This window comes from Nymphalis io, chromosome 5 (genome assembly GCF_905147045.1).
Source record: "Nymphalis io chromosome 5, ilAglIoxx1.1, whole genome shotgun sequence".
In the NCBI taxonomy this organism is placed as follows: Eukaryota; Metazoa; Arthropoda; class Insecta; order Lepidoptera; family Nymphalidae; genus Nymphalis; species Nymphalis io.
In genome coordinates, this window is record NC_065892.1 from 10351704 (window position 1) to 10495882 (window position 144179).

General features: G+C 32.4%; 1 protein-coding gene across 2 annotated transcripts; it reads left to right on the plus strand.

The window, feature by feature from the left end:
• The first annotated feature begins 5871 nt into the window (after positions 1-5871).
• On the plus strand, positions 5872-92133 carry LOC126768659 (GATA-binding factor C-like). Of its 2 annotated transcripts, none has more exons than XM_050486890.1 (8): positions 5872-6157; positions 13455-13894; positions 38717-39253; positions 48949-49100; positions 70684-70818; positions 89881-90094; positions 90274-90413; positions 90621-92133. In XM_050486890.1, the coding sequence occupies exons 2-8, from the start codon at positions 13639-13641 to the stop codon at positions 90645-90647; spliced, it is 1461 nt and encodes a 486-aa protein (XP_050342847.1). In that variant the 5' UTR covers positions 5872-6157; positions 13455-13638; the 3' UTR covers positions 90648-92133. The 2 variants fall into 2 exon arrangements, with proteins under 2 accessions (XP_050342847.1, XP_050342848.1); XM_050486891.1 differs by having other exon boundaries at positions 48949-49094.
• Positions 92134-144179: the final 52046 nt, after the last annotated feature.

Below are 144179 nucleotides of genomic sequence, written 5' to 3' on the forward strand. Positions count from 1 at the left end.
TAAATAATTTAAAAGTGCTTGCAAGAAAATACTTTATTAAAATATTTTTTAATTAAATTTGATTTACTTATTTATTGTGTATAATAAACCTAAATATTAAAGTTATTTTTAGAAAAAGCCAAGTTACAGACTGAAATTTATTAGATAGATAATACTAAGTACATAAGTTAAACTACAAGACAGAAATAAGAAAATACTCCTTTGTTGTCTTTACAAATTATTTTACTTAATTTTAAATATACCTACAATCTACATATAGTGGGTTAGTTCTTTCACTGGTTGGTATAAGTTGATTTTTAGAAATAAATATAAATAACTATATAATGTTTCTATATTATATACAGATTTCGGTTTGATTGTTAATATTTACAAAAAGTGAAACGTTACTTATATTATGAAAGTTCAGCGTTTAAAAATAGTTTCATGTGCAAGGGGTCAGAAGTTAAGTAGGTACACATATCTTCACGTGCGGAGATGTCATTCACCTACGTCTAGCTCTACATAAACAGTTTCAAACTCTATATGTACAATACTTATGTACATAATCTGCAGTAACATTTAAGTTACGCCTTTTTATAATTAAACATCTTCTCGGCAATGACTTCAAAACTTAATATATTCATGATTCTTACAAACTTATTTTCAATTTAATAAATGACAAGACTTAAAATTATTATTAAGGACTAATAAGGATTTTGACGTACTTATGAAGTTATTATTTGGTCGTCTGGGAATAATGGATGAGGTCACTCCTTGTACAACCTACACAATAATTTGTTGCAAGTATTTTCTATATATAGATATTTCTGGTGTATCTATAATTAAGTATAAATAAGTAAATAACTAAAAACGTCATACACAACGATTTTACGAATTATAATTAATGTATATAAATATAACGTAGGAAATTATATTAGTACACGCGTTATGACTCAGTCTACAATCGCCGTCCCCCCTTCGTTTCCGTTAAATCCGTTGTTAGTGGAAGTTTATATACATTGAAACTTCAAATTCAAGGATGACGGTTATAAAAACCAGGATGGCCTAGTGGTAAGAACGCGTGAATCTTAACGATGATCGTGGGTTCAAACCCGGGCAAGCACAAAAACCTGCATGTGTCTGATTCCATTGAAATTCTGACACATGTGTATTCTACCAACCCGCATTGGAGCAGCGTGGTGGAATAAGGTACAAACCTTCTCCTCAAAATGGAGAGGAGGCCCAGCAGTGGGACATTAACAGGCTGTTACTGTATTGGTTATAAACATACGTACATATAGTATAATGAATATAAAGCATAATGAAGTACAACAATTAATAAGTTCTACAAAAAAAATAATGTTTATTTTAATGATATGTCTATACAATATCATCAAAAAAATTCAAATTTATACAATGAAACAAGTTGACAGACAGAAATGAGGCTTTTTTTCAGAAATTTATGAAATTCGTCAGAAACATTCAAACGTTACGGTTTGATAGAATCGTTGTGCTCAAGTTCGCCAATGAAGTTTTACTTTAGAAACACACACATATTTGATATGCCTGATAAATAAAATTAAAGTTATCAATTTCTTTACAATTTTGTATCATCTACATGTTTTAATGTTTGTGTTATAAATTCTTAATACGCGGCATTATTTTAAATGTGTTTTTTTAGGTGTATTCGCAGTTGGCTTATACGAAAATCTGCTACAGACTTTAATTATATTGTATTGTGTGAAGTCTATCATTCATCTTAAGTCTCAAGGTAAAACGGTGTAGGTATCTCGCGTATTAAATGATACAAACAGCAGACATTTTCTATAAGAATAGATTTAAGCTTATGATTTTTATTTCATCTGTTTATTGCAAAATAGTTTTTCATTATCTTAAAGTTGGGTATAAATTCCATAAAATTATTTTTGTTTTGTTCCATATTTTGTGTACTTGTCTTCACTACATATAGTATCTATGTACACAGAAGATAAAATTACTTTTAAAATAATATAGTATATATATCTTAACCGATGATCGTGGGTTCAAACCCGGGCAAGCACCACTGAATTTTCATGTGCTTAATTTGTGTTTATAATTCATCTCGTGCTTAACGGTGAAGGAAAACATCGTGAGGAAACCTGCATGTGTCTAATTTCATTGAAATTCTGCCACATGTGTATTCTACCAACCCGCATTGGAGCAGCGTGGTGGAATAAGCTCCAAACCTTCTCCTCAAAAGGGAGAGGAGGCCTTAGCCCAGCAGTGGGACATTAACAGGCTGTTACTGTTACTGTACTGTATGTACATATACGACTGCTTATAGTATAATTGTTGGTAATTTTATATAACAACTGAAACGATGATAATAATCTTATTATTGTATTTAGAATATACTAGGATTTATAAATTACCTAAGTAATCGTGTTTTTAATTCTGCATAATGTTTACATTATTTATTGTTTTATTATATTTATATAACCAAATTTAAATCAAATAGATACGCTACGTATAGTATTTTATTTACTTATAGTTATTTATGTATATAATTATAATTATATATGTTAGATACATTATAGAACAGCGTGTTGGTTTAGCGTGCTATATGAAGCTTGACAGACAATTGAACGCAATATCCATTTTAACTACCTATAACAAATATCTGTTTATAAACAGAATCAAACCTGCAATCATTGGCATTAATGAACGAGTTATCACTATGCCAGACCGTAGTTGAAATACTATTTACAATATCTATAAAAATATTGATAATGATTTTTTAATATCATATTACCTACATTTAATTGAATACTTCTTAATTTGTTTTATATACATATGAAAGTCTGAGGTTATAAAAATATTATCGAATAAGTTATCTTGTTATATAATTTAACTCACATGCAAGGTTCCTTCAACAACGAGCTCGAGATAAAAAAGTAAAAATAATTATGTAAAAGTTGGTAATTTTCTATCATGTGATAGAAATTCACATCACATTTACAGGTGGTAGGGCTTTGTGCAAGCTCGTCTGGGTAGGTATCACCCACTCATCAGATATTCTACCGCTAAACAGTAGTAGGTACTTGGTATTGTTGTGTTTAACTTAGTTCCCAAGGTTGGTAGCGCATTGGCGATGTAAGCGATGGTTAACATTTCTTACAATGCCAATGTCTATATGCGTTGGTGACCACTTACCACCAGGTGGCCCATGCGCTCGTCCACCTACCTTGAAAAATAAAATAAAAATCAATGCAACCATATAGAGTTAGTTAGCTATAAAACAATATCCTTGTTAGCTATATGGAAAAAAAGATTGTGTAGAAAATAGAAATAGCTCTATATCAGCATAGAATAGTAAGTAAGTAGGTACCTACTATAGGAGGCACTTACAGGAAGAGCGTTAAAATCTCCCAAAAGTCCAAAGTGTTGGACAATTGTTCTGTTAAAGAAAAGTTTTCAGATTCATCACAATGCGGTACAATTGCAGCTTGCAAATATATTTCCGTAGCAATTTTTTCTTAAATATGAAGGTTTCAATTACTTATAACAGATTATGAGCTAAAATTTAAGCACAAAATCGTTTAATTATGCTAAATCTTAATCAACTAGAACCCTCAGCTTATTAAGCTCCATAAGCTTTACATTATTCAAATATTATTATATATTGATAATAATAATCAAAGGACCACCTGTTTAGTATTAGACCTCAATTCTTTGTTTTATATAACATATATAAATATACAATGCGGTATATCCAAGTATACGGAATAAGTAACTAGTAAGTGGTAGCCGGGCCGGTTGGCGTGGTTAGTAGATAATAGATAGAGAGACTTGCCTTTCACGCCGAAGGTTGTGGGTTCGATTTCAACCCAGGACAGACATTTGTGTGCATGAACATGTCTGTTTGTCCTGAGTCTGTGTGTAATTATCTATGTAAGTATGTATTTACAAAAGAAAGTACTAAATGTAGTATATCAGTTGTCTGGTTTCCATAGTAGAAGCTCTGCTTAGTTTGGGATCAGATGGCCGTGTGTGAATAATGTCCCAGGATATTATTATTATTATTTTTATGTATATATATGTTTAGTTAGGCTTCGTATGTGGATTTCCGTTTATTTCAAATCAAATTTTAAAAATATTTTAATAATTATATAATATTTGTTTTAAATATGCGCCTGCGCTGTTTCACTGTGTTGAATTGAATGTAACGATATATCATTAATAAAATAATTTAATTTAAAGACAAATAAGTGTTTATATATATATATTTTTTTGTATATACAAAAATTGTTTAATTACTTAAGAAAGAATCTCTATTTTCCTACATATATGTATGTGCAAGTATCATATATTAAAAAAAGGGTAGGTATCAATCGACTTCAAACCCATGTTAAAAATGGCGATTCACTTGTAATATACTAATAATTTGTTATAAATTTAAATACATTACACTCAAGATCATATTTTAATATACAAAGCTAAATAAATAAATATTAATTATAATAATTAATAAGATTGTTCCCTTAGGTACACCTAAAATAGCCGAGTGGTGCCGATCTGTCCCAAAGCGAAACAAATTTGACATAAATTAAAGTATTGCTATCTCTTTCTGATATATACGTTATAAAAGAAAGCAATTCTTAGTCTTCTTCTCGCAAGTGTTTAGTAAGTATGAAACATTTTCTTAACCATATGCCATCAAACTACATAATTAAACGAGTATTAAATTAAAACTTAATAATTACAATATTAAATAGATTTAAGTTGATTAGTAATCTATCCGTATTCAAGCATGAAATCAATAACAAGTTAACTTTAAATAGTCGTTTAAAATAGTTCCACTATTTCCAACGCAAATCAAATAACTTTACCCGCTTTTCAAAACATATAGATGTGTTCTAACATACTGAGGATATATGCTTACTATATCAATTTTATTTGACAATTATAATATTTAAATACCCTTAATTGTAGGTATTTGTTACGATCAGATGTATTTAAATTAAACAAAAACTATATAAATTAAAATATTTCTATTTTATTTATTAGATAGAGTCGTCTGTAATATACTTTTGTTATAAATCAACGACGTCTTATAGTACGCCATACATACTACTCATATATTGTAATTCAATGTAGGGTTCTATAATATAACAGCTAATACCATAATGTATATATTAAAAGTACAATAACTCATTACACTTGATTTATAATGTGGATATAAATTCTACATGTATGTACCTGCTCCACTTTTACTATATTTTAGTAAATTTATTGTAACACAAAACGTTTTTGTAGTTTTTATTTCAATATTAGGAACTACGACTGTGTAATATATGTATGTGTATCAAAACGTAATTTAAGTTAAAAATAATTAGATGACTCTGTAATTAGAGTATTTTCAATAGCTATTTTGAAAAAGCTCCTAGTATTAAAAACATAATCGGCCTAAAGTTTTTTAATTTTATGATGCTCTTAAATCACAATTGAAGAGTTTGTTCAAAAAGTTTGCACTAGAACAAATATTTTTATAGTTGGGTGGTGTCTATGTGGCCGAAATTGTAACGATGTCTTAAAGTGTTGATTACCTAATTAGTTAATATTATTTTTAAATAAGTAAACATGAGCATATTAACAAAACAAAAACCTCTATAATACGTCATCTATCACTCGAGGCGCGAGCGCGACTGACGCACACCACTGCACGCCCAAAAAGAGAAAAAGAAAATTTAAAAAGAGAACACTCCCATTGCAAGTCACGCCCTCAATCCGCCCGTGGAGGTTTCCACCAATGAGGTTGGATGTGTATCGCAGCGGCGGTTGTTACCGAACGGAGCCGAGGGCGGCCGACGCGTTCACAACAAAAAGTCACACGACTGGTTTAGTGTCGGGTCGCGTCCCAACGACGCCGCTTCACGTGCCGCGGTCTGGCTTCACGCGCCTGCGCACTTACTGAACTATATTCAAAACATCTTTATATCTCCTTGCTTAATCGCATATAGCTAATGCAATAATTATAATTTTACACAAGTTGTGAGCTGTGCTAGATATTATTCTTATTGAAAATGGACACGACGGAATGGAGCGTATGATTTCAGTGTGTTTTTATATCGTAACGATAAAAGTGATTAGTGATAGTGAACGATATTTGAGTGATACGCATCTTACGAGGACATTTAAGGTATTTAATAGTGTTATTTTATAATTATTTCGAAGTTTTGAATTCATTTTTTCATTAATAAGTCAATCTGTATACCTTCATGAGGCTGCATTGACCTTACTGCAAGTTATAGTTAAACGGCGAATATCAATTGAAATGATTGAGTAAGAGCGCGGCTGATAGCTCTAAACATATTTTAAAAAATCCTGGGAAAAATATAAATAACAAAAAAAACTATTCTTAACTATTCTTAATTACTATAAACCACAAAACAAATATATAAATATAATAAAATAAAATAATAATAAGCATTATTACCTCCAAATATATTAATATACCTACTTATTAAAAATTTGGTCAGAAGAATGTAAGAGTCAATAAGTCATCTGGAATTTTAAAGCCGTCGGGGCAGACATTTTCTGATAGGATCATTGTTCCATTATATTAAATAAAAAACTTTTTTTATAAAATAAATAAGTGAATAACCGTTATTTAATTGCCTTTTAAAAAATTAATGAGAAAAAATTTAATTCTAAGAGTAATTAGTCGTGTCATTACAGAAATGTATTCAAAATATGTATTATAGGCAGTAAATATTCATTCTAATAATGTAGTGTTAGTATTCTAGTAATAAAGTGATAGTCATATTTTTGGTAAATAAAAAAAAAACACTGTGGCATTTTTGTTTATCAAACTTTTATATATTATTTTGCAGCAATTGTTACATTGTTTGAAAAATGTAGCTCTCATATAAGATTTTTCAAATTTGACATACCTACATGTCTATAATTGTTATCATGAATTTCTGTGTGTGATAGTTTAAATTATGTATCAAAATGTACAGGCTTTATGATAATGTTAGATGCTAGACTATCTACGGTTACCACCTAAATAACATATACGAATACCGTAGCAAGTACATATTTACTGTATATAGGGACAAATGTTAAAACGAAATTTTTCGTCACGCGTGATATTCTTAATTAAAACAAATTATCATATAATATAAGAAAATTAATATGCTTAGGTACTATTACATAATATATATATTTACTAAACTTATTTAATTGAACTTAGTGTTTTGTAGTAAATAAGTTTTAAATTTCGAAGCATTGCTCTTAAGTATTCAAAAGTAGATCCGTCTTAAACAAATACAGAAGTAACAACAAATCAATGTCAATGTCGCATCACTGTTTTCGTATCAACGTTCAGTTTTCGGACGTTACGATTGGCCGCCATGACAGTTCGCGTTCGAAATTTGAATGCGGGCCGAGATGCGCAAAGGCTGCCATCGATTAGGCTTCGATAAGCTTTATAAGTGTGTGTTACGTATATACAAGTTTCCGCCGGAGATACATGTAGGAGCATCCTGTTGGTTCGCTATTTTTTATGATAAATAGTACTTAAGTAATAAGCCCTTAAAAAATTAAATTTCTTTTTTTTAATTCATTTATTATATAAATTATAGTCTAATTCTGAAAAGCTTCACTGCGTTTAGTTCACCTATCATAAATGTTATGTGTATTTTAGAAAAAATGTGTAAAATAATTCAATAAATTAATGATTTCACTAAATTAAACCATTTTGACCCGAGCCCGTCCGTAGCGGACAAAATCTATTGAAATAAAACTAATTTATATTAGATATGCGTCCTTTATCACGATGACTTTATTGCCCGTTAATTAACATTCAAATGCTAATAATAAAGTATGTCGTATATTTGCAATTATCGATATAAATTTGTATAACAAAAACAGCATATAAAAACTTATAATAATTTTAGTTACAATAAGTGTACTTTCTATATAAAATGCTGCAAAATTTAAATAAATGAATTCATATTATTTATATTGTGTTACAAATTATTATTATGCGCTAATGAATATTTAAACGTTCTGATAAGACCCGGTCAAATGGTTCAAACTGTTTTATGTTATATATATAAAAAATGAATCAAGTCCAATAAATTATTCAATCTGATCTTCATTTTAAAATGCATCGATCAAACCCTATCAGGTTAACGTCGAGGAAATAAAGTAAAATGGACTCGGATTCTATTCTCGGTCGAGATTAACTTGGAGACGGCTTAAACATTATTAGGGGTCCGTTAGCTGATTATTTATTAATCTAATATTTCAAATTTTATATACGCTTCTATTGATACAATTGTTTGCAAATTTTATACGGATTTTTGACTTGAAATTAAATTAAGTAAGATAGCTACTTTAATACTTTGTGATACGTAGGTTTAAAAACATCTTCACACGAATGAGGTATATGTGTTTTACTCATTGTAATATATATGCCATATTGCCATAATTTAATGTTTTTGAAAAATAATGTTTTTTTATCTATATACATTACTCTATTGTTTATTAAAATCTGGTCTATACAGAACCCGTTTTAATAGTTGAATTCAGATCAAAATTATTATCTCATAAACGAAGTAGAGTTTTAGAGAGCTTTATTATAATCTTCTTTGTTTCGACAAGTTAGCATTAAAATACTTTTATTAAAGAGTTGAAAGTTTTATAAGTATCTGCCATTAATCAAATTGTTCCTCTTTTTTTGTAGATCATTGACATTTAATATCAAAACAATGACGCTACATTCAACTAGTCATTGCATATAAAATATTTTATTTTAAACTAATAAAGTAAAAATTATATAAAACCTCTTTTGTAAAAGTCGTTCCACGTCACATCTCGATAAAGGGCCGGGAATTGTGTCGGACATATTTTTTTTGGGCCTTACCGGCGGTCGGAGAGAAATCAATTATCTTAATTGGAAGTTAGCCTAATCTTAATAAGGTGCAGTGATAAACCAACGGGTGTAAGTCAACATGTTTATATTAATATTGTAACTCGTTTGGTAATGGCTTTCTGATTGGTGTTATGACTATATTGTTTATTGGCGTTATAATGGATGTATCAACTTTAAGGTTCTCTTTGATCTGTTTTAATAAAGTAAGTTTATTTAAAATTTAAATAAAGAAATATTTATGTATACTTTGAGGTTATCAAGTGCTAATAATATACTTTGCTATAAAAATAAATTTCATTAATATATCTTAAGTAAAGTAATAATGTTTTTAAGTAGACAATATACATATATTTAAATTAACGTTCATCAATCAAGTTGCAAGAACTCAATTAAGTATGTATAAGACTTTTAAGTCGAAGTTTCGTTTACAAATAATATTATATTATATTCAATGTATATATTATATTCAATATGAAGTAATATAATGTGAATGTATTCGCATCTTCTTCTAACGAATGTCAAATTAATAATGATATAAAGAGATAAAATATCGTTTAACTTAACTGTCGCTAAGCAACCATTAACTCCCTAGTTTATTAAAAATTATGATTAAAATAAGATTTTCTCTAATACAGTCGTATTAATTTCGTTTTTCTTCACTTAAAAAAGAGCTTAAATTCGCGGACCCCTCTATCATAGAAATGATAATATAAATATATAAATGAAATGGTGTTCGTTGGTTATATCGTTCGTTGTATATATTGATAATGGATGGGCCGATTTGGCTATTTTAAAATGTATATCGAAATTTTTTTCTGGGAAAATCCCGCAACAAATTCCTATTGTGAATTGCGCATTTGTTTTTTTTTTTAAATTAAATATAACATCATCTCAACCAAGAAATGGCAGCACGTACACTTTTATATAACTACGCGTAGCGCCAAGAAGGGTACGCGTTCCGCTAATTGGGAAACACGGTTCTAATGAAATGGTTAGCAGATCAGTCACAATGCAAGGAATGCCAAGCCAATGGATTCTCATTCCTGAAACTATATAAAAACGTCTACATAACTCCACGATACATCTTTCCTTGTGTAAAAACATCTAATAAAATTTGATAATGAAACTAAGCAAATATTTACACTCAATTGAACATATAATTCTCTACTTATTGTGTTATACTGTTAGTTTTATGAAGTTATTTTGATATTATTTATTTTCTAATATTGCTATTATATAAAGTTTTTTATTTAATTTAATAAAACATAAGGCAAATGAAACTTATGTAATTTTCTTTTTAAAATCGTTTTGAATATTATTAAAGTTTAAACTATTTTTAATTAATTTTGTTTACAAAAATAATAAAAAATATAACAAAAGATTATTAATGTGAAGCATTATTGAATAAATAATATGTGTAAATAATAATAGTGTAATTTTATTAAGAAGCTTTGACACTATGTGAATTTATATAGGTGGTACATATGTATTATGCATAAGAGGCCGACGGCTTTAAGTTATTTGATTGTCTGACGCAAGTCATTTTTTTTAACAACGCATGCATATTAAACAAAATAAACAAATTATGTTTTATGTTTATTTATCTAGTGAAGTAACGAATCCAAAAAACCACTTAGTTATAAATGAGTAATATTATTGTATAACACGCCTTGTTAATTAAAATATTTGATTGAATTACCTTGAATTATTAAAATCTAGTCCTTGCGAACTTATCTCCTTATCATTTGATATTACGAGGAAATCGTATAAAATGGACGCAAATTGCGATAAATATGTGATTTCTTTTTTTTTATCTGCAAAATGATTTTTTCAGTCGATCGTCAGATAGCGCCTTCAGCGGTTGTGATAGATAGAAGATACCTAAGTAGTAAATACCAACTTTTGTCCTGATCACATCTTATCGTTCTGGTGAGAATTTGTTGTTTTTTTATTATCGATTTACTATTAATAGTAAAAAGGTTGTATACACTATTTTATAGATTTGTTTTTTTTTTGTATTATGTGCGTTGAACTTTTAACAATACAAACACGAATTTCTTCGGTATGATTTGAATGAAAATGTTATTTTGCATATTTATAGTCTATTCTTATATCGTATATTTTTAGACTAAATTTTATACATATGTACGCACAGAAATCTAATTTGTCTAAATTAATTAATTAAAAAGAAGCCAATTATTTTATACATAAAAACTGTATGAATTATTATCTTTAAATATATAAATTTGGAACAATTATAAAACAAGTTTGTCCGCTTGAAACGGTAGTAAGACTGCTAGCAATATGGGGGATATATTGCTAGCTGTTTATTATATTTAGGTAGGAAGTAACTTTGGAAATCATTAAAATTATATTGAATAAAAGCGTTACTAATAATGTATTTCTAAAAACGTACGCGTAAATGATGTTTGATTGGAATGTAATTATGCACAATTAAAAAATGCAGTGGTTCTATATTTATTAATGTCAATTTATCAGCGACAAGATCTAATCTTAAATCTAATCTCGATCAAAAATACTGGTAGCGAATATTCAATAATAACATTTTTATTGATCAACAGATCCTTGAGATCCACTCGACATAATTTACAAATTAGGTAATCAGTGTTTAACAAGCTCTTTTGGATATTTTATATTGCACGCAATAAAATAATAACTTCTTGTAGTAAACGCTCTTTTTTATAGAATAAAAACTAGATTTCATAGAGGCAATTATTATCTATGAACTTCTGTTTGAAAATATAAATTATTTATGAATCAGTTTATTTACAAATTAGGGAAATGAATATTTTTTTTTAAAAAAGTATAAATGCAATTTAGAATATATAATATTTTATGGTACCAACTGGTGTTTATAATATACACTAGGGAATTTTAATATATTACTTAACACCTTAAAATTAAAACAGATTTTAAAATAAAAAAAAATAACATTAAGCGTTTTGTAATTAAAATAAAAACTACTTGCATTTCAAATACTACTTTTTATTACATCATAGATACTTATAAAATTAAAAATACTACAGTATCAATTCGAGTATGTTTTGTAATTAAATATAATTTAGCTTAACATTTATTTATTCATCTAAATTAACTGCAATGTGTTGCATTACTTATATTTCGCCACTATATATTTAACACGTTTGTTGTTATAAAAGTATTTATTTTGTATATGGATTCTAATACATTTGAAGTTTGATGATGGCATGAAGTAAACGCATGATCTTAAGATTTGCATTTACTTTATCTGTTCTAGCTCGTGCGTCAACGAGCACTCGAATGTTATCTACTAAACGCCAGGCTTAGAGCCCTATTTGGGGGACATTCACTTGACCTCGTCTTACTATTAAAAATATGACAAAATCTATTTGTTAATATACAGTAGAATAACTAATGAGTGGACGATACACGGGTGGGTAGTATCTCGTAGGGATACCAAACGCGATTTCATACAGCCCTGCCGCTAGTAAATAAAAATGTTAGTTGAATAGGATAATTTATAAAACATTTGCAAGTGCACGTTATAAGGGATTTGTTAAACACTTATATTGGCTTTGATTTACATTGTTAAGGCAAGTATCGTGTATTATTAATTTGGACATTGGATGCGATTAAATCTAATCGATTTTATCTTTTTCAATTTCTGACGTATCTTATCTTAATACAAATTAATAGACGTGACCGTAAGTGTTAGTACTTAATCGTTGCTTGAGTTTTTAGCATTATCAGGCGGATGCGATTTGATTATGGCTTTCACGTTATACTTGTATGTACTATATATTTATTAAGTCCCGTATTTATTTAGTATTTTGATCTTAAAATCGATTAAGCAATTTTGATCATTGACCAAATCTGTATTACAAATGTTTTGATGAATATGTACTTTATTTTGATATTATCGTTTGAATAATATAAAAACATTGTTTTATACACAATTTAAAGTCGATTCATCAAATCAAGCAAATTCTTGTGCAGCTATCAGTTGGTTGAATAAATAACTAGTTATTTATTCGCGAGGCGTTTCACACGACACCTACTGTGAGTTGTTTCATAGAACCCAAGATAAATATATAGATGGAGATATTCTACACATGTCACACTGTTTCAAAGAAAATTCGTTGATGTAAAAAGAACATAAGACTCTGTATAATAAGATTAAATTAATTCCTTTTGCAAGGAAACGTTAGAGAACATCATTTTATATTAATTAAAAAATTGAATAGTACACAATATCCGCTGTAACTAGATACAACAAACAGATATCTCCAGTGGGTTTAGTTGTAATAAAAATCAGTGCTCGGTGAGCTAACAACGCTTAATGCGCGGTTACACCTTATCGCAGCCGTATCGAGTGTTGTTTGCGGTATATCAGTTAATCAAATTGGGAGCGTATCGATATCGCGTACGTCTTTCGATAGTGCACCATTTTTATCTTAATTGATTGTCATATTTTTGACATTATTATTTTAGTGATTTATTCCTTTGATGTTGCGAAAATAAACCGCACGTTTCTAATCAGTGTTCGTCTTTGCAGATACGGGTATGAGTGGCCGAGTGTCCGAGTGACGCGTGATCGTGTGGCTCTCGGGTTCGACGATGTCAAGACTGCACTGGGTAGCCTCTCAGTAAATAGGCCAGCGCGAGCGTACATCGGGCGATTGACTTTTGAAATGCGGATAGGGGTGCGGACTTAAAGTGCGTGTATATAAAAGCGATGCATGGTTTGTGAGGTCGGAGCGGCGGTCATGGACATGAGCGGTGAGGGCGGCGGTGCGGGAGCGGGCGCAGGGGGCGCGCTTCAGCAGCGGTGGTACGACAGCCGCGTGAACGGCAGCCCTGCCGCCGGCGACGTCAGCTCCGAGACGAATGGAGACGGATTCTTCCACTCGCCGCTGGAGGGCGGACATCACAGCCGCGCCCGCTACTACCATCAGCAAATGCACGCCCCTTACTCGACAGCGGTCGGTTCGCATGGTAAGTCATATTTTTTCTTATTGTTATAAAACTTATTTGACACAGCATTTATATATTTTTAACATTTACTTCAACCATAATTAAAGTTAAACGATTAATTTATGTTACGTTATGATAATATATATTTATATTTACATACCACTTGAGCTATATACAGTTCTTACCAGCACTTTGTAAGTTTTAATTATTTATAAAAATATAAACAGGAGGATTTTTTAAAATTATATTATCTTTATTAAGTAAGTAATAAATTACGCTCGTTTAGATTAGTCTGCGAAAACTTTAGCAGAACTGAAATAACAACTAAATACATTATATTCCAAATAAAAATTGCCAGTATTTAAACCGTACTGCGGACAGAGAACGGTAGGCAGCCGTCTGTCGAACCTTATCGTTCATCAGACTATATCTCTCCAAAAAGTCGACAATTAATTCAACGGGTCCGACCAGTCAAAATCGCCATTCTGTAAGGTGACAGCTTAGGTAAACACGATCTAAAATGGGCCTCGACCGTAAAAGAAAAAAAATCATTCCATACTTTTTGTTTTTGTCTTTTGAGGTTTAAATTTTATGGCCGCTATAAAGTTTTTCGTGGAGACAGGTGGCTCTTCTTTATAATTTAACTACTCGTCCGAACGGCCATACAGTCTTGCCTAGAGGGTCCGTAAAGGCTAGATTGGCATGCGGCCGATTCTCTTTAATTTATTAAGCGGTGCGTCGGTAGTGATGTGACATTTAAGAAACTGTGTCACTTCTCGGAATCGGAACTGGGAATCGATTTTGTCGCGCTCACGGCAGTAATGTGCCGTAGTTTATGTGAGCCCTCGTTCGCCTCAATTTTTAGCCTGTTTGTAAACTCACTCTCTTATCGTGTTATGTCCGCAGTCACGATGCGGCTCCTTGTCGCGTTGATTATATCTACAGTAACAGCCTGTTAATGTCCCACTGCTGGGCTAAGGCCTCCTCTCCCTTTTGAGGAGAAGGTTTGGAGCTTATTCCACCACGTTATATATTATATCTAAATTTAGTAAATTCATTTGTCGACAACGGCAACGGGTGACTTGATTAGGTACTATAAAATTATGTGAAACATCGATATTCCTCTTTTTTATTGGTCGTTCATTTACGCCACTGAAAATTCGAAAAGTGATTTAACGTATGAAAACTCTATTGAATTTCACTTAGCGCGTCTGAAGATTTTTGTTTTATTTATATGCTCTTTGTTCTGTCTTTTTCTGGCCAGTAAAAAATGTAATAAAACATATTTTTAAGTTGGCTGAGGTGTATATAAACTTGCTACGATGACAACCCGGATCGTTTTCACTTAACATTTTACGAGCGGCTCCGTGGTTCGCCCTCACTCGCCCTCACTCGCCCGTCGCATAATTGTATTAACTTTATTTATTTAATAAACTTTAATGCCTTATTTTTAACTTCATCTTACAATGTCGGGTTTCTTGCAATATTATTTATTCATATTTATATTAATCTTTACATTTAATAAAAATTGTAGATTAATATCTGAAACTTACTTTTGTCACTTTACCAAATGTATCTAAACATACAAGTATAAATTTACGATATCTATCTCTTTAGATAAGGACGAAGTTGCGTGTTCGATAAAACCTCGATTTGTTGGGATAGTTAATATTATTAAGTCATAATAAGAAAGGTTTTAATTTATGTTTTTATTTAATTGCTATGGTTATATAATAATAATAATATCCTGGGACATTTTTCACACACGGCCATCTGATCTCAAATTAAGCTTGTACAGAGCTTGTACTATGGAAACCAGACAACTGATATACTACATATACTATTTTTCTTTTGTAAATACATACTTATATAGATGATTACACCCAGACTCAGGACAAACAGTCATGTTCTGTCAATCTTATCATCATCTGTCCTGGGTGGGAATCGAACCCACAACCTTCGGCGTGAAAGGCAAGCATCCACCAACCACGCCAACCGGCTCGTCTATCTATATAATTACAGAGTATACACCTTAAACCAGGACATTCAAAATAAACCTACGTTAGACGTATAATAAGTAGCTACAATAAAATGATTTTATCTCAAGGCTTATATACCAGTCCTCTTTGCTCTATCAATAAAAAATCACAGCTATGTTGGCACTGAACGTGTGAAACAAAAAAGTTTTCCAATGACAACCCTTCAGCCATTACATTTTATCTGCGTAACTTTTTTTACGTAAATATTTAAAATCCCGAAACATAAAAAGTATTTACTTGAATATAAACTATAAAACTTGAATATAACTTTATATTTTTTAAGCTATTGAAATACCTAAGTTGCTAGCTACAAACTGTTTTTGTAATGGGTTCGCTGTAACGTGATACAGGGCAGCCGATTTGACGCTCATCCAATAATTTATGGTTTGGCGACGCGATTGATGGCACGGATAAAATTATTTATTTCACACCGTTTTAGATTCATGGCTAGTGGCTTTTTCTTCTCCGAAATTTTTAATTAATAAATAAGCACCTAATGTCTTGTGAAACGTTCACAGGAATCATCCCGATAGAATTGTAAAATACCGTTGGAAACCAAAGTCTCATTAGGTTCATTAGTAATTCGATTATTATGGGGAATAAATATTAAGTAGAGGAAGTTCTAGGTCTATGTTTGTGTTTTGACTCTGAATATATTATTACTTTTGTAAAACAATTAAAATGAAAACAATAAACAACAACAAAACATAACAATAAATAAATTCTTATCATCTCCTAAATGTTCTCGTGATCAGATCAAAGATAACTTAATTACTTGAAAACTTTCTTGTTGAAGAGTTGAGAAGGTTTTTATAAGAAAATTCGATAAAGCTAGCCAAAACCTTCTAAAATGGCATAATAATGCTCATTAAATAACAAAAAAATTAGTAAAGAATTTGTTATAAACATCAACAGCTGGATCGTGATGCGATTACGTAGGAATGTTATGTTTTTATTGTAAACAAGCTCAAGTTGGTACAACAATTACGAATACTTACTTATACTTCACCGATCGTTCACCGGATACTTAAGACAATTTTAAGTTATAGTTTGCAGGAACTTATACAGTACAAATCTTAGGAAATAGAAGTTTAGTTAGAATTAAAATTACAATTTGTGATACAATTTTAATATGAAATATTTATTTATACTTTATTGTACAACAACAAGAACAAAGGGAGCCTTAATTGCTGATTTGCGATTTCTTCTAGACATAAGGCATACATAGAATTAAAATTGTATTAGAAATTACAAAACTTGAAAGTTATTTTTTTTTCTTTTTCTTCTCTGGGCTATTTACTCTTATTACTCCTATACATAACTATGTACTGTACCTAACTAGGTACTTACTTAGGTTATTGTGGGTAGGTTTAAAGTAATAAAGTACCATTCCTACTAACAGACGTATAGATGTAATAATTGTGTTTATTGAATGAAAATACTTTTTTTTTATTATAAACATGATACGTTCAATTATCTGATAATAAATAATTATTCCTAATATAAGGTACGTAGGTAAGTAAATTATATTCCAAGTAAATAGATATTGGTTCAAACTTAAAGGAAATGTATAAGTAGATATTTAGCAATTTATATATATTTGTTGTTGATATTAAAAAAAAAAAACATAAAAACTCATATTATGTACATGTATTTTTAATGAAAGAAACATTTATTTATGTAGGTACCGACCTTCTACATATATTACCGACCCTTATACTCGTAGTTCAATTGATGTATTTAATTAATTCTATTTTCTTTTTAATTAAATTTATTAACCTTAATTTTTTAAGAGATTTCTGTTTCTTTTTTTAAATAAATTGTGTTCTTATATTTTTAAGAATGTATATGCATGAATAAATGAGCAAATAATAACATTTCGAATACATATTGTATTCATTTAATACTTTATATAAAGACTTGTATTAGATGTGTATTAATAGTAGTGTAGGTACCTACGGCTGCAAAACTATAGTGTCTTTCTTTGTGAAAAATCGAGAAACAAAGAAATTAAATTAAGACGGTGGTTTAATTTATATTTATCATTTAGATACTTTATTATTTAGATATTTAATTAATGATCAGGTATATATTTACTTTTTACTAAGAAAACATGTAAGTATTTCATAAAAAACTAGTTTTTTTAATATACGACTCATTTAGAAAAAAAAAAAAAATGCTTAAGAGTAAGGTTGTCATATTGTAGTAATGAAACTTTAAACAGGTGTTGAACTTGAAGTATATCATTGAGAAAAAAGTATCGATTGTATAGAGATGAGTAATGTTTGTTATTTCAAACTTCGTTTTGTTAAATGTTTACTAAAAAAATTACAAAATGTAATGTTACGGTGAAATAGAGATTAAGCGTTAAATGATGACCGTGGACCCGGACGGGAGGCGATAAATTGAATATTCGACGTAACGGAAAGTTTTTAAATTAATTATTCACGAGATAATAAGGTGATCAAATCAATGCACTGGTCCAACGATAGCAACCTCGCCGTGGTTTTACTTAGTAGTTTACAATTTCACCATTTAAGAAAAATACCGATTAATTAACAGAATACCAAGTACATGTTTAAGGACAAACATAGTTAGCAATGCTTTTGCGCCTCCATAGGAGGCAAGCTACTGACGATGCGTTCTTCAGTACGTGTAGGTATGGTGGCCACCTATGAGTATAACTAGCGGGAGCAATTATTTAATTTGACATGAACTTGGCCACAAAAAGCCGCGAGTGAAGACATAATGCTCATAGTAACATGTTCCGAATTACTCATACTAATTAAATTTATCAAAAATGGTAAGCGATTTTCAGAATCATACAAAAAAGTATGTTTCCAGTGCCATTTACGTCTTAACTACGAAAAAACATCGGCCAATTAAACAGCTGTCATTTGGACCACCGTTTAATAAGTATGGTTATGAATGTTTACGTTTCTTATATTAATTTTGTGCGTGACACAAATACTTACGTCATGTAAGAGATGACATAAAATATGGTCCCGACATAAACGCATTATTTGCACGTTATGTCAAACGACATTCTCTGTTATGAGTTATGAGAGGATCAATACATTGTCCTGCCAGCCGTCCACCTGCCAACTGGTTGGGACATCATTGTCGTTTTATAACCAATCCTTTAACAGACTAGATTTTTTTTCAATTACCCCGTCTGGTGAAGTAAATGAATATGAAAGTGCCGGCCTCATCACTATACCAATTAAATTGACTAAACATTCGTTTTGCTCAAATATGCTCTGCCGCTGTCCGTCCGTCTCCTATAGACACTACCCGTCATACGGCTTCACGAACCTATTACTTCGACTGTTTTCATGATTCCTTTTTCTTTTCTTTAATCTAGCAAGTAGGTAGATATGTAAGTAATGCGAAAAATGCTTTGAAGCTTACATCCAAGCGTATATTATAAATATACAATGATAGAGTATAACTATTCATTACGTGGTAGTTACATTCATTTCTTTTGTAATTCAACAATGAATGAGCGCTGCAAAAAAATCTGTGCGTGCATTTGCCTAATAAGCTATACGTTTTACTTGTCAATCGTGAATGTGTGGTGTATGTCGGTTGTGTGAGTTCGTAAAAATGCGTGTGTGCGTGAGACGCGTCCCGCAGATTGGCGCAATTAGTTGCGGGGGGCGGGGCCTGCGTCTGCGCAGCGACATCTCCTCCCAGCACGCACACACGCGTTATATGGCACAAAATAATGATGCCATGAAGCATTAATTATTTCCCCCATTCTCGACACACATTAGCAGGCGGCAATTGTGGTTGCGAAAAAGCTAAGTAAATTACTTTTATTCCAGCGAGGATATGCAATGTTAAGCATTTTAATGTTTTACTTCGATAAAGCACGCCTTTAACGCCCGCTTGATGCCACTTTCCTGATGTCTTGCAGGCTTTAGCGGACACCTGGCGTGTCATAGAAGTAATAACCACTTACACTTCATATAATATATTTTTTGTTTATCAAATTAATGAGACATATTAAACTTTTACAATAAATTTGCTTGAACGACACCCCTTGACATTAACAAACAAAAAATGTCATGTGTACATAAATACTGCTTATTTAATGTTTCTTCATTCCACATTGGTCAGTGGATATTTTTATTTTGTAAAAAAACCAAAGTTTTGTTTAACCTTTTATGTTGCCTTGTTTGAAGTGATATCTGTCTGTTGTAAAATAATTTTATCAATAAAAGTTTAATAATAAAGCTTTTACTTTGAACTTATTTATTTTATTTATTAAAGACTGTTTGAAATCAATGATTTATATTTTTAAAATTTTATAATCAGTTGTTTGCGTTTATTCGACTTCAACGAAGAAGGGCAATTAGTTTTTTTTTCTTTATAAATGTATATATTTAGGTAGAGTTAAGTAGGTACATACATGTTACGTGTTTTTAAGTTATTCTATCCATCAGCATCAGCAGCAGCATTTGTTCTGAAATTCACTTGAATAAGTTAAGTTTAGTTATTAATAGGTACCTCTATTAATAACTAAATATAATTTTAAAACACCTACATAGGTACATAAATGACATAAATGCATATATGTATATATATATATATATTTATATAACACCTAAGCATTTACGTCATTGACATTAAACATTTAAACAAAAACCTTTATTTCATGTAGGTTGGTAATAAAATACCATTTGTGTTATTGATTGAGATATTATTTAAAATTTAATATGAATCAAAATATCATCAAAGTTACCTATGTATCAATAAAGTAAATTACGTAATTAACTTCAAGTAAAAGTAAAATCTAAATAACGATATTCTAAGACTATTCCGATACATTAAAAGTTACTTTAAATGTTATCTATTTCGTACAATTTGTTGAAATAGCGATTAAAATCTTTTTGATTAGATTACCATAGGAATATTTTGATGTTGCTATTTAATTACAAAAACAAATATGGCAACATAATACGTATCTACTATGGTGTAGGTGGTTAAGCCGAGATGGCCCAGCAATTTTAACCGATGATCGTGGGCTCAAACCCGATCAAGCACCACTAAATTTCATGTGATTAATTTGGGATTATAATTCATCTCGTCTAAGTTCACTGTTAACCATTTTAGCTAATCCGCATTGGAGCAGCGTGGTGGAATAAGCTTCAAAATTTCTCCTCAACTAACGATATTCTCCTCAACAGAGGAGAGCAGGTCTTAGCCCAGCTGTGGGACAAGGCTGTTACTGCACGATGAAGGAGGTTGAATCATAATCAAACTCCTTGCAGCAAATAAATCTCCTGATAGTTGAAACTAATTTAATTTAATAAAGTATTTTGGTGTAGTGTGAAACCTCTTTAAGGGATAACCATGCTTTTTATACTTAGTTCTATTTTGTAATATTTTGTATCTGTTTTAATTTTGATACGTTTTATAAAGTGTTAAATAAATAAAAAATATATTTTATATGAAAATTTTGATATGTTCCAACAAATAAACGAAATATTTTTCAGAAAAGTCTATTATTCGTGTAGTACCCGGCAACCGTAAGTTCAACAGTACCTACTCATATCTGAATAACGTTCGAAATGTGTGTATCCAAGTGTAGTAGATATGCGATGAGCCCGAAGCGCTCACGGAAATGGAATATTGCCGTAAACTTTCCAGACGAGACCGTTTTGTTACTAATTACAACCAATATGTACCAGATTCTTGTTTTAACATTGATGGATTTGTTTGAATAATAATTTACATAAGAATTCTCTTTTAGGTACAAAAACTGGTTGGCTGAGCCAGTTTTTATTCAAATTGTAAAAATAACAATAGATATTAAAATAAATAGGTAAAGGCCTATTAGGTATACATATTTTTATAATACATATTTTAGGTCCTTACATATGAAATTGGCGTTTTGTACGGGAGGAATAAAGAGTCAATTTTTTTTTGTGAAAAAAACCATGAGGGCGAGAATCAATAAACTCTTTGAAGGCGGCTTGGACTGCCGCATCGGAGTTGAATTTTTTTTCTTGTAAGAAGTTATCCAAATGCCGTAAAAAATGGTAATCTGTTGGAGCAAGGTCCGGGGAGTACGGTGGATGTCGCAGACATTCCAAATGTAGCTCATCTAACTTAGTGGTTGTTTGGTGTGCAGTGTGTGGTCTTGCGTTGTCGTGAAGCAGCGGTGGCCTAGTGTGATTGACCAATCTCGGTTGTTTAGCAGCTAGTTCTTCCTTCATGGTTAGCAGTTGCTGACAATAGATATCTACCATAATCGTTTGGCCAGATTTTAGAAAGCTGTAGTGAACGACACCGGCGCCAGTCCACCAAACACACACAAGTAACTTTTTCTGAGTCAATTTTCGTTTAGGGCAGGTTTTGGCTGGGTCTCTAGGGTTCAGCCATTGCGACGAGCGCTTCCGATTATCGTACAGTATCCACTTTTCATCACAAGTAATAATTCGATTTAAAATCCCTTCATTATTGTGTCGGTTGAGCAAAGTAACACAGCAGTCGACGCGTGTTTGCAAGTTCGATTCACTCAATTCATGTGGTACCCATTGTTCAAGTTTTTTTACTTTCCCAATTTGCTTCAAGTAGATTAATACAATTTTATCACTTACCCCGAAGCCTGCAGCTATCTCTGAAGTGTTTTGTGATGGATCCGTTACCACAATAGCCTTTAATTCTTCATTTTACACTTCGGTCTCCGGCCGTCCACGGGGTTGGTTCTGAAGGTCGAAATTTCCAGAACGAAAACGTTGAAACCAAAAACGCTTGTGTGCTTTCTTTTGCGATACCAGCGCCGTACACATCATTAATCCTTCGAGCTGTTTCTGCAGAACTGGTGCCACGGTAGAACTCGTACTAGTAAATATACTAATATTTCATGTTTTCCATTGTGCGGTAATAAGCGACGCCAAAGAAAAAAATAATGAGGAAAAAATAAATCAATGACTGTTTTCAAAATTCAAATGTACCAGCTAAATGAATTTATAAATTTGAATTTGGAATTCTTAACCAAAGAGGAGATATTTCAGATCAAAGTGGTCAGAACGACAAAACGATAATTTCATATGTATTTTAATATTATGGCACGAAAATGTTTTGATTTTGATTTTTAATAACTGCTATTAATAGTTAGTCTATGTGACTTTTCATGAAAATAGTTGCTATGAAAAAAAATTTGTATTTTAAAATACGTTCCATAAAATTATAATGTAATGTAAATTTAAATATAAAAATAAAATTCAACGGACGAACACTTTCCACGTATTCTTTGCAATTATATCTTCTTCAAACTAGTTTGAAATTAAATTTTAAAATAACATGGTAACATTCCTAATAAGATAGTAAGTAGTTCACGACTTGATTAAGAAAATAAATAGATTAATGGGATAAAAAGGCGTTTGCTATTAAAATTAAAATTTATAACACGGTGCATCACCTTTTTGTAGCCACATTCAATTATCTAAGACATGCAAAAACTCAGGAATTGAATTCCATAGACTAATGATCACCATTCACAAGTATGAAAAAAATCGAAAGTCGCCAGCAGAAGCTTCACGATTAATTAACTGGAGAACCGTTATTCATTAGAGCTGGCGTTTATTAGCCGTCACAATACATTTAACAAGCGGTCGCTTTGAGCATTTTAAATATTGAGGCAAACTATATGTAAATGCTAAGTCATACAGGTCGAAGACGGTGCTCGTTTGTAGTCGCTAAGGTACTGTGTAGGTTTTATTTGATATTGTTTTTTTATGTTTAATTTACCAGCGATTTTAAATAAATAGCAAAGCCGTTTAGTGAAATACTGTGTTGTGTTGCTTACAAGAATATTTAAAAAAATTTAGATGCTCATTAAAATATACAACCGCGAAGTTATTGTCCATTTAATAAAAGTTCATAAATATTTTAAATTCTTTAAAATTAACTTGGCCATCACGTAGTTAAATACAAAAAACGAACACACCAACACAATTTCGCACTTACACACACATAAACAATATGAACTTGTATACTCACGGTATATATATATTTCATGTCAACACTGTATTTATTTTAATAGTGTAAGCTTGCATGCCTTTTTTAGTGACGTGAATGAGAAACTACTTTCTGTTGAACCGACGACGCTTAGACTGTAACAATTAGAAAAATCGATCCAGCGACCGCCAACAAATAGTGGAGCGAAGCGTTTAATTTTATTGCCTGCCAAGTAATTGCACACACAAACATAAGCTAAAAGTTCTCTAAACATATTTAAAAGACTTTCTAGACTAAATTATAAATGTAATGATAATGTAAGTAGGTGATATTACATAATTTGTATTTTTTCGTCTATTTATATGTAACCTTGACGTAATGTAAATAAATTATAAGTTTAAAAATAGTATGATATGAAATATGTTTTTAAGTCGTATTTTATCTATAATTTCGTAATTGCAAATACCTCAAAATATTCGATAATTAATTGACATTAATTAAATAGGAAACGTAATATTTCCGTTCCTAATATATAATTTTACATTTGTAATCGTGTTATGTAAGTGCCTTTTTGAATGAGATTTGTGTTTCAAGACAATGTTGTATGTGAGCGTTGGTGGTTGCAAGACTGCCCTCATCGATCGATATAGCTTCTAAACAAGGGACGAGTTGACCTAATTAAGAAAGTTTTTACTCGACTTTAATATTATCCTTGTAACACGCTTGAAAGAATTTATTGCTCAGTCATTTAGTTGTAAAAGTAAAACTTAATTCTATATACTTATGAAGTACTCACGAAGGTTTGATTTTTATCAAAAAACGTACATATCAGTTTATTGGTTCATAAACTGATATGTACGTAAACTATATTTAGGTATATAGATTTAATAAATTTGATAATCAAAAAAAATTAGCAGAAGTCGTTTATGACTGTTTGGTATCAAATCAGTTACGCTGCGGCAGGCAGCGTACCTTAAGTGTGAAATACAAGACGGTTCGATTCCCGTGGAGTCTCAGCTTTTCATACGATTTTAAAATTTAAAACTCATGCAATACGTTAATAACAATTTATCTTTGAAATGAAACATCTTAGAATACGATGAGAATAACATTGCAAGGTCTAGTTTGCCCATGTATAAGCGCTTTAGTGAAGTACCTCTGACGCAAAAATATTACTTCTGTCAAGTTTAGTGTAGAGTACGCCAGAAAAAATATTGTAGAGTAAGCTACGTGCGCTTTAATTATACAAATTAATATTCTAAATAATTATTGTTATTGATTGTACGAAAAAAATAATGAGCTTGGTATAAAGCGAATGTAATTCAAAACACACTGTTTACGTACACCTTGACTCATCTTATTAAAAGTTAATTAACGAAGTTGCTGACGTCATGAAAATAATGTTTAATACGGCGGGTACACGGTACCCCGGCGAGTTCTTTTTTCATTTAATCGCTCATTATTAGATTCTTATAAAAACGATTCGTTTCGCTCCGGTGCGCAGCCGTCGCTCACTAGTTTAATGTATTCATTTTGCTTTTATGTTTTTCGCGTGATTAGCTTTGATTGATTGCATCCAAATATTGATGCTTATTATCAAAAGCAAACGGCATTCAATGTCAAGCGGTTGCTCTACTAACATCACTTGTGGCTAAAACTACACTACCTTAAAATCTGATGCTGGTATTTCTAAAATTAAATTCGGATACACCTATTACATTTATTAATTAATACTTATAATTGTGGAGTGATATCGTGAGCGACTTTTTGTTCCTTTACGAATACCTACTTATGCTCACGTAACCGGTTTAGAGACATTTTTTGTCGAATTATATACTGTAAGATTGATAGTTTTGTTTACATTGGGATTTATTTGAGGACCTCGGTCCAATTTGGAGTCTCGGGTCCCTGTTTCCGGTCGATTGGTACGATGAAGGTGATGCGCGGAGAGCTTGATGGATGAAGGTAGCGAAGTCATGCGACCCGGCCACAAGAATTCGTGTGCGTTCAGACAAAAAAGGACTCTAACATCAGTATACGTTAAAATAACACTATAGGAACGTCTGTTACATTGTCATAAGTTCGATATTCGTTCGTTTCTATGTTTTGGTGTCCGTATTTGTATATTTGCAAGTAGAGCGGTGTGGATGAGTCGGTGGTTATGTCACGATTTGTCATATGTCGCTTTGCGGTTTCTAACATCCCCTGGGTAACATCAGATTTAAGCAGCAGCTATTTAAAAAATGTTACTCTACTCGAAAGATATTACAAATATATATTTATTTAATTTTAAAACTATTTCACTCCTGAAAAATACCTACTTGAAATATGTAAGCGTCAAGCGCTTAATATGTAAATTAATAATTGTAGTCCAACATTTCAATGTAGCTTATTATAATGTGAACTTTAACTTTAATGAGAAATTTGAAACCTTGGCTCCGTGTCAAGACATATATTATAATAGGCGACAAAATTTAATAAATCAAACACACCTCACTTTTGCAACGAAACGAAAGGAATTTGGAATATTTAGCGAGTGCTATACGCTCAACACCTTGCTAAAAATCGCTTAAATGAGATTTATGTTTTCATTATGCCATATTTTCTAGGTTAAAACATTTAGGGCAGAGGGCGTTAGCGTCGCACGAGTCGTTCCGCCTGGAAGGCTATTTTCGCAGCACATTACTAAGGATGAATGATTTCCTGGCGAGCCATGATTTATACGACGTTGCTTTGTGCTGGCTACCAGCGGGCACCCTACATAGACTCATTACAGGCCGTTCGCAAAGAATGGAGCTATCCATTCATACCTTTGTGTAAAGTTTCCAGCATTTGTCTTTGTTGCGCTCGAGACGCGATATCACGCCGCATCTATCTTTGTAATCGTTATCGAAATTTGCTATAAACATTTCGACCACAACGCTGTACGAGCTAATGAAAATACAAAGTATATTTTAAAGAATCATTCATTATTGTCGATTAATTATTTGTTTGCGTCAAATTTAAAATTAATATCTAGAATTTATTAAAGCTCAATATATTCAAAGTACCTAGTTAATATGAATTATAAAAAACAGATTGTAGAGGTTATTCTTTCTGTAACTCATTAAATAAAAAAATAAATAACAGCCTCTGACCCACTGAATGACCAACTTCTGGGCTGAGACCTCCTATCCCTTGGAGAAAGTTGAAGATTTTTCCACCAAGTTGCTCCAATGCGGGTTGCGGCAGAATTTCAGTGAAATTAGACAAATGATTTTTTTCACAATGTTTACCTTCACCACCACGTACGAGATGAATTATAAACACAAACCCAACATATGTAAATTCAGTTGTGCTTGCCTAGATTTGAACCCGCGATCAAGGGTTACGATTTACTCGGTCTAGCCATTGGGCCATCTCGGTCCGGCATAAGTTAATAATAATAAAAGATAAAGTTTTTGTTATAATGTTTCTCCTAGTGTGTGTCCGTCAACTAAACATACAAATCACGTAACACAGTAATAAAATATCGGACAGTCCTTTATTATTTCGTTAACATAGTATCAAATCCTTATTCATCCGTCGAACGTGGAATTTGTTAAGACTATAAGGATAGACGATTTAAGTGGATATATAATCTGTGGTCGAGCGGCGCGTGCAAGCTAAATAACTATCATCAAGCGCTGATCGCGCTGCGGGTGCATTACCTAACTCTTACTTATCTGTGCCGCTAACTTCAAGTTTGTTTTCGGCAAAAATTATATTGTTTGCTTATCTGTGGTCACTGGAACAAAACCCGTATTTTACATAGTATATTTGCATATACTTCAGCCTCGTAACATATTTTAATTTGTAATAGTGTTATGCAACGTAAGTAGATAGGTTTCTAGAATTATTCAAATAAATTGTAATGTTTTTTTTTACATTATAGTGACATACTTATTAAAAATATTAATTTGTCGAAAGTAATAAGCATTACCAAATTTATAATTTACTCCAAAATGAAAGCATTTATGAGGTCTCTCAACTCGTAGAGTCAATTGAGGCTTAGATTTTTTATTTGTATATATTTCAAATGAATTATAGTGAGTTGGTTTTCTTATGTGTTAATGAAGATTTAATTATATATTGTTATCGCATGAGATTTTAAAATCAAAGTAAATCTCCTATAACGTCATAAATTATAAAATAATAGACAAGCTTTTCTAGTTTTTAATAAGAACGAACGAATTAAAAGAAATAAATTTGACATAATATAGATATGATATCCTTTTGTTATGTAATGTAAGTAATGTTATAATGTTTTGCCGTTGACTGTTCATGCAATGCTAGTGTTGGCACCACGTCACAGGTGACGATTGCTACAACCTGTCAGCGCATGGCAACATTGATTATAATGTCCGCTTTATGTCCGCGAGTAAGTCGTAAGACTGATTTATTAGCTATGATCGCTGATATAGATACATTAGCGAATTCTCTTGCCACATTACATTTTAACAGTATTTAATATATCATAGCAAGCTATTAATTATTAATTTTTATAAGTGTATTTAACTAGATTATCGATGTCATGATATGTCTTTATTAAGAATACAGATTTTATAATTAAATATTTAAATTTGCTTATTAAGCGGCATTTTTTTGGGTAATTATCTTGTTAATACTTAACGTCTTAATTACTATTTTTTTAATATTATCATTTCTAAAATGGTCATATGGTCGTCATAATAAAGTAAGGAGATTTGATTTGGACAAAATGTAAATGGTTGTTTATATAATATTTTATATTATTTAACTTTGCTTTTGAAAATTAAAATCTAATGCTCGACACTTAAAATGATTCATCTTGATATTTAATCCTTTGAATTTAATATCTATAAAAAAATCCTCATTTCATATTTTTGCTATAAATAGTAAAAAGTCTAACACACTAAAATTAATTGTTGTAATGTAATTCTATTTCTTGGAATTTTGTATTGATATACTATGTAATTATATTAAAATATAACCCACATTCAAATCAAATATTGATTATTTGAGGTCGGTTAATAGTTTGGAGCTCGGTAAACTTGCTCGATACCGGATTAAGTTATAGGTTGTTGACGATCAGCGAGCGGGTAAGACACCGTATGAGCAGGGGCGAACTTAATAACAAGATATTCTTTTAAAATACTCTTTATTTAATTGTCTAGAATTAGAAAACATGATTTGTCTTGCTTAAAGTAACTCAGGATGTATTCTATTTAAATTCAATCAATTATATTAATCAGTAATTGTTTTACAATTTTCACCTGTATATGAATTATGCATGAGCATAAAAATGTAATTGAGTAAACAAACATGAACTATGTTTCGAAAGTCCATCAAAAGTCACACGGTCCTTTCACTAACTACCTACGTTCATACCAATAAATATGTAGCAGTCGCCTGCTCTGTTTGTAATGATTATAAACTAGCGATTCCAGTGAAACATAATTTAACAAATACATTATAATGTGTTTCGTATCTGTGTGGTGTATTAATGAATAGTATTACATATAATAGTTGTAATTCCGTCCCTGTGCGTACTTGTATTTTTCTCCCGATACCGTAATGCGCAAGTCACGCGGTTATGTAAGTTGCCATGGCTGCCGGCCGGCGCCGTCATTATAGGCATTATTATTGGAACACTCGGTCTCTCACCCGGCCATTGTCAAGATTGTGGGGTCAGAGAGACCCAGACGTTAGCCAGCTACGTAATTTCGCTATTCGTATAACCCTATAAATCCTATCGTAAAACAATTTACCTGATTCCACGTTGAAAAGCCGAGAGCTTAGATCACGTTTAATGGTAGACATCGTGAGCGCGCGGTTATTAATTATTGAAATGATTACGGCAACTCATATTCTGCTCATGTCGTGTCTCGGCCATAGCTGCTGTACGTCAGATGTCTATTGTCATAATTCAAATGTGCTATGAGTTAGGCCGCTAAGTGCCGCTAAATTATTTACCGCTTACGATGATAATAAACAAAGTCCTTTGTAGTAATATTTTATATTCAGTTTAATAATATTTTCATAAAATATACTTTAAATATTAAATACGTGGTAATTCTAATAATTCAAAACGTTTTTATCCTTGTAACATATATGACGATACTTATTCATTTGTTTTATACAATTGTCTATACATCAAGAGTGTAATAGTCAGACGTATATAAATCGTAATTGATGCAAAAAAGCGTATAAAATATCCTTCGCTGTCACTGCGAATATAAATAAAAAATTAAACGTGAACCATATTTGCAGGGGATCGAATTAATATTAACAATTAACTAGTCCATTCCGTACTTAACTGTCGAGTCAAGTGTAGTGGAAATTTTCTAGGCTGCGCATACGCCGCCGGCATCGCAAAGCGTCGGTGTGTTTGATCAAGTGAATCACAAGTGTACCGTGACATATCCGATGCTGTGGTCGCGGTCACTATGAGATAGTTTTACGGATCTATGAACTCTGTCCAAAGTTAAACCACCGAACTTTGATCCGAAATTTGATTGAAAATAAAATATTTCATTGCTCGATTGCTCATTGATATTAAGTTTAGTTCCTTTCTATAATTATTTATTAAAGCAACAAGCATAATGCAATGGCAATATTTCTATACGATAATGTTTTGAATTGTTTAGAAAATGAGTATCGTTTATAGAGTAATGAGTATGTTTCAAATTCGTATTGTTTATTTGTTTTCGAAGCAATAAATACAGATAACATTAAACATGTTACTATTAAGTCGAGTTGGAATAAGTTTTAATTCAAGGAATGTCCGAATTCTCCCAATAAACAGAATCACAAGATGCTACTTCCTTCCTTAGTCGGAAATAAAAGAGAACCATTGACAAGTCTTCGAACAATGAAATTTATTAAAATGCAATAACAATAAAATTCGTGTCCGGACATTAGCGATGTTAAGTTATTCTCCAAACGCCACTTAATGAGAAGTGATGGGTTCGTAAGAAAATAAAAATACAATGTACCCACCCCGAGTACCAACGGGCAACGACGCATTGCGTATGCAAGGCGCGTGCACTTAAAATTACATGTCCTGTATGCAAAGAAATGCTCGCCACCGTTGCAACTGAGAAGAAATTATTACAAAAACTATATATTTGGTGGTAGGGCTTTACCTACCGTATGTTCCGGTTCGAAGGGTAAGTGAGCCAGTATAACTACAGGCACAAGAAACATAACAGTTTAGTTCCCAAGGTTAGTGGCGCATTGGCAACGTAAGGAATGGCTTATATTTCTTTAAGTGCCAATTTCTATGACCACTTACCATTAGGTGGCCCATTTGCTCGTTCGCCTACCTCGATCATAAAAAATGATATATAACAACATAAACATTTATAAAACTAATCGTGTCAAAATGTATGTGCCATAAATTAGGAGTAACATGAAATTTTAGCACAAAATAAATTTCTCGATAAGCTATTAATAGTTGATACGATTTGATTATCATAAAGTTCACATTTCTAATAAGGTAGTAAAGAGACGGCGAATGCGACGCAGCGTCTATTAGAAACCAGTTTCTCCGTCCAATTCACAAAACAATCGTCGGTTGATCAGTTGCCCGCTGTTTTAAGCGTTTCACAATTCATCTTTATTAACAGCCACGCGTTATGTGTAGAGGAACTTTATAGCTTCGATACGGGGTTATAAATCACTGCGAGACACCCACGACGACTCAAGTCTACATTCGGCATAATCCGATTCGGCTTAACGGCTCCTGTCGTTTTTGAAGACTGACACTCAACCTTTACATTACGTAATGAGTCTATAGATAAACCTATATCCAAATTTGCAATTAAAGAAACGGAAGCGTTATGTATATTACATGGTTACGTAATGGAATAAGTCGCTAATTTGACAGAGCCTAATTAAAACTTCTCCACGCAGCGAATTCGTCAAACTAAATATAGACTAGTAAAATTGAACCCGGATATTAAGCGGGCTCAAGTTCGAATCGATCGACGCGAGGCTTGTCGTTCGGGCGAACGTTCTTCCGCTCACCGTCACTAGTTGTTATTCCCGACGTCGCCTGTCACACGGCACGGTAGCCAACCGTAATAATAAGAATCGTAATATAATAGCATTATAATCCAATCAAAACGTAACGCGAGGTGACCGCCCGGGCGAACGATTTACCATTCGGGACGCGAGTGTCGAGCTCGTAAAACATTTTTTGGGTGTACAAGTACAACACTTATAAGAATTAGAAGGATACTTTGTATTGAATCGGCGCATAATGGTTACATAAATGTAAATGATATCAACTACATGTGTGGCGTAACTTAGAAGCGCTTACAATAGTCTGCCTGTACCTAAACATACGGCTAAAGCACTTGCAAACATGAAAAGTGTTTCGCTGCTTGTTTCACGACGTTGACATTTGTGACATTACAATAGGAGCGATTTTTGCATCCATTAATTTTTTTAATTCTATTTATTTATGTTAAAACACATTAAGCAAAAACTAAACAGTGGATTACTGGCATGTCGCACCTAGGTAATGATCCAGTGTGCATGACTTATTTAAGATATATATTTCTTTGCAACCTTTACGTACGTAAATAATAATAAATATTAAAAATAATCAAAATGAGACTGGCATTGTTTTACTTTGCTAAACAATAATAAATTAAATTAATTAATGAGCTTTTCACAGAACCTTAAATTAACGTTTTCATTGTTTAATAAATTTATTTCGTAGAATCTGTATTTTTTGTGTCGAATCAATGAAATATTTTATGTAAATGTAAGATGGATATTTTACATAAATTGTCGGTATTTGTTTGAATTTAGTTAGTTTTTTATTAATGTTGTTAATGTATATGTACGTCGATTATATCTATCAGCATGTGAATAGTTACATGTCAATGCTATTTCAATTTATCAGCGGATGTTAATGAAGATATTGACGTGTGGAAAGTATAGATAAAAAATTAACGTTAATTTATTTTAAAAGTATAAAAATGTCATGCTTGTCGATACATGTTTAACCTCGCTGTATGTAAATTTGATATATTATTCTAAAGATTATGTTAGACTAACATGTGTTAAAATAATACATTCCGAACGCTTTTTAATATAAATAAACATAAGAAAAATTTATCAGAAGCGTCAAAGGCAAATAAATTTCAAAATTACATATAATAATATCAATTCAAGGTTTAAAACTGCATAATTCTCACGATATAAATGAATATATTTCAATAAATTATGTCTTATTATTGGTACAAAGTTTACTTTTCATGATTCGTTATTTACGATACCTACTTGGTAACGCTTGGCGTGTAAGGGTAGGTATCTACGGCAGATATTTTTATTTATTTATTTTTTTTATATTCGCCGGGAGGGCAAATGACTCTACTCCACCTGATGGTAAGTGGTAGTAGAGTCCAAACGCGACGACGGCCAGTACAGACGGGAAAAATGTTCTGCACTAGCCGCCTTCGCCTTGCCGGCCCGCAAGATGCCTCTTCACGCCTCGTTTGAAGGAACCCGGGCTGTAAGAGGAGGGGAATACGTGAGCTGGTAAGGAATTCCATTTTTTGGAAGTGCGACAAAGAAAGGAGTTGCCAAATTTCTTTGTTCGCGATGGAATTGATGTCACAGTTAGGCGATGACATCGAGAACCAGCTCGCGTTGTTAAGATAGTCAAGTTGTCATCAGGGTTTTTTTATTTCCTACGTAAATTAAATTAGTATCAGTTACTTTAACTTTTTATACATATAGTTGTTAATAGTCATTAAACGAGCGAGCGCTGGCCTGCCTTAGTAGGTACCTAAAATACTTGGCGTCGATACGACGATCAATAAATTAAAATTAATTCGGCGTGCGAACGGTGAGATCCGATACGCGATACTGACGCCTACATTTATCATTCGCTAACACGTCGGACATTTCACAAGAGACGCATGTCGGGGAATTGTAGCGTTTACAACGCACGGCATAAGGGTCACGGGATCGCCGATGACGGAGTACATAATGATTTGGTGCGGGAACAAAGGATAACACTACTAAAGACAATAACTCGAAGGGATAAGTTGGCATGCGTGTTGGCGGTTAAGCCGGCGACACACGCGCCAGCACGCACTCCGCATTCGGATGCGGCCGCGGCCGTGCAAATAAACCGCGGCAGACTGGACGACGCTGCCGGGATGGCCTTGACGCTCGCTGGGAACTTTCTCACGATACACTATTTCTACACTTGATACATTTTATTTAGTCTGTGAGACTAATGACATTAATTTTAATTATTCATAAGTAAAGATTACGCTGTTACTGTGTCTCTCTCGTTACCGAGATTATTTAATCTATCATTAAAATGCCATATTATTGTCAGGATATACGAATAACGTAATATTGTGTTTAATTAAGGCGCAACGTATCTCATTTTTTAACATATTCTTTTATAACATATGAAAATAATTCTTTCGTAAATATCAGTACAACCCACATCTGATATTAAGTAGAACGTACCTACGTTCTACTTAATATACTTAAGGTACTTGCGTGTGTGTATTAAGGTGAATAGGGTGATTTTCACGGTGAACGAAGGAGCATATAATAAGGGCTGGCTGTCAGACCACGCCTTAAAAATATAATAATAATTGAGTAACCAATACGTATTTAATGAAAAAAAATCTTACTAAATGATAGATTTAGATAAAAGCGCCATCTATATTTGAAACCGAGTAAAACAGTTTAAGTTTTTTTTTTTTTATAAAAGGTGATAATTATTATGATTTGTAAAAAAGTATTAACTATTTATTTGGTATAATATATATTAAGTCTTCAATGTATAATATTACACTGACAAAAAGCTTTATTAATACACGTCATTAATTTTATTCCGTTTAATTATAATGCTTTATAATATAATTTACTTATGACTTAATTTCAATAAGAAAATGAGAGCGTTTTTATTAATTGCTTTAAGTTGCTTAAAAATAGTAATCCTATTTCATAAATTTTAACCTATTAATAATCATGTTCAATTAAATATGTATGTTCCTACTCATAAAATAAATTTGAAATTTAATTACTTGTCAATACCGATTTATTTCATTTTTAAATTGAATGTATTATAATTATAGCAGCATTTATGAAAACAGTTGCAAATAAACATTTTCGGTAATATTAAGGCTGTGATTATTTAAAAGAGGCCCCACCAAAAACCGTTACAGAATAAACTTACCGTCAATTTGAACAACACTTTCAGTGCCCTGTGGCGCGACGTGATGATAAGATCTCGGGCTGCATCTGCCGGGGGTACATGGGGGCAGGGGTTGGGGTTCAATTCCGGTGTTTTGTTTGCCGGCTGTGAGAATTTGCTATGATTGGTTTATGATTTAATTTATTATTTACTTTAATTAAATTCACTGGTTTAACTAAAATTGATTACAATGACATCGTGGTTATAAATCTTTAAAAGATATAAAAAAATTATGATTAGGTGGTAATTTATTTTATATCGATAATTTCTAAATGTTTACTTAAACTAACTTATTGTATGTTACTATTCTAAAATTTGAATCTATATTAACCCTTATTAAAATAATTCCATGTACTTAAAAGGAAATATATTCTTTATTAATACAACTAAATTATTAATTATGCTGCAAAATCCCCATACAATCAAGGCTTAGCACACATATTCGACACAATGGCCGAAACTAGCTGATCTAATGAATAAAAAGCGTCGGCAGTTCCCGTACTATGATACGCGCACGAACAATTCCAATTCGATGTTTTGTTCGAGTCACATATTATAGAGTCACATCGTTTGCCGATTTTGTCATCATGGTATGGGGCAGGTAGGGCATGTGGCGAGATGGCGCGATAACAGGAATTATTCATACGTTATCGGGTTGCCATCGCTGGTGGCATTGTGAACGAGGGGTGGCTGCCGGTGTCGTGGACGCTGTCAAAACGTTGTGTGTGTACTCGGCTTAATGTGACGCTAGCGACTGATTATTGTTTTATTTCGTGTTTGCCGTAATGATGAACAATACTAAACATTACAAAGATTTAAAGTAACTTATTGAATTTAATATGTAATTTTGAATAATCGTATGTTTACTTTTAAATAATTATATATTTATTTTAGAACTATAACAATAACAATATGAAAGTGTTTGATTTTTTAATATGTAATAATGTAAGCTTATGTGTATAAGTCAACTAAGAATTAATACTTTTTATTATTATTGTTTTTTTGTGTAAATGAAAAACGGGCATAAATCTAATATGCCTTTAAGATGACAACCACGAGAACTAATTAATATTTCGACGAGCAATACTAAATTCACTTTTTTTTACTACGGGCGCTTTGATAAGAATCTCTGTTAATCTCTCGCTACGATCAGCACCTGGATCTACTCGATGCGGGCAGATCGTTGCAAACAAGGCACGTAAGACCCAGTTTTATTAAGCAGATAGTTCATAACGTCAACAAATCGGCGTTGGGTTCTAAAAAACGACACGATTTCCATTTAATCGATATAGTTGACTTGTTGTATTTAGTCATAGTTATGTGTTTATTTTACGTAAATAATATTCTTCAATTCTTATTTTCTTTTTTATCGTAATTATATCAATTGAATCGTACTTGTAAAAAGCCGGTCAAATTTTGCTTTTGTGTTTGTATGTGCTCAACTATTAAAATACTATTTGAGTATTAAGTAGGTACATTTTTAACGAATTAACTTTAGCCTCCATTGTTAGTGTAGTTTATTAAACATATTTATATATTAAGGTTCGCAATGAAATAATGGCCTTTTTATGGTATTCTTTTTATTTATTTTTTACTAACGAATTAATGTAACAAGATATATATGAATTGGTTTCTTTTACTTTTTTTTTTTTGGAAGGTCAAGGCGTTATTATCATGTTTAGATAAATTTAGGTAACTAAATTATAGATAAGAAATGTAGTTAAGATAACGAATCGAGGCCAATTAAGAATAAATTTATATAATTAATTTGTTTCGGCAATAACACAGTATTACTTAATTTGTACGACTAAATAAAATTTTATGTTATGTTTGCGTTTAGTTAAAACTTTTTCTATCATTTAAAAATGGAATAGATAATTGGCGTCATGTATATGTTCTAAATATAAAATTTTAAACTGTTGGACGAAATTGATACATCTTTCGAATGCGTAATTATACGAGTAGACAACTATTCCTACCTGTGTCGTAAGCAATATTTTTTTATAAATAGATTAATATCACATGAAAAAATTAAAAACGAAATACTCTAAGCACTTCGCAACTTTGTAAGAAAATTACAATGTTTTATAGATTTATATCGATATGAAATAAATATAGGTTTCGATTTGAACCAACTATTAGTTACCCGCAGTGCGCCGCAGGCAGACCAAAGAGTACAGTTCTTACCCTGTTTTATTTTGTAAGGGTATAGACAAGGGATGGTCCCCCCGTGTGGATCCACCAATCCACGAGTTTCACTGGCACAATTATCATTGCCCTTGCATTGTACATATGTTTGCGTTCAATGTTAAATAATAATTGCTGAGTAAATTGAATGGGGGTGATTTTGTATACGTGTTTTATTTATATATATATATATATCGACGCGTTCCTTTTTAATATTTGCTTTTTAGTTTTATATGTATTATATCTAAACTGTTATACAATGGTGAATATTTTTATTTAAATTAAAAATATGATATCATTATGACGATAGGATTGAAACACTTTTGTTTGAAAAACAATAAAGTCTTAATAGTTCTGTTAAAAACAAGAAATTAATATAAAGTAGGTGGGTACGTAGGTAGTACGTTAGGTGTCTTTCAGAAATCATCACGCATATAATGAGTTAATTATAATTAGCTTTTCTCATTATATTAATAAGAACATATGATATGAAACTAATCACGGCTGTGTACAGACGCTGAGTATTTAATTAATGAAATTTCCAGTTGGCCCACTATTTTAATTGGCCGTTGTTGTGACACGACTTTTGTAATATTTCGGAATGGCCCGCCTTTGTTCTCGCGCGCAACCAACGCGACCACAACGCTATTATAGAGGTTATTTGTTTATCAAATACACATTAAAGTTTAGAATATTCATGGTCATGTTAATTTAAAAGAATAGAGATGTCGTGTGAAAGAGTTGTTGAATTCAAATGATATTAATTTCGGTATCACGGGCGGGTCGTAACGCCTCCAAATTGTCCGCCCTAATGACGGCTAGTTCGGACAATGACTCGGCTATCGGTCGATCTTTGTCAGCTGTGCTTATATAGTTTAGTGCCGCAAACTTTTGGTAATTTTTATTATCATTCGGTGATTTAATTAAATTTTCACGAGTATTTAATTTTTTTTATGCTAAATGTCTTTAATAATAACAAAAGCTACTCGTATATTATATTTTTACAACGGTTGGCTGTGTGAAAATAAGTTATGCTATTTACACTACGAATCGAGATGGCTCAGCGGCTAGAACATGAGAGTCTTAACTAATGATTGCGGGATGTTCCTAATTTGAATTTACAATTTATCTCATGCTCAAAGGTGAAAGAAACATCGTGAAATCTTAGGCTAACAGTTGGACATTAATAGGTTGTTACTTTTTTCCGTAAGATTATTTATAGTAAATGGGTATTTATAGCGCCCATATGAATTAGTTGAGCTGACAGTTCCCTTGGTTCTGCAAATGTCTATGGTGGTGGTAATCACTTAACATTCGCCGGCTTGTTTGCTCCCAAAACAACATAACAAAAGAAAAGTATATTACAAATATATCTCGCGGTTTTGTAATTCGTTATATTTATTTGTGCAGGTCGGACGCTAAGCGGCGGCAGCGGGCAGGTGTGCAGGCCACACTTTCACACACCGCTTCATCCCTGGCTCGACTCCAAAGCTCTGGGTAGCGGCGCTTGGGGCGGCGGCTTCCAACAGGACAGCGCGCCCACTGACAAGCCTCTCTCCCCAGCGCAGCATCCTCATCCCCATCCCTTGTTCTCATTCCCTCCCACGCCACCGAAAGATTCCACCCCCGACTCCGTCGCCGCGGCGGCGCTCGGTCAGCAAGATTACCAAGCGGCCGTCGCGCACGCCACGGCGATGAGCGTCGCTTTCATGCAGCAGCAGCAGGAGCTGCCACTCTGCGGTGACGTCAAGCCCATGATGGGCGCACCGCCCTCCAAGCAACGAGAAGGTGCGCAGCCGGACTCGTGTCCCCAGGAGAGTCAGCCCTCTGGGGAATACAACACGCAATACAATGCCGCCGCCGGCGACTACTACAACTACCAGGGCAAGGGTTATAGCGGGCAGCAGCAGAGTAAACCGCGACCGAACAAGACGCGAACTAGCGCCGGTGAGTCCGCGCGGACCGTAAGCACTGCACTGCCCTCGCTCGCACTCACATTCATGTTCTCACGCTTATCCGATCACCTTTTACGATTTGATGAGATGTATAACTAACGGTGACGACAACATATCTAATAATATCGCTGATTCTCTTCGTCGGGTAAATTTTCATTTCGATTAGATCTAAATACAGCTTTTCAAATCCATAGCTGCTAATCAGTGAAATCAAATAATGTAATTGGTCTATTAGTTTGGACGGTAACGAGATGGTGGGCGCTAAAGTAGCTATAATTAGAATCTCATTGCTGTGTCTCATCGGGCGCGATTATTAATTGTACACTTAAATTTCATTTCTATTCGATTACTATTTGTGGGTATGATGTGGTCTGATAAGCGTGGTTGCACTGGGGATGGTTACACGGTTTTTTGTACATCACGGTGGTTTCTTGTTGGTGTCACGAGATTAACGCTTGGTTTAACAACTAAATCGGTGGAGGTTACTAACATTATATATACATTAACCTAACATCTAATTACGTTGAACATAAAGTATTAAATTGAGAAAGATTAAACTTATAATAATTTTAATCCGAACATTGAAGTTTGACATACTTACTTCGGTACGTGAGTTTCACTGTTTAGTTTGAAAAGTTATGACCTAGCTTAAGACCTTAACTGTCTGTGTAAATAATAAATTCAAAACGCAGTCACGTTAATTAATTCAGATATGAATAATGTACTGATGAAATATGCCGTTTTAAATCCGGACGTTTTTTACATTTTACATGCAATTTATTGCATTGTTTAATGCTAAATATAATTTTAATTAAAAATATGAAAATATTAATTATTTTAAAAATATAACAATATTAATTTAATTAAAATTAAATTCAAAACAATTTTTGACATAATTAGGTGCGTTTTGCGATTTTATAAATTTAAATTATTTTCAAGAAATATATAAAATATTTTTAGGTAGGTTAATATATATTTAGTCAAGTATATGTAATATAATATATACGATTAAAATATTTATTAGGTGATACATCGGTATTTAATGGTTAAAAAATTGTTATCCTTGTGATTGGGTATTGTGCAAGGCTATCTACCGAGGTAGATACCACCTATTCATAATTTTTTTCTACCGCCACGCAGTAATACTTTGCATTTCTGTATTCAAGTTTGAAGGGTGAGTAAGTCAGTGTTTTCCATGGTTGCCTGTGCAGTGGTAATGTAAGGAATGGTTAACATTTCTCACAGTGCTATTTTTTTTTATATAGTATAGGAAGGCGGACGAGCATATGGGCCACCTGATGGTAAGTGGTCACCAAACGCCCTTAGACATTGGCAATGTAAGAAATGTTAACCATCGCTTACATCACCAATGCGCCACCAACCTTGGGAACTAAGATGTTATGTCCCTTGTGCCTGTAATTACACTCGCTCACTCACCCTTCAAACCGGAACACAATACCAAGTACTGCTGTTTTGCGGTAGAATATCTGATTAGTGGGTGGTACCTACCCAGACGAGCTTAAATGTCTAAGGGCAATCGTGATGTTAAAACCCTAATGTTAAAAAATTATAAAACTATCGTTGTTAATATGGTGATTATTTTCCGAGTCGAGTTTGAGTGCGTCGGTTTCCCATTACCTAATTGTAGAGCTATTGTTTTTACGTGAGTATTAACGGGTACGGGGATTTCTATTTAATTTTGAAGACAATCTTCTGAATTAACTTATTATGAAATCGTCGACTCATCTTTGTTTTCTTTATATTTAAATATGTTAGATTAGCTCACCGTAACTCGACATTACATTTTTATTAGCTAAGTAATTAAATGTCTCGTATTGTAACATGACATTTAAAATATAATCATTAATAAATAAATATATATTAGGACTTGTTATATAAAGTTTACTTTTATATAATTTTCCATATAATTTAAACATATGCTTTTTATTTTAAAAATGGAATCTAAACATAGAATTCCGTTTATAATTAACATAATTATAAAAATTGCGAATTAATTAGTAAATGTTTATTTTAAATAAAGTTATAATTATCTTGGAAAAATAAATGTACCTATTAATGTATGTAAGTATTACTACATATTAAAAATCGTATTCGGAGATGTAATTAAAATTTATATTCGTGTAATATTGCTCCACTAACCTCTGCTCCTAATGCGACCATTGTTACCTCAACAATTGTACCAAGTTTTCGCAATACCCCAGCACAATAATATGACGAATATTCATATAACTAAGAATTACTCAACAGTAATTGTATTACGTTCGCTTTATTTTATACATAAATATGTAATTATATCTCTCATAGTTAAGCATTGACAATGGTAGGGAACAAAAAGCGGCCGTTTATTGTCTCTCATTACAGACTTTAATTTAAATTACATTTTAATGGCAACATTCAATTTAGCACAATTATGGTTATTCAATAATTTGTGAAATTTCAACTTTGATTAACATGTTCCGATCTCACGGGCGTGGATCTAATCTCGTTAATGTGTTCACATGGATAATTAGATTCGTAGTGAAAAAGACGGCGTTAATTACGATAGAAAAAGTGGAACCGCGTTGTCAATAAGCCGTCTCGCGATTATAATCGTACCGCCGTTATCGGTGGCGGAAATCGCAATCTTTATTGAATTATGTGATGATTTATAGATCGCTACATACATCGGCAATGTCATTGGAATAGTAATGGCGTACTTCGTTAGGGACGTGCGATGATATTCGCTTCTGTTTAAATCGAAATGTTAATAGACCGGTTGGTCTCGAGCTATTTTAATATTTTATTTGTTATGTAAGTGGTCGAATAAAAAAACGTTATTAATTCTTAAATATAATTTTACATGTAAAATATTTTATGCCTTCACGTATCATCACAATCACAAAATTTCACTTTAATCGCATTAAAGTGAAATTTTGTGTACAACTCATCTGAAAATTATTATTATTAACAAAAATACATTTAAGGCATTGCAACACACAAGTGTAATCTTTTAAAAATTATTTTTATCTAATGAGTAACTATCTTCCTGTTTTAATAGTCTTCTATACGCATATGTATAATAGAAGGCATAGTTTTATTAGCAGTAGATACATTTATTCGTATCAACCTAAATTATTATTACAACCTTTATAATAAGCCTTTTCAACCGGTTTTAGAGCAAACACGTTCTTGTCAGTATTTATTTAAAAAAAAATAACTAAAGTGTAACTCGTGAATATTTTAAATTGTACATTTTATTAAATAAACAGTTATCAATTTTTGTAATTTATAACTGTATTCTAACGATACTGAATATAGTCTTGATCGGATATTAATTCAACGTTTAACACCTTGTTATATTTATGACATTGTGTACTTGTTAATACAATGAATAATTACTGACCCCCGCTGTGATATCGTTTTTAAACGAATGTAACTTCATTTTCACTATTTTTATATTCTTTAAAAAAGTTTTTGTTAATATAATTTGAATTAATGTTTTAACTCGATTCATTCATAATGTTGAACTTTTGCGGTAGTCCTAAGTAAACGTGTCCGACCTCTAAATCTCGGTTCAAGGAAAATGTTAGTTAAAGTCACACTCGCTATTCAGTAAACGTATTCACAATAAGAATTTAAGATTTATTGGTAGCCTTAACGTTACCTATTAGATCGTAGCTCAGTGGATCCTTCTAAAACACTGCTGTGGGCTCGATTATCTCTCGTGGAATATTTTGTTCCGTCTCGTTTTTCATTTCATCTGTCATCTGTCAAACAATTTATAAACATTAAATTTAGTTAATAGGTTGGTTTAAAAATGTTGTTTTCTAATTATATATAAACCAATAGCTCTATGCAGATTTAAATTTCTATTTTTAAATTCGTCTATCATATTCAAACTTCATTAAGAGGTATGTTTGTGTTAAGGAATTCCGAGTAAACGCGCCCGACCTCTAAAACTAGGTTCAAGGAAAACATTTGCGAAAGCCTCGTTCGATATTCATTCAGGATGTTTATTTGCTAACAAGGCCGATGTGGATGTCAAATATAATCACTTCTATTTATTATATAATTAAAATAGTAAACCACACTTATGATAACTTAACAAATGCTTCTATTTTCAATGTATTGTTTTATGCAAATTGTTAAATAATTAATCGCTAGCTGTAATCCGCCCGCTACGAGAGCATCCATTTAAATAATAGATTATTTTTTTAATTTAAAAATAAGCCAATTAATATTCCATGACATAATCGACTTCTCTAGGCAGATTAGAATCCATCTAGTCGTTCGAATGTGTAACAAACTTTCAGACATACAAACTTTTGCATTATACTGTTTGTAACATAAAATTGTTTGTAATTATCGTACTTTTTATTATTTTTATTGGCTATAAGTTGTCGTGTGTTTTTTTGTTGTTATTTAATGAATTCGTTTATCACAAAACTAAATATTAGACTAGACGTACAAATTGCGCATAAATCGATGTTCTGGCCCTAATTTATATATATAGCGGCGGATTCTGAATAATCAGAAATTTCGGAAAATTCGGAGTACGAAAGTTGACAGAAATAGCATCACGTAGGTATAGGTATTGCCTAGGGAATGACACCAGATTTAAAAAAAATATAATAATGATATAAAACGTCGTATAGTAAACTAACTGATGGTATTTCTGTGTTTTATGTTCTTTGGTGGAAGCAATATTATGATAATGCGGCTGCCCGGATGTAGCCCATTCCATTGTTGGCGATCTGACCTCGATGTAGTGCAATAAAACAAGCGGATTTTAGAAGAAATTAAAATTTTCAATCTATCACGATTGTTATGTTAATATCATTTGTTTTTGTTAAAATCATTTATATATGTGTTTTTATTTCATCGCAATATCTATCAAGACTTAGAAACCGTAATACAACCGCATTAGACCTTTAACATAAATTATTTATCGTTCTATGCGATTTTATAAAATTTAATCAAGAATAAAAAGACAAATACAATGATTCAATACTAAGCTTAAACTTCTAAATGGTTTCTTTGTGTACTTTCTAAAACAATACGTTCGGTACGTTCACTTAAATGGCATTTAATTTAAACTACAATTCCAGTGTTTCAACGATAATTCAAATGCATCGTATCTCGAGTCCGTTGCACCTTTAGCTAGTCCTTAACGAAAGGTCTTATGACTCATAATAGACTGTTTTTATCCAAACTATAATACAAAACGACTGTTTCTATGCAACTCACGTAGTGTTGCAGCAACAAAGATGTTTCGCAGAAAGTTGCGCAACCAATTAGCGGTCATACATTTCACGAAAAAAGTTATGTTCCACTGCCCAAAAGCATGCATGTAATTATGATCTCTATGCGGTTGATGTAAATATTAAAATTGTATAAAAAAACGAGAAGGTTTTTCCGTCGTGTGTGATTGTACGCCACGGACCGCCGGCTAAGAGGAATGAAGCCGGGACGGCTCTCTTAGTGTGTTATTATTTTTGTTGAGTGCAATTCTTTTATGTTAGAATCATACTGTAATAATTTTACAAATCATCTCCGTACTATTTCGCATAGGTAATGTTCATGGTATTTAATTTATTTTTAGTTATTTGTAAAGGTCAATTTACACACATAATATCGTACACTTACAGAAGATTCATACACTATAACAATTGTATACCACTTTCACACATAGCATCGTGTAGACTTAATTTTAATGATATAGTGCATACACAGTTATAGTATAGTTGATAAAATATCAAACAAATATTAATTAACTATATTGATTATCTAAATTTCTGTTCAAATTAAAAACTTAAGCTGCGGTAGATAAAACTATACGCCCAAAAGGTTCTTTTGTTCTAAACATATGTAATTACTTGTTTCGATAGTTCTTTAAGAGTACAATGAGATTTATCGAGCTGTTTGGAAACGAGCCACTAATGAATATTTTGTGTTAAATATTCTTGTACTTAACAATATGTGGTAGGTAACAATACAGTGGTCCGTCACGGTCTGCCTGTACAGCGATACACAGTGTGGGATACAATGCAACACTCGAAATTTGCATATGACTTCGGCGGAACTTCAGTGATTAATTCATTATAAAAGTGTACTTGCAGCTCGCTAAATGAGTTTTGTGTTTATGTAATTAATGGGTTCGTACACCCTTTATTATTATCTGGATATGATTACAACAACGATTATTTTAGTATCAATACTATTTACATGATAAATTAATGATTTTATTTTGTTGTAGAGAAATAAAATGTTCGGCTTGTTTAACTAGCAAAATATTCCTCACGGACACGATCAGCCGTCTTAATAAGCTCGCGTCATATCATCGATGTGTATAATTATACAGGGTTCGCTGCAACCGCTCGTTGCAGTGGCGTCACTCGTAATTATCTGGCCGTATGATAATAACCTACGCAAATATGAGCGCCGCAGCATTGGTCTGTGCAGGCGCCGTGAAAAATGACTTTATTCCTTCGATTTGCATCGCCATGTCATACTCACTGTAGCTGATCCTTAATATTATATTTAGCTAAACCTTTATACTATAATTGGATTTAAGTATTTCGCGAAAAATACTGAATAAGACTACAACAAATCATCGACTCGAATACTATTTTCTATTTGCATACAGACCTACAATTAAGGCGTAATAACAGCCTCTGTGGCGCAACAAGAATAAGTTTTAAGCAATAATTTAATGGTTTGTATGCAAAATAGCCTCACCGTTACGTGTTGATGGGCCGATGCGCCGAGAGAGCGCGTCACGGTAGACGGGAGCAAATTAGTCCTTCATTTAAATTACATTACCCCGCTTCGTATAAGCGTTATACGTGACTATGTTCCAGTTTTTATAGTGCAATTTCATTCAGGAATATTCTGTCTTACTTTATTGAACGCATCGATAGTTCCAGAGAGGTTAGATTTATCCGTTAGTCGCGACGTCAGCAGTACTAAAGGGTTAATACGATGAGATATTTTCCCAGCGCGAGAGGGGCGTGTGAAAACTTTGCGCGCACTCTTCGAGGCCGGAGTGCGCTCTCTTGGAGGCTCTCGAAAAATAAAAACCGCCCACTCGGCTACGTAAATATGGCAGATGAAAATCTTTTATCGCGGTCACGTAGCATCGCCGCGTCACGACCGCGCGTCACTCTCGGCAATAAAGAGCGCGCCGCATTCTAATTTTGAACAAACACTGGAATTTTTTGCTCAAACTTCTGCAGTCGTTCAGGATAGGTTTATCTCTAGCTGGACAGGCACCGTTACGTGACCACTAAATGGTATCTTTATTTCACGTCAGAATCACGTCCAGTGAGTGAGCGAGCGGCGTTAGATCATTCGATAGTCAAAACAAGACCAGAGATTAAATAATATTTCTTACAATGTAAAGGAGTTAACATTTGGCTATGATGAAAAATCGGATTACGACGATGTAACCGTAGACCAATTAAATAAAAATGTCCATCTTTAATAATACTGTATTGGGTATATGGGTGTATTTTGTATCGGTAGAGCTGGTGGTTGTAAATTTAAACACTAACGCCTACGGCCAGTTCGACTTTTACAAATCAATGGAGATGTTACTATTGAATTTGATAGGTCTCTGATCGAGAGACACTATTATAAACCTTCATGTTGCTTTTAATATCCTGTTATTTTTTCGTAATAATCATTATTGGTGTTTATTTATTAGAAATCTCGGAACAAATTACAGGCTTTATCGACGTACAAAAAATAAAGGGTTAGCCCAAAAAGTGAGTTGTCGGTTCGATCGCAATAAGTTTTCGATAAGGTCCGGGCGATTTAATTGCCGGTTGTGATCTGGTTTTACATAAAAAAAAGATAAATGGCCATACTGCCTTAAGCCCGAGTAACATTCTGTGCTCGGTCGAGATGTTTTTTCTATCCGATATTCGACCACTTTCACCTTTCTTGTTAGATTCCTGCGCGGGAACCATTATTTATTCAGTGCGCGGCAGCGTCTGCCTGGGGACCTCTATGATCGCATCATACGTACTATCATCGCGTAGATATCTAACGATAAACTACACCAATATCGTCTCTAGAGCAATAAATGTGTTGCGTTCGAAATAATGATTCGCACTTCCGTTTATGTTTGTCGTATTTTTTTTTATTAAAAAAAAACGCGCAATTCATCTTTGTATGATATTTTTTTCTATTTTTTATTTATAATCTGTGAACACGTTTTAAAAATAGGATGCGAAGGAACTAAATGGGTTTTTAAATCGATCTCGATAAATAATCGATTTGGTAATCGAGTTTAGAGAAAGATTAGGGGCGGCTCGTTTTCTATATGAATATCCTCTCTAAGTAATGGAAAGAAGTGAAATTGATTTAGCGTTAAAAAAATTACAACATCCTACATTTTAGACGCCATTTTTTTATTATCATACAAAAAACCATTTTTTATTGAACAATAACAAAATTAGTAAATACTCGTATGTTAATAATTTAATTTATAAATTTAATGCCTAAGGAGTTAAAAATGTCTAAAAAATGTTGCGTGAAGTTACATTTATTCTCCCGGAGGGCTACTCGTCTGGGGTTGATTAACAAATTATTTGCATGGATTTTAATAAAATAGAGCATGCTATGACGATTGTAATAATATTTTAATATTTTGTTCAACATTCGAGATTAGATTTATTGCTTTTGTAGGAAAAACAATTGATATAAAATACGTCATTTAAAATAAGCCTTTTTATAGATCTGCGGATGCGTTTTACGGTTGAAATGCTTGCCTTTGAAATTATAACTTATGTACGTATAATACAATTACACATAGTGAAAATTAGCATGTAGGTAATACTTTATGGCTCCTTAACGCTCTGTTTGGTAAATCGCTCTCGACTGTTTGTGCAATGTTTTTTTTTAAGAAATTCGCTTTTTGTTTTTATTATGTATGAATAAAATATATTGAGTATTACTTTAAATAATAAGCTTTTATATAATTCTAGCTAAATATAATTTTAATTTCAATCCGATTTTTATATTAAATTTCAACCGCTTTAGATATATTTATTTGATTTTGTTAATCAGTACTGCTTGAGACTTTATTAGCATTTTAATAATAATAGGGTATTCGCTTTAAGTAATAAGCAACGTAACTTTCTCCATGTTTTTCCTTGCGTGTTAAAAAAAATCTTGATATTTTTCCACGAGTGAAACTTGACTCGCTTTCCCTTGTTAATTGAATATTTTTATATTTTTCTCAGTAATTGCAATACAGTTTGTAAACTATACGAGCCGTAGGTTATGTTAGAGTATTTAAATAGCGTGTTTTATTGCATGTTTAAGTAAATAGTGAAATTTGATTGGTAATGTTTCTGAATGTGTTTTCTCTCGTCTTCCCAGCCTGCCAGGAGACAGGTAAATCATCCAGTTTTAAGTCGCTTTATCATATTGTTTTGTTAACGGTTTATGGTTTATTTTTGCTATTTATTTATTTTTATCAATAACTTAATCATTTCATTTAAAAAATATATATTGTACTAAATTTTCATTCGAATACACATTAAATTACCCAACTCTTTTAAAAATATAGTTTTGTCCATTTTAAACATTAGATCTTTTCATTTTTATATTTATTTTCCACTTATTTACAACAATTGTATAATAGACATATTATGTTAAAGATAATTGTTGTATGCACAGAGGGTCGGGAGTGCGTCAACTGCGGGGCGACGAGCACGCCACTCTGGCGACGCGACGGCACCGGTCACTACCTTTGCAACGCGTGCGGATTATACTACAAGATGAACGGACAGAACCGACCCCTCATCAAGCCCAAGCGAAGACTGGTGAGTGTAAGAATCCGACCAATTTTATGAGTTTTTCAAACTTTTTTAAGTTAGGTCGTTGTCCTGCTTAACTAATACTAAACAATTAAATACCTACTACATACAAAAGTACCTACTACATAAAAACGCAATCTTTATCAGATATGGTGTATATATACGTGCAGCTTATAAAAATATTTAATTAAAGCTACAAAACGGATTTTTTTTATAAATAAAATGTATCTAAGAAGTTATTCAGTTATACTCGAGTAAGGCCTTACCGAAACCCAGAATGGGTGTTGTTTACAGTTAGGGGCAGCAATAAAAAGGCGGGGCATGCATACGAGCACGACAGCGCATTAAGCGCTCCCACAAATTGGGCTCTTAAGAAACCTGAGCGTTTCGACGAAAGATCTCTCCGTCAACGAAACTAGCCTGTCTATGACCGTTATAAATCTTCAAGTTAACGTTTAATCTAAGGTCGAGCACGCATAAAACTGAAACAATGCGACATCGCCGCTCAGACGTCACGTTGGCCCGGTTCGTCCGCGACCGCTAACGATTGGCCCGTGCCCACAATTGTACAATTTACTTTAATATCCTTTCCGCGGACATAAACTAGACGAACAGCTTAAAATATTCGCCTTTTGTTCGCTAAATTATGTAATGTCCAAACATTATGATTTAATCGTGCGGACTCGTAACTGGAAATATGTCCAGAGGTAATACGTTCGTGGCTCTACAGCGTTTTGCCTTTGTATTTTTAATTTCACTTGCCTTTGGATCGTAAAAATTTCCAAGTAACTTATTCAGTCATGGATTTTAAACCCGGATGTAATGATACCGACGTAGTTTTAATATTTAAAGTCAGTGTACTGTGTAGTGTTACCGTTAATGCGGCGTTGGAGATTGAATTCTCACTTTTAATTTCATTGTGGGAAATTACGAAACAATGCTTGCGTCGAACTAAACCAAGGAAGCGAGGGCGTTAATCCTTATATTTAGTATAATATTATGGCAACAGTTTCAGAAAGTCTTTTACAATATTTTTATGCTCCGAAGTGCAATACGTCCAATTAATTTGTCTTATAGTTAAGAATTAAAAGTGAATTTTAAAGTAAAAAAAATAAATTTTAATGTAAAGTAGAATGTAATAAAGGCAATTATGAAACGGAGACCTTGTCGGAGGTAAACAGAATAATTGGGAGGCAACAGTTAAAACAATCATTATCAAAATAGTCTAATTACTTAAATGCACTTGACACGAATGAGAATTGAAGTAAGAATCTTTGACAATACAAATTAGAGCTATGGTCGAAAATGTGACATTCATTGTTGGGTGTATTAAAATAGTCAACAATGAAGTGTTGCAATTAACAATTAAGACTTGAATATTATCTAAATTTGTATAAGATTTTCCTTGTGTAATATCAATGTTGAATTATTTTGATTACCGCCGCCATATTAGTAATATATTTATTTTAAATCTCTTTATATATCAGTTTTGTGGTAAGATAAGAATGATATAATTTTAATATTTTTGTGAACATAATATATAAAAATAATAATTATGACCAAATTTTGGCCACGGCAGCCAAATAAACTCAACGCAAATAGTATTGCAAATAGTGAACTGCACATGAGTAAATCTAAAGCTATGTCTACATTCGTCGAGCAAAGATGTACCTACTTTCTATTCTCTTTAGTGCAACAGGACATTAATACATACACACTCACCACCAAAGAGAGCTTAGGTGCTATACGTGCTTTCTAAGACATGACAATGTAGTTATGAAATATTCCTAAATATCTATAAATATTGGTAGCCTGACCCGGGAATTGAACTGAGGAATTCAGGATCTTCGCCGATATAAGCTAGCCACTAAGTAAGATATAAATCAAGGCTTATTTACGTTATGTATACATCAGATTTAGAAAAAAATTAATTGGTTGCTTTTCACTAACATTGCAATAATTAAATAAATATAATTATTGAAAAAATCATTTACAATATTTATATATATTAGATATACGCGGTACATAAAGTTGTTTTTTTTATATATAATTTAAAAAATAATACGGCAAAATTGCGTAATAAGGTAAATGCCTTTTACACTTCACATTATGTAGTAGAGATGGGTGTACGATAAATTTTATTATACAGGTTTAAACCTGTAAACTGCATGTGTAATTATTATTATTTTTTATTTTCTTGTTTGTTAAATAGGTTTGAACAAAAACGGTTTACGCATAAATCTTTGAATTCAAAATTAAATTATATTAAAATAAGTGTATAGAAATGATTATGCAGTATTTTTCATATTTTAAATAAAACATAATTATATTTTGGTATAATATAAGTAAAATGTAGTGATATATAGCTTAGATTGTATTTAAGAAAAGCCCTATATACATATATTACATGGATATAAAAATTGTAGTTGTATATGTAAGTATTTAAAAATACATTTGAAAAACGTGGGATGGTAATTAAATGGATTGGAATAAGTTGTATTCTTAGTTTATAATGGAAGGTTTTAATTCCTATAAAGCTAAAGTTACTCGTAAACAAATCAAAAGTACGGTACCCGGGCGAGGTAGGAAAATAACAAAATTAAGAAAACTGCATATTTATTTATATGCACAATTATTATCTTGAGTAAATAATACTGTATATGACTTTCATAAGCTCGACTCGTTGGAGTTCAACAGTTCGTAAATGCAAAAACAAATGGGATGAATACCGCTCCGCTCGGGAGCTCCTGTTTCTCATCTTATATAAGGATAATGTTACATTCGATAATTTTTGTTTATAAGCTTTTTACATACTTACATTTGTGCAGTTCTGTGTCGGAATATACATATTAATGCTCTCTTTCGTCTCGGGCTTATAAGACTAATATATTAACATTAATATTTGAAAAAATATGACGCGTTGATCGATTGAGCACTAAAATAGTGCGAATAATGAATAATAAAGTCATTAATGCATAATCAAGAAAGGGACAGACAATATAATTATACAATTACTTATATATAGTTTTAGATTATCTCAAAAACTATTTACTTTTCCTATTTGAAATGGGATCCAATGATTTGCATTAAGTCGTTTCGCATTATGTTTATCAAAACAATATATAATAACGTGCAATATGCATTCGTGAATCCTAGTTGGTGACTTTATAATATTAATTAAAGCAATCGAATATGTAACGTTAATACTTGATTCATTTTTCATTATCAGATCTCATTTCAGTTAACAATATAATTATGTATAAACCAATTTATAATTGATATTTATTTAAGAAGGAAATAAAAGTGATGAATCAAGATCATTGACAGCGTTGTAAATATTTATTTCCTCTTATATCGCACTCAAAATCTCCCACGCTATCCAATCGATCCAGGTGGCTTGCAAATGTCTCAATTACAGTCACTATATAGTACTATCACACAACTAAATCATTACATCCTCGTTCTACGCATGAGCAATTCAAGCAGAAGGCGGGCGGTCATAGAACTTACCTATTTGGCATTCATGGCCCTAAACAAGTGCCAAATAAATATTACAATAAGAATTCTATAGCCTTAAGCTTATGTACACGACGGTCCCACACTGTCTGCCTTACGTGCCTCGCCATGACGTCATTCATATGAGAATGAATAAGAATGTTTAAAAGAATTAATAAAACGTTCGCTTTGTTTAAATTTAAATTCCGGGAAATATTTTTTGAAATAAAATACTGAGATATTTATTTATTTTTATAAACATTTTGATGTAGATGCGGTTAAATATAAATGAATAATAATTTATAATCCTTCTATATATAAGTAAGCAACTTATTATACGTCATAAAGGATATTTATTATTGAATGGTCACATTTCAAGCTATATAAATGAACCCATTAAGCGTGCATGTCAATAGTTTATTAATTATAATTTGAGAAGGAGGTTTTTATTGTTGATACAGTAGTGACCGTTGTCGATGTCGCCGGAGACCGCTCGCCGCTCATCGATCACCGCGACCTGTCGAATAAATCTTGCTTTAACCTCTGGTGCAGGTTAAAAGAGTTAGCGGGAATCAGATAAACGCTACATTTAAATGTATTAGAGGGAAAAAAACAATATAGATTAAAATGACGATGATGATGTACTCCAGGCTGGTTTTCATCACGGCCGCTATTATCAAGGGAGAATGGTCAAACTCCGTCTTGCTGATGAATTTCTTGACATACCTTTTTATAGTCCCAATTCGGATTTTGTAGCCTAGGATATTATAACCTAGCCACTAAACCAACGAGGTTATCAAATCCTCACTAATACTATAAGTGAGTTTGTTTGTTAGTTTGTTACGCTTTCATTTCTTAATTACGCAACCATCATCATCATTAAATTTTGCATACATTTTGTCAGGGGTACAGAAAAGGAAATAGAGTATCTAAAACCTGCCCCCCTGTAATTCAAAGCCACATGCGGATATTAGCTGTAAATAAAATAATAGAATTATGAATATCATGTCATATCATTTGACGATGTCGGGGGCTAACTTTTCATTAATGACGTTTGAACCGCCGTTTTGTTATTAGAAAACTCCTTTTATTAATTAGAATTTCTTAGAAAAAACTTATTATAAGTAAAAATAACGAAATAACATGCGAGTTGAATTTGAGTATCGTGATTCGATTGACTCACTCATGTGTAGTTAGGTCGTTCACGTCGGTCGATCGGTCACTGATTCAAAGATTACGGCGACCGCTCGTTACAAATACAATTACTTACAAAATATTAAACCCTGAATAAATTGTTTACTTTCTGTAATTATTTCGATGCTGTGATTAAATAAAACCCTATAACGAACACAAGTAATAGATACTTAAGATACTTATACTACTATACTAGAAGTATAAGGTACTTAAATTTTTGACGCTTTTTTTATTGTGACATAAAGCTGTTAATTATGTTACATAATAATGTCTGAGGTTCTAGTTCGAAGGTTAAAACATTAAATTAAACAAATACGATGTAACGTATTTATTTTATCCGTCTATCAAAATAATTACCTGTCACACCGAATGCCGTATATTCTTAAACATTTCTGGACACATTTCGCGTCGTAAAGACGATATAAGTCGATGAAATTCTAATGAGGTAATGAAATTTATGTAGCGCTGATCTTGTTTTCCTTTTATGTCACATTATTATTATCTAAAGATAGTATAAGTCTTATAAATTATTTTCAAATAGTTAAGGATCTCTTAAATATTTATAATATATTTAAAACTAAAATTAAAAAAAAACTAGCTTAGTTTGTAAAATAATAAAAGCTTATTCATATTTCGATCTCTCTTTTGCTTTTTAGTTTGTTTGAACTTTTACATTTTTTTTTAAATGATTGTTTCATATCAAAATACTTTTTAATGACCTGCCAGTGTTAATAATTGTAATATTTAGAATAGTTTTTAATACAAGTAGGTACAATAGGTTCTCACGCAGGGCCGTGCCCGGTGAGTGACACGGCCTCGCGGCGGGGGTGCACTAACTTTTATCAATCTTACTCGAGACGGATACCTGACCAACCCGTGCGCCACCTGCAAGTATAGCAAGGTTCGACTCCTAGCGCTGTTTATTACATAGCAGATTTCAAGTGACGCTTTTTAAAAATGATTTTCAACTCGCTATACCCCGCGGCTTCCCACGCGTATTATATATGCCTGTTTCACACACTTCATGACATGGCCAAGTACTTCTCGGGGTGAGTAAGTATTGAGTGAATTTATGTAGAAGTTATTAATAAGTAGTCATTTTCGTTATATATCTCCTGTGTATTTTTTTAATTTGGCCAATTAAATATAGAAACTTTATGATATTAGTAAAGATTTAAAATAAAAATGTTAAATCAATATAATTATTTAATCGTTACTTGTTTAAATAATTAAATGTGTTTTATCGAAAGTAAATTATTTTATTTAATACTTGTACTACTACGAACTTACAGTGAATAATCTGATAATTACATTTTTTACTTTCTATTAAAAAATGTACCGTTAATTTATATAGCACTAACAAAGCTATGCAAGCTTGCGTCTGCCGAGAACTCGCGTGTCTTTTATTGCATTTCCATAAACACGGGCCCTTTTTTCATCCCACGGCCCGAGCACGAGGAAAAAAATTCCACTTTTGTCAACGCCTTGATTGATATGGTAACCTTCCCTTGTTTTAGCAATAACCCAAAGTATTCAGTTTGTTTTTTCCCCACCGCCTCGTACATTTTTATTTGCCACGTCGAACAGGTTTGACATATCACTAAATTTTGTAAGAAAAATTACATTTCTCAGGATTTTACACCGGTGGCCGGGTAGCGGGAGGTATTATAAATTTTCTAATTTTTTTTTTTCGAGTCTCAGTTCATTGTTTGGAATTGAACGTTTTTCTATACGCAGTTCTACAGTCCTCTACCTGTACTAGGCGCCAGTGGCTGTGACATTTATGGGCAGGATATCGGGAATGTATTAATGTCGATATTAATAACGGGGAACAGTGTTTTCGTAGGTCATAAATTCTTATGATAGAATGGAGGGTTTTTGTTTCATTTTCTTGTCAAAATAGAGGATGACATTTTTTGTATCGTTTAATGGGCGTGTGATATTTTTAAGGTAGCGTCCGTAAGCTCGTGTACGATGGCGAGGTAATCGAGTGATTCGGTTAAACGGATCGGTTTTGGAGCGCTGCAGCGCGAGCGATTTCACGCGTGAAGCGAAGAGAATCGATTGCCAGCTATGTGTATGGACTCAATTGGGAACCTGTGTGGCTACATTATGCTCTTTGTGGTTTTGTTGTTACTTCAAAAATGTAAAAAGACGATTCCTTCGTATCATGTTTAGTATGAGATTTATCGAATGCAAGTTAATATTTTATCATAGATTCAAGTAATACGGTTTTTAATTGATTCATTAACGTAAGTGTAATGGAATATATAGATGATTTACTATTTACTACTCATGAAGATATCGTTTTTAGTTTAAACGATAGAGAAAGTAGTTCTCGATATAATAACTTAATAAGAAGTGGTGGTGTTATAGTTGGTAGTGGAAAGACCCTCGTGTTACACAAATCGTTTCGCGCGGAGTTATTTATCGGTAGCCGTGGTGCGTCTGCGAACTCCCTTGATTTAAGGCCTTAAATTGCACACCTCTGAGTTATGAGAGCATTTCTCTTGAACTTACAATTTTATTTACGCAGATCTTCACTCATTTGTAAATAAATAAAAATACAAATACGCTGACTAAATTTATTCAGGCTATAAACAAGTTTTTTGAGACAGAATTGAGAATAAATTTCTGACATGATCCGATGCAAATAATTATATTTAGTTAAAATGTTTTTAAGTAGGTACTCGATCGGATCGTACGATTCAGATACAGTAGCTTCTCTGTAAAAATGCCAATCATCGTATTTCCTCATGTTGTTGCTCCCAAACTAAGCAATTAAGAGCATTAAGCAATCGTTTGAATGACATCAAAGGCAGGCGAACTACCGTGTTACGTTATAATCTGGTCTAAGCTTCGTCCGGACTGACAGCTTGTAAGTGCTGCGAATGATCGTGATGCACCAAAACAGACCGATATTTGTTCTAATAAATAATTCCATGCGGACGCAACTATGGACTTCATAAGCAATTAACGTAGCAGGAAGCCGCGGCTGTCATTAGCCCGTCAGCGCCAACTGTTCCTAAAAGTACACGAATCACGGTATACTCTCCGATATAATTAGGTACGATGCGTTATAAATACAAATAAATAAAGTTCGGTGCGATGGCAGGCCGCAATTTAGCGGTGCGTTCACTACGTTCAAATTGTTGGGTGCGAGCGATGTCTCACTGACTAATGACGACTACCCGCGCTCGGCCAGACTGCTGTGAGCATGTTCAATAAATATTCATATCAATGTTCACGTCAACTCATGTTCTAGATTCATTGCAAACATCGCGTTTAAGCCCTAACTAAGATTTAAGAACATTTTTGTTGCGTCTTATTTTTCGGAGTAGGTATTTAAAAAGGCGTGCTGTGTGTTTTGTTATTTTAACACGAATAAATCTACTTTTAAACAATAATATTTATGGGACGTATATTATAACATATGCTGTTAAATATATGTTCGTTATAACAATCAGTAGCAAAATCAGTTGAATTATAAAAATATTATCTTTATAGCTTTATGTTAAAGTTGATTAATATTATATGTTAGTAATGCGCAGTAATTTGTAAAAAATATTTTACTGTGAGTGTTGAGTTGAATAACATTAGATTAGGTATAATATGTAGGTATATGACTTTAAATAAATGGTTCAAAGCGACTTGGATTAAGTAACGTTTTGTCAACAGTGGTGTTACCTCCCACGCGCGAACACTACAAGCCACCGGGCTTCGATTCCCTGGTCGCTTCCGTATACAACTCCTACTTACATGTCCACGTAAAGGAGATTTTGTCATACTATTGTTGCTACAATCTACATATACATTAAATAATTAGACAAATTAAATTCAAGCAAAAACATACAAAACGATTTATCAGAATATTGTTAGAATATAATTTATTATTATTATTATTGTAACTAAATGCCATTGCTGGGCTAAGACCTCCCTTTGAGAAAGCTGAGCTTATTCTATTATGCTGCTCTAATGCCGGTTGTTTGTATACATATCACGCAGATTTTCATTTGACACAGGCAGTTTTCCTTACGATATTTTTCACTGCCAAGTGCGAGTTGAATTATACTTATATAATATCAATTAAGCACATTAAACCTCAGTGATGCTTTCAACCGCAATCTTTTTAAAAGACTCACGTGTTTTAACCACGAAGCCATCTCGAATATAAGTAAATAAGAAACAGCTTCCTAAATTAAACTAAATTTATTACAGTCGATATTGATCGCTCGAAGCAAACCTTTTATTTTAATATAGTCTTTATATTATAATAATTGAGATGAATATTATAATATAAAGACTGAAGTACATACAAACGCTAATGCGATGTAAATTTTTTATTCGTTGAACTGGTTATTCGCCAAATATGAGGACCGTCGCATACAATACATTTAAATGTATCGAATCGCACGATCGCGGCAGATCAGTCGTAATTGACGCAATCCGATATTATCCGCGATGCGAGATCACGCGTCGACGCGATAGCCTTACCGCGACAATATTCACGTGAAATGCTTAATGAGCCGCACATTTACATAATTGCTTTTATTTGTTTAAGTAATCATGCATATTGTAACAGCCTTTGATTAATTGCACTATAAAAGAACGCAATGGAGTAATTACATTTACATTAAACGGTCGCTGTTTGAGTAACGACTTTATTATTATTGAATAAATACATAAAAATCATGTAAAATAATAACAAGCTTATATATTATAGCTGCACATAGCAATACAATGTTAAATACGTTATTTTATTTCTTTAAAAGTGGCGAGTCTTTCTAAATAGTTTGATACAGCAGGAAATGTGAGATACAGATCATGTTGATTGTTTCCAAGAGATGTTATCTTTATAATGACAGAATAAGTACTCATAGGCGACTTAGTATTCAATGAAGAAAATGCTTCTAGAAATGTGCGTTAGTTCTCTCACAGTGGAGAAACACTACATATGTATAAAGTGATCACATTGTTCAGCCGTGTTAAAGACCGGTTGGATGCGGAGTAACGAGCATTTCGTATACAATAGACCTTTTAGCGTCATCTCGACGCACGTCAATCGCAAGTTGATCCGTGTGAGCGCTAGTGAGCGACAACCTTTATTCTCGAGCGATACGGTTACCCGAGGCGACATGACTATGCCATAATTATAATAATTTTAATAATTGATCGCCGTTTATGGAAAGTGCGCTAATCTCATGCAAAGGTTATTCAGTATTATTATAATGCTGTCTAATTATTTATTTAGCAATTTAACTCATTTTTGCACGTTGCATAAAGCATTTTTAAATAGTTACACATTTATGTTGCTTAATATGAAATAAGCAACATAATGTTAAAGTTTTAACACATTAAAGTTATTTAATAAATATTTTAGTTAGTGATTTTTTTACGAATTAGGAAGAGATATCAATAAAATGTTATAAAATTATACGCGAGTTGAACATCTATGATAACAAAAAACGAGCGGAGTCGGTTGAATTCGTATTAAAATAAAACGCATCCACGGGACTGACGTGCGTCCGGCGTCACTTAGCAGCGCTGGAATGATGTGACAGGCCTTGCCGAACCGAATTCCTTTTTCAAATTTAAAATTAGAAATAAAACAAAAAGTAGACTTTCCGAATCTGTTCCATTGTGTTCACGTTTTGGAAAAATTTAAATGGCCCAATGCTGGCCGTTTTTTCGTGGTTCAGAATCTTGGATTCGGCGTTTAAATACATACAGTTTCGCGGTTTAGCGCCATGTTTTTTCCATTTTCTGCGCATTCCGATGCGTTGAATGCGAGGCAATGCGGTAGATTTTGCGCGATTAAATCCCGGAGTGCGATAGGAATGAGTTGTTAGTGTTAACGATTTGGACCGATCTAAACTATAGTTTATCTCTCATTTTGGACTTATCGATTAAGTAGTCATTTATTTGTGTATGATTAGTGGCTTTATTAATTGCATTAAGCCGGTTTGATCTGGTAACAGTTTATTCACACGCACTAGTAATGAATGCTAATATTATTTAATATGCGGCGATTTTACGTTGAAAGTATATTAGGTTCGAATTGTAGAGATTATTTCACATATTACGAGTGGCAATACGAATGTATTTATACAGCCAGGGCGGCCTCTTCCTAACAATGCTACGCTTGTCGCAGCCATGGCGCAGGGCTGTCTCAAGGGCTCCTTATTTGAATAACTTTATGTTGAATTCAGTAATTGTAACATACAACATAAAATTTACAAAAAGGTAAAACAAAGACAATATGGCTGTAATTACTTTCATTTATTGCTGAATTAAGCGTTGATCGATCAATATGTACTTCATATAAAATAAAACATATTATTAGTAATTAAATAATAGCAAAAAAAAAAAATAATATTCAAATTTAACAAGTCTGTCTTGCCTAGTCTTGCCTGTTTTTTTGGGATCCAAAATAATGCGTAAAAAATAAAAAAATGAGACAGATTACAAGTTTCAACCCTATTAGAAGGACCGTGAATCAGGGCTGACACAGCCGCCGGTGGTCCGCGCGTCAGCAGCGCGTGCGCAGTTCTCTTCAACCCTTTCGATTTACATAAACCTTCTAGGTATAGCTATGCCACTTACTTTGTATTAAAAATCGCCAAAATATATGAGATATCGCCACTTAGTAAACAATGACCAAAACAATATTTAACATTTATCAAAACTTTCAATTGTAAGAAATAATTTAAGGCCCTTTATTCCCTTATTAACAAAGTAGATGACTGTGTAGTTAAATTTTAGGATTCAAAAATATTTTTAATAACCCTTGACGGTGGGCTTTCTATGCAAAGAATGCTCATATATCAATTTATGACTTATGGAAACTATTAATGCAACTTCACAGGTGACTGTTAAGTGATTAATTATTCAGTTCAGTAATAAATTAATTAATGGTCGTTTTCCACATTTCAATACCTAATCCGACATAAAAAAATATTATTGGTATTACACGTAATACAGTATATTTGAAAACAATAGTTAGTAAGTCAGGTCATATCTTAAGCGAAGCCGGCGGCAAGCGTTCATTTTGATTCATTTTTGTTCATTTTGCGCCGTTCCATTGTGTTTACCGCGTTTACCATTGTTCGAGGCCCATATAAATTGGATCGCGCTGTTTTACAGCGGTGACAGGTATATTTGAGTGGTCGATTTTGGCCGATAATTAATCCGTATTGTAAAATGTTGGCCCACCCTTGCAAGTCGCGAGGCCCGTCTTTGTATTTCTCTTAATTCGTGCCGACTGTTAACAGAAGTTTCTTTTAATGATAAATAAAATAAATTAATATAAAAAGTTGAATACAATTAACACAATTAAAACTTATTAATTATAGTTTCTATAACATTACCCATAGAGTTATTAAATTAATCTTGGTGTATTTTTAACGAGCATCCTACATATATTATAAATAACATAAATACATTTAATATGTATAGTTTATGATGCATCAGTCACGTGTCAGCAAAAACTTAAATTGTGCAAATTGTTCAAGAAAAAGTTCTACGATTGCGCGCGCTGAATGTCATTTCACGGTCACTTAGGGCTGGCTGCTAACATTAATTTATACAATAACTAACATTACTCTCTGACATAATAAATTTTGAAATAAATAGACTTTATATTTTATCCTTTAGAACGTTAATGTTTTTAACACTTTGAAATGTTATAAACAATTGTTGCAATTATTTCTCGCTACTGTATCTACTACACACTGTTTTATTAAAATCGTATTAAGGCACGGGCGGGTAATATATTATAGGCTAAAGAAAGAATAAAATTAACGGTAGTCATTAATAGAAATGCGAATTTCAATAAAAACTTAGATTCATACAAATGAAGCTTTACAGTCACTTTAACTTTGTGAATTGTCGATCCACAATTGCTTGTCGTCACTTAAGTTAATTTGGATTTTAATTACGGAATGACTAATAATTTTCGTATACTAAACAGATGACCTCTTATTTAACTTTGATCTAATCTAGTTCGAATAGTTCGTAATATATAACAAGAATAACACGAAAGTTTAATTCAATCGTTTTTCAGATTATCGGTATAACAGACACGTTTCTGGTGGTAGAGCTTTATGCAAGCTCGTCTGGGTAGGTACCACCCACTCATCAGATATTCTACCGCAAAACAGCAGTACTTATTATTGTTGTGTTCCGGTTTGAAGGGTGAGTGAGCCAGTGTAATTACAGGCACAAGGGACATAAAATCTTAGTTCCCAAGGTTGGTGGCGCATTGGCTATGTAAGCGATGGTTGACATTTCTTACAATGCCAATGTCTAAGGGCGTTTGGTGACCACTTACCATCAGGTGGCCTATATGCTCGTCCGTCTTTCTATTTTATATAAAAAAAAAAGAAAACGTATTTATTAGCAGCCAAAGAAGAAACGAGTCTTTTAGATTTGTAAATATTAAACGCTACCAATATAATAGTTTTATTGAGTGAAAGCCTAAGCGGTTAGTCATAATCATTAGTTTCGTTTCGACGCGGGTAGCTGTCACAGAGGAATTATTAAAGGCGCACCAATCAACTTTACGTCCATGGAAATGAAGAGCTGTCGGCTAAGTGACGCGTGGCTGACTACCGTCTACCCGACTTCGACTGACGTACGTCTGTGATTGCGCACAGATGTTGAAAATATTTGACCTTTGGGGTGACTAGCTTTTAAAGTTGTTTCAAAAAGATCCGTTATAACTCACTAAAGCCATAATGATATGTGTTTTTATGAAAAACACAAGTAGAGGCTATCTTTTAAATGCCTTACATATTGCTTGCATTGATGTTTTACTGTAATAATGTGAGTACTTAAAAGGCTATGAATTCTGTTCTCAGAAAAGGGATATAATTTTTTTTATCTGCGGTTATATTACAAGTCGTAAAAACTTCATTAAAAATAGTCGCATTTTTTTAAATAATTTGTTATAATCTTTATAAAATAATCGTTGTAAGGCGTTATTTGCTTTAAAATCAATTAAGTGGTTTTAAAGTCTTGTTCAAATAAATACATTATTCTCAATTGTTACTCTGTTGGAAGAATTAAGAGAAATACTTATTTAAAAGGGTCGCTTAAGTCAGGCTCGGCATATTCTTTTCGCAATTAATTTGCAAGAACGAGAGATCCGTGTAATGAACCCGTCGCACCCATCGTCGGAGCTTATCATTTCTCGTTAAAAAAATGATCCAATTAAGGGTCATGCGGGGCATCAATAAGTTACCGAAAGCCAGTTAAAATCTCTCGCACACCCATTGTAATAACGCATACGCTCTCAATATTAAAATTTAACAAGGTATTAATTAAAAAAACTAAAGCGAAAATATCTTTAAATTTTCTCAGGGCGCGCAGAGGGCTCGTTGTTTTATTTTTAATTCATTTTATTCGGCGCTGGCCGAGCGGTGCGTCCCGCCCACCGGTGATTTAAAATTTTGATTTATCGACGCGGGCGCGGGCGAAGCGCGGGAGAGCGCCTAGCACGCGTTGCCTTGTGCCTCGGGTAATTATAAATATGACGCGGTGCTAAACTGTGCGAATTGACCCTGCGACCCATAAGAACCTCGTTCACACTACGCCCCACGAGTCGTAAATATATTAGTTATATTCAACTGAACTATTTTTAAATTACGGCAATATTTTTTAGCCGTGTCTTCCAAAGTTATTTTTTTATAAAATAATATATACGATTCAAATAGAGCCAGTATTAACATAAGACATGTGTTTAATTACATTATATTAAAGTATTATTTAATTGTACCTCATCATAAACATGCATTGGAATAGTTGGAATAGATAACAAGTGTAATTTCCCAATTCCGATGCAAATGTAGAAAATCATGGTACCTAGACGGGCAGCTGCCGTATTTACGACTTCCCTCACTTCCCTACAAAGCCCGACTTCGCTCGTACCAGTTGCTGCGCACCTGTTTATATGATTAATCACCATTATTATTTTATGTAACTGTCCGGTTTTACACCTTAGCGTAATAGTGGAAAGTTGTCGTTGTCTTGATGTGTATTGTATGTTAATCATGAAAAATGTATATTATGTCGCAATCATATACAATATTTTAAAACAATTTCATACACTTCTATTTTTAACCGACTTTTAATTATCTAATTGTAAGGTTATTCAATCATCAAATAGTAATTTGGCAGTGTTGCATGTGTTTCTGTTTGAAGTGTAAGCGAGTCGGTGTAATTAAAAAACGCAAAGGACATAAGATCTAAATGTCGACGTAAGAAATACATAATATTTTTTACAATACCATTGTCTATGGCAGGTTGTGACCACTTAACTTTGGGAACAAGCAAATGTGTGCTTACCGTGATCAAATAAAAAAAGCGTTCAAGAGGCATTTTAAATACTCGTACTCATAAGATAAATTAATAAAGGTAGTAAAAATCTAAAATTAATGAGCTTGTTCAATGAAGCATTAATAAAATTTGCTTCATGTTCATAGTCTAGAAAAGTATAATATTAATAAAACATAGACCATTTATCCATGAGCAATAACTATAAAAAATGTAATGGTGAACGTTACTAATGGACGTCGTGAAACCATAAATAAAAGCTTAAGGACAAATATAACTTATTATGTCATTAAAATAGGTAAATCACAAACGGTAATGTTCCGTTCTAATAAAACGGTCATAGCTCTTCGATAACGCGACACAGAGGACACAGTGCCGCACCGTGTTACACAGATTAGAGGAATCCCATTGAATTCCATACGAATACAAAACACAGTGTAACCAGCGGAGTCGCCTTGTATCTAATTTGAAAACGCCCGCACCGTCCTTTGCCATTCAATGCAAATTCACACGTTACAAGAAGCGACCCGACGCTGAATTACCAACGTTTAGCCGCCTCTGGAAAATTGTTTTAAGTTGCGTTGTGTGTCATTTGATTTGAAATATTGTGTCCCGAAATTCAAATTAAATATACAAATATGATGCCTCTAAGTAAGAAATCGCCTTATAACTATAGTACAGTAAGTAATTAATTATATTAGTGAGTTTTATATTCAATTTATGAATTCTTACAATTACAGTAAGTGGACTAAATACTTACAACTTCAGTAATTGTCAATAGAATTGTGTTTGAGCCTAATGTAAAGATAACGATTGTATAACCTTAACTAAACGATAGAACCAATGCCGTTTGTTATCGGACAAGATAATCTTTAGATAGTACCTAAAATAGATTAATCTAGTTCCAATACTATAAAGTAGAATATTAAAAGTTAAAGGTATTTTTATATTTTTAACCGGAGATAATTTTTATTGCACGTAAATGGATAGGGCACATGATAGAATAAGTATAGTCTCAACATTTTTGAGGTCGACTATGTTATATCTAGAGCCAGTAGCTAGAACCGATGATTGCGGATTCAAATCCGAGCAAATACCAAAGCAAGTTTTTACACCGTCAGGAAACTTTTATGTGTCGGATGTCATTCTGCCAAATGTGTATCCATTCGCATTGAAGTGCCCTGGTGGAATAACAGCCGCTTCATGCGAGTGAAGAGGACGCCTGTGTCCAGCTGTGGTATAATTACTATCCGTTGCTATGTTATGCTTACAATAATAAATTATCCATTATATTCTATTAATCATTTTGTTTAAAAGGGATTTTATTGAATGATTCTGATGATACATAAATGTTATTGCAGGAATTTCTAAGATAGTTATATCATAGCAATAAAATTCTACAGGAAACGGATCTGTTTTAATTTGATTAGGGTGAATTTACAACGGATGGTTAATAAATAAAAATCCTATGTACTCATAAATTGCGAAGCATAACATAACATGTTTTTAATAGACTTATTTAAAAAACAAGTGTATCATCATTATTTTGACATATATACGAAAAAAAAATCCATAAAATTGTTTGATAAGTTTCGTTAAAATAAATTAAAAAGTTCATAAACGTGTTTACGTTTCTTGCGACGTAAGGCTTTATTTGCATTATTGTAGTGTTTCAGTGGCACTATCCATCAACGTCTGAGTGAACTAATTGCAGTTCATTCCCATATATTTTTTTATCTATAATAAGCATCGCGTACTTATTGTTTCTTCATGCAATAGTGACAGGAAATGATGTTTTATTGCAAATTGATTTTAATAGTAGTCGAAGTTCTATTCTAGAAGAATTGTTTTTGTTTAAGTCGTTTTTAATAATAGGTAAGTTAATTTTATTTCTCGTTAGTAAAGAGATTGATTACTAGTTATTTTTTATAATAATATATTCCTTTATAATATTGTAAAGAGTTTTTAGCTTTTGATGTCTTTAATATAATGAACGAATGGTTTTTTTTATTACGGCTCTTTCACCTTATTTAGACTATACATGTTAGATGCTAATGTGAGTATATTAACTATGATATCCTCAATAAAATTGATATATATATATATATATATATATACTAATATTGTAAAGCTGCATAATTTGTTTGAACACGCTAATCTCAGGATCTATCAAAGGGACAAAAAATATTAAAATCTTGTTGTGATAGTTGAATATTATTGAGAAAAATTAATCTATTTTATGGCCTATTTACATATATAACATTACACTGTGGCCCACTGCGGCGATTAGAAAGATTAAGCGCGAGTGCAACCGCGCGGAGCAGTTAATAGTTTATAAAGACTATAAGAACGCCTTTACAAGGTTTAAAAAGCAAAGTTATAATAGAAAAACTGATTGTCGTCTATAGTATACAATAGCAAAAAGTCATAAGAACTTATTGTGTCAGTTGTATACTTACCGTCTTACTTAAACGTTGTATTGCGGTTGTATAGTCCCACAATGATATGTCCTCTTCTTTCGAATGTCAAATTACTGGTGATAGAATGAGTGAAGTCATTGAACTGAATCAAAACAATTGAAGGGTGAATAGTTACATAAAACATTCTTAAGGACAATACTTTTGTTTTAGCAAATAGAGCATAATAATAGGGGGAAATTGATGAAGAGAGTAGACGAAGCCATGATTAGGTGTGTATGGTTTTAATGTAAATATATATTGACATTAAAATCATCGTATCCTAATATGGTACTACTTGACAAAGGCTTCTCCTCTCCTTAAGAACAAGGCTTGGACCTCATACCACCACGCCGTTCCAATGCGTGGCAGAATTTCTTGTATTAAATATATTTTCTTTCGCCGCCGAGCTCTATACTAATTATAAGCACTTATCAAGCGTATGTTAACTTAGTGGTGTTTGCACCCTGCCATCTTCGAGTAATATTAACATGTTTTATCCACTGGAAAAAGTCGGCTCAAATGAAAAATTCAAGAATAACTATATCAAAACTTTTGATAATTATTGATTATAAAATAATGTAGTAAGTCGAATGACGTGGCAGCGTGACGCAGGCGTCGATTACGATGTAAGCGATGTAATCTCGTACGGGCGGCTTGATGTGTCAATCCGAATGCGATACTATCGCGATATCTCCTATTGGGCAACCGCAGCGTTTTGTTATCCTAACGGAATTTAAAAAATCGGCCCATACTCTTATCAATCCACCTCGCCCAGCTGTCATATTTATTGACGTAATATTGAGCAATTATATTTAATTTTATTATCGTTACTATCGGTGAAAAATGTAACGTAATCAGAAAATGTAGTCATTTTGTTGTTTCTCAATTCATTCGTTTAATAAAACCTTGTGTTGTTATTAGTTGCGCTTTATGTATATTTACAAAAGAACACAATAAACGTTGAAATGATTCAAAAACGTGTGTGAATATGAATTTAAAACATGTATGTATTTTAATAAAGCTCGTTTACTTCTTTATTATTTACGCCTTTTGCTAGGCTTTATTAAAAGCATCTAAGTAATACACTTTTACCTAATAATTTAAAAGCCTTTATACCAAACACCCCTCATATAAAACAACACAAAACCCTTAATACCTACACAACACACATATAAAACGACCGCTATATTATTGTTCAGCTGAAACTGGCTCGGTGTGAGTGAACACGATGAAAATCTTTATTTTCACGCTCTATCTCTCTTTATCTAATCGCTTCGGTCTGATAAGGACGGAACGCCGGAAAAACTGGTGCGGGGCGAGGGGTAAAGGCTACATCGATTCCGCGCTTTCACTGCTAGGGGCCGTGTAAACCTTTAAAAACAGTACTCTTGCCATGCGATTATGATCTTTTGGTTAATTTGTATAAGAAAGAAATTCCAGTATAGAGAGGTCTACGGTAAATGGATTGCCTCCCCCTTGGGGTTCTCATAGTGGGATCTAGATGACGTAGATATGCTGATACGCGGCTATGTGTGCATGATGTGCTCGAAAGAGGTTTGTCTGTGTGTAGACAAGTAGGTTTGTGTTTTCCGGCTACGAAGTTATATGGATGTAGTACAGGGACGCTTCCGATGGGTTAAATTTTGCCAGTGTTTGCAAATATATGAGGGGCTGTAGGTAACCATCCCTTTTTGTAATATAATTTTATGTTTGAGTGTAGATAGGCGGATAGATTAGGGAAGACGGAGGCTGTGATTTGATTTGATTAGGAGGTGTTTGCAGTAGGGTCGGGGAAGATAAGGCTGATTGGATCGCGAGAAAGCGGGGAGGGCTTGCCTTTATAGAAATATGTTTTTAATGTGGGTAGCTTATTGAATTAGACTTTGAGTGAGTTGGAATGATACTAATCCGCTTGCCGTGTTCGTTTGTAATAATTAAACGTGTATTCATTGTCTAATGAAATTATTCATATTGAATATATTGTACTTTTGTGTATTAAATTAGTTTGAAAAAAAATATGTTGAAATCAAATTTTGCTATTTGCTCAAATTGTCCACTTGTGAGGACAGTTATGTCTATTATATCAGATAATTCAGTACAAAATGACAACAATAGAGATGTTTTTGTTCGTGTCACAGCACAAAAGCAGCCCTGATTTTGTCATTGCGTCCGCTCCTTTGAGTTTACACTACACTGAAAATTAAAGTACTACCAACAATATTCACTGAACTTACTCTGTTTGTTTGCGTATAACATTTTTTATCTTTGTCGGCGTGTCTTCTGTTTGATAGTTATTTTTAGAAACCAGCGCGATATCGATCGCGATGGAATGCTGTTGACAGTGAAATGGGTTTAACAATTAATAAAACTCTTCGATGTCGGGTACAAGTGTCCGCGTGCTTAACATTTTATTCATCTTACTAAGGAATGTGAAGTGTTCCAAGTTTGATTATGACCGAAGCTTTCACAGATACCTCGCCGTGACTGAGCCAAATAAGAATAATTTAATCTATAAAATTTACGATGTTCTTCAACCGTTTCAGTGTTTGAGGAGCGAAAGTAATTCGGTCATAAAATTACGACTAAGCAGCCGTTTTTCCATGGAAATAAAAGCGCCCCCACGAGCGGTTGACTTCTGTAATCGGCTTAGCCCGTACCCCTCCGATTTAGACGGCGTCCCCCTGGGACCAGCGTGATGCAGCGGGTGTTATAGCTTGATGAGAAAATCTTATCTACAGATTATAAAATCGGTTTCGCGTAATTGAGTAATAAACCTTAGACATAATTTTTATCCCGTTTTATAAGTTTGATTGTTAGGTCGGAAGCGTCGAAAGACAATATTAATATGTTTTTCTCTGAACTAACAGATGAATCGTACTTAAGTCATTCTTCGATGGAAAGAAGCAGTTTTAGTTGTTGGCTCGGCTAATATGGCGAGCTCTAATCCCATTCAAGCACAAAGGAGACGCCATGACGAGGCGAATATTGACGCAAACCATTTAATATTTAGGTATCCCAATATTCACCTGTACTGACGTGTACAATTACTTATAAACATTTTTTTCTTGTAGTTGTAATTAAATTAAATTTATGAGATTATTTATAAACAGGATTAACTTGCTATTTGCATTGCCGCATGTAATAATGTTAAACGTACTACAGATATATTTTATGATTGTCACGATTATTGTGTTATTAAAATTTTATTCACTATGAGAACATTAATAGTCATTCAGAATGGAATAAATAACATAAGTTATTTAGGTATTGTTATTGAGTTTTCGAGCTCGCCAGTACCTACTCGAGAACGATACAGTCACTTACAATATTAAAATGGACAATACGCCGGTGCGGTCACGATAATCTTGGTAGTATTCGATTCTAGTTACCGAGAATCGATCGGAGTCGACGTTCCGAATAGTTCGTTGGTAATATTTTACGACCTCAATACTTTTTGTTCGATAAATGACATGACAAATTAATGGATTTATTATGAGTCGGATTGTGCGACTCGTTTTATTTTCGTGTCGGTTTAGGACGAATGCATTTTTAATTGAGTGAGGCACTTTTGTGGACTGTATAAAACGGCCACCGCATGCCGTGGATATTTTTTGTTTGATTGACGTGTAGTAATGGGCAGGTGCGTAAGAAGGGCCGACGATGGCTACTCGCTTTTTCGGCTTCATGTTCAAATGTTCACTTTTTGTTGGTCGAGTCGTTTTACGGCCTGCTTTTGTCGCATGGCGATTGTTTTTAATATCTTTGCTAATTTGTATGTGTCTTAATCTAATAACTTTTAGTTTTTAGTTTACGATTATTTTAAGGTTATATAACGATAAAAACGTAAAAACGGCTTAATGCTTCAAGCAATACCTAAACATTTAATTCGAATGCTTAATTTCCATGTATACATGTTTTTTTTTTAATTATTAAGGTACAGATAATGTTGCAGTATTGCATCAAGAGTTATGGTACTAGGCGTGTGTCGAACATAGCTTATTGTTATAGTATCTCTAGCACCATACTCATTGGGAGCGGCTTCAATGTCGCCGTGTTGCAGCTTTTGATATAGCTTTCAAGTTAACAATTATTAAGATATTGTTTCCTATTTTCAGTCGTTGCAAAGTGCTGCGAGACGAGCCGGTACGTCATGTGCAAACTGTAAGACGACAACCACGACCCTCTGGCGACGTAACCAGAACGGAGAGCCGGTGTGCAACGCGTGCGGGCTCTACTATAAACTACACAATGTAAGTAATATGTATATTGTATGACAACACAATTAATAATTATTATTGAAATAACATTATTATCTATAAAAAATATCCGTTTTTGTTCTTCGAATACGACATTGTTGACATACTGGCTTGAAAAAAATTGATTCACACTGGAGATAGTGTGATAACGGGTCTGGGCGGATAGGAGCGTCTTTTCTTTCTTCAATACGGATTGGTTGATGAATGTATGTCAGTAGTAAATAATTAATTAAGAAACGTATAAATCTTATTATAATAATAACACGCCTTCAGGAATTAAACAATTATCTCCATGAAAATTCAAAATAAATATTATTATATTAATTATAAAGCAACAATTTTGTATTAAAAAAATACCTTTAACTCATTTTGAGTTTCTTTTTCCGGTTCTTCTCAATTCGGAGTTATTTATTTCCTAGTCAGTGAGTTTTTGAGAAACAAGTGTAATGATTCAATAAATGATTTGAGTTTATTTATAGTTAATATTTGTTATATTGATCATAATTAAACAATTTCATTGATATAATACGCGTGAATTGTTTTAAAATGTACTTTATAAATGCTTCAGTAAAGTTCAGTAAATATGATTTAAAAGTATTAACAAAATATTAAGTCCCCTCCATAACTTCTCCCAAGGGCCAATAATCCCTCAGGATGATTTGACTGAATCTCAGTGTTGCCTGCTTGGGGTCCAGGCGCACCCTACAGGGAGTAATGTGTCATAATACCCATACAATTGTGTCAAGTTAAAACGAATGATTCTGATGACATTGCTAATACTTTGTGGTTATGAAACATCACGATTTTATTGAAAAATTTTTTGATCTCACGAGTTACTTACCACGAGATTTAAATGTTGTAGTTTTGTGTTAAAAGATTTTGGTTGTTTTTGCTTTAAGTGAAAATGCTTATCACTTTACTTGTTAAGACGGGTTTGACCTTTCTGTCGGTCAATGTTATGGCACTTAAACTTATTCCATGTATTCGTACAAGTAACTCTGTATTTGTTACTGCTAAAATCAATTCTCACGACTCTCACAGCCCCGTATTCGGAACGCCCTTACGCGTTCGCTGAGCTATACATTCGAAAAAGAACAAACGTAACGGAATGGAACGTTACAATGACGAGAATTAACAGTCAAAGCGACCCTACAAATACTTGAGATTTTTTGTTGTAATGTATACTTTATTGCCGCTGCAAGTATCCGAGCAACAATACTGTTTGGTCTAATTATTCGTTAAGAGCGACAAAGGAGGTTGCTACTTCAGAAGTTGAAGGTATAATGACAGGAGCACAATAAGGAACGAACCAGTAGCGATGTCAAGACGCAAGGAACGCCTTCTCATACATATTTATAGATATCTTGTAAACATTCGTTGGCCCCTTGGCCTTCGAAGCGAGCTCATTTATCAATCATACATAAAAATGTGAGAATCTAGTTTCGTGGAAACGAGTTGAATCCGTTTGCAAGATAAATGTATTCACGTTACCGACAATTTATTGAAATGTGCATTTATTTGCATTTAAATTACGGAGGATTACGTACGAACTAATTAAACTGAGCCGATGACAGTATAGATACACATTAGATATATGAATCGTCTGTATTTTATAAGTATTTTAAAACATAAGTTACGTTTTAAAAGATCGGCACAATAAAGGGACATTTTGTAACAATGCGTAAATAAATACAGTATAATGTCGGGGCCGGAGCTCGTGATCGATTTCACTCAAAAAACGCAATTCATACAATAACGCACGGGCCTATTGTGATGCACCTCCGTCACCAGTCGCCTACACCGTAACTAGTAGTTCTTGATACTATACATGAAATATTTTTAAAGTATCAAAATGTTTTTAGAATATCCAAATTATATAACTTACTAAATCTTTATAATAACTTATTTTCGGTGGTATCTTCATTCCGTGCCGTAGCTTACGAGGACTTGACAAGATATATTTGTAAAATGACGATTAGAAAGTAATTTAAATTAACTCATAAAGTATTACATGAATATATTTATTTTTGATCTTTTACAGTTCAGTGATTAACATTAAAACTTGAAAAGTAATACTTTTCTTAATCCTTTACAACAAAATACATCAACTAAAATCAGTATTAAGTATCAAAGCTATTAGCTTTAACTATACCTCTCTAAACATGAGTGTTTACTCAAAACACGCCTCTTATGCTACAATTGGGACCGCTAAAATTGCCCTCACTAACATTATACTGTTACAAAAGCAACGATCATGTTCCTTCGGCCTCACTAAACGTACTCTTGTATTATTGTTTTTAATAAAAACATTTTATTGGCCCTTTGTGATACATTGCTTGTTTGTTGACTTGATTGATATGGGAAACATTCTTCTAAAGAAATGAATGATGACTTTCAAGTCTTACTCGAGTAAATTTTATTCTTATTATAAAATAAATGTGATCTTATTAAATCTTTGAAACAAATTATTTTGATTTGAATTGGTTAATTATATAATAATATTAAAATGTAACTATATAACGTAATGTTATAGTTATTTTACAACTTTACGTAATTTTAATAATCCGTGTCTAATTTTTTTGCAATTATTTTTAACTTGATGGCGAGAAAATTTTAATAAAAGTAATTCTATTTAAAAGCTCTGTGGGTCCAATTGAATTTAATCTAAAATAAATTATTTATTTGGGCAACCACAATAGTAGTTAATAGGATTATCGAAGGTGCGTGGGTTCGATTCTAGCAATCTGTATGCCCAGTAATTTTGTGTGTAAGTTATCAAGGTAAATTGAACCTTGTGATGTTAATCATAAATACTAATTTTCTTTACACCGGTAACCGCAATATGTAACAAAGAGCCTACCCGTCTGCCTGTGGCTTTTTATAAATTTGTTTATTTAATTTATCACGCTCGTTTATTCGGTACTTCCTTCGATTTATACACGATTAGCTTTTTGTGAATTATACTTTTTTATAAAAACCTTTTAAATATTCGATTATGTAATCCAGTTTTTTGGCATCTTCCGTTACCATGCTATTTAACGATATTTTCGTGATAAAACAAATATTCTTTAATTACTAAGTTTTTATCATGGGAATTAATGATATTTTGCATGAAATATTGAGCTAATTTTATTGTACCAATATCAGGTGAAACGATATTACAATTTAGAAGTATACAGTAAAAATTGCACAATAAATAACTAGTATTATTAACAAGCTCTGCAACAAACCCATCCTTATATATTTTACGATAAAATACTAAACAAATTAAGTTCTAACTACACATCAGCCGTTTCGTAACTAGATCGTAACGTTAAGTGCCTTCCATACAAAAGTATTGGATTACCAGGTTGCATTGAAGCTAGAGAGAGAGCGCCCATAATAACAGCTCAAATGATACATTTCGAATACAATGGGGCGATCAATTCAATTTTTGAATTGAGAACGCTCTCCTAGTCTTTTTTTATTTCGTCTAAAGTGCTGTTTTGTTCAGCCAACATCCGAGGGAATCTGACAGTCACTGTTTTTTCTTCTGTTTTTCTTTTGCATTAGATTTAAATGTAGATTTATAAATACAAAATGATCCTTTGGTTTTTTTATAGCACTTTAGATGACGAAGTTTTTATTATACAATTATGAATGTACCTATGTAATAAATATTAAAAGTATTTTCAGCAATATTTGTACATTTTATTAATGCTGGTTATTGAACCAGTTTATGAATAGCGGCAAAGATAAAAAGAGCGTTTAATTTACTCATTACATTACATTACACATGCAACTGGCTGGTGGCCAAACGGGCAGCACGTTTGGGCGAATGTTATAATGACATCAATTTGAATATTCAACATCGAACAGCGATCCCATTTACATAGATTCGACCGTTGAATTTTGTGGCAGTGCAAAATGTCGTTCACTCCTAATTATGTTGCTGTACTGTTTAATTTTGGTCGCAGATACTAAAAACTGATAGTGATACTATTTTTTATAACAAGGACTATGTTAAATGTATAATATGACAAAATTGTGTGTGATCAAAATTTGCCAAATTTATCTTCGTGTAAAACAAAAATATGCTTTAGTGGGCGTTTGCGCAGTAGGCCGGAAAGATTTTATCTGTTGGCAATACAGAAAAAATGGCGCCCACCGGAAGTGTCCGAGCGCGGCGCGCGGCGCGTTACCATTTTTTTTCTTTTTTGTTTTAAATGGCTTTTTCCCGGCAGCGTTCGGCCGGAAATGCGTTTGCGTAGAACTGCCGTACAAAGCACAACGGTAATAGCTCCAATAAAGTTTATATGCAATTCTGATACTTGACACCGTTTCTTAGAGTTAATTTTCGAACACCTGGCATTGAAATAAAACCGTTTTCTGTACACTGGAAGGCATGGTGTGTAGCGCTAAATAGCATGTTTTTATTCATGAGCCTCCCATTCTGTTTAGCGAGCGATTCCCAGCTGATTTATTGTCTTTGTAATATATTTGGGAAACTGAGCCGTTTCTCTTCACGAGAACGCTTTAAATGTATTCATGTTAAGGAACTTTAAAAGTTCATTGTGCGATCTATCTTTACGAAACTATTTATTTACACTTAGATGATTACAAATTACAATAATTATTTATGTCTTAGAACAAATTTTTACAAAAACCTTTATATAAAAGTTAATTTAATAAGTTAGTTTAATAATTTTATCTGCTGGAGTCGTAATAATTATACTTTATATTCAGTAGAATTGTTTTATGAAATTTAATATTTAAATTAATTTATATTTAATATTTTTTACTAAAGATGTAGGTATCTACATTTTGCCTTTAGCTTTTGGTCTATTCAAATGATTTTTTTTAAACTAATCCTGCGGGGTTTTTTAAAAAAGGAACATAGAGGCAGCTGCAGTTAGTCGACTGATCGTTTGCGCGATACGCGTGTCCTTCTACAAAACAATTACACTTTGGTCGCTGCAAAGAGATTTGTGCAATGGCCAATGTCGCTATTATACTTTATTATATGTACTATATATTTTATTTTTATCGGATTTTATTAATAAGCTACATTTTGAAATCGCTCGCTTAATTCCGCTATATAGATTTATTTGAAATATTTTTTCATTTAATATAGCGTCACTTAAAAACGAAATAGTGTCTTAAACAATTTAAGAGAACAAATTCAGTGGTACTAATTTTATATAGATACTTTTTAAAAATTGGTACAAATATTTTGATATATTCGTTTTTTTTATCTTCAAATTTATTAATTAGGCGTTGAGCCGCCGAAGTAGATGATCGCTGATCTGGCGCACGGCCACGCTATCTGCGACATCTAGCGTGATCTACGCTCACAGGAATAACCTTGCGTTGGGGATAGGCAAATTTATATTGTTTCAAGTTCTAATGTACAACGGAATGTTTATAATAGTCAATAAGTATTACTCATCATGCTATTTTGGTTAGAATAGATCATCTAACGATATACTCAGTTTTAAGTATATTAGGGTCAATATTTCCCTAGAAGTAAGCCACTATGGTATCACGAAAAGTGATACCATAGTATCACTTTTATTCGCGCCATAAACATTTTTTAAAATCTTTATTATAACCCGTCTACTATGACTTCAATATTTCATATCCGCGTCATAGCTCACATACTACGGACGTGGGTAGAGCACAGGTAATTAACTCGGATATCAAGCATATTAGAGTGCCGGTCGATTGCGTTCACCAGAGATTCGGGCCGGTCCCCTCCGGTACATCTGTAAACATCTTATAGATAAACATCTGACGTTTGACACAAAGCGCGGTTGCGGGAGATACTATCTAAGAACTATCCGAATACCCCCTCTCTCCCCTCACCCCGTATTCCCCTCGACTTCCTCAGCTCTCCGTCTAATTATTTATTTATGCCCGCTTATCACAGGATCGATGCGCTCGGCGGCAAAACTGCGTGTTTTCATGAGCGCAATTTTAGAATGGAGCCATAACGTTATCAGGCGATCTCAGTGACAGTCCGTTCTAAAATCGCGTCGATACTTTGCTATTCTATTTATGCGAGCTTAGACGTTTAATCACGGCTGACTTTCGAACTGTCTTCGTGGTAGCAATGACATCGTTTTTTGTAAAAGCCAGTTTTAAAGACTATTATTTTGAAGTCAATACTATTCTAAGAAAACGTTAGTGGTAGAGAAACGTTTTATGTTCTTTCTTAATATGTTTTTAAATATTTTCTGAAAATGCACTTTACTTATACAATAAAGTTTTTAACTGTAATTCTATACTTAACATATCTTAGCACTTAGCTTGAGTTATGTCACTCAGCTTTCTTAACGTCTTATAATAATAATGAAGCAAAGGTGTCGTCGATCGATAACCTCAAAGAGCCGAAACAATAATTGTGGCACCGTTTTACACCGTTACCACAAAGCCGTCGTAGGTAATAACGGAATAAAAAAAAACTTTATGACATCTCATTCGTTCAAAGTGGCCAGGCCAAGGTGTAATTTGATTGAAAGCACCAAAAAAGCCTTATAATCATATAATAAGTGGTAGAATAATTACTGGGGTCTTAGGAGCAGGTGCGTCTCACATGCGCACGCGCCGCCGGCCCATTTACAATTTCTGACCAAGAGCGACATGATTACATTAACAAAACACTAAATTGTAGTAAAATATCGCTCTGTAACGAATTATTTATTTTAGTTATAAATTTTTGATATAGCGCTATAAAACAGCAGCTGACTTTTTAAATGATTTGCAGTTATTAATAAATTATAATAAAAAACGAAAGGAATTTAAATGTAGGGTATTATTTAAATATTTCATTTCATTGAATTTAAACGAATTGAGTATTAATTGGTGTGTGCATGATTATGAGCACTTTCTGACCATTGAGGATTAATATTGTGTCATAATTTTTGGGACGCTTAAAAAAATCTGGCAAAGCTGTATGCGAGTAAATTATCAGCGCAACAATAAATTTCTATGTATGGAATGAAATCAACGAGTTGCAGAATGAGTGCTGCGAAGCTGAGTTATCGATAACGCGAGAAACTGTTAAAGTTTGTGTCGATGTCGACAGTTACGACCGCTCGTCGGCGGCTGCGTATGAATTAGGGTAGCGTGGTAGCCGTATGAGATTTACTGTGGACGGAGTCGACATCTAATTGGACCGGGTTCGATGCCACGGGCGAAACAAATTATTTATTGTTTTCCATAATTGTTTATGATATGTGAGCGCTTAGAACTAGTAGCGCCATCTTCATTGCGATATACGAAGTGTAGAGTGTTTAATGACTTTGTCTTGCATATCGTATGTAATTACGTGTTACGTAGTGTATTCATGTAAAATTTTAATATACTCGCAAAGTATCTACTTCCGTATAAAAAGCTAGTAATAATTTCACAAGCAACGTCCAACAAGTAGCCTCACTTCATATTCGCATCAAATGGATTACTTCCGTTTGTATAATATCTAATATATAATAAGTTATTATTATAAGTAAACCTCGTTTACATACCGCGTTAGTTTCGAGTCGTGTCAGTAAATCGTTTAGGGAGAAATATTTAATGAAATTCGAGTGTAATTAAAAATGTTGCAAGCCAGTCGTAATATTTAACTTAACAAATCAACTTAATTTACGATCTGTTTCCGCGATATGAACACTGGTATCGATAGCGAGAACTAATTAACATTTGACAAGTCAAAAATTAAGTTGACATAAGTTTTGTTTTATACGAAATACATTTAGCTAATGATATCATTTGTGATAGTCTTGGATGAATTGAACTAAAGTTATTTTATGACCATGTACCACAGTGATAACGTACTATAACATAAGACATCATGAACTTCAAGCTTAGGATGGATCTTGTATTGGAACAGCAGATGGTTTATGCTTATGATTTTCACGTCCTTTAAGGGTACGTTGTATCAGACATAGGTTATCGTAATAATAATTTCATAGATAAATAAATTAGTAAAACCTTATTTAGAAAAACCTTTTTTTAAGACTAGTAACAGTAGTCTCGCTTCTCTGGTCTGGAAAGGGATTGCCGTACTTCATTAATATTTTAGCGATTTTATATAGTATTAGCTTATTTCCAACTTGCACTTTTCAAAATCACGACATACCTATAAGTATTTAATTTATTTTAGTAAGGTAGTCGAGCAAATACATTACCTCTAGCATTGTATAAAATATAAACAAACTTTTACCTCCGTCCAGCGTTATCCACGGTACGAAGATATTTCGTCCCGTTTGCTTGTACACTGGCTCTCTCACTATTCAAAGAGGAATAAAAAGTATTTTTTTCACCTATACTTGGTGTGTGGTCCGCATACAGACAGGCATGCACCGGTAAAAAATAATAAGAGAATAATTATTAAATTATTAAAGATAATAATTATTTTATATAGCTATTAAGATGTTTTCATTGTGTACAAAATACTCGTGTAAAAACAGTCACGTTCTTAAACGATCAAAGAATACGCGGGGACGATAAAACATGAATCAAATCTTTGTAAATATTCATATCAATGTCAAAATCTCAGATGTAGTATTTGATTTTGCTATATCAATTCAACCATCGCAGAAGATTCGCCCAAATTAATTTAATCAAAAGAAATAAACTGTCTAATTTGTCGTGTAGGTAAACAAAAAAAAAATCATCATATTTATTGAAACTACTTAGTTAATTTAAATAATAGTTATATCTAACAGTATTATACGTACATACATGTATATAATTAGGCGATTACAGACTATAAATAAATACGATTTAATTCATATGCAGTCTATGTCGCCATAAATTTTATGTTTATCGATACTAAATTTCGAAATAATTATGTATTATAGACTCGGAAGTACCTTGGTTTATTACGGGTTTTTGAATATTATTAAGATTTTTATAAAAATAATCCCCTAACAAGATAGCCGTTACACAAGTTGTCATAACATACGTAAGGTTGCGCCCGCTATAAATCGCAGTTGTCGATAAATTTGGCGGGTTTATAAATCGTATTTTCAATTATCCCCCGGAGTAGCAGCTGTCCGACTACTGCCCGGAGTATTTATTTTAATCGTGCGCGTACATCAAACACTTGGTGCTTCGTCGACATCTCTCGAGGCACATCCTTAATTATGAAATATTGCTTATTGCAATCACTGTACCAATTGTCAATTAACGGCGCTCGAGGTGTCTTATATTGATGAAGGATATCGTAAATATTTTTTGCACTTATTTGTTGAAAATTTTACAATAGTGTCGGTCTCAGTTATTACTTACATTCGATATCGACAAGGTTTAATAAAATTGTATTTTTACTTAAACTCAACAAAATAATAAATAATTCGTAGAACGAATAACCTTATAATAATGATAGGTAGTTATCTGTATTGTAAAGTATATATATTTTTAAGTTAATAAAAATACATGCCTTCCAAAGCACGGAACTGCGTACATCAAGATATAATTTTCAGGCTGCTATTGAGGATTACTTTAACTGCCCCGATTCGAGAATTCAACGTAGGACCTCGGTATCTGCAGCTTTGTTATCTAGTCTCTGGACCAATGGCAAGTCTTTTCAGTCAGATAGAACAAAGACGAGAACGATAATTTATACGAAACTGGCCAATATACATATATGCACTTATATTTTGCAACATTCCATAGTAATATATTAGACCTTTTATTACGGTTTACCGATTAAATAAATTGTATACAAAATATCACCAATAAACTTAAATGTTATACTAAGAAACTTTTAGCGTAAACATTAAAATGTAGCTATCAGACCATAATATTAATGAATATAGCGACCAATTGGTTACGTCGTTATAGAACACAGCGCTATAAAATCCCGTAAAAACATCCTTAACGAGCAAATTTAATATTGAAAAATAAAATAGTAAGTACCTCAACAAAAACATAAATGTCGTGTTGCTAGGCAAAGGCATTATAAAAAAAGTAAAAGCAAACATAATTTGAAAAATCTAAATAAAATAAACATTGTTACAGAATAAAAACAATAAATTAAACAAACCTCTTTGGTTATTTTGATCGGCATGCTTATGAAACATATATTTACTAGTATAAATAAAAATATTTAGTGAACAATTCTCGGTCCCTACTTCTTTCTGATGCTTGCTTATTTATAAATTCTTAATGAAATAGCGCCTTCAGTGGTATCAGAAGGAAGGCGTGCTGCGCAGGCGCCGGCAAGCCCGATTGCTGCGCTAACAACGCGGAACTAATTCACTGACAACGCTAAAAAATCCGTCCTTTAATAACCCACCCAAATAAATTTCAGATATCTTCGTTATTTATATATGGAATATCTTAAGTTTAACCAAGAATATAAAGTTATAACAAAGAAAATAGTTTTTCAATGTCAACGTCACCCGAAAATTAAGCTAGTTTATTTTAAAATTAAATTATTTGTTATTTCTGCTACCTTAATTATTATAATCATCAACTTAAATTGAAAATATGTAGTAAAGTTTATATAAATATTTCAATATTTTTTTTTACTGTACTTAAAAATTTGCCTGTAAGTTAAATAGCGCTTGTACTAAAACATCTTGAACCCTTTCTCTTAACAGTTGGTTGGGTTTCACTCACGCGGTACATCACCCCAGCTGAAACTTACCCAAGGCGCCACCGTTTTTTCAATGAAAAATAAAAAAGTGGCTTAAACAAAAATACTATCACCGCATTATTTTTAACTACCATTTTTTTTATAAGCTTAGCTTAATTATACCTTCCAGTATTTTATAAATTTGCCAGAAATTATAAAAGACATTAAAATCGATAAGACATACGTTTATGTGATGTATTTCGTCTTTTCTTAATGTTTAGTATAATTTTATAAGTTTTTATTTAATTTTAACCTATTATCTATGGGAATCTTGCATGATACCACTACACCAGCAGTTCCACCAACCCGCATTGGAGCAGCGTGGTGGAATAAGCTCCAAACCTTCTCCTCAAAAAGAGGAGAGGAGGCCTTTAGCCCAGCAGTGGGACATTCACAGGCTGTTACGGTTACGGTTACGGTATTATCTATGGGTAATGCAACTGATTATTGAACCGGTTGTAGAAGGGTTGCAGCAATCGTTTTTGAGCTGGTGACAATACTTAAATAATACTTTAGTAGCATAGTTTTTCTACCTAGGATAAATAAATTAAATAATACTTTTTTTATATAAAAATTGTATAGAATATCCAAGTTGATCTTCATGTACCTACTTATTTCTGCGTACGAAAGTTGCGTGTGGGCATCGTCGCGGGCAATTGCATAGCTCGTTTATTTTGTCTCCACGCCACATTTCTCCCGTCCTCGACCATTTCGCCCTTTAATTGCAACTTTCGACACTCCACTGATTGGATCAGATGGCAGACTCTTTTTGTAATGTTTCTATATTTGTTTTGCTTCCAAGTATTCACGATGGTATATCAGGATCATTAACTCCTTAACATGTACCAAGTGTATGACCTTGAGCTCGCGACTTTATTCTTGTGAACACACATTATGAAAATCAAGTTTTATAATGAACACCTAAGAAATTATCGTCTGAATTTTACCTGATACTATTGGATAGATTTATATATAGACTCTGGATCTGAGATCGTTTTAGCATTGCATTTTAATTGTTAGCATTTCATTAATATACGTATTTTGATTAGTGAAATAGAATAACCATTAAGTTGTTTGTTAGTTCTTTTCGGCAGTGTCATTCGAAATTAAAAGCTATAAGTTTAACTTAATCTTATGAAATGACGACTCAAATGCTTAATGAACCTACTTAAATTTTTTTGTATAAAAAACTTTAGTGTATATATGAAGCGAGTAACAATGATTTTATAAATGTTGAACGAGACTTTCTTACATACATACATCTTCTAAGAAATAATTTATCGCGTTTATTGTTACAAAATTATAACGATGAGACAAGAAATATGTGCGTTGATATAACAATTAAGTTAGCGCATAAAAAAGAGTTCCCATATGCGTTACTTTTTACTGATATTACTGGCGTTGATATAATAATTAAACGTATAAGGCAAGTGAGTTCGTAGGCGGGTACGAGTCTATTATATCTTGCAAGTTATAGGTGTTAGCAGTTCACACGATTTATATCTATTGTAAGTCGATCTCGTCATTTCTTGTTTCATGTTATGAGTTTGAATTATCTTTTAATAAAAACATACGCACACGCGACGTTGTGGTTTTGCTTACAATATACGACTAGAGTTTATATTATGTAAAACTATGAAGCTTCAGAGCTTTTTAGATTTTTAGCAGCAATATTGATACAAAATGCATTGTTTACATAAATAAAAAGGGAGCGTGTACAAATTCAATACACTCGTCAAAAAGGAAACCTCAGATATGTTTCATTTTATAACATTACGTATAGGATCGTTGGAGTCAATTTTTTTCTTGCAATTTCACTTTTATGATGATTAAAGAACTTTTATATCGAGAATCGTGACTGCGTCTATTTACAAATGTTGCATCGGTTATTTTGAAACATGCATTCGTTTATTCACCGACGAGCAATAGAGCATATGCAATATGACGTTGAACGCCATATTGTTTTTTTTAAATGCTTCATACAATATAATTGCTAAATAAATCGATATGTGATTTATTAATTCGATCCATTGTTTTATTATGAAAAACACTTTAACTTGAATTATAAGTTTCATTAATATTCCTACAGTGGTTAACGCGTGTACAGGGAGGCAAATGGTATTTATGTTTGAAGTTCTACGTAGGGTTGCATATAGGTAATAGTATCTTTAAAGATAGTATCAATCAACTATTTATCAATATTGTTATGAATTATTGTTATAATACGCGAATGTTTTGAGTTTGAATGTTTGTTTTCTGTGACGTTTAAGCTGCTAAATATATCCGAATAATATTTGGTGCGTAGATAGAGCAAGTCCTAATATAGGGCATAAATATTGTTTTTATTAAATTTGTAAATATATAATATAACACTACGTTTTTAATTACGATAATTAGATGCAAGTTAAATATAAAGCTTCATTATAATTTTATGTCATATTAATGATGTACACCTGATCGATTTCGGTCAAGGCGGACATTATTAACGGAGAAAAGCCAACTGCAGGCGATATTATAGTGCTCAAGTATGTGTGCAAACACAGGTGCACTCTCGTAATATGAAGGGACGGCGATCCGATACGACTGCCGAGAGTTCAGACGCAAGACCAACAGCGTTAGATGCTTTCCTAGGCACGGGAGTTCATCATTCATTACCAACATCAAGCTGAGGAATTCTGACAGAATAACCAGTTAAATCGGGTTCTGTGCAGAATTATAAGCTAGCTATAGGCCAACGAGGTAGGCAATCCGTGCAGTGGATCGTATTATACATATATAAGTATATATTCTAATAAAAATTAAACTTCTAATAATAAACTTAGAGAATCATTCAATGAGATTAAGCATTAGCATATTCAACAACAATAACAACTCGTCTTGATTAATATTGACTTACAAATTAAACGAATTATAAATACATAAATATTTTTAGCCATTGACAGTCTTTACTATGAATATGATAGTTATTACGAAAGATGGTTGGTTCCATTATAATGGTAATTGCAATCGTTATTTAGGTAAACATCGAAATCAATGGGCTATTATCCGACAAAAACAAAAGTCGCACGTGACAGCGATCAGTTTCAATAAAGCCATTTAAGGCGGTTTTTTGCTTGATAATGGGTGTACATTTTTTGTTGTGTAATTGGTTGCTAATTCTTAAGGTTTGTCGTGCACTGGTACGCCTGTCTAATTTATCTGATCTTTATCGATTGATTTACAGCTAAGCGGAGTTTGTACAATTTCTCTCGCTTCGTGTCTGTTGCATTCCATTTTGTTCTGGTTTTGTTGCGACAATTGGAACATTTGGAACGGTACCGAATTTCGTTTTATGTTTGTTCTTTTGTGTGACCGACTGAAATTAAGTTCGGACATTCGTTATATTTCACATCGAAACAACCGGTTAAGAGTCTTATTGTATTTGTATAAAATATAAGTAATAAAAAAATCTCGAGTGATATCATAATTTTGAAGATTAATCACACAATCTGTATTTAAAGTATTATGGGTTAAAATTATGATATTTTCATAGCTGTCATGTTATGAAATATCATAATTATTAATTACAAAGAATATTAAATAGACGACTTATGTGCAAGTATCCATATCGATTTTCCTTTGTTTCGTTGTAACGCAGTAAAACATTCGTAATACCGCTTTAATTACACACGGACGTGAGTATAAAGCTTTCTAGCTGTCGGAAAAATTATGCGCATCGGGGGCCGCATTTTCCATGGCATTGTATGTGAGCCTGTTATTTTCCCATTTGAGTGGTTTTATGGCGGCTGTGGCCAGATGGGAACAGATAGCACGTACGCTAGAAACCTAACGTAATTATTCACACGCACAGCAAACAAGCTCGAAAACATTTTTCACAATGAACTGGTATTTTTTCGATTTTTTTTTAATTGTGCCGTCGCACAGAAGTGATGTAAAGTTGGTAATTTATCCTGCTATTATAATTGATTTAACAACACGGCACAAACCATAACGAGAGCTAGTGATAAATAATTACGTTTCTAGTAAAATATGTCTACAATTATAACACAATATGGTGATAGTATCTGATATTGAAATAGAAATTAAATATTATCGATTCGATGTAAAATAAATATTTGAAGGAGAAATGAATTACAATAAATTAGTGTTGTAGAACTTGGTTGAGAGTTATTAAAGGATAGAGTGCAAGGCTAGGATCAACATCTAGGTGAATGGGAACTTCACACGCGATCCTACCCTAACGGCATCAGCATAGAGGCATGACGTCGCGCGTCGCCTTGTAATTGTTCAACGACTTGATTGTGAACGTTTATATATGAAACCTACAAAATTACATATATTTTGTACTATTTGTATTCTATTATTCAATAGCCGAGCTCATCAAGCAGAAAGTTTATTATTTGTATATTTAAATACTTTATAAAAACCTGGTAAGTTTCGGTGACTTTTTGAATGCATGTCTAACTTTTATAAGGAAACCTGCACGTGACAGATGAAGTATGACACGTATATGTATCTACCAGACGTAGAGCAGCGTATTGAAATAAGCCAAAAATTTCGCAAGAGGAGAGTTCGAATTTGGCTACGTAGAATATTTAAACGCTGTATAACACGATATATTTTTTCATTGTTTTATACGAGTATGTCGTTCTGTCATTGATAAGCAAAGTCGCCGTGTGAATGAAACGATCGACAGGCCATTTCAAATAAAAAAAATATAATTCCATTATTGTGTATAATTGTAAAATTTGAGATAAGAAAAAGAAAGTTATGGGGACTTTCTTTCGCTGGTTCTCAGGTCGGAGATATTTATTTTCGAACCGGTGGTAGATTTTTGACTTTGACTTTGCATCCGACGGTAAATGATAAAATATGTAACCGTTGAAGTTGCGCTACGGTAAAAAAAAATATTATTAATATTATGCTACCAATCGTTGCCTTATTCATTCTTTATTTCAAAATGTTGTATTACTGTTTGCCTTTGATGTAATAAAAGATTGAGTTGTACCATAAGTACATTAAATAAGTATATATAATTTTTTCAATTATGCTTTATTAAGTTACGTTTTCGTTATCTCAAGTAAAATTTGTGAAATTTAAGGTTCTGAAATGTTTGTATTCAAAAGCAAATTATATAAAGAAATACAAAATTATATTACGTATATACACGCGTCCACATGCAAGCATTCACCTGCTTTTCCTCCTCCAAGCATTAAAACTGCTATCTATTGAAAATTATATTTCCAGCTTCAATTTACAAGACATCACAATACAACCAATTATTATCGGAGCCAAAGTAACCTTTATTGCTATTCCATTGATATCAGAATTGTGTGTTAATGTGATGTTGATATAGACTTTTCTATTACGTAGATAGCGTATAAACTTGCACGAAAATGATCTCTATCTCAGTAGAAATAAGAATTTATATCCTATAACGATTTATATTGTATATCGTTTGGTCGGCCGTACAAAGAGGCGGAATGTTGCATGCAAAGTGCGTGTATCGTTAGCAAGGAAACGGATTCACTAGCATATGACCAAGATATTTCTCTTCGTAATTGTTATTGTTTTCGTAAGCTAAGTGCCTACTTTTTATGTGATAGGTGAAAGTGATTTAACGCATATAAATTGATCATCTTATGAATGTGTTAGAAAAGTGTTCCTACTCGTTTCAAATATTTTGCACGTAAATAGGAAAATTATTATAATTAAGAATATACTTGAAGTAGTAATCTACTCACAATAAAATACGAAGAAATGTCTTAAGCATACTGTCAATTATAATTTTTATTCTCTTATATTTTATTGTTGCATGTATGTATGTGTAAGTCAGATGCAACAAGCCTGCAATGCCTTCGTGTATACAGAGCGCATCGTCTCAGTGGGAACGGCAATGTAATTAACCTGACATAATGGCCAGTTATTAAGCAATTCAGCTTCAACATGGCGGATGTCTTGAGATCTAACTACTAACTGTACTCGGGTATACCTAGGTACCCATTTTAGGTACAGATACGCCTTCCGTGGCGCCGGTTATGGGACTATAATCCTTAAAAGGGACTGAATTTCGCATGCAAACAACGTATGGATGACGATTGCGAACTTGGGAACATTTTCCTGTTTGATGTACTATTTGTTTTTAATTCTTTGAACACTGACATTTTCAACTAAATTTATATGACATTTTTTTAAATGAAGGAAGTTTCTAGGAAAGTAAGTAATTAAAGTCAATGCAAAATCATACATTTGGCATTAGTGAAACTTTTATTTGTTTAATGTATTCGGTTCCATCAGACGAAGGCTTCTCAATGACCTAATTACGTTGCACTAAATCTGCCGGCAGTGCTAATGTTAATGCATTTTATATTGGTTCAATTGCAAGCAGCGACGGCGCGGTATGCGAGTGTCGTGATGTGTGGGCGATTCGTAGGAACGTATTAGGGACATTGGGAATTAGCACGCACGGTTTTACTGCAGTTGCCGGTTTAAATGACCTTCCATTGTCGAAGATTAAAAACGCACTTATGTCCAATTGAAGCGAAAATCATTTATCTGAATTATCTCTTTATCCGAAAATAACTGGTTTCATATTTCAATGTAAGAAAGTAACTACTGGTGAATGTCTTGCTGCTGCTTCTCTTAAGAGAAGGTTTGAAGCTTGTTCCATCACGTTGGTCACAGAGTTTTATGCAATATATGCAGATTTCCATATGATGTTTTCCTTTACTGCTGAGCACGAGATGAATTAAAATATCGTGTTAGTCGGAATCGGAGATGCGATCTTCGGTTAAGATCCACGTGTTTTGTCCTTTAGGCCAATTCGGATCTATAATGTTTTGATAAATTCTTATGTCATTTGATCGTAAAATTATATAATTTTAAATATTTGACGAAACAAGTATCGTCGCCGTCCATTAATTTTATTAAATGAATCGAGTTTGTCGACCACGGGATCACGTGCGCGATTTCCTGCTGATATTTTTATAGTCTTGTTGTAGATCTTTGTGCGATTGTTTTTTTTTTGTATGTATTGTTTGTTTATATTAAGTGTTCACCTAGAGGCTATTGATTTTGAGAAGAGATTTGAGTAACAATTTCTTATATTAGTCAAAATGTTATTGATGGTTATCATAAGATTAATGTTCGTTTCGCTAGCGCCACACGCGTTACACCAAAAGCGTAAATAAGATCAGGTCATGCGTATGAGCTGGTGCCGGCGGCAAGCGCGGGCGCAATGAAATCGTGCGTTTAGGCCACATGCCGCCGCCAAGTTCCATGGAAGGCGATGAATAACTCATTGTCCGTCCGTCCGTCCGTCGTGACGCACGCTTCTTGGAAATAACGATGCAATGCAGAAAGTGACCGAGATACTTGACCCGCGAATTGCTCAAATATGAAAGTGCAATTCGCACGCAAAACAATAAAACTGCCTGTGCTTTCTTCACGCTCGCTAGAAAACCTTGCATTTAAATGATATGTACTTAGCTTCATCTAAGGCTACTCTCGTATCGGAAGCAAAAATCAAGTTACATAGCATAATGAGCTGAGAAAATCCTATTTAGCAACAAATATTATTTTGAGTTTGTAATTCATCAAATTAAGCGTACTATGCTTATCATAATTAACAACAGTCTTTACAACTCATAACTAAATTAATTGGATACAATTTACGAATCATGACACTAGGATGGATATAAAACCCTCAAAGATTCAGGTTCCTGTTATGCTGTTTATACTCGTATTGCGTTTTATTTAGGTATCAGCAACGAAAAATAACATATCATAATATAGTTTTACCATTGTCTCTAATAAACACGATTCTTGGCGTTTCGGCATACGAATGTGTGATGACGCAACTTAAGTTTCCCACCAACAACAAATGTAGTCACAAAGTGCAACGCTGCTGTAATTAGGATGCGTCGTAGGTCCACTTCACGCATGTCGGCTTCGGCAACCAAACAGCTAAATATTCGCACACAACCCATTGTGATACAATTTTATGGTCTCGGCTCGCCTTTATACTTCTTACTTAGCATTCCAAATTAGTTTGCAAACGTTTTTTATACAGCTATAATGTCATGTCAAAGCAATAAAGTTGGAACGCCTTGGTAAAACTGAGTCAGGCTGCTACGATTGTTAACCTCTTGTTAACATGGTTCAATGAGGAATGTCCTACGTGTTACCGTGTAGGTGAACTTGCTTTTCCTTTTGTAGGCAGACATATTAGGATAACGGTGTACTTACGACCTGCAACGATACAGGACAAGTGCACTTGCTTAATTATATTTTATGCTTTTTCTCAGGGTAATAATATGATTTGATTGGACTATTTTATATAGGAAACAAATGATAGAGACAAGAAAAACATTCTTAATCTCATTACAGCTAATTATTTATTTGTTTTAAAGACGTATATTTCTTTGTTGCAGGTAAATCGGCCATTGACAATGAAGAAAGAAGGTATTCAAACAAGAAATCGCAAGCTAAGCAGTAAAAGCAAGAAGAAGAAGGGCGGTATGGGAATGGGTGGGGGAGGCGCGTGCGCACTCGCTCTGGGTGGTGTCATGGGAGACATGATCAAGCCTCTCGGAGATGCCACCAAAGGCTTTGGTGGTTCCGCCTTTCCATCGGCTATGGATTTCGGTGAGAAGCGACTAAACATATTGATACTTTTTTTTTATAAATTCATAATAACTATTTTAAATGATTCGAGATTTCTTGCTGATTTCCATACCTGTTTCATTATAAATAACGAATCACAATCTAGAAATATATATCAACGTAAAATTAGCAAAACTATTAACGTTTTTCCATTTCTATAGGTCAACACCAAGTAGGGTTGGTGCATCCCGCGGCAGCGCACATGTCGCACTGGTATGGAGCCCCACATCAGGGTTTCGCCCCACCACCGACATCGCATAATCCCTATCATCACCACCACCTCGCACAACTAAATTCTATGGTAAGTAATTGATAACTTTAACATACCATAATCTTACAGTCATAGTACTTTAATTAAAACTTTCTCCAAGTGCTTAGAATTGATTAAGTGTTTACTACAATTTCGATGTTGTCTTAACGGTTTCTTGAAGTTTCAACAAGTTTATCTATCAATAAATGTTAATGAGATTAATGTAAACTAGACGATAACAAGACGATTTCCTTACAGACGGGCTGGAGGAGCGAGTACACGTGATAAGTGAACCAAACAAGAGCACGAATACGGTGGAAATGTAGGTACGTCTCGCCAGGAGCGACCTGGGACAGATACATCACAAAATAGATACTGTGATTTCACTTGTAGCATGATAGGTCATCAAAAACACAATTACTACGACACATCACACTAATTTATAAGACTGTGACAGAATTGATGTTTCTAAGCGCTATACAAACATACATCAACTCGGATTGATGAATTGATCAAACATATCTGATTAAAACCAGTTGTTATCCCAATGTCTTTTATATGCCGTGATTCGTTCCCTACGAGTAATAAGTCGTATCACTCTAAACTATCGGATACTAAGTCGACTGCTATTAAATTTTTTTACCTTTTGGTGTATCGAGTTTATTGATTGTCGTAAATCGATTTTGCCGTTTTTTTTAATTGTGGATCAATAGATAAATTAATGTTTCTTTTTAATTTCTATTGATGATTAAACTTGAAATTATTCTTGAACTATATGTGATTTGAAAAATTTGGCAAAATCGATTCACAAAGAAATAAAGGTACGCAATGAATATGTGACTTGTAATAAACATTAAAGTTTAAATAGTATTACAAAATATGTCAAAACTCAAAGCAGTTACCGGTTGCTCGATTCGGTAGATAAGTGTGGCGCGGATCTAAGTTCTTTTTACAAGGTGAAGTAACTAGCGAAATTGTACAGTATTATAATATTAGATAAGATTACTATGTCCGCTTAGATGATTTATATAAATATATAAGTAGGTATCGTTCGTAAAAAATTGTGTATTTGTACATATCTTATTAAGTTATATTCCGTTCCTGTATAGATTGTTTTATTTTTATATTGTATTTAATTTGAACTGTTCGGTTCGCTATAGGAATTGTGATGTGTTCAAAAATTCCAGATGTTTCTTTTGTAAATTCGATTCGTGTAGTCTTTATTAAAACGCAATAGTAATTTATATGATAGATGTAACTCGTACGTTGTAAATAAATTTACGATAAAACATTGTCAATATGAGAAACAATTATTTTCGACTGTCACAAAACGTTTCTCGTCTAACGAAACAACACTAGGTCACAAGATTGGGTTGTAACAGATTTACTGTATGTATGTTGATTTGTTATAAAATATGACATGAATTATTTGTATTGCTGTACTTTATAAAAATAAGACATTGTGTGGCCATAAATTAATCACGAAATTTTGTTTTTGGGGTTTGCCATTTCGAAAAATAGAATGTTTAAACATAAATGACATTTCCTTAAAACATTGTTTCGATATCAAAAAGTATGTGTAAATATAAAAATGTAAATGACCTTAGAAAATAAAAACTCAAAATATTAAAAATGTAAATTAGCGATCACCGCAGAACAGCCTGTAACGATATCCCGTACCTAAAGTTTTAGTTTTTAAAACGAAACATTGTGAAGTTGTGTATTTTAAATAAAATTGCGAATAAATTATCAATACTTATTGATATTTCAATATGGCTTTTTATTTGTTTGTCATAAAACAAACCTGATATTATTACTTGTATCAACTGCCTTCAGTACAACTGAACCTCAGTACAACTGAACCAGACCTCGTAGCGGCTAACACATTTCACGGTCAAATGGACATGAGTGAGTACATCGCATACATTTTGGACGGCATTGAATTAAATTAGAAGTCGGCTCAATTGACCGTCCGTCTTACTTTCGACATAAGTCACCGGATCAATTCCGCCATTCCGCAGAAAAAGTCCAAAACTCGCGCTTATCTCGCGGCAAATTGAAAATGCAGCCGGCCGTGTGATTGTGACGCAACGGGGCCGCTGCCGGCGACATATGGATCTATTCAATTTTAATCGCATTTCAGAAGAAAGGACATCGGATAATGTACCTATAAAACGCTCCCCGGCTTGGCTTACTTAATAGATCGGTTTTATTTGCGGTTCCTGATCGTCTGGATTTCAAGGGTGCCTCGTTGTTGTACACAATTAATGTTTGCGATTGATCTTTTAGTTCCATAAGATTTAGTTATTTTGTAAGTATTTTCGCTTCACGGGAGTTGTGGTCGCGTCGTTTCCATCTGCTACGTTCTTATAAAGTGTGGGATTTATTTTGCGATTTTTTCTTTGAGCAAGATTAGCCATTATATCTATTTTTTGACATGAAAAACTCAAGAGCAGGTAAAAATTAAATTCAAATCAGGTTTTAAGTAATAACGTGTAAAGGATTGTCGGTCGTTAAAAAAGTAACAACAAAATAAATTATATCGGTCCCTTACGTAGACCTGATGGAGGCACGAAGTATTAAGTACGAATAAAAAGTAAACAAAAGGAATAATATGCCTTTCAAAAAATGGCGCGGTTTATTTTAAGCGGGACTTGAGACAACCGCATAAGTCACTACGTACCGGCCGGTGATATATGCGGCACTAGCGCGGGAAAAAATGTCGCGCAACAAAAAGCGCGCCATCACTCCCTGCGATTTATTGCGTGTGGCAACACCGCGGAATATTCAAGGCCTACAACACTGGGCGCATATTCTTACACCTAACCGAGAATGCGCGTACCCCCCGATGTGACGGAACTTCGCACTTCGCTAAATTACGACTGTAAAACTGTTGTATTTCCTTCCAACAAAGGTTCTGTGTATATTCGAACGTGTAACTCGAGCCTAAATTGAATTAAGATAAGCGAATTGAAAAATATGCTGACGATTGAATAATGGCTGAAGTTGTATTATTACAACCTATATAAACATTTCATCAGTAGGAGGCAATACGATTTTATTGATACTGATTATTGAAGAGCGTATTTACTCGAAAGTACTAGGACTTCATAAATCGTTGGAAGTCAATATCCACTCTGATTCGAAAGTGTCGGGGTTGGCATCACAAATCGCTTTAGGACTCAGTCATAGAGATCAGTGGGTCGTGAGTAAAGAATCGTCTACACTCCGATGCTCGCGACTATCCGTCTGATCCGGGAATCAATCTTGGACTTACCCGGGCTTATCTCGCTGACCCCGCGCCACACGAGTGTCAAGACATATTTGACTGGCTTTTCAATTTTATAGCACAATTCTTTATTATAATAAGATCATCGTAAATAATACGGTTCACTTGTTTAGCGTTTCTTTAGAATTTAACGAGCTTAACGTTTTCTTATATTATTCTTATGTTGCAGTTTAATTTTATAAACAAGATACGGAATAGAATGCGTGAACTTACGTCTTAATAGCAATGAGAATTTACCGCAGGGATGCATCAGTCGTTGATTGATTAAAGTTAATTACAAAATAAAAATAAACACAACTTTATTTATTACACATTTTAGAGCAAAACATACAGACTTCATATAAAGAAGTCACCTATTTAAGGTTACCCATAGACATTGATATATATTTTTTGCAATGTCCGTTTTTAAGAAATTACTTATAATCTTATTTACCCATCTAAGCGAAAAGCTTGTGTTAAGAGCGGGCGATAATAATCCATTGAAGATTCATATGATCAATGGTATGTCAACTATTTGATTTAAAATGTCACTACTTGTGTTTTTTTACACACTTATAAAAATAGATACGTTAATACAAAGTACCTTAACTGTTGAATGCTAAGCAGTATCAACATATCTATTACGACGAAGCGTTGAAACTATTGAAACATAATTCTTTTTAGGTTTTTGATATAACAAATATTTATTATATTTATCAAAAAAAATTCTAAAACATTCTTACAAATATATATATTTTTTAAATAAATTACAATTAAAATAAAATTATGACCTACGTCTATATATTAAACTTTTTGTTTTGCAATATTAATGGAAAGCCTTGAAATCCATTTCATATAATATTAATAAAATATTTGAAATACACGTTTTCCTATCGTTTTATAACTGTATAAGGTTTTTGGAAATACAGATATTTCCGATATATTAAACGTTTTCGTATTTTATTTGTTTGTATGAATATGTTTTTATATCCTACACAGTAATTGATTTTTTGTTTAACGCTGCTGATAAATGGTGCAGTATTTGACCCGTTACTTTAAGACCAACGTTGGTCCAAGATTTTTTTATAATATTTTTTTGCTTGTAGTTTTTAGCAGTTCTTACAGCGCCCCTAGATACCCCCCTTGTGCCTGTAGTTACACCGCCTTACTCATCCTTCAAACCTTAACACAATAATACTTTTATTGCTGTTTGGCGGTAGAATATGATGATGATGATATATGATGAGTGGGTGGTACCAACCCAGACAGACTTGCAGAAGGCCCTACCACCAATTAAACTTCAGAGTGAACTCAGCGTCTAAGACAATAACCATAAATTGACCAATTGAAGCAAAGTATTTGATATATCTTTATAAAACCCAATAACTTTTACTGACTGACTAAACATGTAACCCGTACCTCATGATCTGTAGCCAAACAAGCTAGCTACTGGACTATTGAGGCATTTGAATTAACGTTACCACATTCGTTCGCACTCGACTTGTATATTAAAAACTTAAAAACTTCTATTTAGGCGCCTTTCTTTGATCTATACCAACACAAACGTCCCGGACTGCAAATAATGCGTGAATGACATGCAAATATTTAATAATTTCGTCACGAACAGTGTACAATCATACGTCTCTGACGTAACAGAGACTTTCCGATCTAACCGACTGAGTACCGTTGACCATTCGTAATTACTAAATGTACGAGTACAACACACTTACAGATATAATAAGATTGTACTAAGGCGTCAAATGAAAACAAAATATTTTATTTAAATTTAAGTAACTTAGAATCGCAAAGCGTTACTATCGGTTCGGAGCATTCACTCTTTAGATAATACGACGATAAACTCAGTACTTGCGCTTTTTTAAAACAATAAAATATTCAAATTCGTGTTATGATTAATTATAATCACGTAGAACAACTAACTTTTTATTCGAGATTCATAAAAGATTCATAAATCTTTAACTCCAGGGATTTTTGTGCGATATGCAAGTACGATTGTGGTACGGTGATTATATGATAATTATATTTTTGTAGAGATTAATAAAGAGAAATATTAATACAAAGTACATACACAACATAAACTTTAATATGACTCAACATATTTAGATTTTATGAACCTATCAAGAGGAACACAATAAAGTGCCTACAATTTAATAATACTAGTTACTGAATTGAGTAACTGGTTAGTACTCGTCTACTGACCTATTATGGACATTAAGTATTATTATAATTAATATAATTTGGAAATAAATATTTTTTTTAAATGGTCTTGCATCTTTACTCAAACTAAAATCTTAAAAATATTGTTCGGTTTTAGCTATAACAAAAGAAGACAAAACTATTTAGATGTGAACGGTGAGTTCAAAAGTAACTTAAAGTAGTAAAGAGTAACACCTAATGAACTGTTTCAGTAGCCTTAAAAATAGGTTATTAATTTGACGTTATAGTTTTTTTTGTGGGTGATGGTAGGTACATTTCGATTACTGTTATTAAATTTGAAAAATAAGTCACTTCTACGAGTAGAGTACTTTTGTATAAATTACTCGACATCTTCCACAGTTTTACACAAATTTTATTGATTTTTTATTGAACAAATTATATCAAGGTGACATTTAAATTAAAAAAAAAAAGAAAAGTTTTTCAGTCATTTGACAACTTAAATAAAGAGAGTTGGTCATTTTTATCTTGCATTGTCTTAATGTAACCGGGTAGATGTAAAATTATGTGATAATATTGTCATGACCTCCATCCTTAGTGCCATACCAATTCCAAAACCGTATTGATAATAATATATAGTCTATTTCTATCGTAAAAGGAATAAAAATATACAAACCTTAGATTTAAATAATTGATTACCGTTATTGATACTATAACATAATGTTGTTATAATTGGTAATATCAAGAATAACATTTTTGTCTCAGCCAATGACAAACAGAATTTTTTTAAAACGTTAGATAGCTTTAGGCCTAATTCGTTTCATACGCAACCATGCTAAATTATATAAAAAAATAAAAACAATAAAATAGAAAAATTCTGCAATAATTTATTAAAAAACAATTAAATATAAATACGAAAGAAAGATCCAAAAAGGTTAATCCGAACACGTTATGATATACAAAAATAATTCGTTAAAACATTGAATCTAATAAAACTTTTTGCAAATACAAATTCGATTATCAAAACATTCCGATGATCAGCTGATAATATTGGATGACCATTATCTTCTGTTAATTAAATCAATAAGTTTTTTGTTAACACAGGTAGAAATCTGACATCAAATTTAAATAAATTTTGTGATCATTGCCACAATTAATTAATTCTTATTTGTTCATTTCAAATTCAATGTTTGTAAACAGTATGGATAGAAATGAGATTGAACTGAATTATTAGCCTATGTGTGTTAAGAATAGCTTGCGGCATCACAACTTAACTCTTAAATACCATGCTTTTATCAATAAAAACTTACATTTGCAATATTTCTCTAGATATTTACATAAAGTTTTTAAAAAGGCAACAATATATATTTATTAATATTTATAAAAATAATATAATACTTTTCTATTGTCTATTCCAACCACAAAAAGAGTTAAGACAAATAAACAATTTTGACATTGATTTAACGTGATATCATTGAAAAGATTGTGTTTTTAATGTCATTGAAGTTGTTATGGCAACTTTGGAAGTAAAACTAAAGTGGATATAAGTATTTAAGTGGAATAATCTTGTATTATAAATAAAGATACCTATAGTAATCAAAAATTATTAGGAGTGCATAACATAACACAGCCTATTTACTAATAAATATGTTTGTTTATATGTAAGCTACGTTTACGATAGCCGGAGGGTTTGAGAAAAACCAAAGTTTCTATTAACACTTTAATTAATCACTAAATATTATATTTAACTTAATCCTAAGATACAATACTGCTCGATGCTGGATGCAGATTTTGAATCATACATATAATTATTCCATCCTAATATATAGTGCTGAAAATGCTAATCTATTAGATTAATTTAGGAGGTACGTGCAGAGCTGACTCGCGGCGGCGACTTCCCGGCTAGGTGTTTTTAGGGTGCCTCGTTGGTTGAATGGTCGTGGCTTGATGTAAGGCCGCAGACCCGGATGTCTTGGGTTCAATTCCCAGGTCGGCCCAATAATAAGTTATTGGGTTTTTTTGTCAGAAAATTCTCAGTAACAGCCCGGAGTATGGAAGCCGTGGCCGAAATCAGTCTGAAGGACATTATTATTATTTAATGTATAATAACTTCCGAAGGCCTAAGAAACCGCTTCCCTTAGTTAGTTAGGTGTATCCCTCCACATTTCTATGGAAAGCAGGTATGTGATCATTTTTCAAGCTCGCATGTGTCTCATTGCTATTGCATTGCTTGGACTTATTGGCCACGATGCTTCAATGCATATTGGTGGAGTGCTGGTTTCCTCGCGTATCCTTTGCTGGCTCGCGAAATGAAATATAAATTATATTAAAAAATCTAACAAACTCAGTGTTATTTGACCGGGTTTAAAGATTCAAGTATTAGTTAAGATTTACATGTTCTAACCACTGGGCCCTCGCGGCTCAATGATTCTAATATAATAAATAAAAAAATTGTAATTAAATAATAGTCTCCTTTAATATAAATTGAAAAAGATCGTTAAGGTAATATTCACCATATGAAGAAACAATGAAAATTTACCTAATTTTACAATTCTGTTATTTGTTTAACATGTACATATATGTTATTATTTAATTGTAAATAATTTGTTAATTACATAAATACATTGTAAAAATACTTTTTAAAATAAAAAATATTTTAATTAAAACTCCGATTCAAGGTGGTGGTTAAAATATACGTTCTTTTTCCATAATTAGAGATCATTTAAATAAAACAAGTAAAGTCATTTCTGTGGTGTTAAATTAATAACAAAAATAAACTTTTGACATAATATACCTCTAGTTTAATTTCGTTTGAAACTTTTTATTGGATCTTAGGTTATGATACAAACACACAGTATTTGAAACAATAAGATTCTACAACTACGCATTGGTCTATTGTAAATAATATGTGCGCTGAAAGAACAACAAGTTATTTATCATATATCTTATTAATCAGTTGCCCCCTGATATGCCGGGTTCGGTATCAAAAGTATCAAGCAGAAGCTGAAAAAATATTATGAAGCTACAGTTATATTCACGATTTTTTATTTTCCGTCTAATTCATATTTCATTTATTGTATTTTTTAATGATTATGTGTACATTTAATTTATTTATAGGCTGAGGTCAAACGTTTGTGTTTTTATCAATGTATAGAAGTAATTAATTCATAAAAATGTTTCAATGTAATAAATTTATTAAAAAAAATAACCATCATATGAGAATAACTTTATCATCGAAATATCATATATTCGTAATGGTATAGTAATTATCATGAAGTAAGCCACGGCAAGCAAAAGAACACAGCTTAATGTCAGGAATTAATGCTTGACCTGAGGAATCGCGGCTTCGAATTTCACATTGAAAACTTTTATTGATAAATATTATGCTTAAGTCTTCCTTCTAATAAAGACATAAATAAAACCGTCAAAAACTGCCAAAAACAAGGCGTTATTCGTGACATATTTATGCACGGCTCATGACGAAGTCTGCCAGTATTGAGTGTCCGTAACTTAATAGTTTCGAATACACCTGCCGGCCTCCCTCGCGCATTAATATTATAATATATACAGAGAAAACGACCCTTAATGCATTCGGTAGAGGAACAGTCGTAATTATAATTTGGTGCAAACGTATTGAATTTTAAGTTTCGTATTGGGGAAAATAATATTTTCGTTCGAGTCAAAGTACGGTAATTATCAACTGTGGTAACGGGCTTTCAGGGATCCGAGCAAGGCGCAGGTGACTTTGACAAAAAAGTTACGGAATTTCGATAAAGCGGCACGACACGACAATGTCATAAATTAATTGTCATTTGTACCTAAAACATCTTTGAAATTGTTGTTCGAGAGAACCGAACGTTATAAACGAAAACTAACGAATGATGCGTCACGAATGTATGTATTACATTGGCATGAAAATATTTAGTACATCTTTCCTATCTTAAATTGAATATTTATAACCGTATTCATTAAATTTGAGTCTATTTTAAAGAGGTTACATGAGTGGGGTTTAAAGAGATTAGAGCTTAAATAATAATTTTGTACAGTTAATATTTATTACATCATATCATTTTAACCCCAAAAGTACCCCAATGTTATGAGAACATACGTAGATCACGGACCACAACTTCTGTTACAAATTTTCGTATGAAAATCAAACCCACATTCATCGCCTAGAAGACAGTTGTAGTGACCACTCAGCCAATCGATTAACATTTCTTACTAATAAAACTGTCATGATAATAAAAATTATGATTGCAAAGTCCCCTCCTATTTTACACGTCGTAGAGGTTTTAAAAGATAGGATTTTTTAAAGAAATGAGAGCACCTGTGACTAAAGCTGCGAAGGGTTTATAGGCGACTGAGTCCAACGGAAGTTTAGACACGCACCTTTAGCCAACGGGCACACTAATTACAACGTTCTTGACTTCATTCCAGGATTTCGGTTTGGAGATTTCTTTTAACTGTTTGCAAAACTATATTTCGAAAAAATTGCATGCCAGCAATTTAATTGAAGTGCACTGTTTAATTTGCAATGTTTTGTTGTAACGATTCCGCGGCAGTTTTCTTAAGTCATTTCGTAGTCGTATATGGATAAAGTTTTAAGAATACGGTTTTAAATGATTATCAATATCGATTAGCATATGGTTCCGAATATCTACTAGCATTTACTTTTACTGTCTTACATGACATTATTCATTAAATGTAAAACTAAAGCCAAGCCGAGATGGCCTAGTGGTTAGAACGCGTGAATCTTAACCGATGATCGTGGGTTCAAACCCGGGCAAGCACCACTGAATTTTCATGTGCTTAATTTGTGTTTATAATTCATCTCGTGCTTGACGGTGAAGGAAAACATCGTGAGGAAACCTGCATGTGTCTAATTTCATTGAAATTCTGCCACATGTGTATTCTACCAACCCGCATTGGAGCAGCGTGGTGGAATAAGCTCCAAACCTTCTCCACAAAAGGGAAAGGAGGCCTTAGCCCAGCAGTGGGACATTAACAGGCTGTTACTGTACTGTTGTTAAACTAAAAACAAAAAACTTCTTCTTGAGTACATAAAGAAAAATTGATGTTACTATCAAATGATTGTAGAATTAAAATAATAAATTTAATTATTACCATAAATAATTATTAGATATTTAAAAAAAAATATTCCTAAAATTAAAATTTCGTGCATTATAATTTAATATTTAATATATATAATAAATAAATTTCTTGTAATTGTATCCAAGATAACTATATCCAGTTTTTTAAAATGATTCGATTTTTAAAATGTACTTATTTATGTTTACAATTAATATAATTTTAGAATTTGTTATACATTGGTTGTCATATATTATCGACGTAGCATCATGCTTGTCTTGAGACTTAGTTATGCGAAATAAAATATAACTTTGAGTTTACAAGGTTCCGAGAAATGAACGGTTGAATCCGTCAGTTCATCTGAGGTTAACTGTCAAAGTTTTGCGCACGCGCCTCTGCACCTGACCGTATAGTATACGAGAGCAATTTCGTTTGTAATGTCTTAGAAATGACTTGTATATTTAAGTTCAATACATAATGTAATGAGATAATGTCTCAACTGTAATTTATTTTTATAAATCTATTTTATGATATGGTTACATTTAAAGAAGATTTTTTTAAACAGAAATCATATATAATTGATCTAAACCTTTATTGACCCCTAATTTATTATTTAAAAAAAATAAACAAGATAATAACAAAATAAATTATTTAAAAAAAAAAAACATTGACGATGCTTAAAACGATACTTAGAATTATAGTAATTTGTTTTTTTTTTTAATATGTGAATTTAATTTCGAGTATCTTTTCGGCAGCGGCACTGCTTCTGGATGACGTCTCTAATAATGTGTATATATAGAAAAAATATCGATATTTGTAGGTTCCGTGTTGCCTAAATGTGTCACACATTATACAACGCAAATTGAATCTACTTTAAAACGAATGTAGGAATTTTCATTATTTTCTTTTTATAAAAGAGACGTAGCTTACGAAGATAATAATTTACGTTCAATGAATCCATTAAACTAAAGCTGAATTTTATATATTGCTGTGTGATAGTAATCAAAGTAATTCAGGATATCTAAAATCGATAAAATCAACTAAAAAATATGATACTGTAAAAATATTACAAGACGTATTAAAGTTAACAACACTTAAACCTTAGGTTTAAAGCAAATTTCTAAATTTGAGTCATAAACAAGCTATAAAGGTAGAAAATAAAATGTAATTTCGCACAAGAAAACAATGGATTATTATTGTATTGTGGTCCTTGAATAAGCACCTTGTTATACAAATACACCTGATCGTTTCTTGCACCTTGCTCCAAGCGTGAGTTGTCTACACCTGTCTCCGTCGTTCTCTTTTATTTTGTGGCATATCCCAGTATCCCACTAGATTTATAAACATACGTTAATATTAAATTCCTTTTATAGTTCGTATAAGATTTTATATTCTATAAATAGCATATATGAAATCGGAAATATTTTAAAATTCGAATTAATTCGAAAATTAAAATTGTTTTTAATTTAATGATATCATAAATGTTATATTGATTGGTGATTAAAGTAACTCCTTAATAATAACTATTCGTTTCATGTTAAGTGTTCCGTCTGATCTGATACCGCTTGTGTTAGTTAATTAATAAGGTGCTTAATATACAAATATAGATGAGCTAATTATATTAATATTTATTTAAAATAAATAGTAAATTCTAAATGAATTACAACCTGTTTTTGAAGTAGGCAATTAAAAACTATTATAATTTCATCTTCCGCTGTATTGTATTATGTGTTAATCACTTCTCCACGGGTACCCAGGTGTTGAAAACGCAGAATTTATTTAATCCAATTTAATACTTATCACTTTTATATATTATATCATTCAAACAATTGCAAATTTAAAAAAAAGTAAATATATTCAATAATATAAACAATTACAACATTAACAAAGAAAGGTCAATAAAACCTTTAGGTATCTTAATCTAACCGTTATTTCTTGAAACAGAAGCTCCCATCCTTTAATGACTTCTTTCTGATTGTGTCTAAGCTTCAGCAATTGGTCTTTAAATCTATTTCCTAACTAGATTCTGATTAGAGATGCCTATTTAGTTCTTACTCGTAAAAGATAAAAACTCTACATATTTGAATCCGCTCGCATTTTGAGTTGTTTCACCTCATTACGTGCACGAATAGCTTTAGAACTACAACTGATATATTAATATTTTATTCACAAGCGAAAGACGACTTAATATTCATACAAATAAAGATGAAAACCCTGTGATATAATTCTAATAGTTAGCGTCTCATTGGTCGTTATTTATTTGCAAATTTATACTTAAAGGATATCGCAGGAAAGTTGGGAATTGATTGTTATTTAAATGAGGTGATTTGAATATCACATACAGGCTATATTAAATTTTATTTCTTTATTATTAAGGTATACAATTGCTGGTTACGTCGGTTTACAAAGGTGTGAAGACACGCGCAGGCAGGCCGTTGTGAATGCGACAATTTCGCTCATTGAAATACTGGAACTGGACTAATGCCCACTATCCTTTATGTCTCCAATTAAAATTATTCTCAACATATACTGAAAGTGTTAGTTCATTGCATTCTTTTTAACATTATTTGGAAATAATTTATGTATGAATAACGATTTAATTATAAATATTTAAATATTCTTGAAGAAGGTAGATTTTTAAAAAAATTATTCCATTCTTAAAAATGAGATTGGTATTCACAGGTAAATTATTATATATTAATAAAAACAATCACTGTAATGTCGAATTATTACCGTACTAGACAACGATATATGGCCCGGTTGTTACAAATAAGCGCGAAAGTATAGTATAAGATGTAACGCTATTAATTGTAATGGCTTATTTACTTGAATATAAACCATATATAAGTGCGTAGAAGTAACAAGTTAAAGTTGTTATCGTCCTTATGAAATCAGAAAACATTACACTTAACGCAGCCGTCTGTCACCATCTTTAATTAATTGAGAAGTTTCAGTAGATGCGTGTAAAATTTGCATAAACAGAGCGTTCACTATCGCAAAACAAAAACAAGATTTTGAACTCGGGCTCACATTGGATAAATCGAATAAAAAATCGATTTTTAGCGTTCGATCTTCGCAGTGGATGCAATTAAAGAGTTCTGGGAATCGATGCGCCCGCGCCGGACTGCACGGAGCCCGCACGAATATAAGACTTTCGTTATTAAGTATGAATGAAAATGCAATTATTCTAAACATATTATTTGCGAGTGTAGAAAATGCGGTCACTTTATTATTGTATCTTGATTTAATTTAAAGAAAATAAATTACTATTAAATTAATTACTTTTTTGATTGCAGTATATTAATGTTTTATAAAAAATCATTTACGACTTAATTTTTATATATTAAGCTTTCGATGTTAGCGCAACATCGTGTTTATTTATATAAATATTAATGCCAAACAAAATTTAATATGCCACGATTAACATAATGTAAATAGTGAGAACTTGATAAATTAAACGTAAAGTAACATATGGTAGGTACATGGTACGGTAGATTACTGTTTTTTACCTGTTTTTTTTAATAACATCACAAATCAACATAAATAATTATATCATTATAAAGAATGATTAAAGCACAGACTGCATTCATTTGACTGTGGCTGTATAACTGTAGGCCGTCGACATATGCTCGCTACTGAAAGAACTGGTTTATTTTATATGCACTAAATTCTTCTAAGAAGAAATAAATGTCATAGTTTGCCCGCACTGGGCCAATGGCCATACGTTAAAGACAATAATCCACAAGAAGGTGGGATATAATTTGATGATTTGATATTCGTTTAATATATTAATTTCAGATATGCTTTACTTGTATTGTTGCAAAGGCTATTTGCTAGACTACCCACTGAAAGTTGGTGAATATAAAATTTCTGCTAATATTGTAATACTATTAAATTTTATCGGCACTCCTTTGCCTCGGAAAGCACGTGAATCTGTTTGCTTAACATACTTATGCAATATTATGTCCCTGCTAGCCCTGCCGGCCCAAAAGTCAGTCAGGGCGATTTCGTATGAACAAATGTTCAATAGTACCGAGCTGGAGGTTCAATTCGCGACTGATATCTTCAGTTCCATTTCCTTTCAAGTTACATTTTTTTTCGATGGAGCCATCTCGATTTTTATGAATACATCATATATCAGTGATATATCATAAACTCAGTAATGTAGGATGTTAATATACCACTTTTTTAAGCCTATTCTATGTCCTTAATAAGGAATGAACAAGAGACGTATTAGGTGGGATTAATCGTGTTCTCGAGGTGTTAACAACGACTGTAACAGGCTGCTTGGAATGTACATGTCTAAAAGCAGATGGTAATATAATATTTCTTATTATATAAGACTTAACCGATACATCAGTTGACACGTCTAATAAAAAAACAAATAAATATCCATGGATTCGTAAGTTATTTAAAACTCTTATCATTAAAAAAAAAACAAAATAATGAAAATGTATTTATTCAAGAAGGTTTTTATACTTTTGAATTGTCATTTTAAAAAACTAAATAAATATAAAACTACCATCGATTTGGAATGTAGATTTTACCGAGAAGAACCGGCAAGAAACTCAGTAGTTACGGATTAATTATACACGAATTAATTCATCCTGCATGAATATTAACGAACTAATACTACGCTTTATATACGTATATAATTTTTATATCAATTAAATTAATCTTGTCTATTAATATTTAAGAGGTAAAATAGAAGCCTAGTTCAAATTCAATTGTCTTTTATAAATAAATTTATTTAGTTGTTACAACGTTTACTGTAAATTGTAGGTTTTTATAATAATATAAAGTGTTTGTTTTCTTTTGCATCAATTTATTGTGTTTCAAATGAATATCGACATATTTCATGAATGTTATCATCGAACAAAGCTTGCAGTCAACTAAACAAGGTGTTTACGAAGCTGATTCCGATCGAACAAAAAAACAAACCATACGAAATCCTTAGCGAATAAATTATAAAGAGAGAGTACGGGACTGGCCGTGTTGGGCCTTAATTGGGCCATGTCGCATGGACAACGGAAAAAACTTAACATTTGTTAGGTATTCCAGGAATTATACACTTGTTGCTGACCGGTCAGGTTTATTTTGCATACGCATAGTGTGTTAGGTGTACGATCGGTCGATACAGTGAGATGGCATTTTAACGATTGTTCAATTTAGAAATTAATTAATAAGCACATTTTTTTTCAATCCCATCGTCTCAATATTTTATAATGGATTTATTAAAGCTTGGTACACATGACGAAATAAAATAATAAACGTGTATCGATAAAATCTATATCTTGATTGTCTGGTATAAATCTGAACAGTTTGTATTTTAAACAAGTTTGCCTCAGTATTTGCTACGGATCATCCACCAATACATGACCCATTGAGATTTTATAGACTAAATCACGTAAGGACCAACGACCCGGAGCGGTAACGCTTAACAGGGGTGAAACTGAGAGCAGCTATTTATTTCATAAAACTGGAATGATTTTTGAATGCGCTAATCTTAAGAACTACAAGTTCAATTTGAATAATAATTCTGCGTTAGACAGACCATTTAATGAGAAATCTTTTAGGCCATATAACTTTACAATACGATTCTAAGGAATAGAAAAGTAATTGTACTATCAATCAAAATTTATGAATCACACTTGTATAAACGAAATTTAACGCGGTTGAAACCGAACGACAGAGGTATTTTATCTTTTTTATTTTTTTAATATACTTACAGTAGAACACATAAAAAAGTTTTACGTCCATCTGCCATTAACAATTTGTCAAGCAAAAACTCGAATTTATAAGAAATTTATTTTATCTGTGAACAAATAAGAATTAACTTAGTGTTCATAAAGATGTTACTTTACTATGTAATGGCAACCATCAATCAGCAAATTAAAGGCTTTTTAGTTTAAATTATGTACAAGTACAAGTTTTTTTTTAAATTCATAGACGTCGACTGGTGGTTTCGTTCTATTAACATGACATTTGGAAAGTGGGTCCGTAATTTTATGGCTTATAGAATTTATTACGTTTTGTAACCACGAAACTAATACCAATTAAATGGCGACTGTCTTGTAGATTCCTGGATGTCGTGTTTTTTATTCGCTCATGGTGTAGTTAAGTCGAGGACATTGTTTTAGTTTATTTACAAATACAAAAGATATAAAACATCTTATATAGATTAATATAATTTTTTAACAATAAGAACGACGATGTTAAAAAATATTCTAAATACTTATAATTGAGGAGTTCCAGTGGCTGAGGTCTTTTTATCAGTTTCAGCATACCAAATTTTATTTTCTTAATGCAAATACTCGACTTGCTGATAAAAATACCAAAAGTTGCTATTTGTATACCTATAATATTTGAGGTGTCCCATTGATTCCTCATGGATTCCATTTTTATTAGAACTGGATTTTGATAACAATGGGATCAATTTGGAAATATATCCTTTAAAATAAAAAAATACTTTTTCAAAGCGGCTTATATATAACGGAGTTCTTATATACCAAAATATAAAAAAATAAAAAAAACAAACGGATTGTTAACCTCTTTTTTATGTCGGCTTATAAAATGATACTTTATTAAATTGCGCGGACGTAATACAACCTAAGATGGATTATGTCATAAAAAATTCTTCGAATTATTTAACTGTAATATCTATAAAGTAACAGCCTGTAATTGTGTTTAAGTGAATGTTAGATTAATGTTTATCTGACAAAATTTCCTCACGTTACTTAAAATTATATATAGATTCATTACGTGAAAATTCAGTGGTGCTCGTCCGGGTTTGAATCGACAGTCTTCTAAAGTTCAGCTCTTATTCGCTCGCTATTCCTTATTATATCTGAATATCGTACATTCAACTAGTTGGATATTGTTCTGACTTGGTAAAATGACCAGACCATGATCATTTTTTATTTCTTCTTAACTTTTAATATTAAACATCGTTTTGTAAAAAGCTGAGGCACTTAAGAATAAGAATGTTCGAGAGATTTTCCCCAGAGCGCTGCGTTCGTGTAAAAATCTCTGATGGTTAATACTAAAGCGTAATGACGCGCGCGCGCGTGTCAGCGAACGTAAATTGTTTATTATTTTTTATGGGATTTTCATGGGAGGAGCGGGATCGTTAAGGACGCGCTAGGCACCTCTCATTTCGCTTTTTTATGTGTTGTACAAAAACGTTAAATTTAGTTTTATTATATAAAAATCTCTTTCCTTTAATATGGATATTTTGAAATTTACTTGCATTGAACTACAGGTTTTGTTTTAAATAATTGATTCAGAAATAGCATACGAATGTTGCATGTCTATTGTCTTTATTCATTTTTTGTAAAATATATTTAAATTATAAAGATAAAAAAAAACATACTCGTTAATATTCTCATTAGGAAAAGAAACAAGTTTTCTTTTACAACGATAAACTACAAAATATATATTTTATATTAGTACAATATATATTCATTCATTTTTTATGAAAAAATATCATATGTGTCGTAAAATTGAAATTTAGAAGATTTGAGGAATGTAATGCAAGTCGAAATAATTCATATTTTCTTATTAACTATTTCAAGATATTGTTTCTAGAACAAAAGAAAGATTAAATTAATATAATTTACGATTTAAGTTTTGACGTAAATTATTATCTGTGCTTTTATTAATTTAGTTTAGCAGTATTACAATGAGATTAAAAAATATATTTAACTCTAATTGTACATTTAAGTGGTACTATTATATTTGTAATGTTAGACATTTATAGGCCACATAGGCTATATATAACCGTCAGTTATATAAAACAAATATTTTTAAGCTTAGCGTAATTATAAGCGAATAAATAAAAACAAAAAGGTTGTCAATCTTTATTTCGGAGTTTAAGACGTCATGAGTAAGACTGACTGAAGGATTATTGAATTTGTAAGGATGATTATAATAAGTGTAAAACTATAACGTCGAATTTTAACGCATCGTATTCAAATCGATTCTTACTAGTATCTATTGTCACTTTAACGTCAAATGACAATGTTTTACACATCTTCAGACTGTGTTAAACAATAGGTAAGTAAGTCCATGAATTCAACATAGGAGCAATAGTTTCACGTTCAATAAGAGTTTAACATCGTTCGTGGCTAGCAGCGAAAATTGAAGAAATGGTTTATATAATGGCAGCATTTATATGTAGAGGTGACCTAACATCGGGTCACTTATTTAACCTTCAGCCTTCCTAGTAGCCGTATTTTTGTACTAAACGACTTAATAAATAAATTAATTAAGGCGTTGGAATACAAAAAATATTTGTAAGTACGTTTAAAAAAAACAATTTTAAAAACATTAAAATATAATAAAGCTAAGCGACTAAATTCTTAGAATCGCGATAAAGTCAGAAAATCAATGTTTTTAAAAATATACCACAGATAAAAAAATAATCCATGCAAAAACCTTACGTAATATTTGTTTGTTGAAATTACAAATCTTAAATCAAGAGTCAATGTCACATTAAGCGGCTTTATACACGGCAAATGTATGCTTTTCGAGGTGAAATCGCTAAGCGTTACCCAGTCAGGCATGAGCAACGACCGGATAGGTGGTAGGGTGGTGGTAGGAGGGGGAGATGGTGTATTGTAAACACAATTACCCTCCCACGGGGCAACAAATGGCGCCTAAACGACCCATTCGTTTGTGATTTGTTAGCAATATGCTTGAGCTGTAGGAGTTCTTCTTAAGGTGTATCTAAACATGTTTAACGTTAATTAAAACAAATTAACGATGACTAATCGATTTTCGATTTTAATATAATCTCGATTGACTTAATTGAAGATAATAAACATATTTCCATCGAATCTTGTTGGTTAATAAATTCAGTGCACAGAACTAACTAGGCTTTTCATTTTTATTGATATCATTAGCATAAACTTAAAATTATGTTTTAAATAAACTAAAATTAAGATAATTAGTATTCGTGCACATTTGTGGCATATAGTATGATTATATGCCACATATGTGTTGTATTATGAAGAAGTTGTGAGCAAACAAAATAAAATTATATTTATATATACATATCTAGGTATTTAATTTAATAAGGACAGGGACGCTTAGTGTATGCATATTGAATAAAAAAACAGTTCATTGTTTGTATAATCATAACTATGCGATATATTTTTTTAATAGAATTACAAACTTCTTTGAAATTCTTTTCCCTATTTAAAGTTTATAAATAAGAAATTAATTAAATTCTTTAATTTTTAATAGCGTACAATATTGCGGATTACTTAGACACACTTAGCCTTTATGGTGCGATAATTTTTTCCCTGCAAGTCGAAGATCGAGTTCGCGATGGATTACAAAGTGCTTATGCAGTTATTCCAATCGAAATTGATCACGGAAGACTTGTAACTCGTTAATCCCATCGAACGAGGCGCCGCGCGGGGGCGGGCCGAGCGATCTCGCTCGTATAAACAACTCAACTACAACATTTAATTATCGCTCTTTATTAAACCAGACGCCCTACCATCGCTATACACACCTACAGAGCGGATAACAACTGATACAAATCATAAGGATGAAACATTGTTCGAATGAGAGCCCTAACACCTACTATAGTTGAAAATTTAAGAGAGAGCATTGTTGCTATTGTTTTTTTATTTGGAACGCTTTAACGAGACGGAATCAAACATGATTTGTAATAGATGAATTTGATTATCAAATGATTATGAAACCTCCGAGTCAATAATAGCTATTGTTGTCAGAGACGCTCTCGTTTAAAGATGCTGCTAATCATTATGAAGATACTGTTTTCATATTATTTTAATAATATTTCTCCATACATTGATATCAAAAATATTAATATTTTTAAATCAGAAGACAGTTAAGAAGCATCATTTATTAGTAATTATGGAAAATCAAGATATCGTGGCCTCGAGGTGATAGAAAGTTTAGGTTATAAAATATGTTGTACATTCACTGAGCAGAAATCATCTAAGGATATCTTAACAAACCACGTAAACCAAACGGTCGAGGAACATTTCGAGGTGCGCAAAGCAGAGCAAGCGCCGGCGGCGGCGCAGGCTTGGACGGCGCGGGCGCATATCGCGCGCCCCACGCCCCGCGCCCGCGGCACCCTCACGACCACCACGCCTACACGGCGCGGACTATGGATTTTGGATTTGGTAAATAAAACGATCACATGGTTAATGTTGATATTTCAACTATTCAACATTTATTAGTTAGTTAAAGGATCGCACGTTTTCCTTATTAAAGTTTCTTTATTTTTGCAAAATAACTATATTTGATGGGAATCGTAAAGATATAACAAAATCACTCCTAGGAAATACCAAAAGAAAAGGCTGGAATTTAAAGAAACTTAAGAGACAAGCTACAAGAAATACTTTTGATATTACGACTGTAATTTTTATTAGTTGCCCACAAAAATTGCACTACAAACGTTAGTATTCTCATTATAACTGCTCATTCACATATTAAACCAGCCTATAAATCAGCGCAAAAAATCGTGACGAAGTATTAAATGGGAATACTTTGATACTTAAGGCGCTGCACATAACTAAATATAGCGTGATATTATCGAAATATTCTCATAAAAAGAAACTATGGAAAATTATGATAAAATCTAAACTGATACAACCACGCCTGAGGTGATTTCAAATCGGCAAAATACTTTTTCGACATATTTTTATTTGTAAAAAGATAATTAGAAAGTATTTTAACTGACCACTTATATTAGACCTTTCCATTTGAATTGTGGTGTAATTGGTGTAATGGTAATAAACTGCATTGGTGGTGATCGTTACGCTTTTTACGGAACAAAGGACCGCATTCAAGAAATCTTAGAAACATTTCGGCGTTTCTTTCTCGACATTTCATAGCTAAAGATCGTAAAGATATTTCAATTGGTCCTGGAACTTGTACAACAATGTTTTCGTGAGATCGTCAAACGTTTAATCGAATAATGTAATAAATGCACATAATGTCATTTATATTATTGTTAAACTGTAGTTTGAACCTGTCACAGTCTTTTAGAAGAATTATTTAGACGATATGGGATTTTTTTTAACATAATTGCAACTTTTTATTTGTAAAGTTTAATAGTTTTTGACACAATTTATTTTTCCCTTATGTTAATTTTTTTTATATGGAATAGGTAGGCGGACGAGCGTATGGGCCACCTGGTGGTAAGTGGTCACCAACACCCTTAGACATTGACACTGTAAGAAATGTTAACTATCGCTTACATTAACCCAAAAGAGGTTTACATTTCCATTAAAAACATTGCAATCTTAATTATTTGAAACTAAATGAACGAATGACTTGATTTTCATTTTTATATTCGTTATTTAAGCTCACTCCCTCCCTGCCTCTACGCCCAATCCCTGTATCAGAGGGCGCGTGAAATATTGTAGACAATCCGCGATTCATTGTAATGAGATGTTATTTATTGAACGAGACTAATCATTTTGCGGCTAGCTTCAAGCTGAAAATTGTCTTATAACCTCTTACTTCTTATCTCGCTCTAAACCTAAATTCTTCTTATTTGTAGACGTCAAAGTACTAAATATAAGGTGTGAAGTCCTTGATGAACAGGTGGCAAGGTTTTATGCGAGTCCGTGGACACCAACCACACGTATCCTTTGGCTTAAAGAGTGAGTGAGAATGTGTCACTTACAGGTACAGTACAGGCCTTGTTTGGTAGCAATGATGCAAAAAATGATTTTGTTACAGTGTGTCTATGGGTGGAGTTGCTCAATACCCATCAATCACATTTAGCAAATAGTAATTTGTAATACCAAATCATTATTTCTTAAATATTTCACTATAATTTAGCAGAATTCTAAATTATTTTTATATTTTAAAATTACGAGTTGCAGCCAAGTATTGATTAAAAGTTCAAAAGATTTTTGAAAGAAAAACACGAAGTTAAGATATTCATAGAAAAAAACTATTGTTATATGTAATACGTAATCTTGCTACAGAAAACAATACTAAACTAATAATACTCTCAAACTTCTAATTTTGTTGACGAGATTCATTATCTTTTAACAAATAGGTAATTGTAAAGAAACAAATTGATATATGAATTATAATTTTTTTTTTGTTAATTAATTTTGTATTTAAAACTCACGCGTTAACACTTTAAGTATACTTTAAAAATAAAATGCTCACCTCGCCAACATAAATATTAATATAACAAGGTATTATGAAAACCGTTCAAGCCTAGTTCGGTTGTAGGTTCATAACACATGCGCGCGCACGCCCACCGCAGATAGTGCTAACGAGAGAAGTTATCCGATCGGACGCAGGCCGTTCTTCATCCTAGCCTAGGATTATTCATACTTAGTTATGCCCTACAATCTCTATCTAGATCGAGTTATATTATATCTACATTTTTATATAAAGCGGCGAATTTTTTTAATTTTTTTTGTCTCTGTAAATTGTGAAAACACTTTGCTGTGTAAATTATAATAATTTGAATTTGAAATGTATCGCTTATAATTTTATTTATTATGAATTGAAAAAACAAAAAAAAAAAATTTGAAATTTTACATGGAAACAATGTCTAATTATGAGATGATGCTCCTTCTCCTCAAAAACGGAGAAGAGGCCTAAGCCCAGCCAGCCCAGTGGGACATTAACAGGCTGTTACTGTTACTGTTTTACTGTTACTGCTCCTGCCAGAACATAAGGGACTAATTTTATTACAATTTGATATTCAAGGCAATATCTGCTATTACGGACCTTGTTCAAGAATATGACTGAAGTATTTATAGTTAATAAAGGCGAATGCTAAAATTTGGGAGAAAATTTACACATCTGCAATAATTTGTAGTATAATTTGTAGTATGAATAGTGCTGGTGCAAATATAGAAATGTAAAATATACAATTTTCTTAAAGGATATTGCTTAGAGGTTTGTACGGGAAAACGGTTTTCATTTAGTGGATATACTTCAAATTTAAAAAGGATTTGTTTTAAAATAAATAATTTGTTTTTTTACTAGGCATTCAAATTAATAGCTTGTACTTGTTTACACTTGTAACGCCGTACCAATATGTATTTGTATTCGAGCATCTTTGTTTATTATCCTATATATTTACATTCTTATTACACTACTAGTTATTATACTACTTCAACTTATTTTTTTTTTAATGAAATGATTGTTATTTTACGGAAACCTACGGCTGTCAAAATAATTGTTATCATTGTTTTTTTTTACTTATATAAATTCTTCAATGCTTGTATACATAAAGTTTTGTCGAATAATCATTCGACATGTGTATACTATATATTTGCGACGATTAAATAGTTAATAAGTCAGCATTTTATTATTTACACGATTATAGCTTCCTACTCAGATATATTTATATATAATATAAACATACAAATATTCAATCCATAACGGTTTTATTTTCATGCGAACGGTTTTGTTTAAAGTATCTAGAATTAAGATTGCAACTTTTATTATATAATATCAATTTTGTCACCACCGACAGCGGCTTGTTTTAATTAAAATGTAATTTTACAAAATAAATGTGCTAAAAATTACAGTAAAAGATAATCATAATTATGTTAATGCTTACCTAGTATAGCGAATATGTTGTTAAAACGTCATACAAATTATATAAAGTAGGTACTTATTACATAATCGACTTCATTTTTATTATTATTTTTTATTTCCACAGACTAAGCGTCCGTGCTCGATATAGTCATATAATCTAAATGTGGTAATTGTTATTAAGTAATAGTAATTGCGACTTAATAAATAATATAAAATGTCTTCCAGTCGTACTATACGTTAAATAGTTATTTAAAGTATTTACAGATACTCAAGAGTTAACCTGATCGTAGGACTTCATGCCTCTCTTTGTTGAGGCTCGTCTGGATACAACTGTATTATCATGAATTCCATCACATCGACAATACTGAATAGTATTGTTCAATGTCAGTGGAATGAGTGGAGTCAGTGTAAATAACGACACAAGAGTTATATCAACTCACATTCCAAGGAGGGGCTTATACTTATGCAATGTCAATGTCTGTGAGCGAAGATGACCTTATCATAGGGGTTTAATGCTCGTCAGCCTTTGTAAAATAAATTTATATTAGTTTTCGCTACTACCCATATTATCAATGGCCGCGTGAAATCCGCTAGGTATAGCTTAGTGGAAACAATGTTCCCAAGCTGTCTTACGATCAAAAACAACAAACAGAGACGATATCCATTCACAAAACCTATTATGTTAATTTAAAACACATCACAGGCCGATAACATCAGCTCGTTCACACCACACCTACCGAAACAATAGTTAATAAGATGATTTATATCGATCCGAGATAGTGAGTTCGACACGTCTAACATCGCTTTAGCATAATCTCAATTTCGGATCGAGTGCTATATCGATTTGTACAGATGTTACAAGCAACGCCCGGTGGAGGCGCAACAGCTAATAACTTATATATAGGTATGAAACGATTTTAAAATCACGATAAGAATAATTTGCTTAACCTTTTTTGGCCTTCGAAATGTAAAAAAGACGTTTCAATATGAAGTTTAATATGTTTTACAATTGATATCGTTATGTTCTATATTTTTTATAGAATATTTTCTAATTTTGTTGCAACAGAAACTAATTAAAGTTCTATTGAATTCTTTTGCGAGATACTTTTAAGAAAATCGATGACAATAATTCATTAATTACGATTGTATCACGAATTCGGGTTGCAGATATGGCAACGCGCGGAGCGACGTTACCGCCCAGAACGTGGCAATTAATTTGGTAAGAGTTGGTTTCGGCCGCAGCATGACGAGGAGATTTCTCGCCCTGTATCAGAGTTATTATAGAATAATGAAAGGTGCGCCGCCCGCTGCGAGCCACAATTGGTCTGCTTAGTGGCGGGGAAGCCCGTTTAGCTATTTTAATTTTTAGTTTGTCTAATAACGGAACGTTTCGTAAGTCAGTATCGGCGGATCAGATCCGAGTGTACAGCTGTTTAATCGTTGATTGCTGTTTGAGATGGATTTGATTTTAGGTATCGCTGTGATGAGTCAGTTCTGAAACAAATATAAAGAAATTTATTTCAATTATTTTAGTAACATTTATATCAGCATTATATTCATGTAACATAAATAGATTGACGTTTAATTTTCATTACATTTTTTTAGAGTATTATTAAGAATTTGCTCGTAGAAAATAGCATTGGTCAAAAACTTTTGGAGGAATGCTGAAGTTCTATGTTACTTATATATTTTATAATTCAGATCATTATTAATAGTTGAAATCGAATAAAACCCATCAATGGAATCTTTAAGAATTTACACTACAAAGCTAATTACCGATTGTCTCACACCATGGAAAGTGAATAAAAAATCCATTTACAATCAGCGAAATGATCGCGGACTGCGCATACGCAGGCGTCATGTGGCAGGGCGGTTAGCTATCGCGGCATCTTCACGCGTCGCCGACCGTACCCCTTGCTGTACGATTAGTGTCGAAGCGAATAACACTCGATGCGAACAGCAGATAGCGTTTAATTTTTTTTTAATTAGGTTATCTAGAGCAGTGTATAATCCATTATGCTGTAATATTATAATCGCATTTATTGACTTACAAGATGTTTTTGTAAAATTACACAGAGTAAAAATAGCCGCCTTATTTTAAGGGGTAAAATTTTATGCCGAGGAATGCATGCGTAAAGTAATTTATATTAAAACTTGCAATGAAAAAGAGCTAGAAATTTACTGAAATTTTGTACGATCATTTTGTTGCTTCTGATAATACGATGTAACATAAAAAAAAATTAATTAGCTTAACATTTTAATTTAAATTTTTCTAATTGCAATATTTGTCTGCGTATCTTCGAACACAACTTTGCCCAAAGCTCATTGAAGTGGTGTTGGGCCACCTCCTACCAATGTAGAAGGGCCGGACACACCGTGACTGCGTCTATACGAGGGTATGGTGCACTCAATGGCGCTATATGTACCTATTTGGGTAGACTCTCTCACCGCTCGCAACAAGGCTCTGTTGGTGTCTGCAAAGACCGCAGAGTCATAGTGGTCGAATGATGCGAGACGATCGTTCTTTTATAAACATTGTGCCGTGTTCATTCAAATCTGAATAGACAAACAAAAGTAAATTATAGAAGTAATTCATAATAAATACAGAACATCTGGTAGCATATGAAAAATGTGTATATAACCACATTTACTCAACACGAGTGACCGTAAAATCGGCTGATCTCGCTTGAATAAAACATTAATAAAGGCTATAACTAAGCATAAAATGTTTTACGTCACAATCGACATGGTAAACTTAAGCAATTTCACGAATAGGAAACGTAAAACACGTCGATCAAGGCGAGCTTTAATCAATGAAGTTATGTCGGTCTCTTTGGGACTTAACTAACCGAGTCGGTCGAAGAACTACGAAGAAATAGACGCGGTATTAAACATTACATGCTCAATATTATATTGTAATTATTGTACTGCAGTAAAAGTATATTCTTTACATCCGTATATTATATTTATTATAATAATTATTATACTTCAGTAACAATGCCTCCATATTGATCCACTTTCCTTTCACGGCGATTAATTTTTTTTTAGACACAATTTATCCATATAAAAACTCATTGCCGCTTGCCCATATTTGAATGCACAATCTTCGTTTTATATTTACTTCTATCCACTGAGCCACCACATGATTCGTTGATTGTCGCCGTTAACAAAAGTTCATTTAAAGATATCAAAATTATACCCCTAATAAGATATGGCGTCCATTTACTTCGTAAATAACAAATTTAAACTCCTTTCTTGCATACAAAAATCATTATTTTTTTAAATCTTATTTTCTATCATAACAGTACAGTAACAGCCTGTTAATGTCCCACTGCTGGGCTAAGGCCTCCTCTCCCTTTTTGAGGAGAAGGTTTGGAGCTTATTCCACCACGCTGCTCCAATGCGGGTTGGTGGAATACACAAGTGGCAGAATTTCGATGAAATTAGACACATGCAGGTTTCCTCACGATGTTTTCCTTCACCGAAAAGCACGAGATGAATTATAACAGAAATTAAGCACATGAAAATTCAGAGGTGCTTGCCCGGGTTTGAACCTACGTTCATCGGTTAAGATTCACGCGTTCTTACCACTGGGCCATCTCGACTTCTATCATAAGTTATCTGTAAAATATATTGTCACAAGGATCGGTCGAAACTGAGTGTTCTGAAGAAAATCAATATGATTGATGTAAAACTGTAAGTGTTTAGTATGTGTTTTTTTTCACTAATCTCAAAAATAAAATTTTGTTAAAGTTTGTTAAAGCAGATTGAAATTATTTTATAGAATTATATAATAATAATAAATTAATACCTTTCTAAAACAGAGTCGAGAGACTCAGCGGGTGCGAGCATAATCTTAAACGAAGTTTGCATATCCGGACAAGCACCACTGTTTTTATGTGTTTAATATGTGTCATAATTATTAACGCATACATAATTCATCAAAACATCGTGAGGAAACCTACTCATTCCCGATAAAATTTATGTGGCAAAATGTATATATAAATTGCTGAGCAATACATTTATAGGCTGTAATATAATATCTATAACATAGATAAAGACAATTACTATTATTTATAATTATAGATAATATAAATTTCTTGCTGAGCCCTTGCCTTTTATTATTATTGCTAAATAAACGTATTAAAACCATTACCACCTGCCTGTTGCAAATTGTTTTAGGGTTACCTAATATTATGGTAATGTAACAGCTGACATACTACAAAATATATTATATTAATTAGGGTCTTTGTACTCGTAAATACTCAAAAAGTATCTTATGTAAATTAATATTTTTAAATTTATGCACGTAACTCATTTGGAAAATTAACAAGAAATATTACATTTAATGCTATTGTATTTAAAAATACTTATATTTATTTTAGTATGTGCTTAAGTATGACGCTTTGTACGTGTGTTTAAATTTAATTAGTTTATATCCTATGCCCCGATGCCTGGAAGATTTCGCTTCAAGTCAGTCCATCTTTTGTCCCATCGAGAACCTCTTTTTGAGTGTAACTATTTTTTCTTGGTGTGCAATAAAGTGTATTGTTATTAATATTTGGGTATTGTTGACACTTATTAACGAAGAACGAATTATTATTTATTTAAAAAAAAAAACTAATAATAAACTAAACTTGAGGGATAATGTAACCCACTTTTACAAGCTTACGGTTAAATGAAAATATTGTTATTAATAATTCCGATTTAGTTTTACGCTTAAAATATTGCCAGCATTTTTCAATGTTAATGCTAAAAGGAATAGCCCTTATTTTAATCAAAACAGGATAACCTGAAAAAAAAACAAAAACTGACTACTAATAATAATATAATCACATTAAATTCTTTTTTTGTTCATATTGATAATAAATATACCACTTACTTATTCCAATTTATAAGCCGAGATGGCCAAGTGGTAAGAACGCATGAATCTTAACTGATGATCGTGGGTTCAAACCGGGGCAGGCACCACTGAATTTTCATGTGCTTAATTTGTGTTTATAATTCATCTCGTGCTTGACGGTAAAGAAAAACATCGTGAGAAAACCTGCATGTGTCAGGCGGCTACAGATAGACGTAAAGCCATACCATCGGTTAAATAATGTGTATATGTATAATAAATAATAAGTATATATATCATAAAATTATAATCGTAAATATTTCTTACGTCGTGCGTATCTCGGCGACGGTATAAATTTCAAAACGTTTTTTTTTTCAGACGATCATAAACTTTGATTCATAATCGACATTCGATTAAATTTTCATAAAATACGATTCAGTTAAATTATATTTTAAAAATGAAACGGCATTATGCTATATATTATGTAGTTAATGCACAAAATCGTAATTGTATTACAACAACATATCAAACTTCACAGTTTCGTCAGCTGTAACTCAATTGATGTTTCTTAGCTCGTTGTAGTTACAAGTCATGTCCCACCAGCTTAGTGCTGAGTCAGCATCTCCTCTTTAACTCTTACCATCAATTGTTCTGTCCGACATTGTCATGTCAATACCTCCCCCGCCAGTTAATTACTTTTCATTAGACAATCAACGTGTGTTGTTTGGAGTTACTCATTGTGTAATCTAGGATCGTTGTAAGCTTATGCTTACATGCTGTTGAAATTGCTACATATACGCGCAACACATAAAAACTAAACATTTTAGACATATAAGCAAATTAATATGTTTTATACGATTCAAAATACGCTAAAAAATTAAAAATGGGCTAAAGTCCTACTCTCCTATTATTTCACTCAAATTCTCATTCTCTTAGTGCGGATTGATAGAAACACATATTTGACTGTTACCCAACACAGTCAGGTTACCTCATGTTTTTCTTTCGCCGATAATTTAAGTTTGTACATAAATTATTTATAAAAATTCTGCTTCCCTAGATTAGATTAGTAGAAAGTAGAAAAAAAAACTTTGAAACATTTTATCAAAAATAAATGATTCCTAAAATATTTTTAAAATTTATCAAAGTTAATACTGGAAGTCCTAAAATAATTTACAAATGAATTAATAAAAGCTGCATATTATCGAATGAACCTTAGGAAGTATTGGCAAAAAAATATACACTAAACTCGTTTCTCGTCAACATATAAGTTTAATATATATTTAATTATACATAACTATTTATGTATAATTAAAAATTAAGTCTGGAAGCGATTACCTCATTCCCACGGTGTATTAAAAATAATCATTAAGAATCATTTATTGAACACAAATTAACACACACACAACTGTATTTTAAAGCATGTCTATGGGAGTTTGATTAAAGTAATGATGTCAACTGCTACCTAGAATTACCCTTACATTATATAATCGTATTTGTATGTACTGTAAAATCATTATTGTAGCACCTGCGGAAAATTGAATATAATTCATTTATTATATTAATTATGTATACATTATAATTCTTATTTATTAATGTTTTATAACAAATATTATATTACTAATAATAGGGCGTACTACTCCACCTTGTTCTATTTTAAAATTATAATTAATTTTTTAATATTTTAATCAAATTCATAATCTTCATAGATTATTGGCAATAGTTATTGTTGCAAGGATAAATCAATGCTACATAGAATATCATTACACAAAGAAAGCCATGACGTCACTAAGAAACAATATGGCCGACATTAATTTACAATCTGTGCTCATTTGAAATAAAGAGGGTAAAGGCAAGCGAATGATAATTAATTTAAAATATATATGAAAACCTGTATAACAGCATCTGAATTTTGCAAAACTATAATATATGTAGTTATAGTATTGGCACGTTAAACAGTAGACAATCCTCTAATTCGCGTATAGCCGACGCCTTTCGATGAGATGCAATAGCTCATAATATGTGTGCGATAAATCCTTTATGCCATTTATATTCGACTGTCATGCGATAAAATATTACTAACATACACGGTACTGGCGTATTGAGTAATTACTGCGCCTACATATTAGTTAGGTAATATATGTGCTCTGTGAACTCCTGACAAATATGATGTCATGGTTAATAATAAATATACCAGGGGCTTATTAAGAAAATCAATACTGTAGTCTCAAGATTTTTTAGTTTATAGTTAGTATATAGATAGTTTCACAGTTATTATATTATTGCCTTATATTCAATAATAAGAGCAATGAATACTTTGACATTTATCATATTTCAGAACTATCACAGCTAAAGCGTTACCTGTTTGTATTTTTTCTATTCAAATTCTAATATAAAAATATTAGAATAAAAATTCAATACAGAAATATTGCGGAGATTTAAATGCCCTGCACAGTTGGCTAATCTCTCTTGAGATTGGCCGCCGTGACCGAAATCGCTCCGGAGGACATTATTGTTATTTTAAGTATTCGATACAAACCTCTTATTTCGGTAAGCGGCTCATAAACCATTACGCTATTGACGCTTTACAACTCAACTATAAAATAGACACATCACAAATGTTTTATAATTTCAAGAGATCAACCAAATTGCATCAAACACATTTGTAGTACACAAATTCTCATAGCACATTTACTGAGGGCGTTACGAGAGAAAGGCGACAAAGACTAGACGTAGGCTATGTTATGCAGAAGGACGTTGTGAGTCCGTATTTACATATTAATCGACATACGGACTGCTTTTAATTGCGACCCTTACGAACTTTACTATGAGGGAATTCGTATTCCTCCACCGAACATGTTTTATAGTTTATATTGGGACACGTTATGTTGCCTTATCGGATTCAATTGAATTATCTTGTTCCGTAAAGATTAATTTAATTGAAAACGTTTTCTAAACATTTAGGTTAATTTCTATTGTGATTTTCAAAGCTTATATGTTAATTTCATACAAAAGTAGTAAAGGAAAAATATATCATTTAAAACAATAGGTTTTCAAATTTCGATTGCTTATTTCTAGAATAATTTCCCTCCTTGTTAGTTGTTTCAAAAATAGTATATTTCATTATAGAAAAAAATGGCTTAAATAACAGTAGATACACAATAATTTTAATAGAGTCATAATCAAATGACAATCACATTGCAACGGCTACGAATCGATTTCAAGCGGCTTTAAGGCACATTAACATTGCTCGCTATTGGTCCTAGTTTATGACACTTCACTCTTTAACGTTCATGCCTGGTCGCCGTTTGTGAGGCCCCGTCTTGACCCGGGCCATAACAATTAATTAAAATACAATGTAGTCGCGCTGCAAGCAACATTGCTACCACAAAAGCCAGCCGTCAAAATGTCAAGATGGCGAAAAATATAGGCCCCTAAATGGGGTAAAACCACACTAAGTTAGAAAATGCAAATGGGGGGCTATATTTTGTCACTGTGAAACCCATTTAATTTTTTTTATTTAATAAAACATACCTTTGTTAATTCGATATAACTAACCAGTAAGTAGAAGGTATGATATGAATGTATGGCCTTTAAGTCTTTATAGAATTAGACTATTTTGAATAATAATGATGGAAAGAAAAAAATCTGATATGTCTTTTTTTTACAATTTTATCTCAATGGTCTCACACAATTTGTTATTTATTTAGCTAATCTGTAAGAAACATACTCAATATTCGACTTGACAGTGTAATGTTAAAAACCAAGTTGTTTGTCTTTTCTCAAGGGTAACTAGAAAAAGAAGAAGAAGTACAACACCAATGCGCCTTGAAAACTAACATGTTATATCCCTTGTGTATTTAGTAACATTTGCTCTATCACCCTTTAAACCGGAACACAATAATATAACATATTCTTCTTTTGCGGTAGAATATGTGATAGGTACCACCCGTACCTACACAACCATCTATCATCACGTAAACACTACAGCACAATTATATACGCCAGTACAGGTGGAATACTATTTCCTCATCTTCTCCAAATTCCTTACGACGCAAATCTGATACGGCTGGCGAGAGTTCGAGGGTAGGACAGTGATGGCTTTACGTGCATTCCTAGAAACGGGATTGTCAGCACTGCTAACATTCAAACTCCATATTGCTATTGAGATTTTCTTAATAGAATAACCCAAAAACTTTATTTTTATTGAACCCATGATCTTGAAATTATCTAGCTTTATAAGTTAGCCATTAGACTAACTCCTTGGTCAGGCGATTCATTTGGTATTATAATATATTTCTGACATTTCACGATTGAATTTTGAGTTTGTTCTCACAGGATCTATTTTATAGTTATAATAACATAACCCGGGCTTAGCTGGAAATATTTAAATGTGACCAATAGTTTTGGTTGACAATACCTCTATTGTATTGACAATTTAATAGCGTTATAAAAACCACATATAATAAAAAAATTGTTTTAGCACATGCGTTATAACGTTTTTCTTTAGAGATTTAGGTACTTTTAGGTATTGCTGAGTTGTCGGCTGCAGGAAAAGTTGTTAAATTTGTGTGTGTGTGTGTGTGTGTTTTGAACTACGTACATACAAAATTTGTCTTATTATACCAGGTATATCCTTTTAAAATAACACTGCCGTTATTTAAAATTTTGTGTTAATTCGCTAAAATTTTATTTTTCTTCAGCTCGTTTGAAAAAATATTAAGTTAGTTATATAAAATATATATATATTATGATTAATGTATAGTAAAATCATAATTTAAAAATTAATTACTACATGAATGAAGGAATGGTATAAATTGAGCAAGCCGTTTTTAACAACTAAAGCTCTTACTTAGGCGACTAAAAACGATTGTAACCCGTCCTCTAGTAAGAGTATATTAATTGTGTATATGCACTGCAGTGTAAACGAGATAACTAGTCAAGTATAAGCATAAACAGATGAAATGCGAAATGATATTTTATAATATTTATGGTAAATACGTTGAATAACAAAAAATATATATTACTAGCGCACTTTTAAGCTTTCGCGTTGTATGTTTTCCATTTGATAAATCATGCATTTTGTACTAGCTACCCGTCCCGGCTTCGCACGGGTAGAATAAGGGTCTACATATAAAACATTTATATCGTAATACTCGTACATATAACTCTATTGACGTACATGGCGTACGCTAGTAAAGCTCCCGTCAGCATGTTTTTTTCAACTTCAACAATCATGGTCATATTTCAGCCGATTTTCTGAAAATTAATATAACTATTATGATTATACTAAAAGCTTTCCCATGAATCCGCTCCGTCAATTGATAAAAAACATATGAAAACCTGTTTGATAGTTTTTGAGTTTATCGCATTCAGACAGACAGACAGACGCCCCGGGGGCATCTTATTTTATAATGTGTACTGATTCTAACGCTCGATTTTTCGACAAAGTTGAGCATGTCATGGTCAATTTTCAATTCAAAACAAATTTGATTTTGAACGTGGCCGTTAACAAATCCTTATAAAAATAATATCGGAACCTTTTTACTCGCATTCGACAGCATAAAGAGCTTTATTAATTTCCCACTTTTCCGCGTCTATAATAATTTCACGAGCAATGGCTCGCTGAGAACGCGGAGTCCGCATCGCTGGATACCGTTATCAGGACAACAATGAGTTTCTGACTGGCTGACCATCTTCAAACGTAATTCGCATTTTTCACGGCTGCGCTGGGGAGGCGGCTGCGCCCCCACGCGGCGTCACTGGCTTTATGTTTCTATGTAAATTGAAATTGAATATATTTATTCGTTTTAAAATTCTGTATTCCATTTATTCAATCGGAGTTCATATGAAACATGTTTGATATCCAAGTATGTATATTAATATTTCCGGTAACAATTGGTAATTATAGTAAATCGAATTATTTCTAAAAAATCCATTTAAAGCATTTCATCGTATAGTAGTTGCTTAAGAAAACAGAGATCTAGATTTTTTTTTAATAAAACTAGTAAGTTGTATGTAATCGTAATTTTTATTTCTAACTTCTCAAGCGTGGTTTAACATCACACGCGTTACTGATTTGCAGAATTTTGGATGCGCGGCATCGGAAAGCGAACACGAGTCCACCAACTGAGACCTCGCACAACAATAAAATTCACAGTATATGGATTTGATTTACATTAAAATAGGGAATATTTAATATCGCTAATGTTTTGTTGATTTCTAGCAATTTTATTTATTTATAATAATTAAAGGTTATCAACGTTTTACAAATAACCTAAAATATAAATGTTTTATAGTCTGTAAAGTTTTTATTATAAAAAATAATTTGGGTCAAGACTAAGCTATTTTAATTTATTTACATTTTCTCCAGTAGTGTATGTTTCCAAAATATTATGTAAATAAAAGTTAAAGAAAAAATATATTACAATGGTTTTTTTATATACGTCAAAAATAGGACAAATATTAGTAACATATAGCATTTACGGTACTTTAAAATTTCACAATATTTAGTAACAGTGTTAGCGATAAACTTAAAAAAAATAATACCCACAGTACCTTAGTTTCATCTAATGCTATTCACATACTGTAGTACTGGTAGGTTGTTCCACGTGCCCGGTCGCTCGTTAATTGACTTTTGGCTCCAAGTGTTTCGGCCAGTCATCGTTCTAGTTTTATATTTTGGCGCCTATTTCCAACCTAACAGCCCTCTATATTTTTTACATGGCAGATCAATTATGATTTCGAATTGGTTTGATGAATCTGAATAAAATTCCATTGCTGTTGTTTAATTGGCTCGTTGGATGTTTGAAAAATAGTTTAATCGATACAATGGACGACTGTTCTGTTGTTAACTTAGTTAATCGAGAGCTGTTATGTTTCATGTTGAAATACATGTGTTGTTACGATATCGTTTCATAAATATTATTATTTTATAATATATAAAAGATTATTCAGCTTTACTATTGCGTTTAAGTCGTAGAAAAAGACGGCTGTTTTTTTGTTTGTTTCAAAAACAAATATTAAAGTAATTTAAGATAAATAAAACCTTCTTTTTATTATTATAAAATATTTTTTTAGCTTAATATAAAAAATGACGTCATTTAGCATCTATATATACATCTTTATATAAGAGAGCTTACCTACTCCACTTGTTAAACAATAAAAATAAACTAAAATAATAGATTGAAAAATGTGATTAAACACAATGAATATTTCAAAGATAATTATAGGTAATATTAAAAATAATAATATAACGTCTCACTAATTTTAAAGTGTAAATGGTAGAAATTTAATGTGAAGAAATATTTTTATATGATCGTAAAATGCTAATTAGACATGCGTTATGAGCATGCGTGCACGCATTCTACTGCATCATAAAAAATATAATTTCAATGCAAATAACGAAAATTACGAATTTTCGCTTTCGATTTTCGCGATGGGATCTGTTAATTGTCGTATATTTGTAATTAAAAATATGAATTTATGTTAATATCTGTAGCAAAAAGCTAGCGTTGCATCCCGGTGCGTGGGCCAGCTATCAGGGTAGGGCGATTGAAGATGCGATTTCGATAAGTTTGCTATAGTTTGCGGCGAGAAACTTACAAGGTTCAGACTGAATGCGGGCCGGTCACGCGATCCACGTCGCTGGCACCGTGATGAACGGAGCCTCACTTTACAAAGTAAAGCAGTTAAAATTAATTTAACTCCAAACTAGTACAACATATAACTTTGGCTCTTTAACGTTCATAATTTGTCTCTCTCGGTCAATTTATGATGACGACTGTCATTCATTTCCGACTTGTCTTCTTGCTGTCAACGTCGCAAATTCGAATTTGACAATTGATAAATATTTATATTTTAATAAGGCTAGTGTTGCACTTTGTGGAATTTTATTTAACAATTTTTAAAATAACTTCTTCTCACTTTTAATATTAGGAGCTAAGAGAGCCAGACAAAACATTTTGAGCTTTAACCGAAGATTACTGTAAGTTATAATATATTAATTTAAATCCGGGAGCTCTATTGAGATTTCAAGCGCATATTTTGTGTTTGATTGAATGATTATAAATCTTATGCTCGACGTTAATCGAATATATCTTCAGTCAAGATTCGTGTATTGGTTGAAATTCTTCTTAATGTACATATATCAATCCGTAATATTATATACAGAAAAAGTTCTAAATCTTTTCCTTGAAAGTTGACTTTTGCATAGTAGGTAGTAGTAACACTTACTGACTTTTATGATGGTTAAAATAACTTATCCTCGGTAGCTGTGACTAGCTTTCAAGTGCTAACACTTGGTATTATGTAGGGCTTATTGGGTAGGTAGCACCGTAGGGCCGTTTGGGTAGGTAGCACTCACTCATCACATTCTACCGCAAAGGAATAATACTTAGTATTGTCGTGTTCATCATTTAAGTACTAACGTTCTTTAATGAAAAGTCCATATAATTAAAAACAGCTACTGTACAAATCATGACCGCGTGGAATGATGGCATTTTTCTGTTGAAGCACAATTCCAACTCTCTAGGTGAACAGAAAGAGCCCTTCTTTCACTAGTGCAGGTAAATAAAACGGGGTGTTACTAATTGTATCGTCAATGTCAAATTACTTGCAAAATACCATAAAAATACAAATAAGAAAATCAAATTATATAAAATTGTCTTCTATTATTTTTTTCAATTGTTAGATAGAAATGCTGCGAAAAAAGTATTCGTTATTTAAATTTATGGAATAATTTATTTGCGGCGTATTTTAAATCAATAAGCCATTGAGAAGTAGTGAAAGGCGTTGGCGCTGCACTCGTCTCGGACACTGAATAAGCTGTCAAAGGGTTCTTTATCTATTTACTATCTGCATAATACAATATAATTTTTACATAATTATAATGTCAGTATTAATGTAATATACGAGTTAATTACTTATATCTATGAACTATAATCATGAACAAATATTACAGTTCAAATCAACTTTATTCTACACGAAGGAAGACTAAGGTTGCTATAAAAGAGCAAAAACTACTACAAAACTTAAAAATATCTTCTTCTTAAATCTTGTCATTAATACTTACTTGTTTGTTTTTTTTTCTACGTTTTACTAACCCTACTTATATTTAAATCGGTATTAATTATTGTGTCGTAAAAAATAATTTCTATTTTATTATAAATATATTATCTGTGAATATAACAGTCCTAATATCATTTATCATTCCTTGCCGTATGTCAATTCTAGAAAATTATAAATGGCTTACTTTTAGAAAATTTCGAAAACTTTTTACAAAAATAAAAACGGAAAACGCATAAAACCATTTGGGCATAGAAATAAGATTTACAAGAAATAAGATTGCAAAGCAAAATTTAGTAAAGCAGTAAATTATTGTTGTCGCTTCTTATTAAGTTTGCAATACTAGACCAAGCAGGTGTCGTCGGCCCCTCGCGGAAGGCCCTTATCTTATTAATTGGTACAAAATTATTCACATCGCTTCATTTTCAGAGTAATTGATAATTTTAAAAGCTTAATAAACTAACGCGTGAATAAACTCGTAAGTCTGACCTATTTCATTATAAAATTATCCAATCCAATTACTTTAAAAAAAAACAGCTGGAATGTTTCGTTGTATAATTTTGTGATAAATAACTTTTACTAGGACGATTACAATGTATGTATGTGTGAATTGTAACGACTTTAAAACAGTCGTGTCGCTGTCAGTGTAGAGAACTATTGAACTTTTTTTACTCACTATCTATACATGTATCAATGTAATGGAATATCGCAAACACATTTTATTTTTTTACCTATTTTCGGGCTTCTAAATAATTTATAATTTAACACACAATATATATTTAAAAAAAATCTTCAGTTATTTAAAAGTCTCGGTGATAATTTAATAAAACATTTTAATTTGTAAAAAAAAAGTAAAGAATGTTTTAAACTTTGACTAGATCTTAATTATTCGTCATTGATATCACCTTTGAAGCTGAACCTTTTGAGATAAGAGGGAGCCGTCGGAGTATAGTTAATACAAAGAGGAAATAGAATAGGTCTTGTTTACGTATAATAGATACCAAGTTAACATCTTCGTTTGAAATTCAGAAATTGGATCTATTTTTATGCAAGCCGAAAATATATTTTGAATACGTTTAAGTTTACAAATTAGATCCGCAGAAGTTTCAATGAAGACAGAGAAAGAAGACCTCTGTAATCCACATACGTGTAACAATTATAATGAAGCCTGAAACCGTACATTGGTGCTTCCATTGTGAAGGGTAACGGCGTAAGAAATTATTTTTACTTCTTCCATGCGGTGTATATGAGTTAAGGTGATCACCATCATATCATTGGCATCTGACTTTGTATTAGTTACTAAAATATGATGTTATGATATTATAAATCATACCTATCACTCACTACACTCACTTCTCACCAACATATGACCTATCTTGATTTATTATAGCAATACATAGTTAATAGCTCAAAGATAGAAGTGAAAACGCTAGTTCTATATTAACCCCGTTTTGTCCTACTAGCATAGATTAAATGTTTACTTTATAAAAAAGAAGTATTAATGATGTCTAATGAAAAATGAAAAGATTTTCTAAACTAATAAATTAGAATGTAATCAAATATTTTAAATTTTAACCTGGAAAGGGGAAATGGGGAGCCTAAGACTTATACTCGCTTTATTTTCATTTATAACAGTATAATTTATATTTAAATAATATCAATTTATAATATAAATCACATTTTTTTTAATTTTTGTACAATAAAACAATTCAAATACATGGTAAAAAACACATGGTAAATTAACGAGTATGTTGTCGACAGCTCGTTTTCAAATCATCTCCAACCACAAGGAACGGTTGTTCGCGTGATCAACACTTCTGTGGTTTTGCGTTTTAACTAAAATAGCTAGCGGTTATTCGATTAAAATTAAATTAAATTTTATAACAACTCAGCACACAAGAGTAATCGCTATCCACTTTCGAATAACTACATTAACGGAACTCGTGTGCAGAAGAAATTTAATTTTTTATCCTTAATTCGAAAGAAACGAAGACACCACAACAACGACAAGTATAATTGTCGTGTAAAGACAGTCGTGCTCTGCTTCTTTTTCCTAATTTACTTAACTTGAGTAATAATTCAAATAATTCGTAAAGAAATTAAAGAGAATAAACACTTAGTTTTAAAATCAAGTAGTTGCTATCAGCTTCCCTAGGCATCAATTAAAATATAACAACTTTTTGATGTGAAACACTTATTGGTGCTCCTCTTATACGGTTTGACAGGCGATATAGAACAGTCAAAGTTGGATTGAAGTTGAATCGGTAAAGTATCTTAATCGTTGTAAATTAGTTGAATTTTCGCCCTGGTAGGACTGATAAAATGTTTCCTTTAAGAAATTCTCAATATCAGCTAAAGTAACTTTAAGTAGCACTGTTACAATCCCATAAATGACTTTAAGCAGCTGATTCCTTTTCTTCTTTTTCGGGCCATGCACCCGAAGTTTCCAGTCGTGTCAAATTTGGAGAGTGATGGAGTAGTGTGCATTTGTGCTCGTGCATACTTACGAATGGCTAAATACCTATTGTTGACTCAGTCAAAAAGAATCGGAGAACATCATCATATAAATCTGGTAAAGACTCTGAAATTGGTAAAGTATGTATATTTCTACATTTCTAATGGGTTGAAATATACAAAAATTATCGCAGAATGGTAACCAAGTTACAATTACCGGTAAGAAAAAAAATTAAGACAAATTAGGAGATGATCAGATAGTAATAAGAAAGTTGGAGGTGCAGTCAAGAAAAGCAATAGACAGGATAAGATGGAGACAGCTGGAGGTTGTCATAAGAAACCATATGTAATTGATAATAACTTAGATATCGTTTGTATTATAAATATATTAGGTTTAGTATGAGCAACAAAGGCATAAATATGTATATTTCTACATTTAACTAAATCTTAATTTAATTCAAGGTCTGATAAGGACAAGTTCATTTATTAAAACTGGCATTCGCGTTACCTACGTTTTTAATATCCAAAATGACAATTATAATATCTTACCGAAAATAATTTAAGAAAGATTTGTATCTGCTACATGATCGACATGCTTTGCAATGCCTCCTTATTTTTATTTTTTGTCTAAATTTATATTGCAGCGCCACGTCGCGGCAAGTTACAGCAAAGTGAATATAAAAACCACTATCATGAAAAAAAGCAACATTATATAATACATGCCATCAAATATAGCAAAATCCATTCATATATAATCCATACACAAAATATAAAATTATTTCAATTTTAGACTTAAGCTGATTATTTCTATGTATTCTGAGAAATCCTCATCCGATGTCGGACGGAAATTCTTTAAAACGTCTTACATTTACAATAAATAATCTTAAAACGCAAAACCAAACGATAATTTATAATATATAAGCTATAACATCATACATGACAAAGTTTATTCTACCGCGGATAATATTGTACCAAAGTTATTAAACTATAAATCATTTGACAGAAAACGTAACATTGCAACTTGCTTTAGAAGACATATTCTCTATAACTAACTATCTAAAGATATAGTTCGTATGCTAGTATCATTTTGTAAGTATATAATACGTGAATGACTTTTTTATGTATTTATAGGTTTGCGTGCATGCATATGTTACGAAAATTTGAAAACTTGAAATTGATATATTGATTAACTCGAAAATCTTTAAATTATAAATTAATTTTCCAAAAATTGTCTTCATTCCAATAAAGTCAATCTTAATTTATATTTATATTACACAGTAGAACGGAGCTATTATGTACAACTCGAAACTCACCGACATATTAACTCACAGAATACGATTGTGAAATGGTTTTATTTTATTTTTGTATAATTGTATAAACTTTATAAAATTAATAATGATTATTCTTAATTTTTTTATAAAATGGGTAAGCGAACGTTCAAATAGGTCGCGTAATGGTAAATGGACGCCATCGCTCATACATATAGGCACTGTAACAAATATTAACTATTCCTTACATCGTCAATGCGTCACCAACTTTGGGAATTAAGGTGTTGTGTCCCTTTTGCCAGTCACACACAAGCTGACTCACCTTTCAAACCGGAACGCAACAATACTAAGTATTGCTGTTTGTCGGTGGAATACGTGATGAGTGGGTAGTACCTATCCAGAAGGGCTTGCACAAAGCCCTACCACAAAATAAAAGATAAATACTATCTAGTTCTGTTTACAGTACAGTACAGTAACAGCCTGTTAATGTCCCACAGCTGGGCTAAGGCCTCCTCTCCCTTTTGAGGAGAAGGTTGTGGAGCTTATTCCACCACGCTGCTCCAATGCGGGTTGGTAGAATACACATGTGGCAGAATTTCAATGAAATTAGACACATGCAGGTTTCTTCACGATGTTTTCCTTCACCGTTAAGCACGAGATGAATTATAATCACAAATTAAGCACATGAAAATACAGTGGTGCTTGCCCGGGTTTGAACCCTTGAATAAAAGATAAATACTATCTAGTTCTGTTTAAATCATATAAATTATTGGTCCATACAGCATTTTAGTAGTCTCCAGTTAATTTCAATACCAAAAACAAATGTTACATCATCTTATAGCCACTTAAATAAACTACCTATATTTATTTTATAGTCACAATGAAAGCCTTAAATAATATTATACACAGTTGAAAGTGATATACGATATTGGAAATAATAATTATATAATATCCATATAGATTATATAGTTGCCAAGGCATTTCGAATGCTTGGCTTTATACTCAGGGTTAGTAAAGATTTTAAAAATGACACAACCTTTGTCCTTTTATATAATTGCTTTGTCCGTTCATTGCTGGAATATGGTTCTGTAGTCTGGAATCCACAATATAAAACTTATATTGATACAATAGAAAAAATTCAACATAAATTTGTTAAATATCTTAATTCTAAATGTTTCACTCTGAATCGTAATCCACCTAAAATGATTTCCTTACTGGATCGTCGTACAATGCGAGATCAAAGTTTTTTATTTAAAATAATTCATAACTTGAATGATAGTCCATATCTTTTAAGCAAAATTTACTTTAGATGTAAAAAAGTGAACACACGCAATAGTGCTTTATTCCACTTACCCTCCACTCGAACCAATTATGCTCAAAATGAATTTATAAATCGCTCTTATAAGAGCTACAATAGGAAGTTTATTGACATGGACATGTTTTCTTGTACGCTCAATACATTTAAAAAAAGAGTTTGTGTGCATTTGTTAACTATATATATATATTATTGTTTTGCTGTTGTTAACTGCTTAAATCTTCATAATTATTATTTATAATTTACAAAATTGCTTGTTTACTGTCATACATGAATTAGTTTTAAGTCGAAACTTGATTATGACTTGTGAACGAGTTAATTTGTTGTGTGATGTATGTGGTGTAAACTGTGTGTTTCCCAAATATAATAAAAATAAAAATAATTTGAAGGATACACGTGTCAATATAGCAGGTCACGTTAAATCGGTTTTTAATCGCTTTTTATCTCGTGTGAGATAAAAAGCGAGTTCTTAAAGAATAGCATTGCATTTTTTTAAAAGAAAAATATGCAATTACTTTAAGTACTATTTATCATCGTCCACCACAATATTAAATAATTAAACAACTTACACGGCGTGAAATATGTCGATCCATTTAACATTATTGTGTTTTTTAGCTTATTAAAAGCTAAAAAACACAATAAACAATATCATATGGTATTTAATCTATCACTTTAATATTTTGTATAATTCTGGTAATATCTTATCTATAAATTCTTATCTTAATTAAAATGATCCAATAAGTCACTCTAAAGGCAATTATACTCGTGTATTGTATTAAATTCACTGCCTTGTTTTTGTACTAGCTAACCTATTAATCTTTAAATACGTCGGGCTAATAAAAGCAACAGAGATTTTCTGTTCGTGGTTAGGAAGTTGATTGTGATGAATTTCCGTGCCTTTGGAAGTGAATACGTGAAACCGTTGGGCCTGCGCTTGATTCAGTGCCATCATGTTTTATTTTATTTTATTGTTATTATAATTGGGAAACATATAGTACATACCACATACATTATACAACAATTAACTCGTTCACACACAAATCAAGTTTCCACTTAAAACTACTTCATGAATGGCAGTAAACAAGCAATTTATTAAATTATAAATAATAATTTTGAAGATTCAAACAGTTAACAAACAGCAAAACAACAAAATATATATATAATAAAAAAAACAATAACTAAATTGACAAATGCACACTAACTCTTTTTTTAAATGTATTGAGCGTACAAGAAAACATGTCCAACTCATTAAACTTCCTATTGTAGTTCATACAAGAGCGATATATAAATTCGTTTGAGCATAATTGGTTCGGGTAAGTGGAGTAAAGCACTATTGCGTGTGTTCACTTTTTTACATCTAAAGTAAATTTTGCTTAAAAGATATGGACTATCATTCAATTTATGTATTAGTTTAAATAAAAAACTTTGATTTCGCATTGTACGACGATCCAGTAAGGAAGTGAAACATTTAGAATTAAGATATTTAACGAATTTATGTTGAATTTTTTCTATTGTATCAATATAAGTTTTATATTGTGGATTCCAGACTACAGAAATGTTGGACTGTGAGGGTAAATTTCATAAATATATAACACTAACTTCCACCCGTGACTACGTGTGAGTTTAAAGGGAATGTTCGGTATATATAAATATAAGTATAAGTTTATGCGTTAAAGAGTAACTAAGATCAATTCATCCTCACAAACTTTCGCGTTTATGGTATTCGTAGGATTATCTTGCAACTAGCCTATAATTATTGCGATAGGCTCGTGACCAATCAGGGAGACATTATTGTATGCTATCACTCACTGCCTATATATATTATTTTCTATTCAAGCTCATTTTAATTTAATAATATCTTTTTACTAATATAATAAGTAAACTAGTGTCATATATCCGCTTCGTAATGTCGTGTGTATGCTTAAGTACACGTAATTCATTCGTTAACATTTCTCGTCGTTCATAAATAAAATTCTGCAAGAGTAACTATTTTGATAACAGCGCAAATTTAAATTTATGCTCATGGAATGCATTTTAAGCGTGTAAAGGTTGGCTTCGAACAAAAAGCGTGGTAGACGTAATCTCACGTGATCTCTGTTCCTTGTTTAGTTCTCAAACATCTGGTGATGAAATGTTCGTGCATTTTTATATTGTGTTTTGTTAAGATTATAATAAATATAAAGCGAAGGGGCCGAGATGGCTCAGTGGATGGATTACGTTGATCTTTACTGAAAGATTGCGGGTTCAAATCGGGCATCCGGCAAACTGTATTTGTGTTCATATTAATTAATATGCTCGGCTGCAAAGGAAAACGTCGTAAGACAATCTGCATAGAAGAATATAGTGGAATAAGCTCCAAACATTCTACGAGAACATTTTATTCGTTCGTCAGTTGATGTGAGGAGAGATGACCTAGTGTTTAAAATACGTCAATCAAAACCGAAGTTCGCGGGTTCAAATCCGGGGGGAAACATCACTGACTTTTCATTTATTTACTAAACTTATTCTAATAATCTATCTCGTTATTAATGGCATTGAAATGTATTTTTAAAAAACCTCTATGTTATAAAAAGGTCCTACACCAGCTTGGTGGTATAAGCCGCTATTTATAAAGCCAGCAGCTTGACACGAGCCGCGAGTTATTTATTTTATTCTATATAATTTTTCTATCATTAGAACTTATATTAATTAGTAGGTAAAATTTACTTTGAGCATATAGTGTTATTAATTAGTAACATAAAAGAACATAAGATACCGCGCGAGTTGCTTCGTATAATTAAAAAAAAGTTATTAAAGAGAAACAAACACGCCGCTAGCTAAGTTTGCTACTAACATTAGTGTGTCTAACGGTCGGTATGCATCTCTAAGCTACTATTAGTAATTTATTAAATATTGAATATTATATAATAAATTATCACAGTATTGATTTGTATATTATATATTTGTATATATACGAACGATAAAATTATTTATACAAGTAATTTAGTATGCAAAAATCCATCGTGCTCTATCAATTACCGAAGACAAAATTATGATTTATTGCTAGTATTCCGTGCTTAATATTCTCATTAAGCATTCAACTCCTACTGTTGGAGACAGGTGAGCCAGTAGTACTTTTAATGCATACCATTCATTATCAGAGAGATCCCGATCTCTGTTCTGATGACGAAACGTGCGACAAATATGATGCATGGGACGATGGGCGATAACCCGGCCTTTATAGAGAAAAGTAAGTCAAATACCACCGGGGAGTAACATTAGCACGCGATTTTGTATCTTATGAGTCAGGAAATAAGAAGAGTTATTTGAGTATTCGATTAATTTTGAAAGCAATAAATAAGTTTGTCGTTGTTTATCGCAATTATTAGTGCAGGAAAATCAATGAGACCTCATTTGGTGGATTACCTCCCTACTCACTTGAAATGAGTGATCGGAACTCACTCATTGAGATATATCTGGTGGATATTTTGCTTAAATAATGGAAATGGACGTATTGTAAACGAGACTGTGTGAAATCAATCGGTAAATGGGAGTATTTTCGTTAGATTGCCGTGTTATCTATTCAATCATTGCGATGGTTTCTAAAACTGTTCCGTGTTTTAGTGCAGATTAATTTCGATTGGGTTAGATTTATTTATTTTTTTAACAATTTTACCTATATATCAAAGAGGTTTTTTATTTCACAGATAAAATGTACTTTTATCAGATCTAACTCAAAAATTACGTTTATTTACTGTATATTCTGGTATGTAGATTTTTGATTTGATGCGTTTATTTATTCATAAAATTTTAGGCGCCACATACAGGTTATTCAATCCATATGTATTCGATTTTCAAAACAAGTTCCGATGCTAGAAACTGACGATCACAACATGTTAAACTTGTTAGCAAGTTCATTATAAATGATATGTTTCCACTCTTACGTTATGATCGAGCAAGTAAAAGAGGAAATGAGACCACACATTGAATGTGGTAATTAAAATCGTATGCAAACACGCTGATGAGTTATTCTAATCGGTCATTGACATTGTGAAGGCGATGCTATGATAAGGCGTGTCACACGCGCGGCATAAACGAGCGATTGTGGCCCGCACACGGCGCCTGCGCGCTTTGCATAACAAAGGGCGCAATTTGGAGGAAAAATGGGCACAATCTCGGAACATCTCGGATGCTCTCGGCCGCGGTCGGGTGTTATCGGATGCTCTTGCGCTTACTAATCAGCTGGTTTCTGGCGTGCTTTTGCTGTCGTTTGATGAAATGCATGAATTTTTAACTAATGATTCGATTAAATTCTATTGGGGTACATGTTAAGGAGCTTACTTTCAAACGTATAGTAAATAGTATAGTATGCCAAACACAGAGAGAGAATATATAGAATTAATAAATCGTTTTGTACAATTTAATTCGTTACAATATCTGACTAATGCAAAAGTTTACTGTCTACATAAATACCTACTGAACCAGATTGCGTCGGTATTAGCTGGCAATTGGTATTCGAAATATTTAAAACAAATCGTTTGTTAGATACTTTGGTACTATAACTGGGAGGTAACCACATTGACAGTTAAGTAATGGGAACTTTCAAAGGATAAATAAAATAAAATATTTTTTAAGTAAAGTATTTTTATTTGATCATGCATTTCAAAATATTCTGTTGTTCGTAGGCACCAATAGTATTGAGTACAAAAGTAACTGTAACCAGAATGTTATCACAATATTATAAGTTAAAGTTCGAGAGACAATCTAGAAATCTAATTCTGCGCATGCTCCAGCTGTAGATATACACGTGGATAGGTATCTCAATATTTATTCTCGGCGACCGCACGACTTGCATTTCACCTAATGAATATTTTAAGAGATTTATGTCGAAACCTGAAATGCCAGAGAACTTGAATTATATTAAACTAGTTCTTATATACCTGGTTAATATTTGTTTATATACAATATTACAGATACATAAGAGTCGAGGACAGAGAGAGATGACCCAGTGGATACGACACGTAGATCTTAACCAATGATCATGGGTTCAAATACAGGCAATCACTACAAGGAAGGCTGTAAGTTCCTATAGGATGAAATTTGTTACTGATGGTAGGGCTTTGCGCAAGCTCTTCTGGGTCGGTACCACCCACTGATCTGATATTCTACCGCAACAGCAGTACTTGGTATTGTTGTGTTCGGCTTTGAAGGGTGAGTGAGCCAGTGTAATTACAGGCACAAGGGACATGACATCTTAGTTCCTAAGGTTGGTGGTGCATTGGCAATGTAAGCGATGGTTAACATTTCTTACAATGCCAATGTCTATGGGCGTTGGTGACTACTTACCATCAGGTGGCCCAAATGCTCGTCCGCCTATAAAAATAAAAAAAACTGTCACACACAACTCATAGTAGATCAACGTGGTGGAATATCTTCCAACATTAGTCGTAACAGTGGATAAGAACTTTGACAAGCCGTGGAAATAAATATTCCACGGCATGATTTAATGACAGTTGCGGAGTCGGGTATGAGATATTTGAAATAAACATAATCATAAATGTCTACCTATATATAATTAAAATATTCGGAATAATTACATACGTAATTTAGGTAGATGTGTGTGTGTGTGCGTGTGTGTGTGTGTGGCTCTATGTCAAAAATAATTCGTAACAAGCTCGATGTTATAAACAAAATTAACTTTATAAAGATAACAGACGCGGTTACGTTTTACATGTTATTACAAATTTCATTTAGTGCTTTTGCAATATAATATTATTTCCTATAAATAATAAAATAAAATTCTTAGCGACTATATTTTTTTAATTACGATATACCTTTACATATATTATTTAAATACGGGGAAAAACGTGTTTAACATTGATACCTCATTATAATAGTATTATATATAGTTTTTGCAAATAATACGTTAAAAGAAATACATGAATTGGCCATTGTTAAGGAAATGTGCGCATTGAAAGCGACACCGCGCTTAAAGTTATATCTAATGTTAATTAACAATGGATAATTTTACACCGAGGTGGCTTCCTGCGTTGCGACACGCGCTGCGTGCTCGTTTGCAGAACAATCGCGAGTTTTTAGCGAATTCGCGATTTACATGCGACCCTCGCAACAATGTACGAGGGAGTTGTTAATATCACTGGGAATTAACCGGGAGTGGATTGTCGCGTACCAACACAATAAACAATACAAAACGGAGCCGAACAAAAACAAACTATAGAAACGTCGCCCAACAAGAAGAATAGGAAAATTGCTTTTGTTTAAAAAAAATCTATTTGTTCGTGTCTCGAGATGAACGCGCCTATAGTGCGTTTGCGTCGGACCAATCGCGCGCGAGCCGCTTCCCGCCCCCGGCGCACCGGCCAATCGCGGCGCGCCCGCAGTCGCAAGAGCAGTTTCCTTTTTTAAAAGTTTCGCCCTCGACTTCCATCCGATTTCCCGCCTCGACTTCTTAAGTTATGGACGATGAAAAAAATCCGTTGATTTATTTATTAAGACACCAGTTTTTACGAGGTTTAAATTATGATGTCGGCTGAAGCGGCCCAGCGCGCTGAACGCTTACAGTTTTTACGGGCCGTCGTCGGGCGTCCGAACGGTGGCTATATTATAATTTCAATTGAAATTTTTACTGGAAGAAACGTGCCCGCAATGAGCAAGCGACGCAGCGTCAGATGCATCTAAGCGATTTGCCACTTTCTTCGGCACGTTCCCACGTTAACGAGCATTCATCGGCAGTCGGCGCACACGCCGCTGAGTGCCGGTCAATGATTTGCGTCCTTCGGCTGCGCGAAACGTACTACTGACGCCTTCATTCGGTCGGTAAACAAAATGTCAAACAACGTTTAAAGAAAGTAAAGTGACATAAAGAATATCATCTATCTGCCAAGTGGACGCCTTAAAGAATGCCGAAACAGACACATGATAATAGACATATATATACCTACTTTTCTTTATATTAACATATAAAATGTGTTATATCGATACATCTTCGTGAAAATAGAAATTTGCCATAATTTTTTAAGTAATTGTTGGAAAATGATATTGATTTTTTGTGAAAACCATAAAAGATCTATATCCCGATATGAACAGTTAAATAACAGTCTGATTAATATAATTTTTACGGCATTTATAAGCAGAAATATGGAAGCTGTAATTTCTGAAGACAAAAATCTTTAAAGCGCTTAAAGCACTATCGTCTTAGAATGAATTTCCAGAATACTAGGATTATAGCATATACAAGATACCCATCCATAAACATGTTGGATTTATATTTAGCAAAAGTATTTTTATGCGCACCTGTAAGCACTATATATCGACCGTTTGTTCTCTGAAGCTCGTTTGAGGAGAAATAGAACTCGACAAGGCTAGCGCTTAGTTGATGTAAGCCTTACACTTATCACGATTGTTCAATTTCAATAGATTTTTACTCAAAGCAATCTTTGTTCAAGTAGACTCATAAGCAGTTTTGAGATCGTCATGTAAAAGTTCAGTTACTACCAGTTGAAAATTTGGATTCTACGATATATCGTACATATACGCGAAGAACATATCTAAATATATACTAAAAAATAAACTACACTTTATTATAAATGTATATTATTGATTGAATTTTCAGCATTTAAATCGTGTAATTTGGTCTTTGTGTTCTCGATTCGATACTCGATCGATCTAATTACTACATTTATAGTAACGCAGTAACAATGTTAGAAATACACAGAGTAATCAGTCATTGGTAACGATCCATGGTCTAATAACCCTCTAGGTGCAGTGTTATGAATTATTTCATCGGATTACTGTCTGGGAATATAATTTATGCTTTTATGATAAATAAATTTTTAATTATCCATACATCAAAAATACATGTGTACAAATTGAAATAATTTCGTGAAGTCGATACAATACATGACTCCAGGTTGTATACGATTCTATAGCAAGACAGACATGTTTACGTTTGCCGCTGAATAAAATTATAACTTAAAATAAATAAAAGTAACAGAGACAAATTAATTAATAAACGATTATCTAGAGGATAAAAGGCGTGGAATTAGTATTCGTTGGTTTTTACGCAGGATTTTATGTAATTTGATTTTAAATATTGAATACGTACGTATAGACAAAAAGTGTAACAGACATTTTCGGTTCTTATCGGTGATTAATTCATATTTTATTTAAAAATTAGGATGAAAAATTCAAAATAAGGTTCATAAGTATGAATAAGATAACTTACATATTTCTTGAAGACTACGAAAAATTGAATTATTGTATGCAATAGTAATCGTAAAATATTTATGATTTAATAGAAGCATATAAACTAATGACGAGCCGCTTGGCGTGGTTGGTAGATACTTGCCTTTCGCGCCGCAGGTCGTGGGTTCGATTCCCACCCAGGACTGACATTTATGTGTATAAACATATCTGTTTGTCCTGAGTACACCCAGTGATTATCTATATAAGTATGTATTTACAAAAGAAAAGTAGTATATGTAGTATATCAGTTCTCTGGGTACAATAGTACGAGCTCTGCTTAGTTTGGGATCAGATTTTGTGTGAATAATGTCCGAGGATATTATTATGTAAAAATGTAATGTAATTGTAAAGACATTATAATAAAAAATACACATAAGCTTCGTTTCAATTTCCGTTTTCTTTACTAAAAATATTACTGCTTACTACTTTGAATGCAAAGATAATAATTGCTTAAGAAAATTGTGTATTGAATATATAACAAAATGGTTCGTATCTCATTCATTTAAATTTTTAAATTCTACTTACAGTGATATGCAATTTTTATTAGATACTCATAGAAGACGCATCATTTAAATGTTATAATTACATCTTAGCCACTATCGTATATATCAATGTATGTCATTTCAACATCGTGTTCTGCAGTAAGCTTCGAGTTTGTTAGTATGCACAAACTCAAATAATTTTTTGTTAACATGACCTTTTCATACTTTAATTTTAGTTTTATTATATCTAATCGATTGTACTGTAGGTTATCGACTAAAATAAAACTTAAATATTAAAACCTAATAGGAATTATTAAAGTATAACACACAGAGGTAACACATTTTGACGTCAGCACCTAAGTCGTGTTCATACCAATTTCTATATTATTTATTTAAAAAAAATTATTATAAACTAGTAACAGGTAGTACTTGCAAAGTATTGTTTTTTTTTAAATAAAGAGACTTACCGGTTTTACTTTTTAATATTGCTTAGGTAGTGGTTACTTAAACAATGCTGTGTTTTCTTCTTTCGAATGTAAAAACAATGACGACGACAAGACAAAAATCAGCGTTTTACTAAATATCCGCTAAACAATAAATAACGCAGTTGGTGCTCAAATTATATTGCATTATTACATTTAATAAAATTTTAAAAGCTCTACTCAAACTGTATACATATACGGCAGGTGACAAACGTATAATATCAAGCAATGAATTGCTTTATAAAAAATCTATCGCATTTCCCCAGTTTATTTCAAAATGATAGATTGAATTAATTAAGTTTATTACGCATAACATAACGAACTGTTTCATTTATTACTTAATTCTTGTAGCATAATACATATAAATATAGAAGAAAGAAAAAATTATAAATAACAAGTTATTTCTTATAAGTCTATTCCAGAAATTCTAGAAATTTCTGAGATTATTTTGATGTAGATTTTAATTAAATTGAAAATATGTTTATTCATACAATCACACTGATATTGTAAATGGAAAAGTAATCTGTCTGTCTTTTCATCGAGACTAAAGCACTAGATCTTGCTAAGGATATAGACGTATAAATTAGTTTGTCGGAACGCGGACGTAGTTACTTGGGACAGTTAATATCAAAAGAAAATACATATTTTATTAAAATGGAAAGCATGTGTTGCTTTAACTTATAATTTTAGCTACTATTGTTACTTACTATATATTTGATAGCCTTTCTTGAGAATGGACACCCTGACCTAAGTCCGACAGTAGTACAACATATTAATAGACGAACATCGACTGGTATTGCTTGTATTATTTGTATTTAGGTATTATAAAAAGAGAGGAATGAAACTTACACAATTCCAATAGAATTTACTGTGTTATGTACAAAAAAATCATCGAATATCATAAAACATACCATTAAACATCTAGACGAAAAATTCCTACTAAATACAGATAAACCAGCTTGGAGATATTTTTGCGAAAGTAATAGTGTAACACACAATAATAATACGTTATTAATTAATTCATACTAATATATATGGAGGAAAGTGAAAACTTAAGAAAAAAAAAGTCACAGCAAATATGAATGCTACAATCAACTATATGTACATAACTTAAATGCCATCACTGTTGTAGAGGAATGAGAATAATAATAATGGATTAATTATTTAGATAAAATATTTTTATAGCAAATACATCGAGAACTACATTACAAACATTTTTAATTTGAGTATTTCGTTTAAACATATAAAAAGCCAATATTTAATAAAATTTATTCTTATAAAATATATGTATTCTTATAAAAACTATTCAGTTTACTTAAAAAAAAAACCATAAAAAAATATTTCATTGATTAATTAATATTGTAATAGAGAACATTCAGTATTTTCGAACATTATTAAGAGAAACACCTCTTCGGAATTTAATACATAATTCAATGCTCGTTTCGGAATTTAGGTCTCATCCCAAACAATTGCGATCAACATGTATCCACTTGAGAAGAAAATATTAGATCTGTCATATTGGTATTACTTACTTTTTTTTATAAATTAATGACATTATATGTGGCAAAGGCAAAATAG

Coding starts and splice junctions, on each gene's coding strand:
- LOC126768659 (XM_050486890.1), top strand. CDS start 13,639: ATGGTTTGTGAGGTCGGAGCGGCGGTCATGGACATGAGCGGTGAGGGC. Junction 13,895..38,716: donor GACAGCGGTCGGTTCGCATG/GTAAGTCATATT, acceptor TTATTTGTGCAG/GTCGGACGCTAAGCGGCGGC. Junction 70,819..89,880: donor TCTACTATAAACTACACAAT/GTAAGTAATATG, acceptor TCTTTGTTGCAG/GTAAATCGGCCATTGACAAT.